The following is a 144,179-nucleotide window of genomic DNA, read 5'->3' on the forward strand; positions in this document are numbered from 1 at the left end:
TACTAGTCCAGTGACAATGCCATTATGCCACTGCCCCCCCCAAAACATTAAACTGTTTCTCTCTCCACAGATGCTGCCAGATCTGCTGAGTTTTTCCAGCATTTTCTGTTTTTATTTCAGATTCCCAGCATCTGCAGTGTTTTGCTTTTATTATTATTGAGATAGTTGAAGCATTGATTTTCATTTTCAAAAAATTCCCTAGATTCCAGGAAGGTTCCATTAGTTTGGAAAATAGTGAATGCAACTCCTTTATTCAAAAAGGGAAGGAGACAGGGTGCAGGAAACTACAGGCCAGTTAGCTTAGCATCCGTCATAGGGAAAATGTTAGAAGCTATTATTAAAGATGTTATAGCAGGGCACTTGGAAAAATTCAAGGTAATCAGGCAACATGGTTTTGTGAGAGGGATATCATGTTTAACCAATTGGAGTTCTTTGAAGCAGCTGTTGTAGTCATACTTAGCACAAGGGAAGATGGTTGTGGTTGTTGGAGGTCAATCATCTCAGTTCCGGGACATCACTGCAGGAGTTCCTCAGGGTAGTGACCTAGGGTCAACCATCTTCAGCTGCTTCACCAATGATCTTCCTTCCATCATAAGGTCAGAAGTGGGGAAGTTCGCTGATGATTGCACAATGTTCAGCATCTTTTGCGTCCTCAAGTACTGAAGCAGTCCATGTCCAAATGTAGCAAGACCTGGACAATATCCAGGCTTGGGCTGGCAAGTGACATTTGTGCCAAACATATGCTAGGTAAAGATCATCTCCAACAAGAGAGAATCTAGCCATCGCTCCTTGAGGTTCAATGGCATTACTTTTGCTGAATCCTGCACAATCAACATTCTGGGGGTTACCATTGACCAGAAACTGAACTGGACCAGCCATATAAATACTGTGGCTACAAGAGCAGGTCAGAGGCTAGGAATCCTGCGACAAGTAACTCACCTCCTGACTCCTCAAAGTCTGTCCACTATCTACAAGGCACAGGTCAGGAGTGTGATGGAATACTCTCCACTTGCCTGGATGATTGCAACCCCAACAACAATGAAGAAGCTGGACACTGTCCAGGACAAATCAGCCCGCTTGACTGGCACCACATCCACAAACATTCACTCCCTCCACCACCAATGTACATTGGCAGCAGTGTGTACCATCTACAAGTTGCATTGCAGGAACTTACCAAGGCTCCTTAGACAGCACCTTCCAAACCCATGACCACTACCATCTAGAAGGACAAGGGCAGCAGACACATGGGAAAACCGCCACCTGGAAGTTCCCCTCCAAGTCACTCACCATCCTGTCTTGGAAATATATCGCCGTTCCTTCACTGTCGCTGGGTCAAAATCCTGGAACTCCCTCCCTAACAGCACTGTGGGTGTACCTACACCACATGGACCACATCGATTCAAGAATTCAGCTCACCATCACCTTCTCAAGGGCAATTAGTGATGGGAAATAAATGCTGGCCTAGCCAGTGAAGCCCACATCCCATGAATGAATGAAAAAAAAATGCTGTATATAAAGGGGAACCAGTGGATGTACTGTATTTAGTTTTCCAGAAGCATTTGATAATGTGCTACATCAAAGGTTATTGTGAACAATAAAAGCCCATGGTGTAGGGGGGTAACGTATTGGCATGATTAGATGATTAGCTAGCTAAAATGAAACTGAGGATAGGTATAAATGGGTCTTTTTCTGGCTGGCAAAATATAATAAGTGGTGTGCCACATGGATCAATGCTGGGGCCTCAACTTTTACAATTTATAAAAATTACTTGGATGCAGGGACTGAAAGAATGGTTGTTAAATTTGCTGATGACACAAAGATAAGGAGGAAAGTAAGTTGTGAAGAGGACACAAGAATAAATCAGTGGGCAAAGACCTGGTAAATCGAGTATAATATGGGAACATGTGAAATTGTCCATTTTGACAGGAAGAATAAAGAAGCATATTATCTAAATGGTGAGAGATTTCAGAGCTCTGGAATTCAGAGGGATCTGGGTGTCCTAAAGCATGAATCAACAAAGGTTACAGTACGTATTCAGGAAAGTTAATAGAATGTTATTGGTTATTGCAAGGCAAATCAAATACAAAAGTAGAGGGGCTATGCTTTATTTATACAGGGCATTGGTGAGACCACATCTGGAGTACTGTGTACAGTGAGGTCTCCTCATTTAAGGAAGGATGTAAATGTGCTGGAAGCAGTTCAGAGAAGGTTTACTAAAATAATACCTGGAATGGGGATGTTGTCCTATCGGAAAGGTTAGACAGGCTAGGCTTGTATCGGCTAGAGTTTAGAAGAGTAAGAAGCGACTTGACTGAAACACATAAGATCCTGGGTGGTCTTCACAGGGTGGATGTGGAGAGGATGTTTCCTCTTGTGAGAGAATCTAGAACTAGGGGTCACCATTTAAAAATAAATTTTCACCCATTTAAGACTGGGATTAGGAGAAATCTTTCTCTGTGGGTTGTGAGTATTTGGAACTCTCTTCCTCAAAAGGCGGTGGAAGCAGAGTCTTTGAATGTTTTTAAGGCAGAGCTAGATAGATTCTTGAATAACAAGGGGGTGAAAGGTTATCGGAGGTAGGCAGGAATGTGGAGTTGGGGTTACAATCAGATCAGCCATGATCTTATTGAACTCTGGAGCATGTTTGAGAGACCGAGTGGCCTACTCCTGCTCTAATTCATATGTTTGTAAGAATTTGAAAGGATTACAGAAAACAAATTATATTGTGTTTTTTATCAATTCAAAACAAAATAGAAAAATCACTTGTGCCACCTTAGTGCTCATGAAACTATTAATGTATATATTATTGGAAAATATTTTTCTTTTAAAATAGAGCTTTCATCTGTGGGTGTGTCTTAATTGGATTAAAGCCTGGGTGCTTTGATGTGTAGTAGTTTTGATATGTAAGAGAGATAGCACACATTTGTATTTTTTTGAATACAGCATTCAAGAAGTGGGGTGAAAACTGACGCCTATCTAGCAGATACCAAGCAATATGTTTACATTACTAATAAACTTGGTACCATGAAAGGGGTTTTATTGTTAGAGAGGTTTAGTTCAGAGGTTGGTGATACAATGAGAATTTACATTCTCATGAATGGCTGTGCTAGGTATAGCTTCAGCAGTGTTGTGTGTGCAGAGCAGAGGAAATGTGAGATCAAAAGCAGCTGTAAGCCTCCAACTGTCTCCACAGGAACCAAAGTGAAAAGGACCTCCTTTTGAATTTGTAAGGTGAAAATGCTTTGCCTGGTGTCTGGTTAAGTCTACGGGTTGCAGTTGCCTTAATGGGAGTTAGTTTGGGAATTTGTTAAAAGTTATGATAGTAGTAATTTATAGCCATGTGTATATACATATTTTAACCTGTGTAAATTAATAAAATGTTTTATTCAGTTTAATGTAAATGAGAACTGATGGTCGAGTTGCTGAATTTAGAGTCGCATCTCAAACATAACACTTAAAATTATAGGTTATGATAGTTGTTTAAAGTTTTCCTCTGAGATTTTTAAATAACTCAGCTTTACCATATGCTCAGACATAAAAATTGGGGGCTCGTCTGGTAAAATTATATTTCTAATTCCTTGATTGGTTTGGAATTGGTGAGTCTTAAGCTTACGAGTATGAGAGGCATTTTGAATTCAGGAGTTGGTGAGGTATTTTAGAAGTGGTGAGACTACAAGATGGCTTTGGCAATTGCTAAGACTGTCTGGGAGTAGAAGAGATAACTCTGATTGGGCTGGAGAAAATAACCGAAAGTAAGTTAAGATGGTTGGCAGGTAAGTTACAATTGGAGTTACCTGTGGGGGCTAGGAAATCAGATATAGTTAAAAGTATAGCACAGTGTCTACAGTTGGAAGTGAAACCTGACACTAGTGAGTCTCAGCTGGAGGTAGTGAGACTTCAGTTACAAATGAAGAAGCATGAATTAGAAGCAAGGGAATTAGAAATTGTGAAGATGGAGAAGGAGGGAAGAGAAAGAGAGAGAATTCCAACTGAAAATATTGGTAGTTAGAAAAGAAATGCCAGTAGGTGAGGAAGGATTTATCTCTAGAGTAGAACCCAGCGGGGATATGTTTAAATTTGTACAAGCTCTTCCAAAGTTTGAGGAAAAATATATTGAAACATTCTTTATTTCATTTGAGAAGCTAGCTAAATAGGAAAAATGGCACAGGAAAACTGGACCTTATTATTACAGTCTAAGTTGTTAGGTAGGGCACATGATGTTTATGCTTCGCTATCAGAAGAAATGTCTGTGAATTATGATGTGGTGAAAAAAGCTTTTCTAAGTGCATATGAGTTGGTTCTTGAAGCATACGGCCAGAAATTTAGGAATATGAGAAAACAGTCTGGGCAAACTTATATTGAGTTTGAAAGTAAAACAAAGTAATTTTGACCAGTGGATATGGGCGTTAAAAATAGAGGCAACCTATGCAGTTCCTAGGGAAGTCATTCTTTTGGAAGAATTCAAAGATTTAATCCCTTCGGTAGTGAGAACTCATGTGGAAGAACAGAGAGTTGATTCTGTAAGATAAGCAGCAGAGATAGTTGATAATTATGAGTTAGTTCATAGAGCTAAACCTTTTTTATTGTCACCTTTTCAAATTGGAAAAGGATAAAAACTGGGATGGTGAAAGGAAGGTAGGTAGTCAGGGAAGAGAAGGAGTAGCTGGAAGTTCTCAGGAAGTTTTTTCTTAGAATAAAATGGAAGGTGCTGAAGGCAGAAATAACAATCAAAAATTGAGGTGTTTTCATTGTAATAAAGTGGGGCACACAAAGTCAGTGTGTTGGAGATTGCAGGAAAAATCTGTAGGAATTGTTGGGGTACAGAAAAGCTCCGGAAGTTAAAGTACTGTGGGTTCTGAGGTCCAGGCACAGGAGAAACCAATGGTTTGTGTACAGGTGAAACAGAGCGAATCAGTGATAGGTAAAGAAGTGACAATGTGTTCACAGTTCACTCAAAAGAATTCTGAGGAGCAGGTTGCAGGAATGTTTAAAGATTTTGTATGTGAAGGGAAAGTCTTTCCATGTGCATGGGTTGGAGTAGGTAAAGATCTTAAAATTTTAAGAGACATAGGGCTTAGTCAATCATTAATGTTGTGGGATAGTGATATTTGTTGTTCAAAGGGAGTATTGCAGGAGAAGGTAATAATAAGTGGGGTTCATGGAGATGCTAAATCTATTCCGTCATTGAAGATAAATTTAAAGAGCAAATGGAAGAATGGTGAAGTTATTGTTGGAGTGGTGGAAAAATTGCCCATTGCAGGGGTTCAATTTATTCAGGGTAATGATATAGTTGGATCGCAAATGTGGGTGATACCTGTGGTAGTTGAGCAGCCTGTAGAAGTGTTTTCAACAGAGGTGTTACAGAAGGAACATTTGGATTGTTTCCTGATTGTGTTATAATGAGATCAAAGGCTCATTGGGAAGAACAAGACAAACAAGATAAACAGGCAGTTCAAAGGCAAGAAGAAGGTGTCGAAATCCAATTAGCTGGCACTGTGTTTGATAGCATTGTTCAGGAGGAAGGAATACAGGACAGTTCAGCTGAAGTGTTTAGCTCAAAGAGGTCAGTGGAGTTACAGAAAAAATGATTTGCGATTAAAACAGTTATATCAGAAAGTTTATTCAGAAACAGAAGCAAAATGTATTCCAGTATGTTATTATCTTTGAGGGGATATTTTGATGAGAAAGTGGCGGTCACCTTCTGTCTCAGCAAATGAAAAGTTGGAGGGAGGTGCATCAGATTGTTATCCCATTAGGGTACAGAAATGAGATTCTGAGGGTTGGTCATGAAATTCCAATGGAGGGGGTGGCGGGGGGGTTACATTTAGGGATTAGGAAAACACAGGAAAAGGGACTTTGAGTCTGGTGTTAGCATTGCAGCATTTTGAAAGTTATGTTGCAAACAGTTCATCAGAAACAATTGTTTATACAGACCATAATCCTTTGACGTTTTTGGACAAATTTCGTGACAAAAGTGCAAGGCTTTTCGGATGGCGTGTATTATTACAGCCGTTTAATCTACATATCATACACATTGCTGGAAGAGAACATCTGTTTGCAGATGCATTATCAAGAGTTTGAAGTGTAAAGGAAAATGGGACATTTTTTTAAAAAACCTGGATACTGAACTAGAATGATTTCTGCTGATACCAAGGACTTGTGTGTATATATATATATATATATATATTTATATGTTGATACATGCATCTGGTAATGTAAAAGTGTGATAAGTATAGGAGATAGTGTGAGATGGGTTATTAAAATGAAGCCGTGTTTTAGAATTATGACGGTTCATTTTCCGATAAGCAAATCACTCATAACATCATGGGTCCCTACACCTGCAGAACTAATGATGTACCCAGAGCCTTGTTGAGAACTAAAACATTTAATGATTGCATACTTGCATACAGAAATGAAAGTGCATTGAAAACTGTTGAGCTGCACACCTAATGAAAAACAGCTGAAATGGAGGGGCAAAAGAAAACCACCAGTGATGAGCCCGTGTTGTGCCTAAGGTGAGTAATGTTTACATTTGCAGGTGCTACGTCTAGGTGCTCCCCCCTCGCTGGCACCAGAATCTGAGACAGCCTGCCCACTCTGCTGTCCCGTTGGCCTTCATAACCTCAGCAGGTGTCCTCTGGCCCGCGGAGCCTGTGCAGGCCCCGGCTGAGAGGGAGCGGCCAGTGGCACGTCTGGCATCTCCCCAGTTGTTGCAGCCTCATCAGATGCCACGGTCACCGGCAGAGGGGCAGAGGAGCTGCTGCCGTCATCCAGAGCGCCCTGAGAGGAGCCTGCAGAGACGACAGGCAGCTCATGCGCCAACATGAGTTCGCTTCGGACCTCCCTGCTCACCACTGATGAATGGGCTCCTTGCTGGGATACTGGGTTCCCAATCTATCTTGCGCACTGACACTGATCACCTGAGGTCAATGCTACTGTGAGGGCTGTAGGTCCGATCGCATCCCCAGGAAGCCCTGACTGTTCCCCTGGAGCAGCCTCTCCATGAGAGTCACCACTCTCTCCATGGTGGAGACAGTGCACTCGGCCATGAGGGTCATTGCATTGCTCATGCTCCACATGGACTCCTCACAACAGAGACCATGGCACTCATTCCCTCATGTATCTCCGCCAGATCCTCCCGCACACCCTGTTGGGCTTCCAGCATCTGCTGCCTCAGGGACAACTCCAGAGGCTCATCATCAGTCATCGACTGAGCACGTTCCTGGTCCCCAGCAGTCCTCCGACTGCTGGCGCCCTGGGTACTCTCTGCCTCAAGTGAGTGTGAAGTGTCCTCACAGCTGTGCACTGAGACACCAGCCGATGATCTTATCCCCACCGAGGTGCTGGTATCTGCGCTGGTGTCTGCCTGGCTGCGAAGGTGTGACGCTGTTGTGTTTATATCTTCTGGGCCCTCAGGGATCATTGGCGGTACCTCTGCCTCATGAGTGTGGGCGAGATCCAGAGAGGCTGAAAGGAAGAACAAGGACATTTGATTAGTACCCCCACTTCAGTGAAACATTGCAGGGCTCTTCCGATTCCTGACCCTAGAGCAGCCATACACCCACTCCGAGCAGCCAGAGCTGACCCCCTTGCCCAGATGCTGCCTCCATCACATTTGCCACTCACACTCTAAGAGCTTCCAAACCTACGAGCACTAACACCTAGAAGGACAAGAGCAGCAGATGGATGGCTGACCCACCACCTGAAAGTTCCCCACCAAGTCACTCAGCATCCTGATGTTGAAACGTTTTGGCGTTCTAACACTGTGCCTAGGTCCAGATCCTGGAGCTCGCCCCAAAACAGCACTGTGGGTGTGTACCTGTACCACATGCAGCGGATACAGAAGGCAGCTCAGCACCACCCTCTCAGGGGCAACGAGGCATGGGCAATAAATGCTGGCCCACCCAGCGAAGGGTACATGCCGAGAATGAATGAATGCAATAACAAAATTCTGAGTTTGGATTGGGGAGCAGGGGGGCCAACCTAACTGCTGTGCTAAGTGACACATGTCAACACGGTACTCACCCTTCCCGAACACAAGAGGTCATTGAACCGCTTGCTGCACTGCACCCAGGTGCATCACACCACATCATGGGAGCTGACCCTTTCTGCCCCTCCTCCCAGGCACGTTTCATCATGTGGGGGGGGGGGGCCTCCTCCTTCCATCCCTTGGCACTATGATGTTGCGCCGTGCTGCCACCTCCTCGAGGAGGGAAGCGAGGTACTCATCCAAAAATATCGGGGCACATTGCCCCGCTGACCTTCCCTCCTGCCTGGCCTGCTCTCCAAGAGCGCTCTCGGGTACCCTTCTGTGTGACAGAATGGCGGTAGTGAGAATTGACTGAGAAGCATTCTGGGAGAAGTCAGCGCAGTCACCGCAACTCAGAAGGGGATTGAGGAGAAGGACCCTTGCACTCAACAGGAGGAAGAGCATCCAACAGAGGGCGGTAGTGAGAAGTGACGAGAAGCATTCTGGGAGAAGTCAGCGCAGTCACCACAACTAAGAAGGACCCACTGTCAAAGAATGGAATAGCCCCAAACATTACATTGCTGTAGTGTTTCCATCCCTCCCTCCTCCTCAAACCAAAATAAAGAGAGAGGGAGAGGCAGTACCTTCAGGAGTGCACCAGACCTGCGAGGGACACTCTTCTGAAAGTGGATTTTTTAAAAAGCAGCTGATTGGTGAGTAAATCCTGGTGAGTTATTTTTTCAATCTATTAAAGTAATTCATTGCTTAATACTGAAATAGGAGCTAAAAAAAAGTATAGAGTAGTACTGTACAAGTATAATTAGTCAAGAAACAAGGTTCCTAGCTAACATAAATAAGGCCCCGAGCTAGCGTATTTTTTAAGGGAGTAACTAGCTTAATTGAGAGGGACATCATGGCAGGAGAACTCAGACCCGTGATATGCTCCTCCTGCAGGATGTGGGAAATGAGGGACGCTTCCAGCGTCTCTGGTGACCATGTGTGTGGAAGGTGTGTCCAAATGCAGCTTCTAGCTAACCAGATTTCAGAGCTGGAGCTGCGGGTGGACTCATTGTGGAGCATCTGCGATGCTGAGCAAGTCATGGATAGTTTAGTGAGGTGGTCACACCGCAGGTGAAGATTACACAGACAGAAAGGGAATGGGTGACTATCAGGAACAGTAAAAGACTCAGGAAGGTAGTGCAGGATGCGGTCAACCCCCTCTCTAACAGATATACCGCTTTGGATACTATTGGGGGGGATGGTCTCTCAGGGGAAAGCAGCAACAGCCAAGTTCACGGCACCATGGGTGGCACTGCTGCTCAGAGGGGCAGGAGGGAAACAAGTAGCAGGGCTATAGTGATAGGGGATTCAATAGTTAGGGGCACAGATAAATGCTTCTGTGGCTTCAAACGTGAATCAAGGATGGTAAGTTGCCTCCCTGGTGCCAGGGTCCAGGATGTCACGAAGCAGCTGCAAGACATTCTGGGGAGGGAAGGTAAACAGCCAGTGGTCATGGTACACATTGGTACCAACGACATAGGTAAACTAAGGGATGAGGACCTGCAAGCTCAGTACAGGAAGTTAGATAAATAAAAGTGAGGATTACTCCCAGTTCCACGTGCTAGCGAGAGCAGGAATAAGAGGATAGACCAAATGAACATGAGGCTGGAGAGGTGGTGTAGCCGGGAGGGATTCAGATTCTTAAGGCACTGGGACCGGTTCTGGGGAAGGTGAGACCTGTACAAATCGGACAGGCTAAACCCAGGCAGAGCTGGGACCAGTGTCCTTGTGGGGGCTTTTGCTAGTTCTGTTGGGGGGTATTTAAACTAGTGTGGCGGGGGGATGGGATCCCAGGAGTAGGATCAGATAGGTCAGATTCAGATTAGAAAAATGGAGGTAGAACATTAGCTAGGGACGCTGTGATAGACATGGAGTTACAGGAGAAGCAAAGTTTACAAAGTGTCCAGCAAGGGAAATTGACGGGTTAAACTGTTTATACTTCAGTGCAAGGAGTATTACAAACAAGGTCGATGAGTTAAGGGCACAGGTGGACACATGGCAGCAGGATGTCATTGCTATAATGGAGACCTGGCTAAAGGAGGGACAAAACTGGCAGCTTAATATCCCTGGTTATAGAGTCTTCAGACACGATAGAGGGGAACGAAGAAGGCCAAGTGGGTGAAGTGACAGTTGGCGACCATATCGGGGACAGTGATCACAATTCAGTTAGATTTAGCATTACCATGGAAAAGGATAGAGATAAGGCAGGAGTAAACGTCTTGAACTGGGGGAAGGCAAATTTTGCAGAAGTGAGAAGGGACTTGGCTGAGGTGGGCTTGACAGCACTGCTGGAGGATAAAACAGTGGAAAACCAGTGGGAAGCACTAAAAAGCGAGATCCTAATTGTACAAAGTAGACATGTCCCCTACAAAAATAAGAGTGGTACTGCCAAATCTAGACCTCCCTGGTTGTCTAGAGGAATACAGGGGAAGATCAAACAGAAAAAGAACGCGTACGATAGGCACAAAGAACTAAGCACTGCAGATAGCCTAGACAAATATAGGAAGTGCAGGGACAAAGTAAAAAAGGAAATAAGGAAATCAAAGAGTGGGCATGAAAAAAGATTAGCAAGTAAAGTTAAAGATAACCCAAAGATGTTTTACCAATACATTAATGCTAAAAGGTTAGTTAAGGAAAAAGTGGACCTATCAGAGATGAAGATGGAAACTTGTGTGCAGATGCAGAGGCTGTGGAAAGGGTTTTGAATGAATATTTTGTCTCCGTGTTTACAAAGGAAAGGGAGGATGTAGATATAGTAGTCCAGGAGAAACACTGCGAGATATTGGACGGGATAGTCATAAAGAGAGAGGAAGTACTCGAAGGGTTGAAATCCTTGAAAGCTGATAAGTCACGAGGGCCAGATGGATTGTTTCCAAGGCTGCTGAAGGAAGTCAGGGAGGAGATAGCAGATGCTCTGAGGATGATTTTCCAATCTTCACTAGATACAGGGGAGGTACCGGAGGACTGGAGAAATGCAAACGTAGTTCCATTGTTTAAAAAGGGATCAAAGGAAATGCCAAACTATTATAGGCCAGTTAGTTTTACATCGGTGGTGAGCAAATTAGTAGAATCAATCCTTAAGACCATAAGACCATAAGACATAGGAGCAGAAATTAGGCCATTCGGCCCATTGAGTCTGCTCCACCATTCAATCATGGCTGATAAGTTTCTCAACCCCTTTCTCCCACCTTCGCCCCGTAACCTTTGATCCCCTTACCAATCAAGAACCTATCTATCTCGGTTTTAAATACACTCAATGACCTGGCCTCCTCAGCCTTCTGTGGCAATGAATTCCATAGATTCACCACTCTCTGGCTAAAGAAGTTTCTCCTCATCTCTGTTCAAAAAGGTCTTCCCTTTACTCTGAGGCTGTGCCCTCAGGTCCTAGTCTCTCCTACTAATGGAAACATCTTCCCCACGTCCACTCTAGCCAGGCCTTTCAGTATTCTGTAAGTTTCAATCAGATCCCCCCTCATCCTTCTAAACTCCATCGAGTATAGACCCAGAGTCCTCAAACGTTCCTCATATGTTAAGCCTTTCATTCCTGGGATCATTCTCGTGAACCTCCTCTGGACCCTCTCCAGGGATAGAACATCCTTCCTGAGATACGGGGCTCAACATTGCTCACAATATTCTAAATGTGGTATGACCAGAGCCTTATAAAGCCTCAGCAGCACATCCCTGCTTTTATATTCTAGTCCACTCGAAATAAATGCCAACATTGCATTTGCCTTCCTAACTACCGACTCAACCTGCAAGTTAACCTTAAGAGAATCCTGGACTAGGACTCCCAAGTCGCTTTGCACTCCAGATTTCTGAATTCTCTCCCCATTTAGAAAATAGTCTATGCCTCTATTCTTCCTACCAAAGTGCATGACCTCACACTTCCCCACGTTGTATTCCATCTGCCACTTCTTTGCCCATTCTCCTAACCTGTCCAAATCCTTCTGCAGCCTCCCCGCCTCCTCAATACTACCTGTCCCTCCACCTATCTTTGTATCATCTGCAAACTTAGCCAGAATGCCCTCAGTTCCTTCATCTAGATCATTAATGTATAAAGTGAAAAGTTGTGGTCCCAACACTGACCCCTGCGGAACTCCACTAGTCACCGGCCGCCATCCTGAGAAGGGTCGCCTTATTCCCACTCTCTGCCTCCTGCCAGACAGCCAATCTTCTATCCATGCTAGTACCTTGCCTCTAACACCATGGGCTCTTATCTAACTGAGCAGCCTCCTGTGCGGCACCTTGTCAAAGGCCCTCTGGAAGTTCAAGTAGATAACATCCATTGGCTCTCCTTTGTCTAACCTACTCATTACCTCCTCAAAGAATTCTAACAGATTTGTCAGGCATGACCTCCCCTTGATGAAACAATGCTGACTTTGCCCTATTTTACCATGCACTTCCAAGTATTCTGAAATCGCATCCTTAATAATGGACTCTAAAATCTTAACAACGACCGACGTCAGGCTAATCGGCCTGTAATTTCCCGTCTTTTGCCTCACTCCCTTCTTAAACAGGGGGGTTACAGTAACGATTTTCTAGTCCTCTGGGACCCTCCCTGACTTGAGTGATTTCTGAAAGATCACCACTAACGCCTCCACTATTTCTTCAGCTATCTCCTTCAGAACTCTGGGGTGTAATCCATCTGGTCCAGGTGATTTATCCAACTTCAGACCTTTCAGTTTTCCTAGCACCTTCTCCTTGGTAATGGCAACCATACTCATCTCTGCCCCCCGACTCTCTTGAACTTTAGGGATGTTACTCGTGTCTTCCACTGTGAAGACTGATGCAAAGTACCTATTCAGTTCCTCCGCCATTTCTTTGTTCCCCACTACTACTTCTCCAGAGTCATTTTCTAGCAGCCCAATGTCCACTTTTGCCTCTCTCTTACCCTTTATATATCTAAAAAAACTCTTGCAATCTTCTTTTATATTACTGGCTAGTTTACCCTCATATTTAATCTTCTCCCTCCTTATTTCTTTTTTAGTTGTCCTCTGCTGTTGGTCTTTGTAGGCTTCCCAATCCCCTGGTTTCCCACTGCTCTTTTCCGCATTGTATGCTTTCTCTTTAGCTTTTATGCTGTCCCTGACTTCCCTTGTCAGCCATGGTTGCCTTGTCCTCCCTTTAGTATGCTTCTTCTTCCTAGGGATGAATTTTTGCTGTGTCTCCCAAATTACTCCCAGAAACTCCTGCCATTGCTGTTCCACTGTCTTTCCTGCTAGGCTCATCTCCCAGTCAATTCTGGCCAGCTCCTCCCTCATGCCTTTATTCAACTGTAGTATTGTTACATCTGATTCCAGCTTTTTCCTCTCAAATTGCAGGGTGAATTCTATCACATTATAGTCACTTCCTCCTAAGGGTTCCTTCACCTTAAGCTCCCTTATCAAATCTGCCTCATTACACATCACTAAATCTAGAATTGCCTGTTCCCTAGTGGGCTCCACCACAAGCTGCTCCAAAAAGCCATCTCGTAGACATTCCACAAATTCCTTTTCTTGAGATCCACTACCAACCTGATTTTCCCAGTCTACCTGCATATTGAAATTCCCCCGTGATCACTGTAACCTTGCCTTTCTTACAATCCCTTTTCTATCTCCTGGTGTATCTTGTGCCCCACATTCTGACTACTGTTTGGAGGCCTGTACATAACTCCCATTATGGTTTTTTTTACCTTTGCAGTTCCTCAACTCTACCCACACAGATTCTACATCACCTGACCCTACGTCATTTCTTGCTATCGATTTAATTGCATTTCTTACTAACAAAGCAACCCCACCCCCTCTGCCAACCTGCCTATCTTTTTGATAGGATGTATATCCTTGGATATTTAGCTCCCAGTCCTGATCCCCTTGCAGCCATGTCTCCGTAATGCCCACCACATCATACCTGCCAATTTCAATCTGCGCCACAAGCTCATTTACCTTTTTACATATACTGTGTGCATTCAGATACAACACCTTCAGTCCTGTATTTCCCGTCCCCTTTCCCCTGTCGTCCCTTTATCTGATGTGCTTGAAGTTAGATTCCTAGCCCTTTCCAAACACTCTGTCCTATTTTGTGTTCTGGGGACTTTAATAGCCTCTCCTGGGCTCTCCTTTCTTTTCAGTTTTTTCATAATTTTCCATGAAGTTGAATCCACCCCCCTACACGCTAACATGCTGCTTTGTTTCCCATTAGTCATACTTCTTGGAGTTTTACCCTTCCCTCCCCCCCCACTTTCTAATTTAAAGTCCTGTTGACCACCCTGTTTACCCTTTTTGCTCGAACATTGGTCCCAGATCGGTTCAAGTGGAGACCATCCCAACGGTACAGATCCCTCCTGTTCCAATACTGATGCCAGTGCCCCATGAAATGGAACCCCTCTTTCCCGCACCACTCCTTTAGCCATGTGTTTACTTCCCTTATTCTCGCGTCCCTATGCCAATTTGCACGTGGCTCGGGTAGTAATCCGGAGCTTATAACCCTTGAGGACCTGTTTTTTAATTTAGTTCTTAGTTCCTGATAATCCCCAAACAGGTCCTCTTTCCTAGTCTTACCTACGTTATTTGTCCCGACGTGGACCACAACAACTGGATCCTCCCCCTCCCTCTCCAATATCCATTCAAGCTGGTCAGAGATGTCCCTCACCCTGGCACCGGGCAGACAACATACCATGTGGGACTCTCGATCCTGCTTACAAAGGATGCCATCAATTCCCCTAATTATAGACTCCCCTACAACTACCGCTTGTCTTTTTGCTCCCCCCTCTTGAATGGCCTCCTGTGCCACAGTGCCATGGTCAGCTGGCTCATCCTCCCTACAGCCCTGTTCCTCATCCACAAAGGGAGCAAGTACCTCGTACATGTTGGACAAGGTCAAGAGCTGAGGGTCCTCTGTTCCTGAACACAGGATCCCTCTACCTGCCTCACTTGCAGTCATACCCTGCTGATTCTGACCACTGACCGAACTTGAGGTACTTGATCTACCGGGTGTGACCACCTCCCGAAACAAAGCTTCCAGGTAACTCTCTCCCTCCCGGATGTGCCGCAGCGTCCGGCGCTCGGACTCCAGCTCATCAATTCTGAGCCGGAGATCCCCCAGCAACCAACACTTGCTGCAGATGTGGTCACAATGGGATCTGCCAGCTCCCACATCATACAGCTACAGCACATCACCTGCCCAGCCATCTTGACTTAGATAATTAGTTTATTAATTAGCTTTGCAGTGTTTTTTTTTCAAATTTGGTACAGATTTCCTACCAACCAATCAGGTCACAGCTTTCCTGTGACGTCTCTTTTTCAGTTTTGGCTTCAGTTACTCTTTGCACCGAGGTCACCGCTCCGGTGCTCCTCTCTCCAAGTCTGCTCCCTGGAGACAAGGCCGCGAATCCCCGAGGTAAGCTAGATTTATACTCACTGCTCCGGTGCTCCTCCCTCCAAGTCTGCTCCCTGGAGACAAGGCCGCGAATCCCTGACGTAAGCTAGATTTATACTCACTGCACCGGTGCTCCTCCCTCTGAGTCTGCTCCCTGGATTTACTCACCACTCAGCTGCTTTTTCTTTAAAATCCACTTTCAGAAGAGTGTCCCTCACAGGTCTGGTGCACTCCTGAAGGCACTGCCTCTTCCTCTCTCTCTGTTTTTTTAGGTTTGAGGAGGAGGGAGGGATGGAAACATTACAGCAGTGTAATGTTTGGAGCTATTCCATTCTTTGACAGTGGGTCCTCCTCGATTCCCTCCTGAGTCACGGTGACTTCTCCCAGAATGCTTCAGTCACTTCCCACCAGTGCCCTCTGTTGGATGAGGATTAACTGTCATGTGGAAAGGCATGGACTATTCAGGGATGGTCAGCATGGATTTGTTAAAGGAAAGTCTTGCCTCACAAATTTGATTGAATTCTTTGAGGAAGTGACAAGAAGGGTTGATGAAGGTGGTGCAGTGGATGTTGTGTACATGGATTTTAGCAAGGCATTTGACAAGTTCCCACATGGCAGATTTGTCAGGAAAGTAAAAGCCCATGGGATTCAGGGTAATGTGGCAAACTGGATAAAAGGTTGGCTTTGTAACAGGAAACAAAGGATAACGGTCGATGGATGCGCTTGCAAATGGAAAGTTGTCTCAAGTGGTGTTCCACAGGGCTCAGTGTTGGGACCCTTGCTGTTTGTGTTATATATTAACGATTTGGATGTGAATGTGGGGGGCACAATTGGGAAATTTGCAGATGACACAAAGATTGGCCGAGTAGTGGATAGTGTAGAGGATAGCCATAATCTCCAAAACAATATAGATGGGTTGGTGGAGTGGGCGGTAAAGTGGCAGATGGATTTTAACATAGAGAAGTGTGAGGTCATACATTTAGGGAGGTCAAACAGTTACAGGGATTACACAATAAATGGGAATATACTAAGAGGTGTAGAGGAAGTGAGAGATCTTGGCATATAAGTACACAGGTCCCTGAAGGGAGCAGTTCAAGTAGACAAGGTTGTAAAGAAGGCATATAGTACGCTGTCCTTCATTGGCAGAGGTATAGAATATAAAAGTAAGGATATAATGTTGGAATTGTATAAAATACTGGTGAGGCCACAACTAGAGTATTGTGTGCAGTTCTGGTCACCACATTACAGGAAGGACGTAATAGCTCTGGAGAGAGTGCAGAGGAGGTTTACAAGAATATTGCCAGAGTTAGAAAAGTGTAGCTACGAGGATTGATTGGATAGGTTGGGGTTATTTTCCTTAGAACAAAGAAGGCTGAGAGGTGGCTTGATTGAGGTATACAAAATTATGAGGGGAATAGATAGAGTGGACAGGGTAAAATTATTTCCCTTGATGGAGAATTCTAGAACCAGGGGACATAGATTCAAGATAAGTGGCAGAAGGTGTAGGGGGGACATGAGGAAGATCTTTTTTACGCAGAGGGTAATGGGTGTCTGGAATTCGCTGCCCAAGTTGGTGGTAGAGGCAGAAATTCTAAACTCTCTAAAAAGTACCTGGATCTGCACCTTAAGTCCTGTAAGCTGCAGGGCTATGGGCCGGGTGCAGGAAGGTGGGATTAAAAAGGGCACCTGGGTGTCCTCGGGCTGGCATAGACAAGATGGGCTGAATGGCCTCCTTCTGTGCTGTAACTTTTCTATGGTTCTATGGTGGCAGCCTTTGGGAGGCTGCCTGCACCGTTTTTAAACAGGCCGCCGATTCGCCATTGGACCCGGTGGTCATTGGACTCCCGTCGCCGCTCGCCCCCTCCCGCTGTTCTCAGGAGCCGCGATTCACACAGGGCAGGCCTTAATTGGCCCGCCCGCGTAAAATGGCGGTGCGGACCTCATCTTGGGTAATGATCGGCTCCATACCTGCTCCCGAACAGCTCGCCCAACATAGGAAAAATTCACCCCTAGCAGACAATGCGCCAAGGACCTGCCTTCTGTCAGAGCACACACGAATGAATGCTCTGGTATCTACATTATACCTCAGAGTAACTACCCACCATTTTGTTCTCCTTTCATAGTTAAAACCCGCCCTTCATTTTTCATTTATTTACTAACAGCATTTACTGTTCTCCCAGGTTTACAACCTATCAGGAGGCATTTTTGTCTCCCTCCCATGCTGGCCCATATGTTTTGCATTCTGCAATCCAACCTTGAACTATTAAGGCCTCTTTAGCTATTGCGGGCATGATGACCAGCTTATGCAACAGGGGTGTCACTTGACTCTTCCTAAGTTCCAGAGTCATTTGCGTATAATTATCATTGCCAAAAGTGTCTATCCTTATCATATCTTGACATCTCTGGTTTAGCTCCCAGAACCAACAATCCATGTTAGCTTTTCCAAGTTCATTCGCACTATGCCTTCCACATAATCAGAATTGTCTTTCCATAGCTTCCTGGAGCCCATGTGTCTTGCAAAGATTTTCTTTTTCCCCGCCCCCCCCCACTCCCCCTTTTATTCTTTCTTGGGATGTGGATGTTATTGGCAAGGGCAGCATTTGTTGCCCAACCCTAATTGCCCCCTTGAAAGGTCATTCCAGAGAGCAGTCAAGAGTCACATGTAGACCAGGTAAGGATGGCAGGTTTTTAACGACAACTGATGATAGTTATACTAGCTGTATATTCCAGATCCTGTCAGCTGCCGTAGTGGGATTTGAACCCATGTCCCCAGAGCATTAGCCTGGGCCTCTGGATTACTAGTCCAGTGATATTACCACTGCCTCCCCCATTCCTATTCTCTCCGATGCTCATCTGCACTTAAGATACAGTTCGTGTAGAATTAAAACTCGTATGAGTTATAATCATGTATTACTTTCAAAGTATTTTTGTTAGTATGTGTACTTACGAGGCTTTTTCTCAAGCTATTTGCCTTAGCCGCCTCTAGAGAAAACTATTCCAATGCTCGCCTTACCAGCCCTCCACAATGCATGCTCTGTAACTTCCAGCTCATCCAAAATGCTGCTGCCTATATCCCAACTCGTACAAAGTCCCGTTCGTCCATCACCTCTGTACTCACTGGCTCAGTAACAACATCTCAATTTTAAAATCCACATCCTTGTTTTCAAATCTTCTGTGGCTTCACCCGCCCCCACCTCTGTAACTTCCTCCGGCTCTACAACCCTCTGAGATCTCTTTGCTCCTCTAATTCTAGTCTCTTGCGATTCCCTGATTCACTGCCAGCCATGCCTTCAGTTCCAAGCTCTGGAATTCCCTCCGCCTCTCTGTTTCCCCTCCCCTCCTTTCAGGCACTCCTTCAAACCTGTCTCCAACCATTCTTAATACCTACCTCCTTAAATGGCTCTTCTATTTTTTGATTGTCACTCCTGTGATGTTCCAAGGGTGCTTTTCTGTACCAAAAGGTGCATTATAAATGCAGGTTATTGTTGTTGCTGCATTGGATCCTTCCTTCCCTCCAGAAGAGCAAAGTCAATTTCTCCACTTAGCTGCTGAGCAAATGGCTGAAACCCATTTGTAAAATGGACCTCTTGCCAGAGCAAAGATCTTGTATGCCGACTTACTTGAATCGTATCAGGGTGTGGTCCATAAACCAATTCCTTCTCTTTCTTGCCCTCCTATTCACTCAAAGTCAGTTCCATAAATGAGCCCTGTCCATTTTACTCTCAGGACCACGTTCACTGAGGGAAGCCTTCTCACCTCTGTACAAACTTTGTAGCAGCCACCCACAGATCCATATAAATAACATGACTGAATTTTCCAACTACCTTGCTATAATTTTGGCGAAGGCTTCCTTCATCAATCAACCGGATCCTGATCCATTTCGTCCCATTATGGTAACAGGCCACACACACAAACTGAGCAAACGGAGAGCTGAATGCGATCTGGAGTTGCTGCACAGAGATCCATCTGTCTGACCTTATGGAGAACGATTAACGTTATAATTATTTTTCATGAGACTTTAATGGGGGCGCATAAAATAATGAGGGGCCTAGGTAGAAAGGTGGGTCTTATTTCCGGTGGCAGATGGTCAATAGCCAGGGGGTATATATTTAAAGTAATTGATAGGAGGATTAGAGGGGAGTTGAGGAGATATTTTTTTCACCAAGAGGGCAGTTGAGAATTTGGAACTCACTGCCTGAAAACATGGTAGAGACCTTCACCACTTCAGGAAAATGTACTTGAATATGCACTTGAAGTGCCATAACCTACAGGGCTACAGAGTAGGATCTTTAAAGTGGGATTAGGCTGGATAGCTCTTTTTTTTGGCCAGCAGAGACATGATGGACTGAATGGCCACCTTCTGTGCTGTAAAATTCCCTATGAGCAGGATTTCGAGGTTGTCGGGCAGGCGCGGCGATCGGACCCCAGGAAACCTCATAGCAAACCCAACTGCAACCGTGATTGGCCCCCAACCGCGATTTCACACTGATGGGCCGATTAAGGCCCGCCCAGCATGAAGCATGGCTCCGCACTGGCCGGGAAGGGGCGGGGGTCCTGTCAGCCACCGGGTCCAATGGCGACCCGGCAGCCGGTTTAAAAACAGCCCCAGGCAGCCCCTGGAAGGCTGTCACAGAAGGAGGCGTGTTCAGCTTTCCCAATGGAGTTGAGTGCGGCTGGACGTGGCAGGCGGGAGGGAAAGTCAGGTGGGCACTCGGCCACCTCCGCACCCCCCCCCCCCCCCCCACCCCGCCCTGCCCCTTGCTTTTCTGAGCACTTCGCTGTCCTCCTGGAGGAGGTGGCTGCCAAAAGTGGCAGCCTTGTCCCCAGAGGTGGGAGGAGGAGGTCATCGCACCTCACCGAAAGGGCACGGGAGGAGGTGGCAGCAATGGTGAACAGCCATGATGTGGTGCAGTGCACGTGGGCGCAGTGCCGCCAGCGCTTCAATGACCTGCTGCGTTCAGGAAGGGTGAATACCATGTTGGCGTGGGTCAGTGTGCAGAAGTGTTAAGGTCTGGCCATCCCCCCCATGGAGCTCAGGGGTGTTAGAGTCTGAGTGCCAACTGTCAATGATGCCGGAGCTGGCCAAGGGTGTGAGCCCTGGCTGCTTGGACTGAGAGCCTTGCGGCTCGAGGGCCACAACTCGGACATGCCCTGGGAGGTGCTCCTCAGCTGGGGTTGGCCGGGCTGCAGTGGCGCTGCAGGTAGGGAGTGGACTCATCAATGCTCCTCTGTCCTTTCAGGAGAAGAAACCCATGACAGGCAGAGAGGGCACGTACAGGCAGAGAGGGCAGCTCAACCTCCTGCTGCCCAGCAGGTTCGAGCAGGACGCCCTCGAGCTCGAAAGCCAGCACGCTCTATGTGCAACCGGGTGGGGGTGCCAGAGGAAGGTAAGAGTGCAGTGCACAGAGGTGAGAGTTTTGGATTGTGCAACCATTCTAGTGTAGTGTCTTCATTGATGGGAACCTCAAACTGGAGTCCCCATTGATCATTGAAAGACGATGGCACCATGTTGCAGATCTCCGTTGTTTCACCAGGGTGCTTGGCATGCACAATGACAGTGTGATGACTTAAACTAGTGACATGTCCATGTTCTCACTTTTAGGTTCACCAGCAGGAGTTCACTCTGCGGACTCCGAAGGGTCATCCCTAACACCGGAGGACCACTGAGCTTCTGTTGCACCTGTTTCACACCCACTCTCTGAAACAGGCACCAGCGCAAACACCAGCACCTCAGTGGGCAACAGTTTGGCAGATAGTATCCTCGTGCACATTGGTGAGGGCACTTCACACTCACTTGAGGTGCAGGCGGAGGCAGAGAGTGTCCAGAGTGCTGGCAGCCGGAGGACTGTTGGGGACCAGGATGACGCTCAGTCGAAGGCTGATGATGAGCCTCTGGAGTCGTCCATTAAGCGGCAGATGCTGGATGTCCAGCGGGATGTGCGGGAGGATCTGGCGGAGATCCATGAGGGTCTGCTTGTCATGGTGTCCGATATGGGGGAGTCCATGTGGAGCGTGAACACTGTATTGACCTTCATGGCTGAGCGCACTGCCTCCTCCATTGAGAGAATGGCAACACTCATGGAGAGGCAGCTCCAGGAACAGAATCAGGGATTCCTGAGGTTGCGCTCAGACCTGCAAGCCCTCACACAGGCACTGACTTCAGGTAGTCAGTGTCAGTGTGGGACATGGAAGAGGCACCCAGTATCCCAGCTAGGTGCCCGTCCATCAATGGTGTGCAGGGAGGTCCAGAGCAACCTCACGTTGGTGCACAAGTTGCCTTGTTGTCTCTGCGGGCTCCTCTCAGGGCGCTCTGAATGATGGCAGCAGCTCCTTCGCCCCTCTGACAGTGACTGTGGCATCTGATGGGGCTGCTGCGACTGGGGAGATGCCAGCCGTGGTACCGGCTGCTCCCTCCCAGGCAGGGCCAGCACAGGTTCCACTGACCAGAGGACAATCGCCAAAGTCATCAAGGCCAACAAGACAGCAGACTGCCACCAATGCCGCTACCAGCGAGGGAGGGGCACCAAGACGTAGCACTCGCAAGCGTAAGTTAAAGGCACCATGAGTACAAGAGGGGCTGATCATGGGTGATTTGATGTTCATTTATGTTTATTTTATCAATACTGGTCGGGGAACGAAGACCAGAGAAGTTTATGTAAATAGTTTGGAATTGTCAAAATGAGATAAATTTTGTTTTTGTTGTCATGGCCTGAGTATGCTTCACCTTTTCATTTTATTGGTGCAGAGTATGCCAGTATGTAATGCTGGATGTAAGTGGCTCTGAGCTTTATTGCGCAGGCACTGAGTGTTCCTTGTGTTCAAATGAAAGGATCCTTTCAGACATCCGGGATGTAGGCAGCAGCCCTGGCATGCATTTGAAGCTGATCTTTGGTAGCCTAGCTGAAGGAGCGTTGCCTCTCTGGAGGTTACCGAGGTCTGCCTCCATGCCCTCAGCGTTCTCCTCTCCGTGCTCCCCTTCTGACTCACTACTGGATTCATCCTCTGGGGCCTATGCAGCTGCGTCAAGGTCCTCTTCCTCCAGTGGGTTCCCTTTGCCAGTGCCAGATTGTGGAGAGCGCAGCATGCAACCACTATCAGTGACACCCACTCTGAGGGGTATTGTAGCGCTCACCCTGAATGGTCCAGGCATCAGAAGCACATCTTCAGCAGACCTATGGTCCTCTCTACCACCACCCTTGTCGAGGCATGGCTCCTATTATAACGGTTTTCTGCCTCTGTTCTTGGATGGCGGACAGGCGTCATGAGCCACCTCTTCAACAGATAGCCCTTTTCACCCAGCGGCCATCCATCCAGCCGGGCTGGAGCATTGAAGAGCCTCGGCACCTGGGAGTGTCTGAGGATGTAGGCGTCGTGGGAGCTGCCTGGGTACCTTGCACAGACTTGCAGAATATGTATCCTGTGATCACACATTATCTGCACGTTCATGGAGTGAAATCCCTTCCTGTTGACGAAGGCACCGGGCTCACCCGCTGGCGCCTTGATGGCCACATGTGTGCAGTCGATTGCACCCTGGACACGGGGGAGCCCAGCAATCGCTGCGAAGCCTCTGGCTCACTCTGTCCGGCTGGCCTCATCCATGCAGTAAAGAATAGTACCCACCTGAACAGAGCTTCTGTCACCAGCTTGACACAACTGTGGACAGCTGATCGGGAGACTCCACACAGATACCCCACTGACCACTGAAAAGAGATGGAGGCATGGAAGTTAAGGGTCACTCTGATCTTCAGAGCCACTGGAATGGGGTGTCCATCCACACAGTCGGAGCTGATCTCAGGGCCGATCATCTGAGAGGAGAGGTGATTGGGAGATTGAAAACAGCGCGAGAGGAGAGTCAGTCGGGAGATTGAAAACAGCGCGAGAGGAGAGGTGATTGGGAGATTGAAAACAGCGCGAGAGGAGAGGTGATTGGGAGATTGAAAACAGCGCGAGAGGAGAGGTGATTGGGAGATTGAAAATAAAAAGAGGGGAAGCTGAAGAGGAGCGGCCAGTGTGTAAGTGGCCCAGTGAAGGAGTGGAGCTTTGAGGCTTTGGCTCGAGAGGCTTCGGCGAGCAGAGGCTGAGGACGTGCTTGCTCCCAGTGGGGTAAGGCCGGTTAAGTTCCTTTAATTAAATTAGGAGTAGGTAATGGAGGCAGCAGTTAGGGCAGTCGAGTGCTCCGAATGCAACATGTGGGAAGTCTGGGACAGCACAATTGTCCCTGATGACTACACCTGCAAAAGGTGCATCCAGCTACAGCTCCTGACAAACCGAGTTAGGGAACTGGAGCTGGAGCTGGATGAACTTCGGATCATACGGGAGGCAGAGGCAGTAATAGACAGAAGTTTCAGGGAGACAGTCACCCCTAAAAGTCAGGAGGCAGGTAGCTGGGTGACTGTCAGGAGAGGGAAGGGGAATAGACAGAAAGAGCAGAGCATCCCTGTGGCCATTCCCATCAACAATAGGTAAACCGTTTTGGATACTGTTGGTGGGGACGACCTACGAGGGACAAGTTGTAGTGGTCGCGTCTCTGGCACCGAGACTGGACCCTGAGCTCAGAAAGGAGGGAGGGAAAAGAGGAGAGCAGTAGTGATAGGGGATTCGATAGTTAGGGGGACAGATAGGAGATTCTGTGGGAGAGATCGAGAATCCCGGATGTTCTGTTGCCTCCCTGGTGCCAGGGTCTGTGATATCTCGGATCGAGTTCTCAGTATTTTCAGGAGGGAGGGTGAGCAGCCAGATGTCGTGGTCCATGTAGGGACCAATGACGTGGATAGGAAGGAGGAGGAGGTCCTGCAAAGAGAGTTTAGGGAGTTAGGTGCAAAGTTGAAGGACAGGACTCCAGGGTTACGATCTCAGGAGTGCTACCCGTGCCACGTGCTAGTGAGGCTAGAAATAGGAAGATAATGCAGCTAAATACGTGGCTAAGAAGATGGTGCAGGAGGGAGGGCTTCATGTTTCTGGACAATTGGGCTCTGTTCCAGGGAAGGTGGGACCTGTTCCGACGGGACGGTTTGCACCTGAACTGGAGGGGGACTAACATCCTTGTGGGTAGGTTTGCTAGTGCTGCTCCGGGGCGTTTAAACTAGATTTGCAGGGGGAGGGGAACCAGAGTGTTAGAGCAGATAGTAAGGTGGAGGAGGATAAAGGTCAAGCGAGGAATGCATGTATAGACAGAAATCAAAAGTTTGTACGTGATAGAAATGTTCTCAGGTGCATCTATTTCAATGCAAGGAGTATTGTCGGAAAGGCAGATGAGCTTAGGGCGTGGATTGGCACGTGGGATTACGACATTATTGCTATTAGTGAGACTTGGTTGCAGGAGGGGCAGGACTGGCAGCTTAATGTTCCGGGGTTCCGTTGTTTCAGACGTGATAGAGGGGGAGGGATGAAAGGGGGAGGAGTGGCATTACTAGTCAGGGAAAATATCACAGCTGTGTGTAGACAGGACAGCCCGGAGGGCTCGTCTACAGAGGCCATATGGGTGGAGCTGAGGAACGAGAAAGGTGTGACCACACCAATAGGGTTGTATTATAGACCGCCCAATAGTTAAAGAGAATTGGAGGAGCAAATCTGTAGAGAGATAGCAGACCAATGTAAGAAACAGAAAGTTGTGATAGTAGGAGATTTTAACTTTCCACATATTGACTGGGACTCCCATACTGTAATAGGGCTGGATGGCTTGGAGTTTGTCAAATGTGTTCAGGAAAGTTTTCTAAATCAATATATAGAGGTACCAACGAGAGAGGATGCAATACTTGATCTCCTATTAGGGAACCAGACAGGTCAGGTGACAGAAGTATGTGTAGGGTCCAGTGACCACAATGTCATTAGTTTTAAGTTAATTATGGATAAGGATAGGTCTGGTCCTCAAGTTGAGATTCTAAATTGGAGAAAGGCCAATTTTGTGGAAATGAGAAATGATCTAGGAAGAGTGGATTGGGATAAGTTATTTTCTGGCAAGGATGTGTTCAGTAAGTGGAAGGCATTCAAAGGCGAAATTTTGAGAGTGCAGAATTTGCATGTTCCTGTCAGGATTAAAGGCAAAGTTAACAGGCATAGGGAACCTTGGTTTTCAAGGGATATTGGCGATCTGGTTAAGAAGAAGAGAGAGGTGTATAGCAGGTATAGGCAACAAGGAGCAAATGAGGTACTTGTAGATTATAGAAAATGTAGGAAAATACTAAAGAAGGAAATCAGGAAGGCAAAAAGAAGACATGAGGTTGCTTTGGCAGATAATGTGAAGGTAAACCCAAAGGGTTTCTACAAGTATATTAAGAGTAAAAGGATAGTAAGGGACACAATTGGTCCCCGTGAAGATCAGAGTGGTCGTCTATGTGTGGAGCCTCACGAGATGGGGGAGATCTTAAATAGTTTTTTTGCATCAGTATTTACTCAGGAAACTGGCATAGTGTTTAAGGAAGGAAGGGAAACAAGCAGTAGTGTCATGGAACATATAGAGATTAAAGAGGAGGAGGTGCTTGCTGCCTTACAGCGAATAAAGGTAGATAAATCCCCCAGGCCTGACATGATATTCCCTCGGACCTTGAGGGAGACTAGTGTAGAAAGTGCAGGGGCCCTGGCAGAAATATTTAAAATGTCCTTAGCCACGGGTGAGGTGCCGGAGGATTGGAGGGTAGCTCATGTTGTTCCATTGTTTAAAAAAGGCTCCAAAAGTAAACCAGGTAATTACAGACCAATGAGCCTGATGTCAGTAGTAGGTAAATTATTGGAAGGTGTTCTGAGAGATCGGATATACAATTATTTGGACAGCCAAGGGCTGATTAAGGATAGTCAGCATAGCTTTGTGCGTAGTAGGTCCTGTTTAACGAACCTTGTAGAGTTTTTCGAGGAAGTTACCAAGTAGATGAAGGAAAGGCTGTGGATGTTGTCTACATGGACTTTAGTAAGGCCTTTGACAAGGTCCCACATGGGAGGTTAGTTCAGAAGGTTCAGACACTTGGTATCCATGGAGAGGTTGTAAACTGGATTCGAAATTGGCTGTGTGGGAGAAGACAGAGAGTGGTAGTGGATGATTGCTTCTCAGACTGGAGGCCTATGACTAGTGGTGTGCCTCAGGGATCTGTGCTGGGACCATTGTTGTTTGTTGTCTATATCAATGATCTGGATGATAATGTGGTAAATTGGATCAGCAAGTTTGCTGATGACACTAAGATTGGAGGCATTGTGGACAGTGAGGAAGGCTTTCAAAGCTTGCAGAGGGATCTGGACCAACTGGAAAAATGGGCCAGAACATGGCAGATGGAATTTAATGCAGAAAAGTGTGAGGGTTGCATTTTGGAAGGACAAATCAAGGTAGGACATACACAGTAAATGGTAGGGCACTGAGGAGTGCGGAGGAACAAAGGGATCTGGGAGTTCAGATACATAATTCCCTGAAAGTGGCGTCACAGGTAGACAGGGTTGTAAAGAAAGCTTTTGGCATACTGGCCTTCATAAATCAAAGTATTGAGTATAGGAGTTGGGATGTTATGGTGAGGTTGTATAAGACATTGGTGAGGCCAACTTTGGAGTATTGTGTGCAGTTCTGGTCGCCTAACTACAGGAAGGATATCAGTAAGATTGAAAGAGTGCAGAGAAGATTTACTAGGATGTTGCTGGGTCTTCAGGAGTTGAGTTACAGGGAAAGATTAAACAGGTTAGGACTTTATTCTTTGGAGTGTAGAAGAATGAGGGGAGATTTGATAGAAGTTTACAAAATTATGAGGGGTATAGACAGAGTAAATGTGAGTAGGCTCTTTCCACTTAGATTAGGAGAGATAAACACGAGAGGACATGGCCTTAGGGTGAAAGGGGAAAGGTTTAGGGGGAACTTCTTCACTCAGAGAGTGGTGGGAGTGTGGAACGAGCTGCCATCTGACGTGGTAAATGCGGGCTCACTCTTAAGTTTTAAGAATAAATTGGATAGTTACATGGATGGGAGAGGTCTGGAGGGTTATGGACTGGGTGCAGGTCAATGGGACTAGTGGAATAATATTTCGGCACAGACTAGAAGGGCCAAATGGCCTGTTTTTCTGTGCTGTAGTGTTCTATGGTTCTAAACGGAGATCACAGTCTCCCTTGAGAGGCGGAACCTCCTTCGGCATTGTACCTCGGACATATTGAATTAGCTGCATTGCCACCTGTAAACCTTGGCAGCAGGATGGTGGCATCTTCTGCAGCCCCTTATATCTTGGATTGTCTGCTGACCCTGCAACCCTTGTGCCTGTGCCTCTCCTCCCACAGATCCTCCCCTGGAAGCTGTATTGGGACATCTGGCCTCCTCTCCCTTCTGCCCCTCTCTTCCTCAGAGGAGGTGCCACCAACGGAGACCACAATCCCTATTACCAAGGTAACGGAAGGCTGTCTGATATCTGGAACAGTCCACACAGTCTGAATCCTCCGGGGGCCATGCAGATACCAAGGAGTCCTGAAATGAAGCCTGGAAATGCTAACAATGAAGCCCTGAACAGAGATGAAGCTGCCAAATACCAATAAGTCACCAGCAGCAAACTACCCACCAAACTCCTCACTACTCACACTGGCAATGCTGCTGACCCTTTTTATCCTGCCCTTGGGTGAGGTTTTTGAAATTGTCGGCTGCCTGCCTGCCTGCCCGTTTTGCCAGTGTGATGAGCGTGAAATTGCACGGACAACGAAAAATCGCCATCATTTGGACTGTTAAGGGCCTTAGGCGGCCTGTTAATTAATGGCATGCACGGCTCTGGCACCCGCCGAGCAACATATCACACGAGTGCGCGATGACATCGGGATGCTTGCCTGCCCGTGGGAGGTAAAATTCTGCCCTATGTTTCTATGAGACACTCCATTAACATTACTACAAATAGTTAAAATCTACTACAGGTGAATTTGCAGAGCTAAGAGGAGGAGACTTCCATTTCTTTAGCACCTTTCACAGCTTCAGTATGTCCTAAAGCACTTAAGAAACACTGAAGTGTGTTTTGAAGTATAATCACTCAAAACAATCAGCAAATTGCACTTGGCAAAGACTCACAAACAGCAATGCAACAATGACTAGATAGTCTGCTTTACTGGTGTTAGTTCAGGGAGAAATGTTGGCTAGGACACTGGGGAGAACTCGCAGGGTCCTCTTCAAAATAATGCTTCCTCTTTTAACATAGTCACGATAAGTGCACAATTAAGGTCTAAGCTACCACCATTTGTGTGGAGAGAATTTCATACTTCCACTCATGAAATGTCTGGCTCTAATTTTTAGACTAAGCCCCCTAGTCCTACTCTCTCCAATGAGCAGAAATAGTTTCTCCCAATTGACCAAATCTATTGTTTTAATATCTTGAATATTTTGAAATCATCCCTTACCCTTCTAAATTCCAAGGAATACAACACAAGTTTGTGTCATCTCTCCTTGTAATTGATCCCTTATAGTCTAGGTAATATTCTGATAAATCTAACTACAATTCCCTCAATGCCAATTGTCCACAGTGCTCTAAGTATGGCTTAGCTAGGACTCTGTACAGCTGAAGCCTGACTTTAATCACTTTGTATTTGAATTACTGGGTGATATGCTGGATGCAATGATTCAGTGGCTGATGTTTCAAAGTAATGCTACAGTATATAATGGCACTGTAACAAAATAAATATCCCCGCTCCCCTCCCGAACAAAGACCATGAAAGGTAAATCACTCCAATAACAGCATGCAGAGCTTATCCTCATCCCTCTCATTGCCTAACCCTAACTAACTAACATGAACTAAGATCAGACATGTTACTTCAAACCCCATGACCTGCTCCCAAGGAACAGTGGAAGCACCCTGCATTCACAATGCCTCATTTTTGCACTTAGCTGTACAATGGCTTCATAAAATATACATGTGACAGTACATTCCAATAAAACATGCTTTGGAAAATCAATTTAAAAAGAAAAAATTGAAACTAACTGGTCAAAAGGGTGTTGCTATCTAGAACAAAAACAGAAATACTTGGAAAAACTCAGCAGGTCTGGCAGCATCGGCGGAGAGGAGCAAAGTTGACGTTTCGAGATGTTCTTCATTTAACATGGCCAGGTGGATTGTAAGCTTAAATAAATGGAACTCAGAATAATTCTTTTCCTAATGTGAAATTCTGCATGAAATCATTGTGTCTATTTTCCTCCTTTGGATGCCTGACCGATACTTGTTTGTGTTTTTTTTTTCAAGATTCAATCTGACCCAAAACAAATTTCGATAAAGTCAGCAAAGAATTGACTAACTGGACATAACATGTGTCACATAGTCATTGTACCAACAAGAGCAAGTTTATCTTGATCTTCCCAGGTCATCACAACTTCTGCAATAAGATTATGACCATGTCAAGCCACATGATCAATTGAGTTTTAATACATTTAAAGTTTTTTTTTAACAAATATATCTCATGATTAATTAACAAAACCCGTGTATGGCTGTTACATTTATAAAGAGAACGATTAGCTGTAGTCCATATGACATTAGGAATGAGGCAGTTTGCCACCTGAAAATTATTTAGGCCAAATAATGTTATTCCAAAATCATGAACTTTGATACTGATAAAAAGTGGATTATTCAGCAAAGTGACAACTCCAAGTGGTCACCTGATAACACAGTTACTGGTTATATATTTGGAGACAGAACCAAACTGAATTCAGATTCAACATGAAACCTCTCATCTTCTTGTTGGCCCTTGCATTTGCGGGTAAGTCAAGCCATTGAATATTCTCCCCCTATTTTTAAAAGCAAATTCTTGTACATTTGATAAAAAATCCTTTTTCCTGCTCACTTTTACTTGTTCCTTAATTTCCAGGGAGTGACCAACTCAACAAATATAGTATGTATATTTTTTCTTATTCAAACACTGGGATATTTTGCTGCCATTTTAATTTTATATTTTACAATTTGATGCTGCCTTATTATTTTAATTTGCACAGGTCCCAGCTTTTCTCAAAGCAAGTTGTTTATTTACAAGTATGAAGGCGTGATTCTGACTGGGCTGCCGGAGAAAGGCTTGAACAAAGCTGGGTTTAGAATCACCAGCAGAGTGAGAATCAGGGGACTAGGAGTGAGACAGTACCTTCTACAAGTAAGCAGGTTTATGGATTTTTCTGCAATATTGGGTCAATGGGAGCAAGCGCAAAGAAAAAAAAAATAACCGCACTCAAGGGACTGGGTGGGGCTCTTAAGCCATGAGAATGAGTTGTACATAAAAAACTGAAGCATAAGCTCCATTCTTTACATCAGACCTGAACTTCTCAAACAGTGGTACAGTAATCAATACTATTAACAATGATTTGATAGCTTTAGCATTATAATTCCCTTGGTGTCAGGAATGAAGCATCGCAATCTAAGGATACGGGGTAGGCCATTTAGGACCGAGATGAGGAGAAATTTCTTCACTCAGAGGGTGGTGAGCCTATGGAATTCTCTACCACAGAAGGCTGTGCAGGCCAAGTCACTGAATATATTTAAGAAGGAAATAGATAGATTTCTGGACTCTAAAGGCATCAAGGGGTATGAGGAGAGCGCAGGAGTATGGCGTTGAGATAGAGGATCAGCCATGATCATATTGAATGGCAGAGCAGACTCCAAGGGCCGAATGACCCTTTCCTGCTCCTAGTTTCTATGTTTAAGGGTGTAAGTGGGAAGATAGTGATACGTATTTCAGCCACGATTTCCTACACCATGGATTTCCAGGTCCCAGCCATGCCAAGGTGCAAAGTGAACCTGCTCCTATCCTTCAGGAAGGGAAAGTGACAAGAGTGAGATCCTCTGGAAATTCTTGAGCTCTCTTTAAGAATAATTTGAAACAAGACCAAATTAAGGCCAAGGGGAAAAAGTAAGGGATCTCTAGCTTAGTAGGGAACCTAGTTAAGTACATTAGGGAGAAAGGGATAGGACATATGCCAGTAAGGTTAGATGATAGAAGATGTTAGTGTGGAGAATCAACAACAGCACAGACCTGTTTGGTCAAATGCCCTATTCCTACCCTGTAATTACGATATGTGTTTAAAAGCTTTGATCTCAGATGATTGGTGCAACCAGCTATTGTCCCATCTATATTGCTTGGCTGGAATACCAATCAGGATGGACCTTTCATACCTTACCAAGTTGTAGGTGTTATTGGCTCCACTCCTAGTTAAAATTTACATATTCATAGTGCGCAGGTGGCAATGCCCTGTACTCTATAAGTAAATAAATGGAGGGAAGTTGCATTGAAAAGTGTCCAAGACACCCAGGGAAGTGAGTCTCTGAGCACTTCATAAGCCCAGTTTGATACTACACTGGGTCTGTCCTCCATGCCCACCGATGGCTCAATGCAGGAAATCAGGCATTTTCACAAGAAGTCAGAGTTAAGGGATTGGTGAGCTCTGATCCATTTGTAGAGTTGGAAATAGTTATGGGCATATGATTTCACCATAAAACAGTATGCAAAAATCCAATTGTCTCATCATTAAAACCAGGCTGTGGGGTAAGCATTGTGTTGGCACCAGCACAGCTTTCATCTCCTGTTATATCTTAATCTCAGCTGGAAAGTCCTCAACTTCAAGAGCTTAATGGGATTTGGCCCAAAGACCCGTTTACCTCACTCCATAAGCTGACGGAAAAGTGGATTCCATACCTGACCAAACCTGTGAAGTTTGAGTATGTAAATGGCCGAGTGGGAACTATCTTTACCTCTGAAAATTTACCTGAAGATATCTTGAACATCCTCAGAGGAATCCTGAATATTTTTCAAATCACCGTCAAGAAATCCCAAAACTTCTATGATTTACAAGAGGTACTTTTTATTTTTTTTACATACTTTATCCTTCATCTACTTTTGCTTCCTTTGTCTCATACAATAACTCCATTTCACTTGGTCGTGTTTAGGCTGGAATTGAAGGAATCTGCCATGCAAGATATATAATTCAAGAGGACAAAAGAAAGGATCGCTTAGTTGTAACAAAAGCCAAAGACTTCACCAACTGTCAGGAGAGGGTCTTGAGACAAGCTGGCACAACCTACACCCAACTCTGCCCTTCCTGTCAGCAGGTACACTTTACATCATCAATTCTTTCTCAAATTATTCCAAGTTAACTCACAATAAAAAAAAAAACGAGATCACTGTAGGTTCTGATCCATTTCCCCTGCCAAAACAACATTCTCTCATCTCTCAGGGGGGGGCTGGGTTATTGGACACCTCACCTTGTTCTCTGAACCTATCAATAGAAATAGACAGAATGGTAACCATGGTGATGTTTTCCTATCATCAGAGAGCCAGGAATATACGTGCATCCGCTGCTTTCACCATCGTTCTGAAGCCTACGATGCTTGGCGCAATCATTCAAGAAGCTAGGGTTCGAGAAGTGCATCAGTTTACACCATTCCATGAACTTGATGGAATTACTCGATTGGAGGCACGGTAAGGATTTGGACATTGTGTCAATAATTAGTTTTCATCTAATGATTCTCGTCATTTCATATTACATTCTATTTCTTAAGAGTGTCTGTAGCTTAAAATTTTCAAATATCTGTAAGTGTAAAGCTTCGTAGACTACAGTAAAGTCTGATTATAGACCAAAAGGTTGCCATTATTGGTTGCTAAACAAAAACTCCACCCCCACCCCCCCCCCACCCCCGTGACCCAAACCTGAGCTTTTCCCCCCAAATAGTGCTGTTTGACTTTCTTTCATTGTCACATTAGTTCTGGATAGCCTCTGAGGAATATTTTCTATTGCAGACAAAGCCTTATCTTGGAGTCAGTCACAACACCGTACATGGAAACAACACCTGAACTAATTAGTCAACGAAGCTTGCAATATGACAGTGAGAGAGATGTACTCCAGCAACCATTCTGGCTGTTTAAGAGCCAAAGTTCTCTGATCGCCCAGGTGAATATATCACCAAATGTTCTTTTCCTTGTTAAATTCATTCATAGGATGCGGGGTCCCTTGTAACGCCAGCATTTATTGCCCATCCATAATTGCCCTTGAGAAGGTGGAGGTGAGTTGCCCTCTTGAACCGCTGCAGTCCATGTGGAACTGTGGGAAATAAGATAACTTAAAGCCAGGCTGATTTCTCTGCTGAGCTGGACCCAGCCGGGAAGGGATGAAGGGCGGACAAGGCCAGCTCCCACCATTAGGTGCACCCACAGCGCTGTTAGGGAGGGAATTCCATGATGTTGACCCAGCGACAGTGAAGGAACGGCGATATAGTTCCAAGTCAGGATAGTGTGGGCTTGGAGAGGAACTTCCAGGTGGTGGTGTTCCCATCTATCTGCTGCCCTTGTCCTTCTAGGCGGTGGAGGTCGTGGGTTTGGAAGGTGCTGTCGAAGGGGCCTTGGTCAGTTGTTGCAGTGCATCTTGTAGATGGTACAGGTACTGGACCCCTTATTCGGGATGCTCGGGACCAGATGTGTACCGGGCATGGGGATTTTCTGGATTCTGGGTCCTCTGGTGGGCGATGGGGGAAATAAGATAACTTAACACTAGGCTGATTTCTCCGCTGAACTGGACCCAACCGGGAAGGGATGACGGGCCGACCAGGCCGGCTCCCACCATAAATCCCAGGCCCAAAGAGCAGGGGCTCAGCGTGCCATGGTAGCTTTGTAGGACTGTAGTTCCCAGCACAGGACCTGGTTTTTGGGTCCTTCTGGAGTTTGAGGCACCGGATAAGGGGTCCAGTACCTGTACACACTGCTGCCACTGTAAGATGGTGGAGGAGGGAGTGAATGTCTAAGGTCCTGAATGGGTTGCCAATTAAGTGGGCTGCTTGGTCCTGGATTGTGTTGGGTTCCTGGAGTGTTGTTGAAACTGCACTCATCCAGGCAGCTCTTTCTGCCAACAGTACCTCAGTGAAAGGGCTTAATTTTATGGCATTTTCTACCTTTTTTTAAAATAGATAAAAGATACCTTGAATCACATGGCTCAGTACAATCTGCAGGAAGTTCATAACGATGCTCCAGAGAGACTGTTGCAGCTTATCCAGCTCTTCCGTTCAGTTTCATACAAAGAATTTTCAGACATTTGGATCTGGGTTAAGCATCAAGCTGAACAAAGGTACCTTATCACAAGAGTATTAATATTGCAATTTAAGATGAAAGTTTTGTCCAACTATAACTGTCTGCAAAATATTGTGAGTTGTAAAGTTAGCGATGACTGTTATCCAGCGATATCAAACCCAACAGACCCTTCTGCCTCTAGCTCTCGTTCACAATTCTACATCTCAACCTGTTTTTAATTATAAGGAGATTTATGACTTAAATTTAGCAAGTGTAATGTGTTTGGCCAAATGAGTTGACAGATCCAAAGTGCATGAGTTTAAACAGTCTCAATCAAAACCCACTGAATCACCCAACAGCGATGTCTGTAGTGGTGTTCTGCCTACAGGCAGCTCCTCTGCTCATTTCCCCATGCTGAGTGATCTTGGCTGTCCTTGTAAGTTCCTTGTAAGATTCTCCCATTTTCATCTGTAAAGAGAAATGAACAATATGACTAGGGAGAAGAATGCATGAGCTGCAGTGGTTTCCCATTGCTTAAAGGGACCTCAAGTACTCCTCCTGACGGATCCGCTGGCTGTAAGCAGCTATTGTCCCTCCAGGTTCTCATTCTTCCACCATCACCTCTCAAATTTCAATTTCATTGGTTCTGCAATTGGCCATGGTTCATAACCTTGAGCAGGGACCCTTACCTAGGTCTGTGGTGATTCGCAAAAGGGCAGGGACAACCCCTCCCTCCCAACCCCCCCCAGGTCTCAACGTATTCTGCCACCCTTAAGAGGTGTCTATTTAAAGTGAAATACAACATATAAGTTTATCAAAGGCTGCACTATTTGGGATTTTCAGCTTTCAAGTATTATGGTCCATTATGGTCAGATTTTTTTTCTCTTTAAGAATGGCGGATCCAAACAGTAAATCTCAGAACCCATCACAAGCCAGGCAATCTCAAAACTAAGAGGACGAGTGAGCTGGTATGGGCAATGGAAATGCTTTGCCAGAGGAATGACACTTCAGCCTCCAAAGTTGGAGTTAGTCTATGTCAGACCTTATAGTGACAAATGATGAGCATTTAACAATTTCCCCTCAATTAATAATTTTAAAAGTTTCAGAGTAATCCATGACCTTATTGTCCAGTCAGGCAGTTCCGGAAATGGCTCACCGTATGGAGAAGCTCGTTTAATTCATTCCTGGGATATGGGCATGGCAACAAGTCCAGCATTTTACTCCTCATCCTAGTTGCCCTGAAAGAGCAGTGGTGAGGCTTCTTCTTGACCCGGTGATACCTATACGGTGAAGGTGCTACCTCAATGCCAGGAAAATCAGGACTGTGACCCAACAACTTTGATAATACTAATGTGGTGTCTGGAAAGGGAATGAATGAAAACTCTCTTTGTTTCCTAATTGTAGGCATTGGTTCCTTGAGGCACTTCCTGCAGTCGGAACAATAGAAACTATGAAATGCCTCAAGAGCTTAATTCAAGAAACTGAAATACTCCATTCCGAAATGTTTCAGGCTTTAATTCTTGCAATGTACCAGGTTAAAACCAACCGAGAAGTTCTAAAGGTGACGAAAGTGAGTATGCACTTAGTCTACCCTTTGTACCCTATTAAAAGAAAAATCATTCTTGCAATATGGGCATTTCTGGCTAGGTCAGCATTTACTGCCCATCACCAGCCGCCGTAAGGAACATTTGAAGACTAACTAATTGTTAGGCCACTTCACAGTCAACCACAATGATGCCAGACTGGAAGCACAAATAGGGCAGAGCGCATATGAACAGCAGGTTTCCTTCTCAAATAGACGCTAGTGAAGCCACTGGCATTTTAACAAAAATCTGACAATGTCATGGTCACTATTAGCATACAAAATTGTTAAATTGATTTCATATTCTACAGCATGTGGGATTTCAACTCAAGTTCTCTGGAGTATTTGTCCAGTACCCCATAACCACTCGACTCCGCAGGAATCTACTTTGGAACACTATTGCCACTTTCACCATGTTAATACGTGCACTGTAAGTATAATGGTTATTCTAATTTGGTTTCTCTCGGCAGGAAATCATCGGCCTTGACCAAGTGAGACGTCACCAGTTTGCCCGTAAACTTGCACTCCTTGCATATGGCTCTATGATATTCAGACACTGTGCAGAAAAGCCAGTTTGTCCTGATGATGTACTGAAAGTAAGCTGATGCTCGTCTGTCTGTCTGACCTGTTTTTTGCTGTGTTTGTGTGACTCCTGCACATCTGCTAACTGAGCCCTGTGTTCCAGCCCATCCACAACTTACTCATCGACGCCAGCAGTCGGCCCAACGATGAGGACGTTATCCTCGGCCTCAAAGTGATCGGCAATGCGGGGCAGTCGGACAGCATCAAGAATATCATTAAACTGCTGCCTGGGTTTGGCACGATGGCTTCCAGAATCTCGCTGAATGTCCGGCTTACGGCTATCATGGCGCTGCGGAACATTGCAAGGAAAGACTCACGAAGTGTACGAGAGCCTGATTTCTTTTCTTGACGTTGGTTGTGAAATTGGCTTCTGCTTCAGTTTACTTCTGAAATTAATCACATTTAACGCGTTCGATAAAGTTAATTGAAAATGAGAGACTTGGGGTGGAGGGGGGGGGGGAGTTTATTTCTGAAATTGATCACATTTAACCATTCATTAAAACTGAGACACTTGGGAATATTGGTCGCAGGGAGGGATGCAAAAATGGGAGGCACCGCAGTGGTTGCCCGTTATGCACTTTGCCCCACGTTGAATTTCATTGAATTCGAAGGGCTGATTATCTAGCCCAGTGATGGGCAACCACAGGCTAGTGAGAGAGATGAATGAGTGGCCCTCCTTCATCTCAGTGGGCCCACAAGATTGAAATTGGGCATGCGAACTAACCATGATGCCATGAATAAAGAATTTGCGGGGCGTGCCGATTGAACCGTAGCAGCGCTTTGATTGGATGCAGAGGGACCACACGGCTCTCACAGCCAATGCCGTGTGCAATCAGCACGTGCCTCACTTCACGTGCGCTTGCTTTGCATGTGCATCACTTTCACAATACCGGCAGGAGAAAAACCACGCAGGCGGAAACCAGCAGAATCTGGCAACCCTGCGCGTGGGCAACGGTCAACAAAATGTATCACGGGCCGCACTCAGAACCCTGATGGGCCACATGTGGCCCACCACTGATCTAGCCCAAGTCGATTTCCACCTCCATACTGCTTTACCACAGGGTTAAATTGTCCTTTTCAATCATCTGTTCCAAGGTACAACGTATCACTGCACAGATCTTCCTCAATCGAAAGAATCATCCTGAAGAACGAATGATAGCTTGTGCGGTACTATTCGCTACCAAACCACCTCTGACTTTAGTAGTTGCGGTAGCTGGCTCACTGACAACAGAGACCAGCTTGCAGGTGGCCAGTTTCACCTACTCCTATATAAGAGCTGTCACTAGAAGTTCACTTCCATCTTTCAGTTCGCTGTAAGTAACCGGACTTTTACAACCAGTATTCCAGGTCATTCGCAGGTTATTCAGTATTAAATCCCATTGTTTAATAAATGTCTTGGCTTTCACAGGGCTGCTGCCTGCAATCTAGCAATGAATACCATAAGTCCCAAACTTGAGCAACTTGGTCATCGCTTCAGCAAAGTTTACCGTGGGGACATATTTGTGTGTACGTATCTTGGTCCACTGCCAGGAGAGAAGTTTATAGCGATAGCTTAAATAGTTGCAAGTTTTAACAATGAAAGAAATAACATATGTTTAAATGGAAACAGAAAATGCTGAATAACTCAGCAGGACTGGCAGCATCTGTGGAGAGAGAAAGAGAGTTAATGTTTCTTCAGAACAAAGAAGAGACACATTAGACACGAAATGTTAACACTGTTTCTCTCTCCACAGATGCTGCCAAACCTGCTGAGTTTTTCTGGCACTTTCTGCTTTTATTTCAGATTTTCAGCATCTGCAGTATTTTCCTTTGATTTTTAAATGGAGCACTCTGAAGTTATTGCCTTCAAATTCCTCTTTTAAATAGACAGTAATGTGTTTATATCATACAGCTATCATGATAATTCATGAAATATCCAGTGTAATATACAATTAGCTAAAGATCATAAACTGTATTCAAGTTGCTATTAACTACCATGCAATCAGTGTTAATTTAAAATGACAAATGTGGCCTAGTGCAAGTATTTTGTTGATAAGGGACTACAAAAGTGCTTGTTTCATTGTTCTGTTCTTATGATGTAGACAAACTGATGGCGGGAGGATCTGCTAAAGCCCTTCTGTTTAAGACTTCCGGCAGTATCATTCCCACAGCCCTGCTGGCCAAACTCAGAGGTCATGCTCTGGGAAGCTCATCAGATCTTATAGAGGTAATGTGCCACCAGATTGAACCAGTTGTGAATCTATTACTCCAGTTTATTTTGTAGACAGTTCTTTTTCATACTGTTTCTTTTTAATCTACAAAGGTTGGCTTTCGGGCAGAAGGTCTCCAGGAGGTGCTGATGAGTGGTCGTGCACCAGACCTTAGAAAATTTGACAGTAGACCCATTCGGCGCATCGTAAACAAGGTGGGGGCACTTTAGCATGGTAGCTTGTTAAGAAGTGTATAATCTATTGTCATATGGACCAATGAGACCTGTGTAACTCTTTCGAGTTATCAACAGTTCGCATGTAACTCTTTCGAGTACATTCACAGTTCTTGGTTTTTCCGGGAGTGGGACATGAACCCACAACCTTCTGACTCAAAGGCGAGGGTGCTATGAACTGAGCCACAGCTGACACCTCATGAGACCTGTGTATTCATACTTAAATCTTTCCATTCTCCAGTTGCTAAATTGGAAAGAATTGCCAGAAGAGAAACCTCTGGCTTCAGCATACATCAAACTTTTTGGACAAGAGATAGCTTTCGCTCAAGTGACAAAGGAAGATCTTGATGAAATTAAACAGGTACTAAGCTGATAAGTAAAAGAATATTTTTAATGAACTGACCCCAGAGAGATCTGTGTAATTACTGACTTTGGTATCATTGAATTATCAATACTTTTTTTTTACAGAAAATCCCTAGTCTAATCATCAAATACACGAACAAACTTAAAGAAGGAGTTAGTTTAAATCCTTCCAAGGCATTGGTCCTAGCTGAGATACGACGTGTTGTACCTACAGTAATTGGTCTGCCAATGGAACTGAGCTTCACTTCAGCTGCCATAGCACTGTCCAGTGTGAAAAGTAAGATTCTTATGAACGTTTGAACTCAAAAGCAAAGTTTCCCTTCAGTTTGGGGAGTAACTAGTCAAGATAGTGATGAAATCGGTACAGGTGCTGCTCCGTCCTCTGTCAAAGAGAGATGATGCTTTCCTCACCCTTTATGCTTCACCTAGCTTGGCCACAAACTGGCACAGTTTACAGCTGGCAAGAGTTCAGTGTAAGGAAGGTTTTAACCATTGGCATGTGAACATGTGTTAGAACAATTATAGCACTTAGTATAGAATAGAATCATAGAGTAATGTAGCACAGATCTAGACCATATATGAAATATACCGCTCCCTGAGAAATCAGCATGGTCACAATGCTCTTTTTCATTCTCTTTTCTCAGTTGATGCCCACTCTGAACCCCCCATTGATAAAATCTCTCGCTTGCTCACTTCCAGAATTCAGCTGAATGCTCACCTCAGCCCAAGGTATTCACTCCAATCGATTTTGTTTTCAGAGCCAGGAATACTGTCACTAAAATATATCTTAACATGAATTATCATTCGCTGCAGAGATTTATAACGTTTCATATCCTTACCAGGCCTGCTTACTGTTCATTCCTTCTGTTATTTTGCAGTGTGTCCGTACATACCAGAGTTTTCATGGGAATAAATATGCCTCAGATTCAGTCAGGTGTGCTACTCCAAGCAAACGCCCGTTCAGTTATCCCCGTGACCATAACTGCAAAGATAAACTTAAAAGAGAGAAATATCAGGATTGACAGTTCACCAGCTGAGAGGGAGAACTGGATTCTATCCATAACGTGAGTAAAGCCATCTTGTTTGATTACCTGATAACTATCTGATATTTGATATACTGTAATTGCCTCACACATTATTTAATGTGCAGTTCTCAGGTTTATGCTATTTCAAGAAGTACCGATAGCTTGTCTGCGGAAAAAGTAACCCCGATTTTACCTTCGACTCCAGGAAGAACCATTTCCAGCCAACGCTTTAGATCATCAGCTAGGTCATCTCGTGCAACAAGTGCTAGAACTGCTGTAAGTCTCATTTGTTAAATGTAATCATTTTTTTTTTTCTATTCGTTCGTGGAATGAGAGCGACACTGGCTAGGCCAGAATTTATTGCACATCCCGAATAGCACTAGTTCAGCGAGCATTTAAGAATCAAATGTATTGCTGTGGGTCTGGAGTCACATGTAGGCCGAATTTCCTTCCCCAAAGGGCATTAGTGAACCACATGGGTTTTTGCAAAAGCTGTTTCACGGTCATCATTAGACTTTTAATTCCAGATTTTTTATTGAATTCAAATATCACCATCTGCCCTGGTTGGATTCAAACCCAGGTCCCCAGAGCATTACACTGTCCACTACGCCAGCACCTGCTCCCATCCACACAGGTATTCATTGCTGTGGCACTCGTCATTGGGTTAATTTGAATTATATTTTAATTCTTTTTATATACCGCCTGATACTAACCCTTTAATTTCTCCTGGTATGTGACAGTTTAGAAAATAATGCTTTATGCCACTGCCTAATGACTATGTTTCATTTCCTTGTGTCTCGGTAGGTACATCTATCTCCAGAAACATTGTCTGACCAAGTACCTTGCTCGGAAGATGAGCAAAGTCCATTTCTTCCCAATCGCTTATCCTATCGCACGTGTGCAGCAACAACTACATTCGGCTTCAAAGCTTGTGTGGATGCCAGAATGGAAAATGCTCTTCCCTTCAAACATATTCCATTATACCGGCTGATTGGAGAACATACTTTGAACCTATCGATTGCACCAGGTAAAAGCATGAGAAAGCATTTCCCTTAAAGGTGATGATACCTGGCAAATTATTTGGATCAAAGCTTAGTTTTTTTTAAAATATAAGAAGTGCCAGAGGACTGGAGGACTGCAAACGTTGTCCCATTAATAAAAAAGAGGGAAGGGATAGGCCAGGAAATTGCAGGCCGGTCCATCTAACCTCAGTGGTGGGGAAGTTACTAGAAAGAACTCTGAAGGACTTGGAGAGGCATGGATTAATCAGGGATAATCAGCATGGATTTGTTAAGGGAAGGTTGTGTTTGACAAATTTGATCAAATTTTTTGAGGAAGGAACCAGGAGTGTTGATGAGGGTAATGCATTTGTTGTGGTCTACATGGACTTAAGCAAGGCTTTTGATAAGGTTCCTCATGGCAGACTGGTCAAGAAATTAAGAGCCCATGGGATCCAAGGCAAAATTGGCTGAGAGGCAGGAAGCAGAGGGTAATGTTAAAGGGATGTTTCTGTGTCTGGAAGTCTGTTTCCAGTGGGGTTCCACAGGGTTCGGCGCTGAGGCCCTTGCTGTTTGTGGTGTACATAAATGGTTCAGACTTAAATGTAGGGGATATGATCAAGGAGTTCGTGGATGACACGAAATTTGGTAAGGTGGTAAATAGTGAGGAAGATAGTCGTAAACTGCATACAACTAGAAGAAACTAACTTGTCATCAACTGCTTGCAAGAGGTTGATGATGCAGCTATTGGATTAACTATGCTACTCATTGAGTTGTAGCTCTGTCAGTTTGACAAGAGAGAGGCCACAGCCTTACCATGTGTACTTACAGCTACATACGAATCCAACAGGGATTTCACTGTGATTGTAATTGTCATTTTGTGATTCCTGTACTGTTCTCCTTTTCATTACAGCATCTGGGTAACAAACTATGTCTTTAAAAGTTAAGAGTGCAGAAGGAAGCCATATTCAATGCATCATAGTTGTACCCATTCTTTGCATGGCATTCTGAGCTAAAACACCTGTCTCAAAGAGTAGGAGACAATAGTTTATTTCCTAACAATGTCCTGTGCAAAGTTTAGGATAGATAGAAACTGGCAAGCATAATTGTGGTTTCTTTGTGTGTTTGTTTTTCTTTTTAATTGAGATGCTTAGATAGAAGGTAAGTAATAAATTTAGGAAGTGAAGATATTAAGGGATAGAGGGAAAAGGCAAGGTATTGGGAATAAGAAGATAGGGATGATGCAACTAAGAAAATTGGATGACCAACATAAGGTGTAAATTGCTTTGTCCTCTTCTTCCATTCCATCCCTGATCACTGTCTTTTCTCTTAAATTGATTCTCAAATGGAGGAGAAGGGCTCCCAAGAACAAACCTGGCACAAAGCTTGTCATATTCACCTACTATCAGTTATAGGACTATACCATCACAAGTCATGTTGTTGACTTTACCTCTTATCAGCAAGATTACTTTCATTTTCTAGATCAACTTGGAATGGGTTAAAGGTGGGATAGGCTTATTATAAAGGGCTGGAGGATCAGTGAGTAAAACATGAATCCTTCTTCCCTTCAAATAAAACTTCTGGCCCACTACAAATCACTATTTATGGGTTGAATGGTCCTAATCAGTTGTGGTGCTGATTGTCAGTAGTGTGTTGAGACAGTACCTTGACAAATTAACACCAGACATGCTGAACACTAAACAATATTGGTGTCTTTAGATCTCCTTGAAGATTGCACCATAGAGGCTTCTGAATGAATATGTTTCTCTCCCCATCACCAGTTAGTCAACATGACCTATTGTAAGTGCTGTCAACTCATGAAAAATCTTTTATTTCTAGTTAATTCAGACTCAGAAATTGAAAAGATTGTGCTGGAAATACAAGCAGGATCCAGAGCATCTTCAAAACTAATTCGACTTACTGACAAGCAGTTAGGACCGGACAAAGCTCACAGCAGTAGTAATCGACTGAGACTGATGAAAACAGGTTCACAGGTACCTTCTGACTAATATATCTAGTGAACTCTCACATTGCACCTTCAATGTATCACAGGATCTTGGAACTTCAAGATACCTTTAGCCAGGAAATTTGAAACAAAGAAATCCATTGGATCATTCCCTATCAATCTCAACGCGTGAGAGAGAAACAGAGTTAACATTTCGAGTCCATATGACTCTTCTTCGAAACATTGGCTCTGTTTCTCGCTCCACAGATGCTGCCAGATCTGCTGAGTTTTTCCAGCACATTGATTTTATTTCAGATTACCAGCATCCGCAGTATTTTGCTTTTATCAAAGCGTGGGAGCCCTAATCAAAGCATTATGTTTGGTTAGGGAAAGTGCTAATGTGTAATGGGGCAAAACACAATTTTCAAAACCTATCCCTGATGGTCCAGCAAGTTGTCATCGAGTAGCTGGGCCATAAACGCTAAGCAAGGTCCCTGTTCTGATACCCTGTCAAGTAAACCTCTCCAGTAGCCCAATTGCACAGGAACAAACTGATCTGCTGCATTGGAAAGGGTAATTGGCTGTGTACCTCGTTCATTTCACTCTATAGGAAAAGAATTAAACTTGCCATCATTGTCCCCAATATGGCAGGCTTGCTAGAAACCCCAGAGTCCTCCCTAAACCCCTTTTTCTGCTTTGACCTGCACAGTGAGCCATTGTTACATCAAAACAAGTTACCTTAAAATGCTTTTTCGTTCACAGCCTCAAACTCAAAATAGCACTTGGTCCAGTTCAAGCTCCAGCAGCAGCGGCAGCAGCAGCAGCAGGGCGCAGTCAAGAAGAAGTCTCACCACTCGAAAATCGTCACTTCCAATTAGTTCATCAAAGTATAAGCAGAAGAAAGGTTCTTTGCAAGCCCTCCCCAGTAAAACAAAAATCAAGAAGAGGAACTGGAGGAGCTGGAGCAGGAGCAGCAGCAGCAACAAGAGCAGCAGCAGCAGCAGCAGCATCAGCAGCAGCAGACGTTCACAATTATCCAAAAGCAAACTCGGCAGTGGAATTGTGCGCGGTAGCAAGGTAATCAGAGAGTGGAAACTGTTGATTCCTGCCAATAACCTGTCCTTTTTATGCCTGTGTTGGGAAATGGAACACTTTTCATTGAGAAAAAAACCTCTTCTTCTGCCTCAGCAAGGCATCGGCCTCAAAATCATACTCTGTTCTACCATTTCCCAAAACTTCCAAAATTTCCCACTAGCAAAGGGTTGTGGAGAAAGCAGTTTTTTTTCTCCCATAACATCCTTCCAGCCAAGAGAGGCAGAAGTCTCCTAGCCTCTCTGGCTGGGCTGGATTTAAACTAGATCACTAAGAATGATAGGCCAGCTATTTATCACACTAAGTACCCCACCAGCTCCTTCCCTCATTATAACATGTTTTATTTGTTATATTGAAGATGAGCATATGTAAATAAGTTTGTAAATTGGCATTCTAAGAACATGCATTGACACTGAGGTAAGCAATATTACAATAACAATTTATTTTCAGATTCTTTAAGCTACATGTATATCATGTTGACAGCTATTGAGGAATTGTAAGTTGCAAGAAATATTCACCCATCAGATTCAACATTCACTTTTGTGAAGTGTTGCAAATCGTAGGTGACACTAATAGCATTTCAAAAGTACTGAATAGTCAAGGGGAAAAAGTGGGGGAGGAAATAAATACAATAACTATCACTAGATAAAAAGTACTAGGGAAACTAATGGGGCTAAAGGTCGATAAATCTCCTGGACCTGATGGGTTGCATCTTAGGATATTAAAGGAAGTAGCTACAGAGATAGTGGATGCACTGGTAGTAATCTGCCAAGAATCCTTAGATTCTGCAAAAGCCCAAGAAGATTGTATAACTGCCAATGTAACACCCTTATTCAAAAAGGGAGGGAGACAAAAAACAGGTAACTACTAGCCAAAACAAAAACAGAATTACCTGGAAAAACTCAGCAGGTCTGGCAGCATTGGTGGAGAAGAAAACAGTTGACGTTTCGAGTCCTCATGACCCTTCAACAGAACTGAAGTATAGTTAGGAGAGAGGTGAAATATAAGCTGGTCTAAGGTGGGGGGCGGGGGGAGAGAGAAGTTGAGGGTGGGGTGGTTGTGGGGACAAGCAAGCAGTGATAGGAGCAGATAATCAAAAGATGTCACAGACAAAAGGAACAAAGAGGTGTTGAAGGTGGTGATATTATCTAAGAAAAGTGCTAATTAAGAATGGATGGCAGGATACTCAAGGTACAGCTCTAGTGGGGGTGGGGTGGAAAGATTAACAAAGTATTTGTTGTAGATTTAAAAATAATGGAAATAGGTGGGAAAAGAAGAATCTATATAAATTATTGAAAAAAAAAGGGGAGGGGGAAGAAACGGGGTGGGAATGGGGGGAGGGGGAGTTTAAGATCTAAAGTTGTTGAATTCAATATTCAGCCCGGAAGGCTGTAAAGTGCCTAGTCGGAAGATGAGGTGCTGTTCCTCCAGTTTGCGTTGGGCTTCACTGGAACAATGCAGCAAACCAAGGACAGACATGTGGGCAAGAGAACAGGGTGGAGTGTTAAAATGGCAAGCGACAGGGAGGTTTGGGTCTTTCTTGCGGACAGACCGCAGGTGTTCTGCAAAGCGGTTGCCCAGTTTGTGTTTGGTCTCTCCAATGTAGAGGAGACCGCATTGGGAGCAACGAATGCAGTAGACTAAGTTAGGGGAAATGCAAGTGAAATGCTGCTTCACTTGAAAGGAGCGTTTGGGCCCTTGGACGGTGAGGAGAGAGGAAGTGAAGGGGCAGGTGTTGCATCTTCTGCGTGGGCATGGGGAGGTGCCATAGGTGGGGGTTGAGGAGTAGGGGGTGATGGAGGAGTGGACCAGGGTGTCCTGGAGGGAACGATCCCTACGGAATGCCGCCGGGGGGGTGAAGGAAGATGTGTTTGGTGGTGGCATCATGCTGGAGTTGGCGGAAATGGCGGAGGATGATCCTTTGAATGCGGAGGCTGGTGGGGTGATAAGTGAGGACAAGGGGGACCCTATCATGTTTCTGGGAGGGAGGAGAAGGCGTGAGGGCGGATGCGCGGGATATGGGCCGGACACGGTTGAGGGCCCTGTCAACCACCGTGGGTGGAAAACCTCGGTTAAGGAAGAAGGAGGACATGTCAGAGGAGCTGTTTTTGAAGGTAGCGTCATCAGAACAGATGCGACGGAGGTGAAGGAACTGAGAAAATGGGATGGAGTCCTTACAGGAAGCGGGGTGTGAGGAGCTGTAGTCGAGGTAGCTGTGGGAGTCGGTAGGCTTGTAATGGATAATGGTGGACAGTCTATCATCAGAAATTGAGACAGAGAGGTCAAGGAAGGGAAGAGAAGTGTCAGAGATGGGCCATGTGAAAATGATGGAGGGGTGGAGATTGGAAGCAAAATTAATAAATTTTTCCAGGTCCCGACGAGAGCATGAAGCAGCACCGAAGTAATCATCGATGTACCGGAGAAAGAGTTGTGGAAGGGGGCCGGAGTAGGACTGGAACAAGGAATGTTCCACATACCCCATAAAGAGACAGGCATAGCTGGGGCCCATGTGGGTACCCATAGCCACACCTTTTATTTGGAGGAAGTGAGAGGAGTTAAAGGAGAAATTGTTCAGTGTGAGAACAAGTTCAGCCAGACGGAGGAGAGTAGTGGTGGATGGGGATAGTTCAGGCCTCTGTTCAAGGAAGAGGCTAAGGGCCCTCAGACCATCCTGGTGGGGGATGGAGGTGTAGAGGGATTGGACATCCATGGTGAAGAGGAAGCGGTCGGGGCCAGGGAACTGGAAATTGTTGATGTGATGTAAGGTGTCAGAGGAATCATGGATGTAGGTGGGAAGGGACTGGACAAGGGGAGAGAGAAGGGAGTCAAGATAACGAGAAATGAGTTCCGTGGGGCAGGAACAGGCTGACACGATCGGTCTGCCAGGACAGTTCTGTTTGTGGATTTTGGGTAGGAGGTAGAAGCGGGCCGTCCGAGGTTGGGCGACTATCAGGTTGGAAGCTGTGGGAGGAAGATCTCCAGAGGAGATGAGGTCATTGACAGTCCTGGAAACAATGGCTTGATGTTCAGTGGTGGGGTCATGGTCCAGGGAGAGGTAGGAGGAAGTGTCTGCGAGTTGACGCTCAGCCTCCGCGAGGTAGAGGTCAGTGCGCCAGACAACAACAGCACCACCCTTGTCAGCGGGTTTGATGGCAATGTTGGGATTGGACCTGAGAGAACGGAGTGCAGTAAGTTCAGAGAGAGACAGATTAGAATGGGTGAGAGGAGCAGAGAAATTGAGACGGCTAATGTCACGCTGACAGTTCTCAATGAAAAGATCAAGAGAAGGTAAGAATCCAGAGGGAGGGGTCCAGGTGGAGGGAGAATATTGGAGGTGGGTAAAAGGATCTGTTGAACGGGGAGAGGGCTCCTGCCCAAAGAAGTGAGCACGGAGACGAAGACGGCGGAAGAAGAGTTCAGCATCATGCCGAGCCCGAAATTCATTGAGATGAGGGCGTAAGGGTATGAAACTAAGTCCTTTGCTGAGCACTGAACGTTCAGCATCGGAGTGGGGAAGGTCAGGGAGTATAGTGAATACGCGGCTGGGGCTGGGATTGGAAGATGGGGTGGGGACGGAGGGACAAGCAGGGGTGGAGGGTCCCAGATGGGTGTTGGTGTCGATGAGTTGTTGGAGCTTGCGTTCCTTAGCACTTGAGAGAAAGAGAAAAAGTTTTTTGTTGAGGCGACGGATGAGGCGAAGAATAAAATGAAACTGGGGGCACGCGCAGCTTTGAAAAAGGGTGCGGCGGTGCTGCTGGAGGGAGAGGTCGAGTGTGTTCATATGGCGGCGCATGGCACTAACATCCGTCATTGGGAAAACGTTAGCATCTATTATAAAGGATGTAATAGCAGAGCATTTAGAAGTGCATAATATAATCAAGCAGAGTCAGCATGGTTTCATGAAGGGGAAGCCATGCCTGACAAATTTATTAGAATCCTTTGAGGAGGTAATGACCAAGATAGATAAAAGGAACCAATAGATGTAATATATTTGGATTTCCAAAAGATGTTCGATAAGGTACTATATGTAAAGCTACTTAATAAGATAAGAGCCCATGGTGTTGGGGGTAGTATATTAGCATGGATAGTGGATTGGCTAACTAATAGAAGACAGAGAGTTGGGATAAGGGGGGTCATTTTCAGGATGGCAACCTGTAACTAGTGAAGTGCCACAGGGATCAGTGCTGGGACTACAATTATTTACAATATTTATTAATGACTTGGATAAGGGAAATGAATGTACTTTTGCCAAGTTTGTGGACAAAAATAGGTAGGAAGGCAAGTGGTGAGGATGACACAAAGAGTCTACAAGAGGGATATAGACAGGTTAAATGAGTGGGCAAAAACTTGGTTGATGGAATATAATGTGGGAAAATGTGAGGTTATGCACTTTGGCAGAAAGAATAGAGGAGCTGAATATTATTTAAATGGAGAAAGACTGCAGAAATTTGCAGCACAGACGGATTTGAGGATCCTCGTGCATGAACCACAAAAAACTAGCATACAAGTTTAGCAGGTAATAGGGAAGGTAAATGGAATGTTGGCCTTTATTTCAAAGAGAATGGAGTATAAAAATAGTGAAGTCTTGGTTAAAACTATACACGGCACTAGTTAGACCATGCCTAGAATATTGTGAACAGTTTTGGTCCCCTTATCTAAGGAAAGATATACTGGCATTGGAGGCAGCCCAGAAGAGGTTCACTTGGTTGATCCCACGTATGGAGGTATTTTCTTATGAGGTGACGTTGAGTAGGTTGGGCCTGTACTCATTGGAGGTTAGAAGAATGAGAGGCGACCTTATTGAAACACATAAGATTCTTAGGGGGTTTGACAGGGTAGATCCTGAGAGGTTTTTTCCCCTTGTGGGAGAGTCTAGGACCAAAGGGCATAATCTCAGAGTAAGAGGGTACCCATTTAATACAGAGATGAGGAGGAATTTCTTCTCTCAGAGGGTAGTGAACCTGTGGGATTCTTTACCACAGAGGGCTGTAGAGGCTGGGTCCTTAAGTGTATTCAAGGCTGAGCTAGACAGATTTTTAATCGGTAAGGGAATCAAGGGTTATGGGGAAAAAGCAGGAAAGTGGAGTGAGGATAATCAGATCAGCCAAAATCTCATTGAATGGTGGAGCAGACTCAATGGGCCGAATGGCCTACTTCTGCTCCTACGACTTATGGTCTTATGGCCTTATTGATCTGTTGTCTGTTGGAGCACAAGCTGAAATTGTAGAATTAACTTCCTTAATGTTGAGCCAAACAGTTCAGGTCTGAAATTTACTGAGTATCTTCATTGATTGAAAGAGAAAGCATAGGTATGATGGGCCAAATAGTCATTTTCGGTGCTGTTGCTTCAGTGTGAAAACTATAATTGAGAATGAAGGACTTTTTTTCTAAATTGGACATTGTGGGTGCAAAATCTAAGCCTGGGCAAAACTGAGGTGAATCACCCCATGAGGACTGGAGACTGGGGTGGAATCCAGTCCCATCGCCCCAGGACTTCTGCCATTTTCTGTGAAAGTGGGGTAGTGGGGATAGAGGAGGATGGTGGGGAAAGCACCTTGGGCAAATCTTCATGCTTATCCTGTCCCATTAGGGGCCTGAGCATATCCAGTAACGTGGTTTTAGGAAGTCCCCTTCCAGAACTTAAGGAAGCTCTAGTGCTGCTATCATTATCTAGGAGACAAACTGTTGTGATTACCATGTAAATATCACTTGATAGACTCTATGGAAAGGAGAAAGTGATCCGATTATTTATTAAAATATATTTTCACAGTCGCAAAGTCTCCAGTTCCTGGAACTTGCATTCAAACCATTTCAGGAAAGCCAGGTAAGATAATATTCTTCTCCAACAATTATCAATTCTTTTTCTGTGACATTTGGATATTTATGTAAATTGTGTAAGCCATATTGTCTGGAACCTGATTTAATAATTTGTTATGTAAGAATATATTGGTGAATACCTGTAGTAAATATTAATCATATTGTGACACTGAAATATGTACATTTGCACTGATACATTTAAATAATAAATACCAAATAATTAACATAGCCACCAGTAAATGAGACAGTTTGTTCTCTGGTTCTTGATCTGCATCTTCAGATTATCAATTTGTAAATTGGTTTTGCTTAGTACACAACCAAAAGAAAGTCAGTACGAACCAGCTCTGGCTGGAGTCGCCTTACTGGGAAACGTCGTAGCTCTGGGTTAACATCAAGTCGCTCCAGCCGTAGTTCATCCATCCTTGGATCAAGTCGCGTCAGCCGTAGTTCATCCATCCTTGGATCAAGACGCGCCAGCCGTAGTTCATCCAGCCTTCGATCAAGTCGCTCCGGCCGTAGTTCATCCATCCTTGGATCAAGACGCGCCAGCCGTAGTTCATCCAGCCTTCGATCATCTGAGCAGGTTTGTCTCATAGTCGCTAGAGCTGTTTAAGAAGTTTTCAGTGCTTAAGAGATTTTTGTGGCCTTGGTGTTCATTTTTTAAAATGTGGCGTTTGTGTTTATGATTGCAGCGCTATTTGATTAGCAAGGTGGGTCCACCTTCCCTCGTTGTCCTTCTTCGATCAAGAAGGACCAACGGCACACAACAAGGCTACCAGCTCACTGGATATGTGAAGGTGAAATCTGACCTGCCTAGGGTACATTTGCGTCTCGTGGAACTGGATGAAACGAGCAACTGGAAAATCTGTGCCGATGCAGCAGTACCCAGCTCTCACAAAGTATTGGTAATGACGAATTCTTCTCTAACCTACCTGCCTTCTGCAGACACTCTTGGGTAAAGTGTCCCCTTGTCTCATTGTTATTTCTTTCAACATTCTGTAGACATCCGCGAGATGGGGTGAAAACTGTGACAAATACAAAGTCTCCGTTAAGGTATCAAATGGTCAGCTTGCAAGTCATCCAGCAGTCAAGCTCAAAACGCAATGGTGGAAGATTCCTGAGAGTCTGAAATATAAGGCAAAAGTGTGAGTGTTATTATAATATCATTGTCTCGGCTTGCTCTTCACTTTGTACCCTATACGCAATATTAAGATCCCAACCATTTGTTTCTGGATCAGGGTTGGGGACTATATACCAGGACTGGCCTATTCATTCGGGTTTTCTCAAACCTACAAACGTAATCCTCGTCATCAGATTACAGCACTGGTGGCTCTGACAACTCCACATACAATTGATACAATCGTCAGACTGCCCAAGGTATTTATTTACTGTTGTTTGACTGTGATTTTCTCACTTCTTTTCACACTTCTTTTGTGCCAGTGTGAATCTTTTTGTTTCTATTTCAGATGACAGCCTATTATCAGGGTTGGCAGATCCCCACAACATTGCCCTTGCGCGCAATAAGTACACGAGTGCAACAGAAAGGATTCAGCAGCATAAACGAAATCCCAGACCTGCTCCTGTCAATAAACCAACGTAATTACTATTTCAAATTCTCACCTCCGCACTTGACCGTTGTGAAAACTTGTCCTTATTTTAATTTGAAGCCCATTTTTCTTTTATTCATTCATGGGACGTTGGGCATCACTGGCTAGGCCAGCATTTATTGCCTACCCCTAATTGGCCTTGCTCAGAGGGCATTTTAAGAGTCAACAACATTGCTGTGGGCCTGGAGTCACAAAGACAGCAGATTTCCTTCCCTAAAGGGCATTAGTGAACCAGATGGGTTTTTAACAACAATCGGCGACACTTTCATTGTCATCATCAGCCTTTGAATTCCATTTTTTTTTTGCTTTAATGAAAATTTCACCATCTGCTGTGGTGGGATTTGAACCCAGGATCCCCAGGGCATTATACTGGGCCACTGGTCTAGTGACAATGCTACTAACAACACCACCTCCCCCATAATGCTGATTTATGTTTGTTAACCAAAATAAGATGCTCCCTGGGGAATGAGCACATCAGCAATATTGGAAATGCTTCCCTCTGCTCTTTCGAGGGTGTGTTGGTTCTCAGGGTTTTGGAACCAATCACAGAGCTTAATGTGTAATTCTAAAGATAAAATGCCAGCCTAGCAATTATTGTTGGAGTATTAATGGCTGAATAATTAATACATTATTCTGGTGTTGCTCGGTCTCTCTTTTTAACATTGGCTTTAACTTGCTTATTTTAAAAAGGTTAACCAACCCATTAAAATAAGGGACAAAGGAATGATGGCTGACCACGTTAGCATTTATCTCATTAATAATCATTTCAAGGCCCATGTATCCTGCAAGTAAAAATGTTTGGAATTCAATAAATGAAACCCCACTTACTACTAATAATACTGACTGCAACTCAGTGAGAATTTAGCAAAACTTGTATGATGGCTATCAAGTGATTCTTTGCAAATATTCTTTGATTGTTCTATAGGTCAGTGCACTGCAGAATTTGCAATTGTTAAGTCTTTTGATGAGGTAGAATTGAAATATTCACTACCTAATAGATGCTGGTATGTCCTGACCCAAGATTGTTCAGAATCTCCAAAGTTTATATTAATGTTTAGACGTGCTGAAGCTGATCAGAAGAAGAAGGAAATAAAACTGGTGCTGGCAGTGAGTAATACGTAAGTTATATTATATTTGATTTTTCATGCCTTTAATGTATATTTCTAGATGACGTGATTGTTTCATTGGAAGAAAGTAAAGTTGTCAGACTGGGGAATGGCAAATTATGTGACAATTTAATGTATCTGATATTTCAATGCTACATGCTGGGGGGTCCACTGTTAAATGTATTAGTGGACACAGGCAACCAGCTTAGTGCAGGCTCTGAATTGCTAATGCAAAGAACTTTTAAGGATACCGCACTGCTTATTAGAATCCAAATGTGGTATTAAAGCCGGAAGAGCTGGAAAGATTAGTTAAATTTATGAAGTTAACCATGGGCTGGATGAGTAAAAATACACATTGTTAACAGGACAATCATGAAATTCCATTGCAACAGTGACTGCATTTCAAAGAAGTTCATTGTATGTGAAACAATTTTGGACTCCTTGAGAATGATGAGGATACAAAATATTTGTTTGTTTCTTTCTTTCCTTCCTACTGGTTTCATTTTTTCTGGTCGGGGGGGTGGGTGGGGGAGAGATATTTCACAATGGTGAATAATTGAGGTCACACTGTTCCGTTAGGGATGAAGGAAATTAATGCAGAGGCTTCCCTCAGGAGCAGTGGGTTGGAGTCCATGAAGGGGAAATGTGGGGAAAAGTGAACTTGGTTATTTGACTCCATATTTTCCATTGTTCCAATACTATAGAACATTTACAGCTGCTTCAATAGGATTTGTGTGTTTGCTTTTACACAGGAGTATTGAAGCAATTCCTATACCAAGTGGGATAAAGCTGTTGGTTAATGGTGCAGAGAGAGATCTGAGGGAGCAGATTCCACAGCTACGAGGTGAGTAAATCTTCCACTCCTAACAGGCGACTGGTAGCACGCTTACATTTTGCTAACCTCTTTGCATTTCTGCATATCAGGGAACAAGCAAATAAAGACGTCAGAACCTGGGTTTCTTGTCTTACTCACTTCAGCATGTGTTGGCACCATTTTACATGGTGAATTGCACAAATAAGAGTTATTTCATTGCCATGAGTTTATACTTGAGAAAATCACACCATATAATTGCACTGTTCACCATCGGCTCTTGCACTACTTAATACGATAGGCCACAAAAACATTAATTGGCAAAAAATTGTCCACAAATTATTTAGACACAGAGAGGTTGTTTCCGCTGGTTGGGGAATCTAAAACACGGGGGGCACAGTCTCAAGATAAGGGGCCGATCATTTAGGACTCAGATGAGGAGAAATTTCTTCACCCAAAGGGTTGTGAATTTTGGAATTCTCCACCCCACTAGGTTGCGGGTGCTCCACCATTGAGTAAATTTAAGGCTGAGCTAGACAGACCTTTGGGGCTCAAGGGATATGGGGAGTGGGTGGGAAAGTGGAGTTAAGGCTGATGATCAGCCGTGAACATACTGAATGGAGGAACAGGCTTCAGGGGATCTATGGTCGCATCCCGCTCATTTCTTATGGAGTTAAAAAAGGTAAGGCAGACTAACTATAGAAAATAGAAATACCTTGAAAGATGCCTGTGAGCCTTTTTCCTCGTATTCAACTCAATGCCAAAGTAAATAGCACAACCCTTTGCTGTGGATTTTTTTTCTAAAAGACAAAAAGCATAACAGGCAGTCATCATCTGCTGACGCATCACTTCAATCAGTGGGTAGAACTCATGTCCTGCAGGCGGGCGTTCGCCTGACCCAAATGGGCGTAAAATCACGCGTGAGATGACAGCGGGTGAGCATCCAGAAGTCATCGCGCGATATTTTGCTTGGCAGGTGTGCCTGGCAGTTGGAAGAGAACCCGCTGACAAGCGAGCAATTAAGCAAATTAATGGGGCAATTGTAAGTGATTTATCGTGGCCCATCCAATCCAACCTTAAGGTTGGCAGAGGGGCCAATCAGCCAGCCGGCCTTTATATTTTCGATGAAACCTCATCCTAGGACGTGATGAAGTCTCCGTTAGGATATAAAGTTAAAAAGAAATATCTGGGGACAGCATTTTTATGAGGTGTGCTTTCAGGTGCTTGATGGTGCTGCATGGACATATTTTGCAGCTTTTTTTTTTGTGCTTTCTTTTATCATTTGGAGGTCTGCAGCTCCCAGAGGCAGCTGTCTCCTTCAGGGAGCTCAGTGGAAGTGCTCACGCCTGCCCTCTTCCTGCCCCTGCCCTGGCACCACTGAGCTTTTCAGCACGTGTTTCATGCTGGCTGGCTGTTAATTGGCCAGCCCGTGTGAAACCGTGGTCGGGGGGGCCAATCGCGGTCAGGGACCGGTTTCCAACCGCTCCTGGGCCCGCTGATCGCGCGCGCCCCACGAGCACAAAATTCAGGCCTGTATGTTTTTTCTTCCATACTTCACTCAAGGTACAGTTCAGTCCATATACTATCTACGTTACAATTGTCTTGTAGCTTGAAAGTCCTTTGCTTCTCACATTATTTTAGTAGCAACAGTTGCTCCATATAAATTGTCAGAAGATCTAAGTAGCTGATTGGAAAAATGGATGTCTGTCTTGTTCCAGGTGTTGTAACTATCCAGCAGAAAGATACCGGGATTTGCTTAGAAGCACCATCTATCAATATTGACCAATTGTACTTTGATGGAGTAAAAGTGGAGGTACCTCATGCTTATTAACACATTGCAGCTTCAAATGTAACTTCGAACTGTAGTTGGTATACTGATGTTTTTTGCCTGTGCGTAGGTTGTACTTGATCAGATGATGAGTAAGACGTGTGGTATTTGTGGAATTAATAATGGCGAGAAAAAATTGATGACGCCAAATCAAGAGGAAGCCAAAGATGTTGAGGGTCTTTTTGAATCATGGACATATCCAGGACAATCCTGCACAGATGGTAAGAGAATCTCAACTCATTTTAAATCATGTTCTGTCCCTAAACCATCATCTTACCTGTATTTTTTCTACAGCAATAAACTGTGCCTTGTTTAATTTCAGACTGCAAAGTTATACAAGAATTTGTGCAATTAGAAAAAGTAATTGAATTTGAAGGACTGGAATCCAGATGTTACTCAGTTGAACCAGTTCAAAAGTGCCTGGAAAATTGTTCACCGATTGAAACACGCTCTCAGATTGTCAATTTCCACTGTGTATCATCCAGTAAGTGTGCAGTACTAATGTCTGTACTTTGAACAACAACAAAAAAAAAACCATAACAGAATTTACATAGGATATACAGCACAGATACAGGCCATTCAGCCAACTAGTCCATGCATGCCAGGTTTATGTTCCACTCGAGCCTCCCCTCATCTTTACTCATCTAAATTTACCATCGTAACCCTCTATTCACTTCTCCCTCACATGTTTGTCTAGTTTCCTCTTAAATGCATCTATACTGTTCACTTCACCCACTCCCTGTGGTTGTGAGTTCCACATTCTTATCACCCTTTGGTTCAAGAAGTTTCTTCCAAATTGCCGATAAGATTTCTTAAGGACTATCTTACATTGATGGCCTCTAGTTATTGCGACCAGGGCTTTAAGCAGTTAAGGGATTCTATTTATTATTGCACAGAGTGAAATTCTCTTTGTTTCAACATTGTTTCAATGATCGGCATATGATCAAGTGCAGAGATCAACATGTCGTCTCAAACCCAGATGAGAACATGTCAGTCATAAAGAATCAAAGCCGTGATTATCCAATAACTCGTGATTTGATATGACCTAAACACACACAACAGCAATATCTTACTTTTAAAAGCAATGCATTTTGTATTTTTACATTTAAAGTTCCATATTTATTTCACTGGAAGCTCTGGAGAAGAGTTGTGCTGGCGTGAGATGTTAACTCTGTTTCTCTCTCCACGGATGCCGTCGGAACTGCTGAGTTTTTCCAGCATTTTCTGTTTTTATTTCATATTTCCAGCATTTATTCCACTGGTTTGTATTTTCTTCCCTCCGGCTGCACATGAAATGTTTCCCCTTGGTTCTATGATTCTTTTTGACTGAGATATGGATTGAAACAGCTTAAAATGATAATTACATACCGGGAGGAACGCCACTTAAATTACCATTTAAATATATCAGCACTTTAGACTGGTTCTCCTACTAATCCTACGATTTTCTATCCACAGATTTCACTGTGCCTGACACTACAATGTTCTATAAGAAGTCTGCGGATCTACTTCATGCAGTGGATTCCCATAGCGATTGCACGTGCATGTGTACTGAAGTGTAAAGACATACAGAAATATACACGCAAGAAATACATAAAGACATACACAAAAGAGGATACAGGGGCTCTATATTCATTTGTGAATTTAAATAATTTGAAAATGATGAACTAGTGTACACAAGATGAACTAAATGTACTGTAAATGTAACATTTTGTCATGTTCTGTCAAATGCAACAATAAAGTTTTTATTTCTCAGCAAGTCCAAAACAAACTGTTTATGAGTCATTTTTACAGTTCAGGTTGAACCATTACTGAAAGAATTCTGTCAGTTACTGCCTGTGACCCTCGATCATTTCCTAGTTTCTCCCTGGTCTTCCCCAAGCCATTTCTGAACTCATCTTGTCAGCAACAGCCACTTCCTGTTTCCTTGGTTCCAGTTCCACAAAACTGTTGAATTTACAACTTCCCTTCATGTCCCCCCACCTCTCCCACCATGTTAATTTTAATTCACATTGTAAATGGTCCCCTGGCCCTAGGTACTGCCATACTCCCACTGCCTGCATTCCCCCCCACCCCGCCCACCCCCGCAAACTAACTTTAATCTCTCGTGTTTATGGGACTTGGCTGTGAATGCATTGGCTGCTGTATTCTGCTGCACAATACCGAGTATGTTTCAAAAGCATTTCTTTGGCTGGGCGTGCTTCATGATGTCCCTACGGTGTGGAAAGCACAAAATAAATACACATTTTTTCCTTATGAATTAAGCTCAAAAGATGCTATGCACAGGTTGGATAGAACTATTTCATACTAAGGGGAGTAAAGGCTTGGAATAGGCGGCACAGGGAGACTGTCAAGGCTGGTAACACAGCAATGTTAAAAGGATTTTTTTTTAAAAATTTGTTCATGGGATGTGGGCATTGCTGGCTAGGCCAGCATTTATTGCCCATCCCGAATTGCCTTTGTTTAAGAATCACCCACATTGCTGTGTGTCTGGAGTCACATGTAGGCCAGACCAGGTAAGGACGGCAGATTTCCTTCCCTAAAGGGCATTAGTGGACCAGATGGGGTTTTTACGACAATCAACAATGGTTTCATGATTGTCATCAGACTTTTAATTCAATATTTTTATCTGCCGTGATGGGATTATGAGCCCGGGTCCCAGAGCATTACCTTGGGCCTCTGGAATACTAGTCAGTGACAATACCACTATGCCACTGCTTCCCCCATTATACTGAGCTTATACTGGGAAACCGAATGGAGGGAACTGGGTATTCATTTTTGAACTCTAGAAATCACCAGTTAGTCCAAAATAGACTTTTCCACGACTGAATATCCCCATGTTCCCATGACGGGAATCCCATGAAGTTTGAATCTCTGAGTTCTGCTTCTGTGTCATAGGCCAGAGTTTGTCCCACGTTAGGTGAGCTCAGCAGGAGCGGGCGGAGGTGACCGGGAAGCCGCTCGCAATCGGCTCTGCGCCGCGATTTCACGCGGGTGGGCCAATTAAGGCCCACCCTGGGTGGATCGCGAACTGCAGCGCTCAGCGTTACCTGTGGGGGGCGGAGGGGGCGGGGGTGGGAGGGAGAGCCAGGCCTGGCACGCAGCTTGTGCATGTGTGTGAAAGGGTGCTTCTTCAATCTCCCTGGGGCATGGACCTGCCTCGGGGACACTGAAGCGCTTTTTAAAAAAAATTAATATAGTAAAAGTTTTTTTAAAAAACATGTCCCCTCATGTCACATGAGATGGGGCATGTTTTTAATTCCAAAATAAAGTTTTTATTTAATGTTTACCTGGTTTAGGAAACCTCATCCCGACCGTGGATGAGATTTCCTAAAAAATGTAAAGGCCGCTTGGCATTTTTGCCTGCCCGCCGAGTTGGACGGGAAGCGTAAATTTGATTTTAAAAAGCTTGTTAATGGCCTTAACAGGTCTTTCAATTATCGGCGGGCGCGCAGCTGACACCAGCGCACGCCCGCCGAACAAAATATCACGCAAGTGCGCGATGATGTCGGGACACACGCCCGACGGCATCGCACGGCATATTACGCTCGGGTCCGCGCATTGAACGTAAAATTCTGCCCATAATTAACGTGCTCATCACATGCCTATCCTGCCAGTAGGGGTGCTACTTGTTTTTGGCTGAATGGTCGCTAAGGGAAGGAAGGAGAAGTGAGGGTGAGGAACGTATGCACTTCTGCAGGGTCTTGAGTGGCCAATAACACAGGACCACTCAAAAAAGTGACACTGGGCAGAATTTTTCCTCGGTGAGCTGGGGGGGCGGGGCCCACTCGCTGACGCGAAAATGACACGGGATGGTGTCAGGAGGAACCCCCAACGTCATCCCGCACCATTTAAATATTCAGGAAGGCGGGGGGGAGACAGCGAAATCAGCTGTCCGCCCACCGACCTGTCAATGGCCAATTGAGGCCATTGACAGGCTAGTTAAATCAATTAAAGACCCTGCCCATCCCACCTTAAGGCTGGCGGGCAGGCCAGGAGCCCCAGTGGGCTCCAGATTATACATGAAACCTCATCCACCGGCGGGATGAGGTTTCATGTCGGTTTTAAAAAACTTTAATAAAGTTTCTGTGACATTTATTAACATGTCCCATCTCATGTGACACTGTCACACACGAGGGGGACATGTTAATGATTTTTTAATTTTTCTATTTTTAAACTTTCAAAAACTTTCAGCGATCTCCCTGAGGCAGCACTTAGTCTCAGGGAGATCTGCGCATGCGCGAAAGAGCTCACTCTGGCAGTAGGGGAATCCCCACCCCCCCACCCGCACAGGGAGCGCATAGCGCTTCCCGTCGGGTAGCCCGCTCGGTGGGCCTTGATTGGCCCACCCACTCAAAATGGCGGTGGGCCCCTTTTCGGCGGCAGCGGCAATTGGCTGCCCACTGGCTGCCAAGCCGGTGGGGCCCGTCCGCCCATCAAGGGCAAAATTCTGCCCCCTATGTGTGATATTTTAACTCATTCAAAACCTATCCACTTGCATAGATTTAAAATCAGGCCTTACAAGTTCTGGGTAGAATAGAGTTGCTTGGGAATTTTCCTATCAATCGTTCCTGGAGACCTCACTGCCCATGTGTGACTGATACACATCGTTTGCATGTAACTATCCTCCATTTACTACATTTTGCCATAGAAAACACATAGACACTTTGGGTCGGCACACGGGCCCAACGGGCAGGCGGGTAGGAGATTTTTTAATAAAAGTCATGCACTGGCGGGATATGTGGACTCAGGGGTTGTTCATGTTTTCCACAGTTTTTAATGCAGAAAGTGTTTTAAAGTTGCCTGTGTGATTGTTAGCAGTTCACATCGATTTCCAAGAGCTTTTTGTGCACTTTGAAACCAGTCTGCAGACAGTAATCTTTCTCGGGCCTGCAGCTTTCCAGAGGTCTCCATTTAGCCTGGGGCTATGGGTTCTGACATCTCCACTGAAGGCAGCTCCTCTGAGGAGGAAGGGAGGGATAGAATAAAGAGGAGGCCAGGACTGGACAATCAGCCTCCAAGGGAGCCACCTTTGGGAGGCCAGGCGCAGGCACAAGGGGGGCAGGGCCAAGAGGTTGTCCAAGGTGGAAGGGGCCGCAGAAGATGCCACTATCCTGCTGCCAGGGTATACAGGCGGCGAGGCAGCTACCTCAATATGACTGAGGTGCAGTGCCAAAGGAGGCTCCAACTCTCAAGGGAGACAGTCAACAATATCTGTCAGATGATTGGCCCTGAGATCTCCGCTAATTGTGTGGGTGGACACCCCATGCCAGTGGCTCTGAAGCTCACAGTTGCCCTCCACTTCTATGCCTCCTTCCAGGGCTCAGCGGGTGATCTTTGCGTTGTCTCCCAATCAGCTGTCCACACTTGTGTCAAGGTTACAGATGCTCTGTTCAGACGGGCATTGACCTTCATCCACTTCCGCTGTGACCAGGCAAGTCAGGCACAGCGAGCCAGAGGCTTCGCGGCCATTGCTGGCTTCCCCCGCGTCCAGGGTGCAATAGACTGTACACATGTGGCCATCAAGGCGCCAGCAGGTGAGCCCGGTGCCTTCGCCAACAGGAAGGGCTTCCACTCCATGAACGTGCACATAGTGTGTGATCACAGGATGCAAATTTTACAGGTCTGTGCAAGGTACCTAGGCAGCTCCCACGATGCCTACATCCTCAGACACTCCCAGGTGCCGGGGCTCTTCAGTGCTCCGGCTCGGCTGGATGGAAGGCTGCTGGGTGACAAGGGCTATCCCCTCAGAAGGTGGCTCATGACGCCTCTCCGCCATCCAAGAACAGAAGCTGAGCAGCGGTACAATAGGAGCCAGGGCACCACAAGGGCTGTGGTGGAGAGAGCCAAGGGTCTTCTCAAGATGCACTTCCGTTGCCTGGGCCGCTCAGGGGGCGCACTCCAGTATCCCCCAGATCGCGTCTCTCTGATAGTGGTGGTCTGCTGCACTCTGCACAATCTTGCGCTGGAAAGGGGGGATGCAGTTGACGATGAAGACCTTGACGCAGTGGATGAGGCTGCACATGATGTATCCAGCAGTGGCTCAGAGGATGAGGAAGCACAGGGCGACGATGAGGGGCAGCACGTCGACCCGCTATTACATCAAGGAGGCAGGGACACCCGGGACACTTTAATCCAAAGAACCTTCAGCTAGCTCCACACACATGGATCAGCAGGACCAGCATTGCCTGGCGCTTCCACACGTGGCACTTAGGTGCTACATCTTCCACCTTATCAACTGCAACTAGGGGTTTAGTACAGAAACATCAATGTCCACTCAAACACTCATGAGATGTCTGTGAAAAAGAAAAATGCACCACAAAGGAAAAAGCCTCAGCCATGGTCAGAAAAGTGGACATTATTATGTCCAAAAAAATTACACAGGCTTCTCCATTCCAGTAAGAAGAATTTTTTTCCCTATTCTAAGGCCAACACAAAATCACCAGTGATATACCTGTTGAGTGCCTAAAGTGCCTTATGCTTACATTTGCGGGCTCTACGTCTAGGTGACGCCCCATCGGTCGGAGTGGCTTGTGAGACAGCCCGCTGATTCTGCTGTCCTGTTAACGTCCCAAAACTAATCTTTACTGTAGTGTCCTGACCTGAAGGCTGTTACTCCTGTCCAAGCAGCTGGTATGAGTTTGAAGTCTTCCTGCTCACACAGGCAAGTAGCAGTAACTTTCACAATTCAACATATAACAGATACCATTCACGACCCCACTCACCCCTCTTATCCCGCCCGTGGATGAGGTTTATACAAATGTCTGCCTGTTGCGCCTGTGCGACGCCCTGAAGATCGCACGGGCCCCAAAAAATTGCAGACAATTGCTGCCTCGAGGGCCTTAAGTACCTGATTAATTAAAGGCAGGGGGCTCGCATCCGAGAACATCAGGCGCCTGCCCACCTAAATATCGCGATGGCGCGTGGTGACGTCGGGACATTCGCCCGACGTCACCGCGCATCATTTTACATGTTGGCGTGCGGGGCCCACCCCCTCATGCCAACGGGAAAATTCTGGCCCAAGAAGAAGGGGAAGAGAAGTTTAGGGACGAATGTTGGACAAGGCACGGAGAATGGAGTAGAGAGTCTAGGGGTGAATGATGATAAAAACAAGGAAGGAAGGTGCAAAGATTCAGTGATGAGTGCTGACCAAAACATGCCATAGAGTCATAGAGTTATACAGCACAGCAACAGGCCTTTCGGCCCATCATGTCTGTGCCGGCCATCAAGCACCTATCTATTCTAATCCCATTTTCCAGCACTTGGCGCATAGCCCTGTATGCTTTGGTGTTTCAAGTGCTCATCTAAATACTTCTTAAATGTTGTGAGGGTTCCTGCCTCTACCAGCCCCTCAGGCAGTGTGTTCCAGATTCCAGCCTCTATCTGGGTGAAAAACGTTTTCCTCAAATCCCCTCTAAACCTTTTGCCCCTAACCTTAAATCTATGCCCCCTGGTTATTGACGCCTCCATTAAGGGGAAAAGTTTCTTCCTTTCTACCCTATCTATGCCCCACATAATTTTGTATACCTCTATCAGGTTCCCCCTCAGACTTCTCTGCTCGAAGGAGAACAACCCTAGCCTACCCAGTCTCTCTTCATAGCTGAAACGCTCCAGCCCAGGAAACCCTTTAACATCCTAGTAAATTTCCTCTGCACCCTCTCCAGTGCAATCACATCCTTCCTATAACAAAAATAAAAATACCTGGAAAAAGTCAGCATGTCTGACAGCATCTGCGGAGAGGAACACAGTTAACGTTTCGAGTCCGTATGACTCTTCAACAGAACTAAGGAAAAATAGAAAAGAGGTGAAATATAAGCTGGTTTAAGTGGGGGGGGTGGGACAAGTAGAGCTGGATAGAGGGCCAGTGATAGGTGGAGATAACCAAAAGATATCATAGACAAAAGGACAAAGAGGTGCTGACGGTTGTGATATTATCTAAGGAATGTGCTAATAGGTGACATTAAGGGTAGAAAGTAGGACGAGCAAGGTACAGATAGCCCTAGTGGGGGTGAGGGATTGAAATAGGCTAAAAGGTGGATATAAAACAATGGATGGAAATACATTTAAAAATAATGGAAATAGGTGGGAAAAGAAAAATCTATATAAATTATTGGAAAAAAGGGGGATTGGAAAGGGATGGGGATGGAGGACAGAGTTCATGAACTAAAATTGTTGAACTCAATATTCAGTCCGGAAGGCTGTAAAGTGCCTAGTCAGAAGGTGAGGTGCTGTTCTTCCAGTTTGCGTTGAGCTTCACTGGAACATTGCAGCAGGCCAAGGACGGATATGTGGGCATGAGAGCAGGGTGGAGTGTTGAAATGACAAGTGACAGGGAGGTCTGGGTCATGCTTGTGGACAGACCGAAGGTGTTCCGCAAAGCGGTCACCCAGTCTGCATTTGGTCTCGCCACTGTAGAGGAAACCGCATTGGGAGCAACGAATGCAGTAGACTAAACTGAGGGGAGTGCAAGTGAAATGCTGCTTCACTTAAAAGAAGTGTTTGGGCCCTTGGACGGTGAAGAGAGGGGAAGTAAAGGGGCAGGTCTTGCACCTTCTGCGGTTGCATGGGAAGGTGCTGTGGGAGGGGGTTGAGGTGTAGACGGTGATGGAGGAGTGGACCAGGGTGTCCTAGAGAGAACGATCCCTGCGGAATGCCGCCAGGGTGGAAGGGAAGATGCGTTGGGTGGTGGCATCATGCTGGAGTTGGCGGAAATGGCGGAGGATGATCCTTTGAATGCGGAGGCTGGTGGGGTGATAAGTGAGGACAAGGGGGACCCTATCATGGTTCTGGGAGGGAGAGGAAGGTGTGAGGGCGGATGCGCGGGAGATGGGCCAGACACAGTTGAGGGCCCTGTCAACCACTGTGGGTGGAAAACCTCGGTTAAGGAAGAAGGAAGACATGTCAGAGGAACTGTTTTTGAAAGTGGCATCATCAGAACAGATGCGACGGAGGCGAAGGAACTGAGAGAATGGGATGGAGTCCTTACAGGAATTGGGGTGTGAGGAGCTGTAGTCGAGGTAGCTGTGAGAGTTGGTAGGCTTGTAACGAATATTGATGGACAGTCTCTCACCAGAAATTGAGACAGAGAGGTGAAGGAAGGAAGTGTCAGAGATTGACCGTGTGAAAATGATGGAGGGGTGGAAATTGGAAGCAAAATTAATAAATTTTTCCAGGTCCAGACGAGAGCATGAAGCAGCACCGAAGCAATCATCGATGTACCGGAGAAAGAGTTGTGGGAGGGGGCTGGAGTAGGACTGGAACTAGGAATGTTCCACATACCCCATAAAGAAACAGGCATAACTGGGGCCCATGTGGGTACCCACAGCTACACCTTTTATTTGGAGGAAGTGAGAGGAGTTTAAGGAGAAATTGTTCAGTGAGAGGACAAGTTCAGCCAGACGGAGGAGAGTAGTGGTGGATGGGGATTGTTCGGGCCTCTGTTCGAGGAAGAAGCGGAGAACCCTCAGACCATCCCGGTGGGGGATGGAGGTGTAGAGGGATTGGACGTCCATGGTGAAGAGGAGGCGGTTGGGGCCAGGGAACTGGAAATTGTTGATATGATGTAGGGTGTCAGAGGAATCACGGATGTAGGTGGGAAGGGACTGGACAAGGGGAGAGAGAATGGAGTCAAGATAGCAAGAAATGAGTTCCGTGGGGTAGGAACAGGCTGACACGATTGGTCTGCCGGGACAGTCCTGTTTGTGGATTTTGGGTAGGAGGTAGAAGCGGGCCGTCCGAGGTTAGGAGACTATCAGGTTGGAAGCTGTGGAAGGAAGATCTCCAGAGGAGATGAGGTCAGTAGCAGTCCTGGAAACAATGGCTTGATGTTTAGTGGTGGGGTCATGGTCCAGGGGGAGGTAGGAGGAAGTGTCTGCGAGTTGACGCTCAGCCTCTGTGAGGTAGAGGTCAGTGCGCCAGACAACAACAGCACCACCCTTGACGGCAGGTTTGATGACAATGTCAGGGTTGAACCTGAGAGAACGGAGTGCAGCAAGTTCAGAGAGAGACAGGTTAGAATGGGTGAGAGGAGCAGAGGAATTGAGATGACTGATGTCACGCCGACAGTTCTCAATGAAAAGATCAAGAGAAGGTAAGAATCCAGAGGGAGGGGTCCAGGTGGAGGGAGAATACATCCTTCCTATAGTGTGGCGACCAAAAGTGCACAAAGTACTCCAGCTGTGGTCTAACTAGCGTTTTATACAGCTCCAACATAACCTCCCTGCTCTTATATTCTATGCCTCAGCTAATAAAGGGAGGTATCCCATAAGCTTTCTTAACCACCTTACCTACTTGTGCTGTTGCCATCAGGGATCTATGGACATGTACACCAAGGTCCCTCTGATCCTCTGTACTTCCTAGGGTCCTACCATTCATCGTGTATTCCCTTGCTGTGTTAGTCTTCCCAAAATGCATCACCTCACACTTCTCAGGATTAAATTCCATTTGCCACTGCTCTGCCCATCTTACCAGCCCATTAATATCGTCCTGTATCTAAGGCTTTCCTCCTCACTATTTACGACACCGCCAATTTTCATGTCATCTGCGAACTTACTGTTCATACCTCCTATATTCAGGTCTAAATCACTAATGTACACTCCAAACAGCAAGGGGAATTGTGATAGGGGAAGAAATGGAAATTGGAAGATGACTGTTGACCAAGACATGAGGGAAGGGAGTAGAGAATAGATAGAAGTTTGAGGATGAATGCCGATCAACAGGGAAGGAGGAATAGCAATTAGACTGAAGTTCATGTAAAAATGTTGATGCTTTCTCTACAAAGTTGCCTTTGCCTGGTAGTGTACGTGTACAAATCATTGAAGGTAGCAGGGCAGGTGGAGAAAGTGGTTAATAAAGCATATGTGCTTTGGCTGGGGGTGCTGGGCAAGACAAGGCTGGACAACTTGATAATCATCTGCTTAAAAGAATAAAGTTCTATGCGCATGCCACCATTTTACAATTGATGATTGCACTCCCAAAGGATCTGAAGTCTTATTACTGCAATTGTACAGTTGTAGAGGCTGTGTTATAATAATCCACGCCATTTCCATGCTTTAAGCTTAAGGTAACAAAGATTCCAAATTTGAAGGACAGTCCATGGAAATTGGAAATTGCCCAAATACAAAATTCGGTTCCTCGCCACATTCCACATATAATATACTTTACTTACTGTCCGCTTCCTCGACACTTCACACTGTTCCCTATCGCACAAACACACACACTTCTTCCCCAACTTCCCTCCCATTTGCTTGCTCTGCAACCCCTCCCCCAATCACTCACTCTGCAACCCCTCTCCCTAACACCCCTTCCCCACTCACTCGCTCAGCAACCCCTCTCCCCAAAAACCGTCCTCCACTCACTCAGCAACCCCTCGCCCCAACACCCCTACCCATACTCAGCAGCCCCTCCCCAATACCCCTCTCCTCACTCACCTGCTCATCAACACCCCTCCCCAGCTCATCACCCCTGTCCCCAACATCCCTCCCCCCACTTACTCAGCAGCTGTAATCCCCAACCTCCTCCACCCACCCCATCGACTCACTCATAACTCCTCACCCCACCCACCCCCAGGCCTGCCACCAGACACCCCCAGCCGAGATTCGAGCTCTGGCCCTCTGCCCAAGACTCAGGCTTTGAACCCATGCTGAAGCTTGGACTCTGGAGTACACCCTGTGAGGTCTGCTGGATCCCCACCCAAAACTCAGACTCCAGAGCCCCACTCAATATTCAGGTTCCAGCGCCACCCCACCTTCCCACCCAGGCCTGCTGGGCTCCCTTCTGAGATTCGGACTCGGGACCCCTGTCAAGACTTAGATTCTGGTTCCCACCCCACAAGCCAAGATTCAGGCTCTGGTTCCACCCACACCCCACCCCATGCTCCCCCACCTCCACCCCTACCCAATCTCCTTGGAGAAGGGATGATTGAGATGTGGTTTGATTGAAGTGTTCAAATTCATGAGGGGTGCAGGATAGACAGGGAGAAACTGTTCCTATTAGTGGAAGGATTGAGAACCAGATCAGCCATGATCTTATTCAATGTCGCAGCAGGCTCGAGGGGCCAAATGGTTTCATCCTGCTCCTAAGTTATATGTTCATGAGATAGTGAATCAAGATAATTGGCAAAAGAAGCAACGGTGACATGTGGAAAAACTTATTTACACAGCGAATAGTTAGGATCTGGATATGCACTGTCTGACAGTGTGGTGAAGGCAGGGTCAATCAAGTGGTCAGGATTTGGAACGCACTGCCTGAGAGTGTGGTGGGGGGCAGGGTCAATCGAGTGGTTAGGATTTGGAACGCACTGCCTGAGAGTGTGGTGGGGGCAGGGTCAATCGAGTGGTTAGGATTTGGAACGCACTACCTGAGAGTGTGGTGGGGGCAGAGTCAATCGAGGTATTCATGAGGAATTGGATTATTATCTGAAGGGAAAAGCTTTGCAGGGCAATGGGGAAAAGATAGATAGATAATTGGTTGATTGAGAAATAATCATGGCGGCAGGTGTTGAATTGTGATGACAATGCAAATAAAACAAGTAATTATAACTCATAAAATCATTATGATCAATCGTTATAAAAGCGGAGGAGTGGGACTAGGTAAATTGCTCTTTCAGAGAGCTGGCACAGAATCAAAGGGCCAAAAGTCCTCCTTCTGGGCTGTTACCATTCTATGATTCTATGACTTTGACCTATTGACAAAGATGCAGATGGTGATAGAACTCTGGAAGGGATCTGGACAGAATAGACTGGTAGAAGGATCACATTGGTAGAAGGATCACAGGGCACAGATTTAAGGCGATTGGTAAACGAAACAATGGCGACATGAGGGAAAACCTTTTCACACAGCGAGTGGTTAGGATCTGGAATGCACTGATATGGTCAGGGTGACCAACTCTGGGAGAGAAAAATGAGGAACACTCACCTGAGGAACGGGTGGGGGCTACAGATGGGACCGAATGGTTGGGGTGGGGGGCGCTGATGAGGTTGGAGGAGTGGAGGGGAGGGAGGAGGCAATGTCAGAGGAGCAGAGAGGTGTTGCTGACGATGCCAGAGGACCAGGGCAGGGAGGGGGAGTTGGGAGGGGAAGAAGAGTAATGGGGGTGCGGAGGTGGGAGCTTCAAGGGAATAATACCACACACCATGAACTGGGTCGAGGAGGCCCAAATGAATTGCTCAGATAAAAGGCTGTGCCCATGATGACAACCTACATGTAAAATCCTTTATTTAGAATCTGCTTCCTCGATCCTGTCTATGCCACGCATACTGCTCTCTCAAAGGGCCACGCTGCTCTCAAATACTCTTTGCTGCTTCCAAATGCACAAATGGATTTGAGCATGCCGTCGCCGCTGGCCTGAAAACACCAGCTGCTGAACCTAACCCCTCCCAGCCCCCAGTCTCCTCCGCCACCAGCATTACTGGAGCCTAACCCCAGCCAACTACTGCAAAAGTGGGAGCAGTGTGCAGACCAGTGTTGCTGCTGCTCCCTTGTGGCTGAGTGTCAGTGCATGCACACTTTGCCGGCTCTGGACCACACGCAGCAGCACAGTGTGTATGTGCAGACGCCAAAGATGCTCGGGCACCTACAGTCGCTGTCTGGAGGAATCCGGGACAAATGTAATCCTGAGAAGCCCATGCACAGGACACGGGACAGGAAGCCAAATTAGGGAACAATCCTGTAAAATCCAAGATGGTCGGTCACCTTGGATATGGTAGCCATGATAATGAAAATTGGAAACTTATAAAATGAGGCATTCGAGAGGGAATTGGACATTTATCTGAAGAAGGAAAGATTTATAAGGCCGGGGGGAAAAAGGTAGGGGAGTGGCACTAGATGAATTGCTCTTGCAGAGCTAGCACTGGGGCAAAGGGATGAATGGACTCCCTTTGTGTTGCAACCATTTTATGATAAAAGTGGGATGCTGGAGATCTGAAATAAAAACAGAAAAAGCTAGAGAAGTCAGGTCTGGCAGCATCCATACAGAGAGAAACAGAGTTAATGTTTCAAGTCGAATATGATCCTTTCTTGGAAACTCTTTCGAGTTATCAACAGTCACAGATTGCAACTCTTTCGAGTACAATCACAGTTCTTGGTTTCCGGGAGTAGGACATGAACCCACAACCCTCTGATTCAAAGGCGAGGGTGCTATGTACTGAGCCACAGCTGACACCTCTCCTTTCTTGGAAACGGAGCCAGTAACAGTCTCTGTGGAAGGAGATGCAGCTGTGAAAGCGAGCTTCAGTAAACACCTTATCAAACAGCAGGTGTGTTATGACCACAGCAGATGTCAGTTGCTGAGCAAACCAAATCCCAAAGGGAAACTTGGCTTACAGACCATACCCTTTTTTTGTATTCTGAAAACAAGAGGATGTACTGATCTCAGCAGCAAGAAGCCCAGTGACACTTCTGGGATTTAAAACATTAGAAGTAAATGTTTTATTAACAAGAAGAAAAAACATAAGCACACAAGATTACAGTTACACAGTTAAAATTAGTCTAAAAAAAATTCCCCCAAAAGACTCCCTTACTTGGTCAGACCCACAAGTAAACATCTTCCAGGCAACACTCCCTTATAGATGTTTAACTATAAAAATCCAGTAATATTACCCAAGGCAAACTGCTGCAGCTTAAAGAAAGGCATACCACATGACTTCTTAAACTCTCTTTCACCCTGCTGTGGAAATCCAAGTCTTCAGAACAAAACTGCGTTCTGCAGTCCAAGAATTTTTCTGTCTTTAATGGATGGCTGATTCACACTGCATCTTTCTCCCAGCCTAGTGCTGTTTCCAGGCGATATTCCTCACACAGCCAACAAACCAACCGCTAAGCTCTCCGAAGTAACTCTAAAATACCTTCCCCCACTCCCCCCACCACCACCAACCCCCCCCCCCCCCCCCCAAACTCAAACCCTTCCTTTCATCTCAGGTTCCATTGGTCTCACACCTCTTTGAAACTCAAATCCTTGCAAATATACGTTCTTTCCTGTTTCTATTTGGTCTCTGATTTTGGGGTCAATGAAATGTAATATAAGCCTCTTCCATTTACCCATAGGACTCCTGTAAGGTGCGAAAAAATGTTTCTTGTCGCCTCCCTTTCAAGCAAACGCGGATCTCTCTCCCGGCGGCGTCTCTCCACAGCGGCTGTCAGACCTGCTGAGCTTTTTTCCCAGCATTTCCTGTTTTTGTTTCAGATTTCCAGCACCCACAGTACCTTGGTGAGGGGTTGGGTGTGGGGGGGTGGTGGTCATGTTTGGAGTCCACAAGGTAACTCATGCCTCGGTTGCTCCCGCCCAGACGTTTGACTCCCTGTCTTAGAAACCCGGATGTTGGTAGAACTCCGGAAGTAGTAGGGCGGGGTCACCGTGCGTCACATCCGGGTCAGTTGATTAAAGATGCAGCGGCAGGCAGACCGGGGTTTCCGGTGGAGTTTTTTTTTGGCGCAGGAGCGATGATGTTCCGCGGGCGGACTGGACGGCCCCAGGCTCTGGCCCCGGCTGGGCCCCAGGCGCTGACCCTGGCCCTGGCCGTGTCACTCCTGCAGGCCCTGGGCGGTGCCGCCGCCGCTGCTGCTGCCATCGACTGTCCGTGCGTCGACCCGGCCCTTTGCCTGCCACTGTCCGGAGAGAAACCGTTCGAGGTCAGTGGGATGGGGATTTTGGGGGGCCCCCGTTGGGGATTTTGGGGGCCTCCGTTGGGGATTTTGGGGGGCCCCCGTAGGGGGTTTGGGGCTGGGGCATTGGCAATGGGGAAGGAGATGGGCCGTTGGGATGTGAACTTGTTTTTTCTCACGTGGTTCAGCCCCTCCCTCTCTCCCTCCCACTCTCACTGTCAAAAGACACTAGCTCACATCCCAATGCCCCATTCCCCGTGATTCAACTGACTACAACTAAGCACATCTTTCAACCCACATTAATATCAAATGACAGTAACTGTTCTGTAGTTGATGAGGTTAGCATTTGATTCAGAGTAATGTTGCTAAGTGGGCAGTGTGACAAGAAGAGCTCCAGGGATGTAACTTTCAGGCTGGATGTGTTTGGTATTCTGTTCTATCACTACCCATTTAAAAAAAAATCTTGCATAAACAGATGCAAGAATGAATAAACCACACACTGACTTGGAACTATACCGCTGTTCCTTCACTCTTACTGGGTCAAATCCTGGAACCCCCTCCCTCACAACTCTGTGAATTGCAGTGGTTTAAGGAGACTTGCCACCATCCCTTCTCAGAGCAATTAGAATGAGCAATAAATGTTGCCCTTGCCAGTAACATTCCCTTCCCATGAAGGAATAAGAAAAAAACTTAACCGAAAAATGAGCTCTCCAAAAAGGGGAATAACTCCCATGGCCGTACAAAACTGCCAGACTAGATGATGCAATTTTGATAGTCAAAGGGTCCACATCACAAAACTGCTGCTAAAGTAACACTGACTTAACAGTTTCATTTGAGACTATAAGATGCATGATGTGGGCAATGGAAGATGTCATTCAGACGCAGTACAGGCTTTGTTGGTGGGTGGGGGTTGGACTGTAGTTTGCTGGTTGGACCAAAGATACTGAGTTCTATTCTGGTCTAGTCATGTTGGCCTGACGGTAAAAATACTTGATGTTTGCGGAACTTTACTTTGAATGCAAAGTTTTAAATTCTGTCACATTAAAGTTCTTTTGTGAAAAAAGTTTGTTTACTTGAAGTTATCTTTGGAAGTTTATTGAGCAGCAACACTTGGAATGGAGAATTGGGATGTGAGCTCGTGTCTTTCCTCATGTGGTTCAGCTCCTGTCAGCAACATAAGTATGCAACATACTGTTGTATATATTCGGAGAGATTATCTTCTATTAGATGCTTTTTTTCTCTCTCTCCTGGCTGCCTTTAGATCAACATTGGTGGTAATCTGAGCAGTTTATCAGCTCTTCCTTATCCCTGTATCCTGGAGGCAATTATATTGATAAGAGAAAAAATAAGACCATAAGACATAGGAGCAGAAATTAGGCCAATCGGCCCATCGAGTCTGCTCCGCCATTCAATCATGGCTGATAAGTTTCTCAACCCCATTCTCCCGCCTTCTCCCTGTAACCTTAGATCCCCTTACCAATCAAGAACCTATCTATCTCGGTCTTAAATACACTCAATGACCTGGCCTCCACAGCCTTCTGTGGCAATGAATTCCATAGATTCACCACTCTCTGGCTAAAGACGTTTCTCCTCATCCCTGTTCTAAAAGGCCTTCCCTTTACTCTGAGGCTGTGCCCTCGGGTCCTAGTCTCTCCTACTAATGGAAACATCTTCCCCACGTCCACTCTATCCAGGCCTTTCAGTATTCTTTAAGTTTCAATCAGATCCCCCCTCATCCTTCTAAACTCCATCGAGTATAGACCCAGACTCCTCAAACGTTCCTCATATGTTAAGCCTTTCATTCCTGGGATCATTCTCGTGAACCCCTGGACCCTCTCCAGGGCCAGAACATCCTTCCTGAGTTACGAGGCCCAAAATTGCTCATAATATTCTAAATGTGGTCTGACCAGAGCCTTATAAAGCCTCAGCCGCACATCCCTGCTTTTATATTCTAGTCCACTCGAAATAAATGCCAACATTGTATTTGCCTTCCTAACTACCGACTCAACCTGCAAGTTAACCTTAAGAGAATCCTGGACTAGGACTCCCAAGTCCCTTTGCACTCCAGATTTCTGAATTCTCTCCCCATTTAGAAAATAGTCTATGCCTCTATTCTTCCTACCAAAGTGCATGAACTCACATTTCCCCACGTTGTATTCCATCTGCCACTTCTTTGCCCATTCTCCTAACCTGTCCAAATCCTTCTGCAGCCTCCCTGCCTCCTCAATACTACCTGTCCCTCCACCTATCTTTGTATCATCTGCAAACTTAGCCAGGATGCCCTCAGTTCTTTCATCTAGATCATTAATGTATAAAGTGAAAAGTTGTGATCCCAACACTGACCCCTGCGGAACTCCACTAGTCACCGGCTGCCATCCTGAGAAGGACCCCCTTATCCCCACTCTCTGCCTCCTGCCAGACAGCCAATCTTCTATCCATGCTAATACCTTGCCTCTAACGCCGTGGGCTCTTACCTTACTGAGCAGCCTCCTGTGCAGCATCTTGTCAAAGGCCTTCTGGAAGTCCAAGTAGATAACATCCATTGGCTCTCCTTTGTCTAACCTACTTGTTACCTCCTCAAAGAATTCTAACAGATTTGTCAGGCATGACCTCCCCTTGATGAAACCATGCTGACTTTGCCCGATTTTTACCATGCACTTCCAAGTATTCTGAAATCTCATCCTTAATAATGGACTCTAAAATCTTACCAACGACCGAGGTCAGGCTAATCGGCCTGTAATTTCCTGTCTTTTGCCTCACTCCCTTCTTAAACAGGGGGGTTACATTAGCAATTTTCCAGTCCTCTGGGACCCTCCCTGACTCCAGTGATTCCTGAAAGATCACCACTAACGTCTCCACTATCTCTTCAGCTATCTCCTTCAGAACTCTGGTGTGTAATCCGTCTGGTCCAGGTGATTTATCCACCTTCAGACCTTTCAGTTTTCCTAGCACCTTCTCCTTGGTAATGGCCACCATACTCACCTCTGCTCCCCGACTCTCTTGAACTTTGGGGATGTCACTCGTGTCTTCCACTGTGAAGACTGACGCAAAGTACCTATTCAGTTCCTCCGCCATTTCTTTGTTCCCCACTACTACTTCTCCAGCATCATTTTCCAGTGGCCCAAAGTCCACTTTTGCCTCTCTCTTACCCTTTATATATCTAAAAAAACTCTTGCAATCTTGTTTTATATTACTGGCTAGTTTACCCTCGTATTTAATCTTCTCCCTCCTTATTTCTTTTTAAGTTGTCCTCTGTTGGTCTTTGTAGGCTTCCCAATCAGCTGGTTTCCCACTGCTCTTCGCTGCATTGTATGCTTTCTCTTTAGCTTTTATGCTGTCCCTGACTTCCCTTGTCAGCCACGGTTGCCTCGTCCTCCCTTTAGTATGCTGCTTCTTCCTAGGGATGAATTTTTGTTGTGTCTCCCAAATTACTCCCAGAAACTCCTGCCTTTGCTGTTCCACTGTCTTTCCTGCTAGGCTCAGTTCCCAATCAGTTCTGGCCAGCTCCTCCCTCATGCCTCTGTAGTTGCCTTTATTCAACTGTAATACCATTACATCTGATTCCAGCTTTTTCCTCTCAAATTGCAGGGTGAATTCTATCATAGTATGGTCACTTCCTCCTAAGGGTTCCTTCACCTTAAGCTCCCTTATCAAATCTGCCTCATTACACATCACTAAATCTAAAATTGCCTGTTCCCCAGTGGACTCCACCACAAGCTGCTCCAAAAAGCCATCTCGTAGACATTCCACAAATTCCTTTTCTTGGGATCCACTACCAACCTGATTTTCCCAGTCAACTGCATATTGAAATCCCCCATGATCACTGTAACCTTGCCTTTCTTACACACCTTTTCTGTCTCCTGGGGTATCTTGTGCCCCACATCCTGACTACTGTTTGGAGGCCTGTACATAACTCCCATTATGGTTTTTTTATCTTTGCTGTTCCTCAACTCTACCCACACAGATTCTACATCATCTGACCCTACGTCATTTCTTGCTATCGATTTAATTTCATTTCTTACTAACAAAGCAACCCCACCCCCTCTGCCAACCTGCCTATCTTTTTGATAGGATGTATATCCTTGGATATTTAGCTCCCAGTCCTGATCCCTTGCAGCCATGTCTCCGTAATGCCCACCACATCATACCTGCCAATTTCAATCTGCGCCACAAGCTCATTTACCTTATTTTGTAACATCTGATTTTTAATTCCAGATTTTATTTATTTAATTCAAATTTCACCATCTACCGTGGTGGGATTCAAACCTGGATCCCCAGAGCATTACCCTCGGTCTCTGGAATACTAGTCCAGCGACATGGTTTACTGTGGCTGACAGTTTTGTTTTTGTACCAGGTCTTGGTCTTTGACGTTGGTGGTACAGATTGGAAGCATTATGACTGGACTAAGGTCACGACCATTGCAGCTTTTGGGACGTACGACCCTGATCTTTTGTGTCATGCTCATGCAAATCAAGTTCGAGTTGTCCTAAAAGGTAACTAATTTTATCATGGAAGAAAAATATTCTTCCTGTCCTCCAATGCAAGCTGTATTATTGAGAATCACAAAGGGACATGCTGTACACATCCTTGACTTTGCTATTCTGTCCCTTCTTGATCTTACAGTGCTGAACTTCCTCTGTGACTCTGATACTGCCATTGCTAAATATTCTACATTCTGTCTACAATATTAGAACATTTACAATGGGCATGCACTTGCTGTCTTCATGATTCCCTGTTCGTTGGGTTTTTCATACTTTACCCATTGATCCATTTTATAAATTCCTTTGACACTCTTGTGCAGCACCTTGGGTGTTTTATAGTCCCAAGACAGGATGGTATGTGACTTGGAGGGCAACTTGCAGGTGGTCTTGTTCTGAGGCATCTGCTGCCCTAGTTTTCCTAAGTGGTTTGGATGACGCTGTTGAAAAAGCCTTGATGAGTTGCTGCGATGCATCTTGTAGATGGTGTGCACTGCTATTGCTGTACGTCAGTGGTGGAGGGGATGAATGTTGAAGCTGGTGGATGGGGTGCCAATCAAGTGGGCAACTTTGTCTTTGATGGGGTTGAGCTTCTTGAGTGGTGTTGGAGCTGCAATTATCCAGGCAAGTGGAGAATATCCCATCACACTCCTGACTTGTGCCTTGTAGATGGTGGACAGGCTTTGAGGAGTCTGGAGGCAAGTTACTTGCTGCAGAATCCCCAGCATCTGCTCTGCTCTTGTAACCACAGTATTTGTTCTGATCAATAGTAATTGCCAGAATGCTGATGGTGGAGGATAAAGCACTCGTAACACCATTGAACGTCATGGGGAGATGAATAGATTCTCTCTTGTTAGAGATGGGCATTGCCTGGGAAGGCAGTGGCATAGTGGTATTGTCGCTGGACTAGTATTCCAGAGACCCAGGGTATTGCTCTGGGGATCCAGGTTTGAATCCCACCACGGTAGATGGCGAAATTGGAATTCAATAAATAAAGTCTGGAATTAAAAATCTGATGATGACCACAAAACCATTTGCCAATAGTCGCAAAAACCCATCTGGTTCACTAATGCCCTTTAGGGAAGGAAATCTGCTGTCCTTACCTGGTCTGGTCTACGTGTGACTTCAGTGCCACAGCAATGTGGTTGACTCTTAAATGCCCTCTGAACAAGGGCAATTAGAGATGGGCAATAAATGCTGGCCGAGCCAGTGACACCCACATCCGAACAAACTTAAAAAAAAAATATTTGTCACTTAGCACAAGCTTGATTGTTGCCCAGGTCTTGCTGCATGCAGGCAGGCACGGACTGTTTCAGCATCCCAGATACTGAACAGTCTGCGATCATGGTGTAACTGACCTTATGCTGGAGGGAGGTCAACGATGAAGCAACTGCAGATGATTGTGCCTAGGACACCACCCTGAGGAACTCCTTCAGTGATATCCTGGAGCCACCAATAATGCCTTGGTTGAATTGACCCTACCTGTTCCAACACTGCTTCATCTGAACAGTATATTTAAGCCTTGACTCCTTTTGCCCATTGGTGTGGAAGATTGATAGTGATGCAATGATATCAGGGATGCAATGATGGAACTGCATGAAATGCTGGTTAGGCCACAGCTGGAATTTTGTGTACAGGTCTGGTAGGAACATTCCAATACAGGAAGGGCATAATTGCTCTGGAGAGAATACAAAGGAGATTTACAAGAATGTTTCCAGGGCTGGCAAAATGCAGCTGTGAGGAAAGATTGGATAGACTAGGGTTGTTTTCCTCAGAACAGAGGAGGCTGAAGGGTGACCTAATTGAGGTGTACAAAATTATGAGGGACCTAGGTAGGGTAATTAGGAAAGACCTGTTTCCCCTAGCTGAGGGGTCAATTACCAGGGGGCATAGGTTTAAGATGATTATTAGAGGGGACATGAGGAAAAGCTTTTTCACCCAGAGGGTGGTGGGCGTCTGGAATTCACTGCCCGAATTAGTGGTTGATGCTGAAGCGCTCAACTCAATTTAAAAGGTCCCTGCACCTGAAGTACTGTAACCTGCAAGGCTATGGATCAGGTGCTGGGAAGTGGGATTAAAAATGAGTGGCTAATTTCTTCTATTTTTGGCTGTCGTAGACACTATGGGCTGAATGGCCTCTTTCTGCACTGTAACTTTTCTATGGTATTTTTCCCTATGTTTCAACACCCGTTGAAACATGATAGAGTTTGGGGTCATATGATCTAGGATTGTGGGAAAGGAATAATTATGTAGCATTCAGGAGGATTCTGGTGAAAGGCGGTTGAGATTTGGGAGAATTGGGGCTAGGAGTGGGGAAAGTCTAGGCATAGATTGGGGGAAAGAGTGGAGATCTAATGAAAGAGGCAAATTGCATTTGACATCTCTGGAACCATCAGACTTAGCTTTCATATGTTCCTGTAAGTTAGATATCCTGACCACTGGTTCCTGTGTAAATTGGCCCATTCCTGTCCTCTTTTCTTGCCGTGAGTATTTAAGCATAAATGTTCTGCCTGTTAAAATTAATGGACTGAAAATCATGGTCTGGGGTGCGTGAAACACTTTTCAGATACACAATTCCAACATATTCCTGGAATGTATTAGCCCATGTCCAGTGGCGTACCACAGGGATCTGTGCTGGGTCCCCTATTATTTGTCATTTATATAAATGACATAGATGACTATGTGGAGAGTAGGATTAGTAAGTTTGCGGATGACTCAAAGGTTGGCCGCGTGGTTAACAGTGAGGTTGAGTGTCTTGGGCTGCAGGAAGATATAGACGGGATGGTCAAATGGGAAGATAAGTGGCAGATGGAATTTAACCCCGAAAAGTGTGAGGTGATACACTTTGGAAGGAGTAATTTGACAAGGAAGTATTCAATGAACGGCATGACACTAGGAAGTTCTGAGGAACAAAGGGACCTTGGTGTGTGTGTCCATAGATCTCTGAAGGCGGAGGGGCATGTTAGTGGGGTGGTGAAAAAGGCATTTGGGACACTTGCCTTTATCTATCGAAGCATTGATTACAAAAGTAGGGAGGTCATGTTGGAGTTATATAGAACCTTGGTGAGGCCATAGCTGGAGTACTGTGTGCAGTTCTGGTCACCACATTATAGGAAGGATGTGATTGCACTGGAGGGGTTGCAGAGGAGATTCACCAGGATGTTGCCTGGGATGAAACATTTATGAAAAGAGGTTGTTTTCGTTGGAGCAAAGAAGACTGAGGGGTGACCTGATCGAGGTGTACAAGATTGAGGGGCGTAGATAGGGAGCAGCTGTTCCCCCTAGTTGATGGGTCAGTCACGAGGGGACATAAGTTCAAGGTGAGGGGCAGGAGGTTTAGGGGGGGATGTGAGGAAAAACCTTTTTACCCAGAGGGTGGCGATGGTCTGGAATACGCTGCCTGGGAGGGTGGTGGAGGCGGGTTGCCTCACATCCTTTTAAAAAGTACCCGGATGAGCACTTGGCACATCATAACATTTAAGGCTATGGGCCAAGTGCTGGTAAATGGGATTAGGTCGGTAGGTCAGGTGTTTCTCAATTGTCGGTGCAGACTCGATGGGCCGAAGGGCCTCTTCTGCACTGTGTGACTCTGTAATTCTGAGTGTTTATCAACAAATACTGTCTTTAATAAACATATTTCCATAAAATACTCAGCATGCAGTTCTAAAGTTTTTAATAAAATTAAACTGGTTCACAAGCAATGTTTTTAGACCGTGTGCAACCAAAAGTGAGCAATCTGTTTTCGTTTCTGACCAACAAAATATGCAACCAGCTGTGAAATTTTTACTCATGGCTCTCATGATTTCTGTTAATACATTCTTCTGCTAGTTCTGAGAAGTGCTTAGAAGAAAATCACAATTGAAATATTTATATAAATTTATCACTTACCTGAACTAAAAGCTTTGAAAATTCAGTCTCCGATTTCTTTCAAAGGCTAATGGGGAAAAAATAAGCTCTCCAGTGCTCAGAATAAAAGAGACCCTCCTTCAATTTTTGTTGATGCAACAACTTGTATTTATATAGGCCTGTAACAACTTCTGAGCTCCTCAGCGTTGGATTTGGGGGGGGTTACCACGAAGATGCACTGGGGAATCCCTCTGGGAAGCTCTCGGGTAAAGGTTTGCACAGCAATTGCCCAGAAGCGCGAACTTCCTCTGGACAATTGCCCTGCGCTGGGAACAATCCAAAAATGCGCTTTAAATCGCAAACTTCGGATGGTTCCGACAGTGTTACACCAATCATTACTCAGAAAAAGTTAGAAGAATTAAAACCTCTTCTAACTTCTGAGCAACTATTGTAAAGACCCAGACTCACCCCACGGCACTCCCTCCGACAACGCACCCCCTTCCCATGAACTTCCGACCCTCCCAACATCCTCGTATCCCAAATATGAGCACAGTTAAAATGGAAAACTGTTAACATGGAGCTTTGAATAAAAGATGACAGGGCATATTGTCTTTGATAACTTCGAATGAATATTCCACCTATTTAATTTTATGACAGCAGCTATATGTCTGGAATTAGAAAGCAGATTGCAGTTTAATTAAAATCCTACACAATTGAGTCCAGAGCCTAGGCCCAGCGCTCACGCTCCACTCTTCTGATTCTGTCCCACTGAGACTTCTCTTTGACCACTATCGGTGGTGGATCTCTCAGCTGTTATTATTTCTCCCCCCAGCTGATGAGTCAGCGCTTCTCCATGTTGAACATGACTTGGCGAAACAATGAGGATGGCAAGGGTGCACAATGTACTCAAGTGGGGTACTCCAATGTCAATTCACTCCACGTGATATCAAGAAATGGCTGAAGGCGCTGGATCGTGCAGACTCTGGGCCCTGACAACATCCTGGCAATACTGCTGAAGGCTTGTGCTCCAGAATGTGCCATGCCTTAGCCAAGTTGTTCAGGTACAGCTACAACACTGGCATCGGTCTGACAATGTGGAAAATTGCCCTGGTATCTCCTGTACACACAAAACAGGACAAATCCAACCCGGCCAATTCCCACCCCATCATTCTACTCTTGGTCATCAGTAAAGTGATGGAAGCGGCCATCCACAGTGCTATCAAGCGACACTTGCTTAGCAATAACCTGCTCACCGACACTCAGTTTGGGTTCCACTGGGATCACTCAGCTCCTGATCTCATTACAGCCTTGGCTCAAACATGGACAAAAAGCTGCTCTGTAAAGATCCTGTGACCTAGACAATATCCAGGCTTGGGCTGACAAATGGTAAGTAACATTCATGCCACACAAGTGCCAGGTAATGTCCATCTCCAACAAGAGAGGATCCAACCATCGCCCCTTGACATTCAATGGCATTACTGTCACTGAATCCCCCACTGTCAACATCCTGGGGGTTAACTTTTACAAGAAAATGAACTGACTAGCCATATCTGTGGATATAAGAGCAGGTGAGAGGCTATGACTCCTGTGGCGAGTAACTCACCACCTGACTCCCTAGAGCCTGTCCACCATATACAAGGCACAAGTCGGAAGTATGATGGAATGCTCTCCTCTTGCCCGGATGCCTGCAGCTCCAACAACACTTGAAGCTCGACTACATCCAGGACAAGCAGCCCGCTTGATTGACAACCCATCCACAAACATTCACTCTCTTCCCCCACAGACACAGTAACAGCAGTGTGTACCATCTACAAGATGCTCTGCAGGAACCCACCAAGGCTCCTTTGCAGCTCCCAAACCCACCACTGCTACCATCTAGAAGGACAAGGGCAGCAGATGTGTGGGAAGTTCCCCTCCAAGCCGCATACCGTCCTGACTTGGAAATATACTGCTGTTCTTTCACTTTTGCTGGGTAAAAATCCTGGAACTAACAGCACTGTGGTTGTACCTACACCTCATGGACTGCAGCAGTTCAAGAAGACAGCTCACCACCACTTTCTCAATGGCAATTAAGGATGGGCAATAAATGCTGGCCTAGCCAGCGACACCCACATCCCATGAATTAATAAACAAAGGACAGTAAAAAAGTCCTTGTACCCTCATCACAAGCATCACAATTTCTCCTCTTAAGCTCCCTCAATCTACCTCTTTAACTGTGCTTTTGTCACTGCTTTTGCTCGCTCCCTCTGGGTCAGAGGTTTTGGGTTTACTCCAGCAACTGACACACACGAGGGCAATACTAAGAGAGTGCTGCATTGCCAGAGGTTCTGTGATTCTGAGACAAAGGTTCAGGTTGATGTAGAAGACCCCCATTGACCCAGTTTGAAGAATGAGTCCTTATCAATTATCCCTCACTCAACACTGCCAAAATACCAAACTGTCCGTTAACTAATTTCCTATTTGTGGGGCCTTTGCTGGTCACATGTTAGCTAATGCATCTGCATCGTAAGCAATAGTGGTCACACTTTATAAACAGCTCTGTAAAGTGCCCTGGAATACTATGTTTTGTGAATGGCGCTGTATAAATGTAAGTTGTTTCTTCACCCATCACCAGGAGATGTGCCAATAAAGGACATTATAGACCCAAGTAACCGAACGATTTGGATCAACAATCAAGTAAAGTTGGCAGAAAGCCAGTTTATGGATGGAATTAATTTGGATCTGGAGGAAGCTGTTGAATTTCAATCTGAAGGATATTACGCACTAACTCAATTGGTAAACGAAACCACACAAATCTTCCACCGTGAAATCCCAGGGTCTCAGGTAAAGGAGCTTTTTTTTTAAAACGGGGCAGTTTACGTCCTATGTAATGGTAAAGCAACATGGATATTTTTCTAGATAAGGAAATCAAAATGATGATTTCTTGCTACTATTTGTTAGTGCGTCATCTTGTTACAAGGCTGCTTGGACCACAGCTGAGCTTAGTCATTGTCGGCTGGATCAGCTTAAAGTGAACATGCAGCAGAATTGGTGATGCAGCACTTGTAGCCCAGAATTAGAAAGTGAATTGAAACCCAGCTTCCAGGGATGGCAATGGCTCAAACTGTAACTTTCAATAAGCTTTTAAGAATGATACAGCACAAAGGAGGCCATTCAGCCCATTGTGCCTGTTGCTTGTTGTCCCATTTCCTCCTCTGATACCCCACAACCTTACCAATTGTTTCCCTTCAAGTATTTATCTGAATCCTAACTTTCAAAACATATTTAATCTGGTTCAGCCATGCAGGTAGTACATTGCCGATCATTATAACCTGTGGTTTTGAGGAAAAAATTCTTCCGCCTACATGCACCACCCTTCTCTCCGGAATTGCTTTAAACCTGGATGTTCTGGTTACTGACCCTCCTCCCACTGTAAACAGATTCTTCCTTACTCTGTGAGAACACTGCATAATGGGGAGGCAAAGTTGTGTTTATACTACATCTATAAAATCCTTTGGTAATTTCCCATTGACCCATGCAAAAGGTTACACTGAAATTAAGGGACTGTTAAGTAGCTGAAAAAAAACTGCCTTTTTCTTTACTCATTGGGTGTTAGTGTCACAAGCAAGGACAGCGTTCATAACCCATCCCTAACTGCCTTTCAGAAGGTGATGGACAACTGCCATCCATTTGATGTGGGTACACCCTGAGTGTTAAGGAGGAAATTCCAAGATTTTGACGGTGAAGGCACAGTGATATAGTTACAAGTCAGGATGGTGTGTGTGGCCTGGAGGGGAACTTGCAGGTGATGCTGTTTCCTACTGTCCTCATTCTTCTAGGCAGTACAGGTTGGGCGGTTTGGAAGTTGCTTTTGAAGATGCCTTGACAAGTTGAAGAAGTGCAGCTTGTAAATGGTATGCTGCTGCCACTATGCCGATGTTGGAGGGAGTGAATGTTTAATGTGGCGGATGACATGCCAATCAAGCAGGCTGCTTTGACCTGGATGATAAGCTTCTTGTGTTGTTGGCGCTGCAGCAACACATGACGCTTAACATCAGAGGGGGAGGCAATGGCGTAGTGGTATTGTTGCTGACTAATCCAGACACCCAGGGTAATCCCGGGGACCCGGGTTCACCTCCCGCCACAGCAGATGGTGGAATTTGAATTTAATAAAAATGTGGAATTAAAAGTTGATTGACCATGAAACCATTGTCGATTGTTGTAAATCCCGATCTGGTTCATTAATGTCCTTTAGGAAATCTGCTGTCCTTACCTGGTCTGGCCCACATATGACTCCAGACCCACTCTTATGCTCTCTGAAATAGCCTAGCAAGCCACTCAGTTATATCAAACTGCTACAGAGTCTCAAAAAAGGAATGAAACCGGATGGACCACCTGGAAATGACAACGGCAAAGTCCTCCTTACTAACATCTGGGGGCTAGTGCCAAAATTGGTAGAGCTATCACAGGCTAGTCAGTCAACAGCCTGACATAGTCATCCTCACAGAATCATACCTTACAGCTAATGTTCCAAACTCCACCATCACCATCCCTAGGTATGTCCTGTCCCATCGGCAGGACAGACCCAGCAGAAGTGGCAGCACAGTGGTATATAGTCGGGAGGGAGATGCCTTTGGAATCCTTAACATTGACTCTGGACCCCATGAAGCATCATGGGCAAGGAAACCTCCTGCTGGTTACTATGTGCCACCCTCCCTCAGCTGATGAATTGGTGCTCCTCCATGTTGAATACCAGCACTGAGGGTGGCAAGGGTGCAGAATGTACTCTGGGTTGGGGACTTCAATGTCCATCACCAAGAGTGGCTTGGTAGCACCACTACTGACTGAGCTGGCTGAGTCCTAAAGGACATAGCTGCTAGACTGGGTCTGCAGCAGGTGGCGAGGGAACCAACAGGAGGGGAAAACATCCTCACCAACCTGCCTGCGGCAGATGCATCTGTCCATGATGGTATCATTAGGGGTGACCACCTCTCGGTTGTTGTGGAGAAGAAGTCCCACCTTCACATTGAGGATACCCTCCATCATGCTGTGTGGCATGACCACCATGCTAAATGGGATAGATTTTGAACAGATCTAGCAACTCTAGACCGGGCATCCAGGAGGCACTGTGGGCCATCAGCAGCAGCAGAACTGCACACGAACACAATCTGTAACTTCATGGCCTGGCATATCCCTCACTACCATTATTATCAAGCCAGGGATCAACCCTGGTTCAATGAGTGCAGGAGAGCATGCCAGGAACAGCACCAGGCATACCTAAAAAGGTGGTGTCAACCAGGTGAAACTACAACACGGGGCTACTTGTGTGCCAAACAGCATAAGCAGCAAGTGATAGACTGAGCTGAGCGATCCCATAACCAATGGATCAGATCTAAGCTTTGCAGTCCTGCCACATACAGTCATGAATGGTGGTGGACAATTAAACAACTCACTGGAGGAGGAGGCTTCGCAAATATCCCCATCCTCAATGATGGAGGAGCCCAGCACATCAGTGCAAAAGATAAGGCTGAAGCATTCGCTACAATCTTCAGCCAGAAGTGCCGAGTGGATGATTCATCTTTGCCTCCGGAGGCTTACCAAACATCACAGATGCCAGTCTTCAGCCAATTTGATTCACTCCATGTGATATCAAGAAATGGCTGAAGGCACTGAATAGTGCAAAGGCTATGGGCCCTGACAATATTCTGGCAATAGCACAAGACTTGTGCTCCAGAACTTGCCACGCCCCTAGCCAAGCTGTCCCTGTACAGCTATAACACTGGCATCTGCCCGGCTATGTGGAAAATTGTCCAAGTATATCCTGTACACAAAAATCAGGACAAATCCAACCCAGCTAATTACTACTCTATCGGTCTTCTCTTGATCATCAGTAAAGTAATGGAAGGGGTCACAACAGTGCTATCAAGCGACACTTGCATAGCAATAACCTGCTCACTGATGCCCAGTTTGAGATACACCAGGGCTACTCAGCTCCTGACCTCATTACAGCCTTGGTTTGAACATGGACAAAGGAGTTGAACTCCTGAGGTGTGGTGAGAGTAACTGCCCTTGACATCAAGGCCGCATTTGACAGTGTGGCATCAAGGAGCCCGAGCCAAACTGGAGTCAATGGGAATTGGGGAAAAACTCTCTGGTTGGATTTATACCTTGCACAAAGGAAGGTGGTTGTTGGAGGTCAGTCATCTCGGCCCCAGGCCATCACCGCAGGAGTTCCTCCAGCGTACTGTGCTTGCCCCAACCATCTTCAGTGCTTCATCAATGACTTTCCTTCCATCATAAGGTCAGAAGTGGGAATGTTCGCAGATCGCAATTGCTCAGATACTGAAGCAGCCATGTCGAAATGCAGCAAGACCTAGACAATATCCAGGCTTGGGCTAACAAGTGGCAAGTAACATTCGCGCCACACATGTGCCAGGCAATGACCATCTACAACAAGAGAGAATCTAACCATCGCCCCTTGACCTTCAGTGGCATTAGCATCACTGAACCCCCCCACTGTCAACGTCCTGGTGGTTGCCATTGAACAGAAACTGAACTGGACTAACTATATAAATACTGTGGCTACAAGAGCAGGTCAGAGGCTGAGAATCATGTGACAGGTAACTCGCCTCCTGATTCCCCAAAGCCTGTCCACCATCTACAAGGCACAAGTCAGGAGTGTGATGGAATACTCCCCATTTTCCTGGATGAGTGCAGCTTCCACAACACCAGAAGCTTGACACTGTCCAGGACAAAGCAACCCCCTCGATTGGCACCACATCCATAAACATTCACTCCCTCCAACGCTGACGCACAGTGGGCAGCAGTGTGTGCCATCTACAAGATGCACTGCATGAATTCACTAAGGCTCCTTAGCGAGCACCTTCCAAACACACAACCACTACCATCTAGAAGGACAAGGGCAACCGAAAGGTTGGAACATCACCACCTGCAAGTTCCCCTCCAAATCAGTCACCATCCTGACTTGGAAATATATCGCCGTTCCTTCACTGTCACTGGGCCAAAATCCTGGAACTCCCTTTCTAACAGCACTGTGGGTATACCTATAGTACATGGTCTGCAGTGGTTCAAGAAGGCAGCTCACCACCACCTTCTGAAGGGCAACTAGGGATGGGCAATAAATGCTGGCCCAGCCAGCGAAGCCCACATCCTGTGAATAAAAAGTAAAGAGTATTCCATCACATTCTTGACTTGACTTGTAGAGTCCCATTGTGTGAGTTTGAAGCCGACTTTTACTGTTGAGGTTTTCACATAGCAGACCTTAGTAACTCGGATTACCTTTGTTTAATTCTTGAGTTTCAACTCACTGCCTTCTGGTTAAGGTAGTAATTACATGGACCATACAAATGCTGAGTTATCTGATCTCAGCTAGGATGTTGGAGAGCACAATTTACCCCTGGCATCACTCTGCCACGGATGATTAAATGTGCCATTTGATCACTATCCGCCAGACATTCTGTAGGGAATGTGACAGTGCTGAGATTGGGCAAAGACATGTTTGATTTGCCTGCCAGCACTTGATGTCTGGCCTAGCATTACCCAGACAAAGTGACTATGTATTTTAATGTAGCATAGCCTGCACTTTTGGGACTGCTATTCATAGAATGACCACCTCCTCTGCTGTAACCATTCAGCTCATTGTGTCTGTGCCAACTCTAAGAGCCACGCCCCTGCCTTTGCCCTGTGGCCCTGCAATTTTTTTCTCTTCAGATAATTATCAAATTCCCTTTTGATTCCTATGATTGAGTCTTATCTCCACCACACTTTCAGGCAGTGCGTTCCAGGTCCTACATTTTACACAGGGGGGGAAAAAAATGTTTCCTTCTAATGTCACCTCTCCTTTTGCCAGTGGCTTTAATCGATGCCCTCTGGTCCTCACCTTTCCACCGATGGGAACCATTTCTTATCTACTTTGTCTACACCCTTCATGATGTTTAACACCTCTATCAAATCTACTCTCAACCTTCCCTTCTCTAAAGAGAACAGCCCCAGCTTTACCAACCTATCCTTGCGATTGTATTCGTTCTCATCAAACTTTGCTGCTGCTTCTGCAATGCCTTTATGTTCTTCCTAAAATGTAGTGCCCAGAATTGGCACGGTACCCCAGTTGAGCAGGACCAGTTTTCTATAAATGTTCTTGATAATTTCATTTGTACTCTGCCTCTAATTATAAAACCCAGGATCCCAAATACTTTACTTCCCGCTTTGTCAACCTGGCCTGCCACCTTCAATGATTGTGCACATATACCCGCAGGTCCCTCTATTCCTGCACCCCCTTTAAAGTTATCCTTAATTTTCCCTTTCCTCATTCTTCCCACCAAAATGTATAACGTCACACTTCTCTGCATTAAATTTCATTAGCCACTTGCCTGCCCAATCAGCCCATTCCACCAGTCTGTCTCTGTCTCCTTGAAATTTAACACTATCCTCCGCACAGTTCATAATACTTCATGTGTTTTGTCATCAGCAAGTTTTGAAATTGTGACCTGTGCACCAAGTTTTGGTCACTAACATAGATCAAGATTTGCCGTGGTCTTAATACTAACCCTTGGGTGTATCTCACTATATACCTTCCTCCCGTCTGAGAAATAAAACAAACAAAGAAACAATTTACTGTTGCTCTTTGCTGCCATTCAACCAACTACATATCCATGCTGTTACTTTCACTTTTATTCCATGGGTGTCCAACTTTGCCACAATTTGGTTGCAACTTGATGCTATAGGAGAGGAGAGAAAATTTGGAAGATACTGCGTGACTGTGGGGAATTGAACCTGATTAGTATTTTGATAACCTAAGAACTTAACGATTCTAGCTTACTATTTTCCCCAAAGTGTATTTTGTTTTATACAGTCATAAACCTGTAAACGTTCTTCCTCATTAAATTCACAGTAGGGGGAGTGCTTATTAAAAAAACCATATAACTACTGGTGATATCCAGCATAAGGAATGAACTAAAATTAACCTGTTTTTATTTGACATTTTAGGTCACATTTGACGTGGCATGGAAACCAGGCTGTGTAGATGGCCGATGCTATGATTATGCAGCAATTGCACACTCTTGTGACTTTATATTTGTGATGTCCTATGATATGCAGAGTCAAATTTGGGGTGATTGTATTGCAAAGCCAAATGCACCGTATAACCAGACCTTAGCAGGTATGTACAATATGACTTTCTGGTTCAGGAACTACCTGCCCTATATCGTTAATCTAAGATTGTCATTGGGTTTTTTTTTGGCCCATTTAGGTTATGATGCATATCTCAAGCTGGGTGTTCCCCCAGTAAAGCTAGTGATGGGAGTTCCATGGTATGGTTATGACTATCCTTGCATATACTTGCTTGAGGTAAGCTCTCATTGTCGTGTGGTTTTCAGCTATCCTAATTATTTATAACAATCACTTATAAACTATTATCTTGTTGCTGTGCAAACAGCCCCATTGATTCCTTTTTCTAGAGAAATGAGTCGATTGTATTGCACCAGAAATGAGATTGAAGTCTGTTCATCTGAAACACATCCTTCTGATATGTGAACAGTCCAGTCAAGACATATAATTGTAATTTTGATTTTTAATCTCTCTCTTATGTTTACTTTTCACTAGTTTCTATTTGATCCATTAGCTTGTTCTCTGGGTTCATTTTATTGGTGCTATTTTTATTTTATTTTACTGAAGCATTCCCTTAACTTCACGATTCTGGGTTATAAATCTCAAGCTTCTCCGATCCAAGCCTGGTTGAATGCAGCCATTCAAGGGCCGAATGGCCTATTCCTGCTTCTGTTTTCTATGTTTCAACTAGTTCATGGCTGATTTCTGTTTTAATTCCATCTACTTGCCTTGGTTCCATAACCCTCAATGCCCAAGTCCTTTCTCTCTTCTTTCGAACATGTTGCCTCACAAATCCTTGTCATCTTTCTCGGAACTTCACGTTCGAACCCTCCAATCTGGTTTGTGCCTCCATCAGGAAACCGAGCCAGCTTTTACCAAAGTCACAAATGATATCCCACTTCGCTGAGAAAGGTGAACTCTTTGCCCTTTTTTGACCCTATCTATAGTCTTTGACCACAAAATTTTGCACCAGTGCCTCTCCACTTATCTGGTTCCATCCTTATCTATCCAGTCGCAATCAGAGACTCACTTTCATTGGCTTCTGTTCTTGCTCCTGCATCAATGCCACTAGTGTCCCCTTAAGGACCTATCCTTGATCTCCCCTCCATCTACATTCTGTCCCTTGGAGACATCATCTGACCACAAACTCAGTTTCCACATATATGCTGACGACATTCACCCAGCTCTACTCCTCCACTGCCTCACTTGCCCATCCACTATCTCTAAACTGTCAGACTGTCTGACATCTAGTACTGAAAGAGCAGAACTTTCTACCGACTAAATACCAGGAGACTGAAGCCATTGTTGTCAGTTCCTTTCATAAACTTTGTTCCCTTGCCACCAAAACCATCCTCGCTGCCAACTGTCTCTGGCTGAACCAGACTGTTTGCAGCCTTGGTGTTATATTTGCCCCCACAAGGTGAGCTTCCAAGCACATATCCAAGCCACCACTAAGACCACTCATTTTCACCTTGGTAGTGTTGGCTGACTCCACCCCTGCCTCAGCTTATCTGCTGCTGGAACCATTATCCATGCCTTTGTTACTTTTATTCGAATGCATTGTTGGCTAGCCTCCCACATTTTTATATCCCCTTGGCAAAGTTGAGGGCATCCAAAACTCTACTGCCTGTGCTCTAACTTGCACCCAGTCATGTTCAGCTACCTCCCCTGAGTTTGCTGATGTATACTGGCTCCCGGGCTAGCAATGTTTTTTAAAAGTCCCCCCCCCCCCCCCCACCCCTTGCCTTCAAATCGTGCGCCCCCACCCCACCACCAAGAGGTCTCTCCCCTGCCTATCTCCATGATCTCCTCCCGTCTTGTTACACCCCCAGATTTCTGCACTCTGCCAATTCGGACCTCTTGAACATCCTGATGTTTAATCCCTCTGCTCTTGAAGTCTGTGTCTTCAGCTACCAAAGCCTTAAACTCTGAAATTTCCTCTCTAAAGCTCTCTGACTCTCTTTCCTCCTTTCAGACACTCCTTCAAACCTAAGTCTTTGAAGCTTTTGCCCTAATATGCCCTTCTCTGGTTCAGATTTTGTTGGATAAAGCTTGTGAACAGCACCCTGGAACGTTTTATTACTTTAAAAGCATTTTATTGTTGTTGCGTAACAAAAACCCATCTACCTCAGTTTTGACATCTTCAGTTGACCTAGCCTGAACAGCTTCTGGGGAGATAGCATTCCAGAATTCCACTTCCTTCATGTGAAGCGCTGCTTCTTGACATCATCCCGGAGGAGCCTAGGTTTAATATTAAATCATGCCTGCTGTTTTCAGCCCTCTGTATCTGCCATAAGCCTCCTTTTTTTTTCCTTATCCAATCGTCTATATCACTGCCCTGTTCTGGGCTCCCCTACCTGAGCTTTCTCCCTATCTGATCATCTTAAACACATCAACTGGATCACTCCTCGATCTGCTATGTTCAGACTTATTACTGTCCATTTGAAGTTACAACTTTGTCCCAGTCTATAAATGTGCCATTTAACTTTTTATATTTTAATGAGACCCTCCTTTCTTAATTGTAAGGTTTAAGTTTCTCTAATTGTCCATCATAACCTTTTACATTGGAGATTGGTTATGCCCTTCCTACATTTTGCAAGTGTCCTAAGTAGTTATATTCACAGTTTAGAGTGAAAAATTGAAGATTGCATGCCTAATCCATTTGACTATTGTGCTGTAACAGTCTATTTATTCACATTTTTGTATTTTTCAGGCTGGTATGTGTGTAATCCAGAGTATTCCTTTTAGAGGTGCTCCTTGCAGTGATTTAGCTGGACCTCAGGTCCCATATAAAAAGATCATGCAGCAACTCCCCAAATCAATTACTGGCAGATTTTGGGATGATGACCAGAAAGCTCCATATTTTATCTACAAGGTAAGACCATTCAATAGCTGCACAGCGGAATAAAAGCAAAATGCTACAGATGCTGGAAATCTCGAATTAAAAACAGAAACTGAAAACGATGGAAATGCTCGGCAGGTCTGGCAGCATCTGCTGAGAGAGAAACAGGGGTCACAGACCTGAAACATCCCTCTCCAGATGCTGGCAGATCTGCTGAGTGTTTCCAGCATTTTGTGGTATTGCAGCACAGTGAAGACCTACGCACTGTTGCTTCCTTGTTAGAATGCCAGCATTGCAGTCTTTCATGACTCAATAACCTGAGCAGAGGATTAACAGAGTTCGGAACATGTTTGTAGGGTGGAAATGTGTGTAGCTGGAGAATTGACAAAACAATTGGATTTACAAAGCACCCAAATCATTTCAGTTCTTTCACTGTTGCTGGGTCAAAATCCTGGACCTTTCCTCCTAACAGCACTGAGGGTGTACCTACACCACATGGACTGCAGTGGTTCAAGAACGTGGTTCTCCACCACCTTCTCAAGGGCAACTAAGGATGGGTGAAGGAACAGCGATATAGTTCCAAGTCAGGATGGTGTGTGGCTTAGAGGGGAACTTTTGCAGGTAGTGGTGTTCCCGTGCATTTGCTGCCCTTATGATCATTACCACCTAGAAGGACAAGTTTGGAAGGTGTTGTCAAATAAACCTTGAATTGCTGCAGTGCATTTTGTAGATGATACAATAATTGCTAGTGACGCTCACAGTGGAAGAATAAATTAAAAAGTGAGTTTTTTTAAGTACAGTAACACAGTTCTGCAGTTGTCCTGAAATTATCCATGGGGTGTTAGCAGATGAACAGCCTTGTGTTATTTTAACAGTCTATTAAATCATTTGTACTTTAGCTCATATCTGTGTAACTTTTTGATTTTCTTGGCAGGTTAATGGCACATACCATGAGGTGTGGTATGATGACCCACAGAGCATTTCAATTAAAGCATCTCTCATCAAGAAACTTAATCTCCGTGGCATAGGCATGTGGAATGGAAATCTCCTAAACTATGATGATCCATCAGCAGCAATGCAAACTGAAGAAATGTGGAAAGCACTGTACCCTTTCTGAGGAAAATTGCCAGTTTGAATCATTTAACCTCATGTGATTGTTTTGATAATTGCAGCAGCAAAAAATGAGTTACTTTGAGAAATCAAACGAATGCAAATCTAGGGGGCAGATTTAGCATTTTATGTAACAAATTTCTATTCGATGAACAGATGGACTAAGGTGGACTAATGCACCCAACATGTTGGTATGCACGCTTATCAGTATTCTCTCATATGCTGCCGCATTTTAAGTTGTTTACAAAATGCACCAAATCTGCGTCAGCTCTCATGACAGGCAGACAAAAACTTCTTGCCACTAAATACTTAGTTCAGGGAACAATTCAGCTTTCCACTCCTCCATCACCCCCTACTCCTCAACCCCCACCTACGGCACCTCCCCATGCAAACGCAAAATATGCAACACCTGCCCCTTCACTTCCTCTCTCCTCACCGTCCAAGGGCCCAAACACTCCTGAAAGCAGCATTTCACTTGCATTTCCCCCAACTTAGTCTACTGCATTCGTTGCTCCCAATGTGGTTTCCTCTACATTGTAGAGACCAGCGCAGACTGGGTGACCGCTTTGCAGAACACCTTCGGTCTGTCCACAAGAATGACCCAAACCTCCCCTGTCGCTTGCCATTTTAACACTTCACCCTGCTCTCTTGCCCACATGTCTGTCCTTGGCTTGCTGCATTGTTCCAGTGAAGCTCAACGCAAACTGGAGGAACAGCACCTCATATTCCGACTAGGCACTTTACAGCCTTCTGGACTGAATATTGAGTTCAACAACTTTATATCTTGAACTCCCTCCTCCATCCCCACCCCCTTTCCGTTTCTTCCCCCTCCCTTTTGTTTTTTCCAATAATTTATATAGATTTTTCTTTTCCCACCTATTTCCATTATTTTTAAATGTATTCCATCCATCGTTTATTTCACCCCACCCCCATTAGAGCTACCTTGCTTGTCCTGCTCTCCACTCTTAATTAGCACATTCTTTTAGATAATATCACCACCTTCAACACCTCTTTGTTCTTTTGTCTGTGACATCTTTTGGTTATCTCCTCCTATCACTGCTTGCTTGTCCCTACAACCACCACCACCACCCCCCCACCCCCAAACCAGCTTATTTCACCCCCCTCCTATTTTTACTTAGTTCTGTTGAAGGGTCATGAGGACTCGAAACGTCAACTTTACTCTCCTTCGCCGATGCTGCCAGACCTGCTGAGTTTTTCCAGGTATTTCTGTTTTTGTTTTGGATTTCCACCATCCGCAGTTTTTTGTTTTTATTACAGCTTTTCTGTTGATTGGTAATCAAATCAGCTGTGTATATCTGCTGTCTGTTTTATGCACATAAAATGATGAAGGCAATCAAGTATTATTTTGCTGTGGTTATCATTTTGAACTTAATGGAGGATAAGGGAACTGAAAATAATGAGGTTTGAATGGGTCAGCAAACAGTCCTGTTTACTGTTGTTGATTTTTAATTAATATTACAAGGCACTGTAACTATTTGACTTATCTTGAGTACTTTACAATTTTCTATTCCCGAAGGGGGCAGTTTAGCTTTTTTACAAAATAAAATGCTGTCTTCAAAGTAAAGTGATGTTGCTGCAGGAGATTCTTTATTTGCATAATTTCCTAATTTCTAAAAATGTGATTTAAGTAGCTCTCAAAGTGAGATTACGACCTAGGTAAGTGCACAACTGTGGTGTGGAAATTACAGGAACACGGTGAAATCCAGTTCAAGGTACAGAAGGGAGAGGAAAAACATTTCAGTGATCAGAATAAACACCCATGTCCTTGGAAAACTATAAATAATTTAAACTAAACACTGTCTTTGCAACAAAACCCAACCAGTTCTTGAAGATGTTAGGATTACTAAAGTCGTGCAGATGCATTCAGAGAAAGGTACTTGAAAGTAGTCTATAGGATGACTATCATTTGTGTGCAGTCGACTGTTGTGCTCTATCTCCCTGGCCTGTCGTTACATAATGATCATTTTGCTCAGTGTAAAGATACAAACAATTTATTGCAACTCCCTTCTGTCCTTGATGTTTGGGGCAGTTACTGGGGGTATGGGGAGTGGTGGTGTTGAAAGGAGAGAAGTGGGGTGGGTGGGTGTGATTGAACTGAAGAACCTGAAAGTCACAGGAAGGGCTATGCTGATTTTGGTCCCAAGGAGAGTCTTGTGTTTTTTATCTTTCACAGCACTGACTCTGCTGGGATCGGTTCATTTAATTAGCTTTTGCCAATTAGAGGGCAGCCTCTGAAGATCCAAGATTCATGGTAGAGTGCAGCAGCAGGTTAAAGGAGAAGTGGGGGGTGGGTGGGGAGGCAGGAAAGTGGAGTTGAGGCCACAATCTGATCAGCCATGATCTTATTGAATGGCAGAGCAGGCTTGAGGGGCCAAAAGGCCTACTCCTCCTATTCTTAGGCTCTCAAGTGGTTAAGTAGAAATGTGTTTGACTCTTAGTGAACTGGTCAGGTAGCTGGGCTGGAAAATGCCTTTTGTTTGTGTGTACCACTTTTAAACAAATGGGGCTGGAAATTTGTTTGTGTGGCGCTGCCTCAAGTGGCGTTCTGGAGACCTACCTTCCCGGGGTAGCGATCCACTTCCTGTGCAGCCTGCCTCAGTTTGCAGCAGCAGGAGTGCAGGTTGGTGTCTCCTGTGTGTGTGCGCCTTGAATTAGCACACTTTTAATATCACACAGAAAACCAGCTGATGAGGCACAGATTCCAGATCTGGGCGATGCACATCCTGTGTAAGGCTGTAAAGTTTGTGTTGCACTACTGTTCCTTAAAGAACCAGGCATCTAAATTAATGGAATTTAAACCTAAAGTAATGGAATTTTTGGCGTTTTGTTTTCTGTTGCAAAGTATCTGCAAGGAGTATTTCTGGAGGTCTTGAACTTCTGGATATGCTGCACAGTGTTGTTGCATCCTTATAGTGCAGGAATCGGCATCCTGTCCACACAAGATTGCAACTGATGTGGGGACAGTGTTGCTGGCTCTGTAAGATGACCAGGAAGATTGAGCAGAGGCTGTGGAAAGGGTGAGCTCTTATGATGCCCTCTGCCAAATTGGTGCCAGACTCTTCCATTCTCCTTGATCATGACAAGAAGCTGTCTGGTGAATGTACCCAGTATCTCGGTGTGAAAGCCTATCGTCGTTCTCCCATAAGCTGCACCATCAAGCTCCTCATCTGCGTTCTGTTCAGCAGAACTTGTGCTCTTGCCCACCCTTAAGCTGGCAAGCAAATCATCCTTTTACCCCTGGTCTGGTTGCAGCCCACTTACGCCTGGACTACTTGTGCTGATCACCCACCCTACTATAACCTCTAGAGTGCATTGCCAATATCAAAGCTGGTGCCTGTAAGTTTCTGATCAAGTCAAGGGACCTGTTCATCAGTAAAATGCTGTTCCCTTTCTCCCTCCCTCCTTAGGCTGCTGTGGCTGAGCAGGTGGTAGTTCTTGGTGTCCGAAATCGAAAGCAGAAGTATGATGTGAGCCGAGGTGGGATGGGTGGGGTGTAGTCAATAAGCAGCAGCTTGCTCATGTCCAATAGCAGGTTGAGTGGGTGCTGGAAGTTAAGGAGGCATAAGGCAGAAATATACCATCTGCCATTCTGTGATACCGGATGCTCAAAGCTCTGTTGCCAACGGCCCTATGGTGTTGAGTACCAATCCCTCCATAGGGCTCAGGAGTTGCAGATACCCTTTACCCTGCCAGTTCTGCTCTGCTTCCTTGGATTGTGTTCTTTATCCTTTAATAGACTAATACAAATGCCTGGATGGATCTTTTGAGGCCCTTCAATATGCGCCTGGAAAGGTCTTGTGTATTGTGGTGGTGTGATGTGCTACCCAAGGGTGAAGCTTTGAACAGTGAGGACACCCTAGAGCATGAGGCCTCTTCCTTGGATGAGGATATGGAAGGGGGTGGTGACCAGACACAGCAGGCTGAAGACCCTGAGGTGCTGTGTGTAAAGGAGGTTTGAACTTTTGCTTACACTTTCAATCCAATAAATCTTCCATCTCTTGCAGCCATTTCCTTGAATCCTTTTCCATCTTTCAGCTTTTCCCATGTTACATGAGGTCACCATAATGCTGGTTTTTTAATTCACTACATCACCTGCCACTGCACTGAAACAAGAAGTTGGTGCTGCCGATGCCATTGTGTGCCTGGAGCAGGAAGTTGGCGCACACTCTGCCTGTAGGCACATGTGCGGTGCCGCTGACTTCATCGTTGTGCACCCATTGAATGCTCGCCTGCCCACGTGCTGCTTTGCTCTCCGCCCAGCTCCAAACCCTTACCCATTTGTAGACAGTAAGGGAGTAGAGCGACGTGTAAGAAGGAGGCAACGAGCAGGGCGGTCAGTGAGGGGCCGGGAGGCGGGTGGTCATGAGGTGGAGGCAATGAGGGGTTGGGACCTGTGTGGTCAGTGAGGGGTCGGGACCTGTGTGGTCAGTGAGGGGTCGGGACCTGTGTGGTCAGTGAGGGGTCGGGACCTGTGTGGTCAGTGAGGGGTCGGGACCTGTGTGGTCAGTGAGGGGTCGGGACCTGTGTGGTCAGTGAGGGGTCGGGACCTGTGTGGTCAGTGAGGGGTCGGGACCTGTGTGGTCAGTGAGGGGTCGGGACCCAGGCGGTCAGTGAGGGGTCGGGACCCAGGCGGTCAGTGAGGGGTCGGGACCTGTGTGGTCAGTGAGGGGTCGGGACCTGTGTGGTCAGTGAGGGGTCGGGACCTGTGTGGTCAGTGAGGGGTCGGGACCCAGGCGGTCAGTGAGGGGTCGGGACCCAGGCGGTCAGTGAGGGGTCGGGACCCAGGCGGTCAGTGAGGGGTCGGGACCCAGGCGGTCAGTGAGGGGTCGGGACCCAGGCGGTCAGTGAGGGGTCGGGACCCAGGCGGTCAGGGAGGGGTCGGGAGCCAGGCGGTCAGGGAGGGGGAGGCGGGGAGGGGTCGGGAGCCAGGCGGTCAGGGAGGGGGAGGCGGGGAGGGGTCGGGAGCCAGGCGGTCAGGGAGGGGGAGGCGGGGAGGTGTCGGGAGCCAGGCGGTCAGGGAGGGGGAGGCGGGGAGGTATCGGGAGCCAGGCGGTCAGGGAGGGGGAGGCGGGGAGGTGTCGGGAGGGGGAGGCGGGGAGGTATCGGGAGCCAGGCGGTCAGGGAGGTGTCAGGAGCCAGATGGTCAGTGAGGCAGCGAGCAGGGCAGTCAGTTGAGGAAGCAGTGAGGGGTTGGGAGGCAAGTGGTCAGTGAGCAGGGCAGCAAGCAAATTACAGTCACGATTCAAGGATTTCTAATTGATGTTTTGGGGTTCAATGTTGTTTAAAAACTGCAATCCTTAACCATGGTGGAAAAACTCATTGTATTGAAGTTGCACTCCTTAAAATATCTTTACATTGCTCAATATTGCAGATAATCCTATTCTTTGTTACTGTGGCATCTCCACATGCACTGGGACTGCATGTTTGGTGAATTTTCCTTCTGCAGTTGCAGTGGCAGCAAATGCAGCTTTTTGAATTTGGTGTGTGGCTTTACAGGCGGATGCCTTTCCTGCCACTAACCTTCCCCATTTACCTGGGACTGGGAACCAGAGTATGGCTGACCAGGTGTGCCTCCTGCTCTTACTGCCTGCCATAGGTGTATTGAAAGGATTTACAAGTTGACCATCTATCTGTGCCGCCGTGTTATGAACACCCCTTCCTTGGCCGCCCAGTCCTGGGGTGGGACTCAAACCCTGAAAGTTCTGGCTCGAGCAGGGATGCTACCCACTGCACCACAAGAGCTGCCATTGACCTTTCGTTGGATGCTCTTGCCATTCCCCTGGGGTCGCTGTCGTCATATGAACCCAATGACATGGGAAATTCACTGACCTCATGGGTTTAGTCCTGCCCACCAGGAGCCAGAGACCTGTTGATGGCCCAGTAGTGTGTGGAAAAAGGTAAAGGATTCTTTTTGTGGTGACCCATTTTAGAATTCACTGAAGGCACATACACAGAAAGGTGCCATCTAATAACAACATGACCGTGACACCCAAGTGCAGCTAGATGGACTTTTCCAGGTACTTGCAGATACTCTGATGTGCTGCTCCATCTGCATTCAGTTGAGGTGGTGGGAGGCTGTTCACTTTCTGCTCCATGACTGATGTTCATCCGCTGGTTTCCTGAGGCCTTGGGGGGTCCAGGCATATTGAGGGCCTCCTGCACTGGTGCACGAGATGCCTTCTATCTCTGCAGGTTCGTGAGAGACTCGTGTCACCAGACAGAGGGTAAAGGACCAGCAGTCTATACCAGCAGAACCCTGAGAGAGCCTCCTGCTGCATTAGGCAATCCCTTCTCCACCCCTTCTAGGCACACTTGTTCCTCCTCTACTCAACTGAGGAGTCTGAGGAATTGACGGTGACTCCAGGCATCTGTGTCCCTTCACCCAGCCATTACTACAAGGGGCTCATGGAGGTACAAAGTCATGTATGTCTCCACACATCACTGGCACCAGCTGAGTGGGATGCTGCATAAGGTTCTCCATGAGGGTCGCCAGTCTCTCAATGGATGATGCCATGCATACATGCAGCAGACTCATGGCCTGGACAGACTACTGCAATACAGTCTTAAATGGGAAACCCCTAATTTTTAAACTGTGTCCCCTGGTTGTAGACTACCCCACAAAGAGAACCATCTTCTCAGCATCCACCATTCAAATCTCCTCCAGATCCTCTATGTTTCAATAAGATTACCCTTCATTCTTTTAAACGGGTATGGGCCCAAATTGCTCAACCTTTTGTCTTAAGATAACCCCTTCATTCCAGGAATCAGTTGAATGAACCTTCTCTGAACTGCTTCCAACACGTTTATATCTTTTTTAAATAAGGAGACCAAAACTGTGAACAGTACTCTAGATGTGGTCTCACCAAAGCCATGTACAACTATAACATAACTTCCTATTTTTATATTCGATTTCCCCTTGCAATAAATGCCAACATTCCATTTACCTTCCTAATCACTTGTTACACTTGCATACTAACTTTTTATGATTCATGTACTAGGACACCTAGATCCTTCTGTACTATAGAGTTTTGTAGTCTCACTACATTCAAGTAAATGCTCCTTTTATATACTTCATCTGCCAAGTTTTTGTCCACCCACTTAACCTATCTGTGATGACTTGATGGGAGCTGACAGGGTTTAAGAAACAGTTAAACTTTATTACAGAGACATTTACAGTGCTTGCATGCTTGGCCAGGACTCTCCTCGGGAAAGAGCCTCCCCAGCCGGATTGCCCATACTTAATGCTCACTGGCCAGAGCTCCTGTGGCTAATCGCATGATCCGTGACTGACAGAGGGAGAGGCAATTCATCCAGTTACCACATTTCCTCCCCCTTTAGTTTTTTAGTTATTATTTACAGAAAGGCATTTGAACAATCCAACAACATATGTACAATCTCAGGTGATTATAAATCAAGTCTCTGAGGTGCTCTCACACGATTAGAGTGGTGTAGCTCTACCACTTTAGGTTCCTGAGCAGGATTGACAGGATCTGGGGCTGCACTATGCGACACATCATCGGAATGAGGCAGTTCAGGATTTGGTAACTCTTCTGGAACATCTGGAATGTGTGTTCTAGGTCGATCACATACCTCAGAAGTTGACGGTTCAACGTTAATCACAGATTAGTTGCTGGAATGTCTCTCTGGCGCGATTATAATCTACACGCTTATGATTCTGTCTCCCACTTATACTTGGAAAGATAATGGATTAGTTTCCGAAACAATGGCTGCTGGAGCCCAACAGGATCCACTGCTGAAATTCCGCACATGTACCGTGTCACTTACACTGTGCAAGCTTTACCGCGTATGGCATGGTTAAATTTCTGATTACTCTGGCTCTGCGCTGCCTTCCCCTCTAAATTCGGAAACACCCAAGTGTAAACGTGTAAGCTGACAGCGTTTCATCAATAATTCCGACGGTGTTCAACCTCTAGTCGAATGTGGCGTTGTACGATAGCTGAAAAGTAAACAGGAAAGTCGAGATTCCAGAGTACCTTCTGATAACTTCTTTAGACTTGAAAGTTTGTTCTGCCCTCTCGGCTAAACCATTCGATGAGAGATGCCAAGGGGCTGTTTTAATATGGTGGATTCCATTCAGATCTATGAATTTCTGAAACTCAGTGCTGGTAAAGGCAATACCATTATCAGAAACAACAATTTCAGGTAGGCCACCTATGCTAAAACAGTGACGCAGCTTCTTGATAGTTGCGCTTGACGCTGGTGATGTGACTGCGTATACATCCATCCATTTTGAATGTGCTTCTACAATTAACAAAAACGTGGTACCCAAGAATGATCCTATGTAATCAATTTATAGCCTAACCCAGGGTCGACCAGGCCACTCCCACAGATGCAGTGGAGCTGAAACAGGTAACTTCTGTTGTTGCTGACAGTGCTTGACCATGTCTTCAATGTCATTGTCAATGCCCGGACATCAGACATAGTTTCGCACAAGCATTTTCATCTTTGCTATGCCTGGGTGTGCACTGTGAAGCTCTGTCAAGAGTGGTTCTCTACCTTGTGATGGAACCACAACTCTTGACCCCCCACAACAAAATTCCATCTTGACTGCTTAATTCCGTGTTTCTGACATGGAGTAGTCTCATTCTTCAGATAAAGGCGAATTTGGCCATCCTTGCAAAACAAAGTTGCTGACTTTTGACAATATTGGATATGTGTTCGTCCAATTTCTAATTTGTTTCACGCACACAGGAGAAGATTCGGAGAAATTCAGTAAAAGCAGTAATTCTTGTGAAACGGGAGTATGTACTATCGGGAGACGGCTGAGTGCATCTGCATTTGCAATGTGCAGGCCAGGGAGGTACATTAAAGTATACTTGTACGCAGATAATGTCAGAGCCCAGAGTTGTATTCTTGCTGATGCTATTGGCAGGATAGCCTTGTCCTTACTGAATAATCCCGTTAATGGTTTATGGCCTGACACAATGGTGAAATGTTGTCCATGTAGGTACTGGTGAAACTTTTTTTTACACCGATTGCTACTGATAATCCTTTTTCTAACTGTGAGTAGCCCTTCTCAGCTTGGGAAAGAGTTTTCGATACATAGTCAATGGGTCTTTCTGATTTATTTTCCATTTTATGTGATAACACAGCCCCTACACCATAAGGAGAGGCATCATATGTTAACACCAGCCCTTTCGATGGGTTGTAATGTACCAATAAACACGACGAATGTAGCAATTTCTTTGCTGTCACAAAAGCTTCTTCCTGTTGTGAACTGCACAACCAACGGTGATTCTTTTTTAACCTCAAGTGTAATAGTGCCACCACAGTTGATAAGTTTGGCAAGAAGTGGCAATAGTAATTGATCATACCCAGGAAGGACTTTAGTTTGGTTACATTGGACGGTGATGGTTAATCTTTTATTGCCTGAACGTTCTCTTCTACCGGATGGAAACCCATAGCGTCCACCCTGTGACCCAGGCAAGTAACTTCTGGCGCTTGAAATGTGCATTTTTCCTTTAACCATAAGCCAGCTTCCATGAACTGTCTTAGCACCTCCTCCAGGTTGGCCAAATGTTCGGCCTCGGTTGACCCAGTGATGAGAACATCATCCAAATATACCACCACTCGAGGGAGTCCTTACAAAAGACTCTCCACTGTTCGCTCGAAAATAGCGCATGCTGACGTGACTCCAAAAGATAGACGAGTGTACTGATAGAGACCCTTGTGTGTGTTAATAGCTGTTGTCCTAACTGTTGGCAGGCGTGGCTCATATCAAACTTTGCAGAGGACTTGCCTCCTGCTAGATTTGCAAATAAGCCGTCTGTCCTTGGAAGGGGTACTTGCCTAGTTTTGCTGCTTTATTTACAGTCGATTTATAATCCCCACAGATGTGTATGGTGTGGTCAAGCTTAACCACTGGAACTATGGATGCTGCCCACACTGAGAATTGGACAAGTTGGATGATGCCCAGCTTTTCTAACCAGCACAGCTCCGCACCCACCTTTTCTTTCAATGTATAAGGCACAGGTCTGGCCTTAAAGCAACGTGGTGTCGCCTGAGGATCCACATGTATCTTGGCGTGCATGCCTTTTAATTTCCCTAATTCATTCCAAAAAACCATGTTGTATTTCTTTAGATGTTCTGAAATTCCATTTGATTTTAAGTGAAATACCTCAGACCAGTCAAGTTTGATCTCCTGTAGCCAATCCCAACCTAAAAGACTGGGTCCATCTCCTTTCACTATTATTACAGGCAGTCAAGCTGTCGGTCACTTGTAAAAGACTGGGACAGTGGCTATGCCCTTTACTTGAATAGATGCTCCTGTGTAAGTTCTTAATTTAGCAGTTGGCCGCTCCAAGTTTATTGGCTACCTTCCTTCATTAATTAATTCATTCATTCATTAATCACACTATAGGAAGGAACTGAATGCATTGGAAAGAGTGCAGAAGAGGTTTATGAGAATGGTTCCAGGGATCAGACACTTCAGTTACGAGGAAAGATTGGAGAAGTTGGGACTGTTTTCCTTGGAGAGGAGAAGGCTAAGAGACTTGATAGAAGTTTTCAAAATCAAGAGGGGTCTGGGCAGAGTAGATAGGGAGAAACTCTTAAAGCTCTTAAACAGATCGAGAACCAGAGGGCACGGTTTTAAAGTGTTTTACAAAAGAAGCAAATGCGAGGTGTGAAAATACTTTTTCTCACAGCGAGTAGTTATGGTTTGGAATGCACTGCCCAGAAGTGTGGTGGAGGCAGGTTCAATTGAAGCATTCAAGAGGGCATTAGATGATTACTTAAATAGAAACAATGTGCTGGGTTACGGGGAAAAGGCAGGAGATTGGTACTAAGTTAAAATGCTTGGAGAGCCGCTGCAGGCACAATGGGCTGAATGGCCTCCTTCTACACTGTAACAACTCTGTGATTCTGTGACACATTAAGGCAACTGAAAGTGTGCTCTCCTACCACCGTAGTTGAGGCACAAGTATCCACTTCCATACGCAGTGGCTTCTCAATAACTTGTACTGTCACCATAATAGGTTCAGTCTTCACAGCAGTGACATTATATAAGGAGCAAACATTAGGAGCAGCAGCTTTAGCCTTTGCTGTACTCCTTAACTCTACCATGTTTGTTTGCTGTTTTGCAGGCTGTTTCAGCTTTGTCCGGCATTGCCTAACCACGTGACCCTAATGGCGTTCTGCCTGTTTGCATTTACAGGTATCAGCTCCGTGGTCACCTCCACATCTATAACAATTTTGTTTTGAAACTGACGATGAAACATTTTTGTTCGGCTTTTTAACATTTTTCACTGCAGCCATTGAATTGCACTTTGATTCTGCAGGTCTGGCTGCCGCGCCATGCTCGGCGGCAGGTTCCCACCCAACCTGGAGTACGACCATGTGTTATTTACCCATGTGTCGCAAGCTTCTGAGTCTCTTCACAGCACTTTCCACGGCGAGGGAGATTTCTAGGGCGTGTTTAAAATCGATATCGATCTCGGCAAGCAATCGGCGCTGGATGGCATCACCTTTGACTCCACGTACTACTCGGCCCCGCAGCATATCATTTAAAATGTCTCCCAAAGTCACAGTATTCTGTTAACTGCTTGAGGTTCACTACATAGGTTGTAATGGACTCCTCCAGGGTCCAAACTCTCGAATTGAATTTAAAGCACAGCATTATCACGGATGGCTTCGGCTAGAAATGGGTTTTCACGAGGTCCACTATTTCACTATGTGACATGGAATTGGGCGTACTCAGGGCAGTGAGGTTACGAACTAAGTTTTATATGTCTTATTGACACATACACTTAAGAGGATCGCTTGCCGCTTTTTTTCAACGTCTATCTCGTTTGCTACAAAATAAAATCCAAGGCGCTCAACATACTGGCTCCGATCTTCCATAGTCGCAGAATATGGATCGCTTTGCCCAAAGAGTGACATGGCTAGTGAGTAGTGTTTTTTAAATTCGACTTACTCACTGTAACAGGGTAAGGTTCAGCGTCAAAGTTGATCCCATCCTCGTTGCGAAATGTGATGACTCATTGGAGCTGATAGGTTTCGTTAAGAAACAGTTAAACTTTATTACAGAGTCAATGACAGTGCTTGCACACTCGACCAGGACTATCCTTGGAATAAGCTCTACAACCCCCCCTAAGATTGCCCACACAAAGTGCTCACTGATCGGATCCCTCCACAGTTAATCACATAACCTGTGATTAACGGAAGGGAGGGACAATATATCCAGTTACCACAGTATCTAAACTCTATATGCCCTCTTAATGACTTACTTTCCCTCCTAACTTATTAATTTACTCCCCTACCTATCTTTGTTGCATCAGCAAACTTAGCTACAATACCTTCAGCCCCTTCATTCAAGTCATTGATATAGATTGTAAATAGTTGAGGCTCAAGCACTGATCCCTCAGGCACTCCACTAGTAACAGCTTGCCAACCCAAAAATGATCCATATATCCCTACACTTGTTTCCTGTTGGCTAACCAATCCTCTATCCATGTAATATGTTACCCCTGTTATCAATTCAATTTGTTATGTCTGCGTGTGCTATGTAAGTTTGCAGTCTATGGACATTGTAACATTTAAGGTAGAGCATATATCAATGTTGTCGCATTGCTTCCTGCCTGGTAACAAGGGTGAGACCCCATGGGTGTGTGTTGTTAAGATACCAGATCCGTTCAAGGGTCAGTGAAGAGTAGCAGTTCAAGGGTCAGTCAAATTTAGTCAGGCAGTCAGCTTTGGGGGAGCCAGCCAAGAAGTGTCACAGACAAGACAGGAACAGCCAGAGGTTCCAATTAAGTTAAATTAAATAAAGAGCTGTAGTTGAAAGACTGTCTGTCTGTGTACTGTGGGCCGTTGGGGCAAAGGTCACTACCGCTTTGGGAGCAGTAGTGACTTTTGGAGAGAATTTTAAGGCAGGATCTTCAAAGGTGGAGATTGGAATCCTTTGTGAAGAAGTCGCTGGGTCAAAATGCTGGATCTCCCTCCCTAACAGCACTGTGGGTGTACCTACACCACATGGACTGCAGCGGTTCAAGAAGGCAGCTCACCACCACCTTCTCAAGGGCAACTAGGGCTGGCCTAGCCAGCAAAGCCCACATTACATGGGTGAATAAAAAAAAGGCTGAGTTTTAAAGAGATTGTGGAACTCAGTGAATGCTGATGTCTGGGTGGGTTCTTGAGAAATCCATTGGTTGCATCTACCATTTACTCTGTAGTGTGGTGTGTTGGACAGTTTGTCTATCAAATCACATGTATCTCATACTTACCCTGAATGTTAGAGTATAAGATATGGCTTTTATAAATTGTTTTATCTTTCTAAACTTGTATATTAAATTTTGTTTTTTCCTTTGTTCAAAACCCATGGAGTCTTGAGGCTTTATTCTAGAAACAGGCGTCTTTAATTTCAACCTTTAACTACTTTAAATGAAGCGTTACTGGTTCCTGACCAGATTTCCCCCCGTCGTCCTGGGGTCTGGCCAAGGCTCATAACGCTCATTACACCATGAGCTCTTATTTGCGGAGTAACCTTCAATGTGACACCTTGTCAAATGCCTCTTGGAAATCCAAGTACACCACATCTACAGGTTCCCCTTTATGTTTCTTGTTATTTCCTCGAAGAATTCTATTAAATTAGTCAAACATGATTTCCTTTTCACAAAACCACATTGACTCTGCCTGATTGTATTGTGATTTTCTCAATGTCCTGCTATTACCTCCTTAATGGATTCTAGCATTTTCCTTATGATAGACATTAGGCTAACTGGCCCATAGTTTGCTGCATTCTGTCTCCCTCCCTTCTTGAATAGTGTTATGATCCCAGCTGATGTTACTACTGGACAAGCCAGATTTCGGGGTGGAACCCAGCTTGATAGATCCTAGCTTTTAATTGTTTGGTTAGATACATGGAGAGTGGCCCTGAACAGAGTCATGGGTGTCAGCTGATGAACTTTTAACAAAAGAATAAAACATTTATTAAACAAGAAAAAATGAACTATATTACAATAGTCCTTCACTCACAACTATACCTTTACAGATATATATATAGATTGGCATATACAAAAGGACAACACAAGTTACAAAAGCTATCTTAGGCTCTGATGTTCAAAGTAAGCACATAGTCCATGCAAACCAATAGGTGACCTGTGGTCAGGCACAATCTGAAGCCAAGTGACAGATGCCACCCCAAAGTGATGCTATGGATCTCTCCTCAACTCTCCTCATACATGAGCCAATACGTCTCACTGAACTCTGTCTTTCACACAAGGGTTTCCAATCTTCACTCTTGAAGAACTCGCTTTGGAACCTTGTCCCAAACCTTTGCTTTTTCTCAGATGCCTTCCACAAGGGCCCACCTGCAGGGTTTCAAACTCGTCTTCCGACGTTCCCCCCGCCCGATCACCGCGTGCATTCAAACTTGCTTCCATGCACTATCTCTGACTCAGCCATGCCAACTGAACACCGCTGCTTCATATGCCCATTATAAAAAGTTACAGGCCTTCACCTGTCTTTTTGGAACTTGCCGTTTCTCCCAAGCCTATATTGCTTTAAATCTGTGTCCTGCAGCTTCCTCTCTTTAAGCTTGAAGCTTGGAGCCTTTCTCTCTGCTTCTTACTTTCACTTCCACAGAACAGGACCTTTTCTAGAATCCTGTTCTTCCTTTGACTAGAAGGTCTACTTGGGACCCCTCCTTTCTGTCTCCCTCCCTGGCTTTGGGACTTTTTGTTTCTTTTGGGAAATCTACTCTCTCTGCAGTTCCCTCTCCCAGTCGACTGCTAACTACTTGGTATCTCCCTTGAGATTCAGAACTCACTTGGTATTCACTATTACTTTAACTTTAGAGCAACTCATCTGAGATTCTTAGGCTTATTTCCCTCCGCCATCTGCAAGTATGTCAGCTAGGGAGAGACTTGAACTGCTCCCTTCAACTTAGAGCATTATGACCTACTGAACTCGAACTGCTTTTGGTGTGTGTGTGTGTTAGCCACTAGCATGCAATGCAGGGATGGTGAAATTAAAAGTCAATAAAAATCCTTTTTAAATAATTATAGAAACTCTATCTGTTCTTATATTTTGAGCTAGCTCGTACTCTAACTTCTCCTTCCTTATTATATTTTCATTATTCTTTGCTGATATCTAAAACCTGTCCAACCTTCCGACCTACCAGTCCCACTAATAGTCACAGTATTGTACATTTTCTCAATGGAATATATCTTTGCAGAGAGTTATGGAATATTTCCTTAATGTCTGCCAATGTTTCTCTACTGTCCTACCATTTAACCTATTTTCCCAGTTCACTTTTGCCAACTCTGTCCTCATACCCTTCAAAGTGTCTGGATGACTGGAGAATGGCAAATGTTACACCCTTGTTCAAAAAAGGGTGTAATGTTAAGCCCGACAACGACAGGCCTGTCAGTTTAAGCTCGGTGGTAGGGAAGTTTCTAGGAACTGTAATTTGGTACAAAATTAGTAGTCACTTGGGCAAATGTGTGTTAATTAGGAAAGCCAGAATGGATTTGTTAAGGGCAAATCTTGTTTAACTAACTTGCTTGAGTTTTTGATGAGGTAGCAGAGAGAGTTAATGAGGGTAATATGTTGATATGATGTTAAAAGACCTCCAAAGGATATTTGACACAGTGCTGCGTAACAGACTTGTGAGCAAAGTTTGAGTTCATGAAATAAAACGGACAGAGGCGTCATGGATAGGAAATTGGCTCAGAGACAGGAAACAGAAATTATTGGTTAATGGCTGTTTTTCAGACTGGAGGAATGTTTGGAGTGGAATCGGTGTTGGGATGCCTACTCTTCCTGACATATATATATTCTTTTATTCATTCATGGGATGTGGACTTTGCTGGCTGGGCCAGCATTTATTGCCCATCCCTAGTTGCCTTTGAGAAGGTGGTGGTGAGCTGCCTTCATAAACCACTGCAGTCCATGTGGTGTAGGTACACCAACTATGCTATCCACAGTGCTGGTAGGAAAGGAGTACCAGGATTTTGACCCAGTGACAGTGAAGGAACGGCGATATGTTTCCAAGTCAGGATGGTGAGTGACTTGGAGGGGAACTTCCAGGTGGTGGCGTTCCCATCTAACTGCTGCCCTTGCCCTTCTAGATGGTAGTGGTTGTGGGTTTGGAAGGTGCTGTCGAAGGAGACTTGGTGAATTCCTGCAGTGCATCTTGTAGATGGTAAACACTGCTGCTACTGTGCGTCGGTGGTGGAGGGAGTGAATGTTCGTGGTATTGGTGCCAATGAAGCAGGCTGCTTTGTCCTGGATGGTGTCAAGCTTCTTGAGTGTTGTGGGAGCTGCACTCATCCAGGCAAGTGGGGAGTATTCCATCACACTCCTGACTTGTGCCTTGTAGATGTTGGACAGGCTTTGGGGAGTCAGGAGGTGGGTTAGTCTTCGCAGGATTCCTAGCCCCTGACCAGTTCTCGTAGCCACAGTATTTAAACGGCTAGTCCAGTTCAGTTTCTGATCATTGGTAACCACCAAGATGTTGATAGTTGGGGATTCAGTGATGGTAATGCCATTGAACATCAAGGGGTGATGGTTGGATTCTCTCTTTTTGGAGATGGTCATTGCCTGGCATTTGTATGGCGCAAATGTTACTTGCCACTTGTCAGCCAAAGCCTGGATATTGTCCAGGTCTTGCTGCGTTTGGACATGGACTGCTTCAGTATCTAAGGAGTCGCGAATGGTGCTGAACATTGTGCAATCATCAGCGAACATCCCCACTCCTGACCTTACGATGGAAGAAAGGTCACTGATGAAGCTGAAGATGGTTGGGCCGAGGACACTATCCTGAAGAACTCCTGCAGTGATGTCCTGGAACTGAGATAACTGACCTCCAACAACCACAATCATCTTCCTTTGTGTTTGATATGACTCCAACCAGTGAAGAATTTTCCCCCGCTTCCCATTTGCGAGGGCTCCTTGATCCAACACTCTGTCAAATGCAGACTTGATGTCAAGGGCAGTCACTCACACCTCACCTCGGGAGATCAGCTCTTTTATCCATGTTTGAACCAAGGCTATAATGAGATCACAAGCTCATTGTGACCCTGGCAGAACCCAAACTGAGTGTCAGTGAACAGGTTATTGCTAAGCAAGTGCCGCTTGATAGCACTGTTGATGACCCCTTCCATCAGTTGACTGATGATCAAGAGTAGACTGATGGGGCGGTAATTGGATGGGTTGGGTTTGTCCTGCTTTTTGGCAATTTTACACATTGCTGGGTAGGTGCCAGTTTTGTAGCTGTACTGGAACAGCTTGGTTAAGGGCATGACTAGTTCTGGAGCACAATTTGTCAGCACTATTTCTGGAATACTGTCAAGGTCCATAGCCTTTGCAGTGTATGGTGCCTCCAGCCATTCCTTAATATCATATGGAGTGAATCGACTTGGCTGAAGACTGGCATCCGTGATGCTGAGGACCTCCGGAGGAGGCTGAGATGGACTACCCATTCGGCACTTCTGGCTGAAGATTGTTGCAAATTCTTCAGCCTTATCTTTTGCACTGATGTGCTGGGCTCCCCCATCATTGAGGATGGGGATATTTGTGGAGCCTCCTCCTCCAGTGAGCTGTTTAGTTGTTCACCACCATTCCTGACTGGATGTGACAGGACTGCAGAGCTTAGATCCGATCCATTGGCTGTGGGTTCGCTTAGCTCTGTCTATCGCATGCTACTTATGCTGTTTGGCACGCAAGTAGTCCTGTATTGTAACTTCACCAGGTTGACACCTCATTTTTAGGTATGCCTGGTTCTGCTCCTGGCATGCCCTCCTACACTCTCCATTGAACCAGGGTTGATCCCCTGGCTTGATAGTAAATGTAGAGTGAGGGAATATGCCAGGCCATGAGGTTACAGACCTGTTGCTGCTGCTGATGGCCCACATGGCCTCATGGTTCCCAGTTGCTGGATCTATTCAAAATCTACCCAATTTAGCACCGTGGTCGTGCCACACAACACAAAGGAAGGTATCCTCCTACCAATACTGTCATAGACAGATGAATCTGCAACAGGTAGATTGGTGAGAATGAAGTCAAGTATGTTCTTCTCTCTTGTTGGTTCCTTCACCACCTGCCACAAACCCGGTCTCGCAGCTATGTCCTTTAGGACTCGGCCAGCAGTGGTGCTACCAAGCCATTATTGGTGATGGACATTGAAGCCCCCACCCAGAGTACATTCTGCACTCTCACCACTTCCTCCAAGTGGTGTTCAACCACTGATTCATCAGCTGAGGGGGTTGGGTTGTATTTGTTGTAGTCATCAGGAGGTTGTCTTACCCATTTTTGACCTGATGCCATGAGAGTTCATGGCGTCCAGAGTCAATGTTGAGGACTCAGAGGGTAAATCACTCCTGACTAAGTCTGGGACATTGTCTATAAGGTATGCTTCCATGAGTACTAATATGTCAGGCTGTTGCTTGACTAGTCTGTGGGACAGCTCTCCCAATTTTGGCACAAGTCTCCAGATGTTAGTAAGGAGACGTTACAGAGTCGACAGGGTTGCATTTGCCATTGTCGTTTCCAGTGCCTAGGTTGATGCCGGGTGGTCTGTCTAGTTTCATTCCTTATAGACTTTCTAGTGATTGTGATACAACTGAGTGGCTTGCTAGGCTATTTCAGAGGACAGTTAAGAGTCAACCATGTAGGCCAGACCAGGTAAGGATGGCAGATTTCCTTCCCTAAAGGACATTAGTGAATGGTCATCATTAGACTTTTAATTCCCAATTTTTTGAATTAAAATTCTACCATCTGCCCTGGCAGGATTCAAACTTGGATCCTCAGAGTATTTTCCTGGGTCTCTGGATTGCTAGTCCAGTAACAATACCACTATGCCACCGCCTCGCCCCAAAATTGGCAACGGTGACATGAGTGGTTAGGATCTGGAATTCACTGTCTGAGTGTGTGGTGGACACAGGTTTAATTGAGGCCTTCAAGAGGGAATTGGATTATTATCTGAAAACGAAGGATGTGCAGGGTTACGGGGAAAAGGCAGAGGAGTGGCACAAGGTGAACTACTCCTTCAGAGAGCCAGCACAGACATGATAGGCCTAAAAACCTTCTTCTGTGCCTTAACCATTCCGATTCTATTCTATGCTTCTATGTCTTGCAGAAGTCTACCACTATCATCACAATGCTTTCAAGTTTTGTATCACTGTCATGAACACTTAAATTACTGAAAATGGTTCATCTCCAAGGACTAAGAACATTCTGGAAGAATTTGTGTTTCAAAACACACTGTCCCTTAAAGGGTTAATGCAGGACTCTGATTGCTATTCCGGGAAAAAGCATCCTTTTACAAGAAAGAGTAATTAAGCAGTTGGCTAAAAAAAACTTTTAACCTCTTGACCTTGGTGAACTCTATGCAAAGGGGGTCACATAGGCTTTATGGCTCTGAACATAAAATCTTGCCCGGAAGTCTATGTTTTAAAAAGTGAGTTTTGGTATTGCTTTGAGAAAAGAAGTGCCAACTCCCTGAGAAGGAAGACAGCAGCCTTTTGCAGTGCAGAGCCAGTCCAAAGCCAGATGTGAATATAAGCTGCTCCTGGAAAATTTGTTGGAATAGCTCACGCTCGAGTGTTCCATGAGTCCGCCTGAAAAGCAGTGTCAGAGTCATTGATTATTTCACGGATCAGTGCTGAGAAACCAACCGTATAACCTGGACACCATTTCAAGAACTCCATTAACCAACCTTTGCCTTTGAACCATTGACTTTTAACCTTTAGACCATAATAAGACCATAAGACATAGGAGCAGAAATTAGGCCATTCGGCCCATCGAGTCTGCTCCGCCATTCAATCATGGCTGATATGTTTCTCAACCCCATTCTCCCGCCTTCTCCCCGTAACCTTTGATCCCCTTACCAATCAAGAACCTATCTATCTCTGTCTTAAATACACTCAATGACCTGGCCTCCACAGCCTTCTGTGGCAATGAATTCCATAGATTCACCGCTCTCTGGCTAAATAAGTTTCTCCTCATCTCTGTTCTAAAAGGTCTTCCCTTTACTCTGAGGCTGTGCCCTTGGGTCCTAGTCTCTCCTACTAATGGAAACATCTTCCCCACGTCCACTCTATCCAGGCCTTTCAGTATTCTGTAAGTTTCAATCAGATCCCCCCCCGTCATCCTTCTAAACTCCATCGAGTATAGACCCCAGAATCCTCAAACGTTCCTCATATGTTAAGCCTTTCATTCCTGGGATCATTCTCGTGAACCTCCTCTGGACCCTCTCCAGGGCCAGCACATCCTTCCTGAGATACGGGGCCCAAAATTGCTCACAATATTCTAAATGTGGTCTGACCAGAGCCTTATAAAGCCTCAGCAGCACATCCCTGCTTTTATATTCTAGTCCTCTCGAAATAAATGCCAACATTGCATTTGCCTTCCTAACTACTGCGTCAACCTGCAAGTTAACCTTAAGAGAATCCTGGACTAGGACTCCCAAGTCCATTTGCACTCCAGATTTCTGAATTCTCTCCCCATTTAGAAAATAGTCTATGCTTCTATTCTTCCTACCAAAGTGCATGAAATCACACTTGGCCATGTTGTATTCCATCTGTCACTTCTTTGCCCATTCTCCTAACCTGTCCAAATCCTTCTGCAGCCTCCCCGCCTCCTCAATACTACCTGCCCCTCCACCTATCTTTGTATCATCTGCAAACTTAGCCAGGATGCCCTCAGTTCCTTCATCTAGATCATTAATGTATAAAGTGAAAAGTTGTGGTCCCAACACTGACCCCTGCGGAACTCCACTAGTCACCAGCCACCATCCTGAGAAGGACCCCCTTACCCCCACTCTCTGCTTCCTGCCAGACAACCAATCTTCTATCCATGCTAATACTTTGCCTCTAATACCATGGGCTCTTATCTTACTGAGCAGCCTCCTGTGCGGCACCTTGTCAAAGGCATTCTGGAAGTCCAAGTAGATAACATCCATTGGCTCTCCTTTGTCTAATCTACTCGTTACCTCCTCAAAGGATTCTAACAGATTTGTCAGGCATGACCTCCCCTTGATGAAACCATGCTGACTTTGCCCGATTTTACCATGCACTTCCAAGTATTCTGAAATCTCATCCTTAATAATGGACTCTAAAATCTTACCAACAACCGAGGTCAGGCTAATCGGCCTGTAATTTTTCGTCTTTTGCCTCACTCCCTTCTTAAACAGGGGGGTTACATTAGCGATTTTCCAGTCCTCTGGGACCCTCCCTGACTCCAGTGATTCCTGAAAAGATCACCACTAACGCCTCCACTATCTCTTCAGCTATCTCCTTCAGAACTCTGGGGTGTAATCCATCTGGTCCAGGTGATTTATCCACCTTCAGACCTTTTAGTTTTCCTAGCACCTTCTCCTTGGTAATGGCCACCATACTCACCTCTGCCCCCCAACTCTCTTGAACTTTGGGGTTGTCACTCGTGTTTTCCACTGTGAAGACTGACGCAAAGTACCTATTCAGTTCCTCCGCCATTTCTTTGTTCCCCACTACTACTTCTCCAGCGTCATTTTCCAGCAGCCCAATGTCCACTTTTGCCTCTCTCTTACCCTTTATATATCTAAAAAACTCTTGCAATCTTCTTTTATATTACTGGCTAGTTTACCCTCATATTTAATCTTCTCCCTCCTTATTTCTTTTTTAGTTGTCCTCTGTTGCTGTCCATGACTTCCCTTGTCAGCCATGGTTGCCTCGTCCTCCCTTTAGTATGCTTCTTCTTCCTAGGGATGAATTTTTGTTGTGTCTCCCAAATTACTCCCAGAAACTCCTGCCATTGCTGTTCCACTGTCTTTCCTGCTAAGCTCATCTCCCAGTCAATTCTGGCCAGCTCCTCCCTCATGCCTCTGTAGTTGCCTTTATTCAACTGTAATACCGTTACATCTGATTCCAGCTTTTTCCTCTCAAATTGCAGGGTAAATTCTATCATATTATTGTCACTTACTCCTAAGGGTTCCTTCACCTTAAGCTCCCTTATCAAATCTGCCTCATTACACATCACTAAATCTAGAATTGCTTGTTCCCTAGTGGGCTCCACCACAAGCTGCTCCAAAAAGCCATCTCGTAGACATTCCACAAATTCCTTTTCTTGGGATCCACTACCAACCTGATTTTCCCAGTCTACCTGCATATTGAAATCCCCCATGATCTCTGTAACCTTGCCTTTCTTACACGCCTTTTCTATCTCCTGGTGTATCTTGTGCCCCACATCCTGACTACTGTTCGGAGGCCTGTACATAACTCCCATTATGTTTTTTTTTACCTTTGCGGTTCCTCAACTCTACCCACACAGATTCTACATCATCTGACCCTACGTCATTTCTTGCTATGGATTTAATTTCATTTCTTACTAACAAAGCAACCCCACCCCCTCTGCCAACCTGCCTCTCTTTTCGATAGGATGTGTATCCTTGGATATTTAGCTCCCAGTCCTGATCCCCTTGCAGCCATGTCTCCGTAATGCCCACCACATCATACCTGCCAATTTCAATCTGCGCCACAAGCTCATTTACCTTATTTCGTACACTGCGTGCATTCAAATACAACACCTTCAGTCCTGTATTTCCCGTCCCCTTTCCCATTGTCGTCCCTTTATCTGATGTGCTTGAAGTTAGATCCCTAGCCCTTTCCAAACACTCTGTCCTATTTTGTGTTCTGGAGACTTTAATAGCCTTTCCTGGGCTCAACTTTCTTTTCAGTTTTTTCATAATTTTCCATAAAGTTGAATCCACCACCCCCCCAAACGCTAACCTGCTGCTTTGTTTCTCATTAGTCATAATTCTTGGAGTTTTACCCTCCCCCCCCACCCCACCCCCCCACCCACCCCCGACCCCCTTTCTAGTTTAAAGTCCCGTTGACCACCCTATTTATCCTTTTCGCTAGAACATTGGTCCCAGATCGGTTCAGGTGGAGACCGTCCCAATGGTACAGATCCCTCCTGTTCCAATACTGATGTCAGTGCCCCACGAAATGGAACCCCTCTTTCCCGCACCACTCCTTTAGCCACGTGTTTACTTCCCTTATTCTCGTGTCCCTGTGCCAATTTGCATTGGCCGAATTCCCCCACTTCTATTTTGTTTAATTGTTTGTGTGTGTGTCTGTCTTAGGGTATCTCAAAAGAGTAATTAGTATAATTTCATATTCCATACTTTAAGTTGATAAGCTTTGCCTTTCTATTTGACAAGACTTGTTTAATAATAAACTAGTAAGTTTGTTGTTTATTGTAAGAAGCCTGGTAAAGTCTCTTTTATTCTGGGTACCAGTAGTGAAGTTAAACAATTGGCCACATTGGTGAGTAAATTAAACTTTTAAACTAACGGTATGACCTGTGGAGTAGTGGGGTTAGATCAACTGCACACTCCTCCCATCCCCATTGTAGCATCCTGAACAAATTTAAAATTGTTTCCTGTATAACCAAGTGCAAGTCATTAACATATATCAAGAAAAGCAGTGGTCCAAGAGCCTGCTCAAGGGGAACCCCACTGAATACCTTCCTGCAGCCTGAAAAACAACTGCTTGCCAGTACTCAGTTTCTTGTCACTCAGCCAACTTCATATCCATGCTCCCACTGGCCCTTTTATTCCATGGGCTTCAACTTTGTTGACAAGTCTATTATGTGCCACTTTATCAAATGCCTTTTGGAAATCCATAAATCACATCAACCTCAGTATCCTCATCAACCCTCTCTGTTACCTCATCAAAAAATAAATCAAGCTAGTTAAACACAATTTTCCTTTATTCGATGATTGTTAATTTTGGCTGATTTCTGATGTTCATGTATCCTTATGTTCTTATTTAATTCAATCTTTCTTGCACTTTTTTTTAACTATTCCTTGACCTGCTTTGATATTGAATTCACCTATTCGAATTCAAATTTAAACTTTCTCTCAGTCTTTCACACTCCTTTACTCTTATTAGTTAAGCAGATACACAGCTACTTGTCCTGTTCATTCAGGTCTCAGATACTTTGGGGTTAGTCTTAATCCCCAAAAAACATGTGGCTTTGGGTGAGGTGGCAAGTTAAAATGGAAAAAAACACCTTCCACCTCATTTCGAGCTCACCTACTTCTGATGTCTATGTTCTAGTTTTAATGCTGGCTGCTTCATCTTCCAAGACCTCAAAAAACCCATTAGCTGAAGGGAGGTGAGGACTGTTGGATGGAACAGATGACTTTTCAGCACTGCTTGAGGGCCAGGAAGAGCAAAATTGTTTCTCACTGGCCCAACATCTCCTATGACAACACCTTCTTCCTTCAACAGCACCTTCCGAACCCATGACCTCCCCCACCAAGAAGGCCAAAGGCAGCGGATGCATGGGAACACCACGTACTGGAAGTTCCTCTCCAAGCTGCACATCATCCTAATTTGGAACTATATCGCCATTCCTTCACTGTCACTGGATCAAGATCCCAGAACTCCCTTCCTAATAACACTGAGTGTGTACCTACACGTCATGGACAGCAGAGGTTCAAGAAGACAGCTCACCACCACTTTCTCAAAGGCAATTAGGAACAGACAATAAATGCTGGCCTAGCCAGTGATACCCACATCCCAGGAAAGAATTTAAAAAACAGGCTATTTTGTCAAGCTCACCAGTGATAAGACCATAAGTTGTAGGAGCAGAAGTAGGCAATTTGGCCCATCGAGTCTGCTCCGCCATTCAATGCGATTATGACTGATCTGATAATCCTCAACTCTGCTTTCCTGCTTTTTCCCCATAACCCTTGATTCCCTTATTGATTAAATATCTGTCTATCTCAGCCTTGAATATACTTTAACGACCCAGCTTGTACAACCTTCTGCGGTAAAATATTCCACAGATTAACTATCTCTCTGACATAAGAAACTCCCCCTCATCTCTATTTTAAATGGGCGACCCCTTACTCTGAGATTATGCCCTCTGGTCCGAGACTCTCCCACAAGGGGAAACAACCTCTCAGCATCTACCCTGTCAAGCCCCCTAAGAATCTTATATGTTTCAATAAGGTCACCTCTCATTCTTCTAAACTCCCATGAGTACAGGCCCAACCTACTCAACCTCTCCTCATAAGAAAATCCCTCCATACCCAGGATCAACCGAGTGAACCTTCTCTGGACTGCCTCCAATGTCAGTATATCTTTCCTTAGATAAGGGGACCAAAACTGTTCACAGTATTCTAGGTGTGGTCTAACTAGTGCCTTGTATAGTTTCAGCAAGACTTCCCTATTTTAATGCTACATTCCCTTCGAAATAAAGGCCAACATTCCGTTTGCCTTCCCTGTTACCTGTTGAACCTGTATGTTAGCTTTTTGGGATTCATGCACAAGGATTCCCAAATCCCTCTGTGCTGCAGCCTTCTGCAGTCTTCCTCTTTTTAAATAATATTCAACTCCTCTATTCTTCCTGCTAAAATGCGTAACCTCACACTTTCCCACATTATATTCCATCTGCCACTTTTTTTCCCACTCACTTAACCTGTCTATATACCTCTGTAGATTCCTTCTGTCATCCTCACTACTTGCCTTCCCACCTATTTTTGTATCGTCCGCAAATTTGATGATAGTACATTCACTTCCCTCATCTAAGTCATTAATATATATTGTAAATAATTGTAGCCTCAGCACTGATCCCTGTGGCACTCCACTAGTTACAGGTTGCCATCCTGAAAATGCCCCCCCTTATCTCAACTCTCTGTTTTCTATTAGTTAGCCAATCCTCTATCCATGCTAATATACTACCCCCAACACCATGGGCTCTTATAAAGTAGCCTTATGTGCGGCACCTTATTGAATGCCTTTTGGAAATCCAAGTATATTACATCTACTGGTTCCCCTTTATCTTCAGATCCCCCCTACTTTCTGATGACCACTCTGTGTTGTCCATAACTTGAAATTTCCTCCCCGGCTCCCCCATGTATCCTCCAGCCTTGCAGTGTTCTGCAACATCACCCCCAGCAACTCCAAAACCCAATATCTTCCATGAGCACCCAGCAACGTTTACCCTTCCTTTCCCGGTCCCCCGATCCCTCACTCTCTCTCCTGTCTGCTCCCAGGCTGCGAGATGATATCACAGGCCTAACCGCTCGTCATTTCTAAGTGTGCAAGAGTGAAGCTATCAAACAGCAGACAACCTTCGATGCCCTGCTACAATAAAATGCCCCATCATAAGATTGTGACTTAATGGCCTCTATAACCACAGTGAAATTTGAAGGTTACTGGTACAGCTAGTTTGATTTTAGAAGGTGAACTGCATGTTATTGTGCATGATGCTCAAAGAATGTAAAAGTATAGCACCACCTGTGTTAACACGCCTGTGCTCAGTTTGCAGTTCTGAGGGTGAGTGGAGCCTGCACTCAGTGTTTCTCTCACCCAGAATTATAACACGATACAACACAGAAGGAGCTACCCAATTGCTCCCACTCCCCTGCTCTTTCCTCATAGTCCTGCAAATGTTTTTCCCCATTCAGTATTTGTCCAACTTCTTTTTGAAAGATGTTTGTGAATCTGCATCTGTCATGTGGATATATGTCCTCCTGTTGGCGACCCTTCTGCCCCGGAAATACTTTCACCTTATTAATTTTGTTAAAACAATGGGCCGTAACTTCCGACCTCCCTCGCGGATTTTGGGGGCACCTCAAAGATGTGCTGGGGAACCCCTCTCGGAACTTCAAAAGTAAGGGTTAGCACGGCAATTTCCCAGCAGTGCAAACTTCCTTTGGCCGATTTCCCTGATCTGGGAGCGATCCAAAAAATGCAATTTAAATTGCAAACTTGGGATGTTCCAGCAGTGATGCACAAATAGTTACTCAGAGAAAGTTAGAAGAATTAAAATCTCTTCTAACTTCTTCTGGGTAACGATTGTAAAGACACAGACCACACACCCTCCAACCCCCCCTCCGCCCCACCCCCCCCCCAAAACTACAACCTCCCAGGGGACTTCCCCCACACCCTAAACAGCCAGGGTTTTACCCCACTCCCCACTGACTAGTCCCCCACACTGTATTCCCCACCCACCCCGACTCTCCATGGGATTCACCCCCACCCGACGCGACCCAATTGCCCCAACCCAACCTGATCACTCCCCTGCCGCTCCCCTGATCGAATCTGACACCTGTACCTGCCCCCACCTCCGCAGTACTGCCCCCACTGCATTAACAGCCACCCCACTGCAGGCCCGACCCCCTCCTGACCCGACCAGACACCCCCACCCCCGCCATCTTGACCCTTCTCACTCGACCCGACCGGACACCATCCTCATCCTCTCCACATCTCGTGGGCCCTACATCCCTCCCAAACCAAATGGACCTCCCTCCCGACTTCTGACAAACACCCCCCTCCAATGTTTGACCTTCCCTCCCCACCACCCCCATGCTCAACTACCCCTCACCCGCTGATGTCCAATCCACCCTCCACACTCCCAACCCCCCATGATGTCCAGCAAACCTCCCCAACTCACCTGATGTCAGACCACACCCCACACCCCCTCCTGATACCTGATGGCCCCTCCTGATGTCTGACCCTGCACCTGATGCCTAACCCTCCCCTACCCCTCCACCCCCTCTAATGCCCAGCACCCCTCGTGTCCGACTGCCCCCTCCCACCACCAGTCACCCTGATGTCAGACACCACCCCCATCTGCCACTAATTGTGGTAATCCCACACTCCCCACCACCCCCCCATGTCCGACCCCCCCACACCCAAATGTCCGTCCCCCCTACACCCCAATGAATGACACCACCCACCCTTCCTGATGTCCAACCCCCTCATCGATGTCCATCCCCCCCAACCCTCCCGATTTCTGACCCCCCCGATGTCTGACCCTTCTCCCAACCCCACCTAACTTCCGGTTTCACCCCCCCCAATCCCCTAATCCTATCCACTTACCTTCTCCCTGGCCTGTCAATGGGACCTGTAAACTTACCTAGTTTATGGCAGCTAGTGCCGTAAAAAAGTGTCCTCCTTCAAGCCAACAGGACTGGACTGCGAGGCTGAGACTCGGAGACAGCTGCGTTGCCTGGAACCTGGCCTGAGTCGGAAGGTTGGGCGAGACAGGAACGGAAGAAATTTTGCATAAGAAATTGGACACGGAGTGGCAGTCCGACGCTGATTGCCACTCCGAGGAATGTATGGCCCAATGTTTTGAACACTTCCACCAAAACACCACTTAACCTGCTTTATAAATGCCAAAGTGTTCATCACTTTCACTTTTTCTGAATAAGTTTGTAATACTTGCATTCGTAGGCTCAAAGAAGTTTACAACACGGAAGAAGGCCATTCGGCCCATCATGTCCACAGCAGCAGACAAGCAGCCAACCAGCAAAATCCCATTTTCCCACTCATGGTCCAAAAGCTTGTATGTGATGACACTCTATGCGCATATCCAAGTATTTTTTAATTGTTATGAGGGTTCCTGCCTTTACCCTCTTTCAGGCACTGAGTTTCAGATCCCCGCCATCCTCTGGGTGAAAAAAAAAAATCCTTTGATACCCCTCTGAACCTCCTGCTGCTTTTATCCAAAATCTAGGTCTTCTGGTATGGATCCCTTAATCATGGGGAATAGGGTCTTCCAACCCGTTCTAGCTAGACTTTTCTTAATTTGATTGTCTCCCCTCAGCCTCCTCTGTTCCAAAGGAAACAACCTACCCAGTCTTTCTTCGTCACAAAAATTTTCCAGCTCAAGCAACATCCCCTACAGTACATTCTCTACAGTGTTTTGAATTTACATTTGCTATAAGCTTGATTCTTCTGCTTAATTTCAATTTCCATGTCTTTAGTCACCCCGGAGCTGGATACACTTCCTTTCCCCTTGTGGGAATGCGTTTACCCAGTACTCGAACAATCTCCACTCTGAACACCTTTCCTGGTTACTTATTACTTTATATACTAATGTTCAATTCTAATCCACCTGGGCTAGATCCCTTTTTAAATGACTGAAATTATCCCGCTTCACGTTAAGCACGTGTATGCTTGATTGTTATCGCTCCTTTTCCTTAATTATACTAAACCTGCTGTGATGATCACTGTTCTCCAAATGATCCTCGACTAAAACCTGTTCCACTTGCCCCACTTCATTCTCCAGAGCTCAACCCACCACTGCTTCTTTCCTCGTTAGGATGGAAAAACCCTGATCAACAACAACTTGTATTTACAAAGCATCTTTAGCATAGTAAAACATCCCAAAGTGTTTCACAGGAACACAATCAAACAAAACTGGACACTGAGCCACATGCAGAAATATCAGGGCAGGTGATCGATAGTTTGATCAAAGAGGTGAGTTTTAAGAAGTGTCTTAAAGGAGGAGAGAGAGAGAGAGAGTGAATGAGGGTTCAGAAAGGAATTCCAGGGTTGTTGAAGACTCTGGCACAAGACGATGTAAATCAGGGATGTGCAGCGGAATGCGTCTGTACGCCTTTAGATATTCTCACACTTTCAAGGTGTTGCTGCAAAAACAGTGTTGCAGTTTAAGTTATCTAGTTTGCTAAGAACAAAGAGCAATGGCTTTTTCCATTACTAAAAGAAGCAGCATCCCTTCCCCTTTCTGTACTTTGATCTGGATTTAACCTTTTATCTTGCAATTTCCCTAACACAGTTGTACTCTTATCTAGGAGCTGGTTAGACCATAATCTTGCACACAAAGTGACTGAAACCACATTGACACAGAAAAAAAATGTATCAAGATTAAAGTCTGTTGCAATTCTTGTTGGATAGAATGACAAACACAGGGAGATATATCCACCCCTGTCTATCCAACGCAAATGGTGAGTTTTAAGTGTTGGTGATGAGGAGGGAAGATGATTAACTAAGGACTACTACATATATTTGCCAGGATTAGATCGAAAGAGATTTTTTAACCAGATCCATAATTGTCTGATATTTACACAATTCACACTTCCCTCGAACAACATGCCTAAATTACTGAGTTTGAAAACAGCATTTTATTTTGTGAAATACGTCTACTTGAAAAAAAATCATATTGCATTTCAGGAGTAGACAATCGCAAATTGTTCATAAGGATTAAAATATCAACTGGGTACAGTGTTATATGAATATTGTGATTAGAGAGCAAGCTGTAAAATGACAATATAATTCGCTGGTCCATTCAGCCAACTCAATGGAGGATACTGAACATTAAAAATGGTTACATATGGCAAAATAAAATCCTAATAAATCAGCAAGAATTAAGTTGTGTATAAAGGAGACAGCAGAAACATGTGTGCTTTAGAATTGGACTATTACCAAAAGGAAAAGCTTAATTTTTCCCTGAATAGTAAGTATTTAAAGGCAACACATTTTAGTCTGTCATTAAGCTATTAAGGGGGAGGTGGTGGCATAGCAGTATTGTCATGACTGTTCTTTCATAGGATTTCCTCTTTTAAGCAAATAATCTACATGACACTGAAGGAGTCCCTCTCCAAACTTCACTTAATAGAGGAGGTGTTGGCATAATGGTATTGTCACTGGACTAATATTTCAGAGACCCAGGGTAATGCTCAGGGAACCAGCAGATGGGGAAGTTTGAATTCAATAAAAATCTGGAATTAAAAGTCCAATGATAACCATGAAACCATTGCCAATTGTTGTAAAAACCCAACTTGTTCACTAATGGCCTTTAGGGAAGGAAATCTGCTGTCCTTACATGTGACTCTAGACCCCACAACAATGTTGTTGACTCTTTAAAAAAAAAAGCCCTCTGAACAAGGGCAATTAGGGTTGGGCAATAAATGCTGGCCTAGCCAGTGATGTCCACATCCAATGAAAAAATAAAAATAATTAAGCAATATGATAGTTGATACATTTTGGAAACAACTTTAAAAGATGCCTGAAGTGACCAAGTCTCGTGCAGATCGTGTTAATACCTTTGATTTCCATTGAGTAGAAATTAATTGATTAGATAAAATATCAAATCTGTTCCCGAGATCTACATTAGTCTAATTTCTAAAATTGGAAGATAGTTCACTTTTTGCTGTGTTTTACTTGCAAAGCTGGATAATCACATTCTCCATTTTCTTAAGACAGGGCACAGAGCGTTCCACATATCTTCAGTTTGCATCACTGCTGTTGGATTCGCACTGTAGTTTAAGCAATTTCCAAACAATACCCCTATACCACCGAGTTTTAATTTCTTCATGATAAATGACTTTAGTGAAATGCTCTCTAGGTCATCATACCAGACCTCATGGTTTTCATTAATGACCTACCTGCATACAAAAGCCAGTGAGTTAAACAGGTAGGAACTAAGTTTGCATCAATGCACAGTTCTAGACACAATGCTGGGTATCTTCAAAACCACAATTTAAAATACATCAAACTAGTGCTTGCTTTAAAAATATAACTTTAGGTGGGATTTGTATTCACATTCTCTGCATTATTAGTCTAGTAATACAACTATTTCATAACCTGTAGTATAGAGGTTTCCCTTCCAAGGTTTCAAAGTTTTATCATGGTGGACTGCCTCTCTGATTAAACAAGTTAGTTTTTAAAAGGAACTAGAGTCCCTCCATGGACTTGACATTTAAGTGGTAGAAAATCCTGAAGGAGCATTTTCATCTTAGATTCAAGCTAACTTGCTCAGCCCAATTTTTAATATGAATGTCAACATTCTGGGGCTGCATCTTCCGGTCAGCGAGCAGAGGGCGGGGCCCACTCGCCGACACGGGGTGACATCGGGTGTGCGTCCCAACGTCACCCCGCATCATTTACATTTTCAGGTCGGCGGGCACGGGGCCAAGTCGGCTGCGCAACCGCCCACCTGTCAATGGCCCCTTAAGGCCATTAATAAAGTAATTGAAGTAATCAATGGACCTGCCCGTCCAACCTTAAGGTTGTCAGGCAGGCCGGGAGCCCCTGGGGGCTTCTGAGAAAACATGAAACCTCATCCACGGGCGGGATGAGGTTTCATGACGGATTTTAAAATTTCAGAATATTTTAAAGTAAAAGTCATGGACATGTCCCAACTCACATGTGACAGTGTCACATGAGGGGACATGTCGATAAAATTTTTTCTATTCTTTAAACTGGTTTCCACCTTTGAGCTGATCTCCCTGAGGCAGCACTTTGCCTCAGGGAGACCTGTGTGCTCTTTTGCGCGCATGTGCGAAAGTGCGCACTCCCGGCTCATGGAATCCTCCCCCCACCCCCCCCCACCCGCACAGGGAGCGCATAGCGCTTCCAGGCGCATGTCACGCTAGGCGGGCCTTAATTGGCCCACCCACGTAAAATGGTGGCGCATCGCCGATCGGGAACCTGCCTGCTTGCGCCCGCTCCCACAGAACCTCCCCCTACCAACTGGGGGGGAAGATCCTACCCTATATGTCGGAGTTCCTTCACACTTCAGTACACATTTCTGTTGACAATGGTTTGGCTGTGCCGAGGCTGCAGACGGCTGCAAGGGCTGAAATGTACAATGACGAAATGCACAATGACAATCGAGCAGTACAATATCAAAAATTAGAGACTTAAGGTTGCAGCTGACGACTACTTCAGCACTTCTCCGTCGGCAGAAACCCCATTTACACAAACAAACCGGGTTTTCCACTACAGTTCTAAAGTGACCATTATGAAGCAGGAACAACTCCAAGGAAATTCCCAACCAATCTTTTATAACAGCAAAACCAGTGAATTCATCTGGATGCTGTGCAGTGTATGAACACAAAGCACATGTTTAAAGGGAAAATTGTCATAGTGAGTTGCCTCTGTTCTCTCTGATTACTAAGATTACATAATTACTAGGTATATAAAGCTCCTAAAGAAAGTAGTTGAATTTCTATAGCACCTTTCACAGCCTCAGGATATGCCAAAGCACCATATGGCCAATGAAGTGTTTTTGAAGTGTATTTATTGTTGCAATACAGAAAACAGCAATGTACACAGCAAGCTCCCAGAAACAGTATTGTGATAATGATCAGACAATGGCTGGGATTTTCCATGCCCGCCAGCGTCGGGCGTGTTTGGTGGCGTAAGCGGGCAATATGGCGTGATTGATTTCACGATGTTGTGAAACCAGTTCATGATCATCCACTCAGCCCGCTAATGGCGGGCCACGTGCTCTGCCGTCGGATGTCGGGAACCTGATTGTAATACATCAGCATATCATTATTAGGCCTACTGGCTGCAATCTCCAACCACCCCCCGCCTCCGCCCCCCTGCATGGGTGACTGGTAAAGGACGGGGAAGCAAAAGTAAAACTGAATTGGCACCATGCTGTCCAATCCGAAAGTGAAATGAAAATCTTGGTGGGTGAGATCATGTGCTGAATGGGAATGTGATAAGTGGGCTCAGATGGACAACTGAAAGTTAACGCTAGCAGGAAGCATGAGGCTTCGTAAGGGCCTACCAGACACATACTTTTCCCTCCAGAATCACTTGTGATCTGACTGCTCCCTCTGCAGCGAAGAGTCTTCCAGGCTGCTTATTTCCACCTCTTCACTGGAGGAGGTGCCCTCTTGGATGCAGAGGAGGATGTGGATGGAGCTGAGGGACTGGCTGACTAAGGGCGTTGGCCCCTTAGCAGAGCTCCCTGACAAGCAAAGCAGAGATAATTAGTGCATGACAGCGCTCACAGTTGCATTGAGGGAGGGATGATGCGGTGCAAGATCCTCAGGTGGGTGTTTGCCGCCAACCTCACCGTTGCCACAGGCAGGGTCCACATCCTCACCAGTCAGCGCAATGGCACACCCCTCAAAGTGAGTGAGGAGCCTAATGTGGGCCAGTCCACCCCTGGCCTGGGACCTCTCCCTGCTGATGTGAGCCAGTTTCTCTTGCTGTAAGGGAAGTTGGTTATTAGCCCAAAAATCACCTTGTACATACCTGATAAAGTCTTGTAATAGGGAGCATTTGGTTTTGCAAAACATTCATCCCATTTTTGACTGTTTACATCAAAGGACATGACAAATAAAAAGTCTCAGATATTTACAAGTGTCACATAATCAAAGCAATGGTCATCTAGGCAATGGGGAGACCAAGGAATGTTCAGTGAGACCTAAGGAACAAAGAGTAACAAGAAGTTAATTTGATATCACACTTTATGTTCGATAACATTCGTGGTCATATGGATTTTATCAGCAGTTCCTACCTGTGCAAGGTTCATGGGAGCTGTGACTCTAACAAGGGGGAAGTTCCACAGTGTTCATGGTTTATAGAATGGAGCCCAATAAAGTTGGGGAAAACAGTGAGTCTTAATTGATAGGATGGTGTGGTCAATTGAACTGAAAATAACTCACACAAAGACTTTTGAAATTGGCCATGTTGTCGCACATTTTAGTTATACTTCCTCAACGAAGAAGGGAGCAGAGAGGCTGGCAACACAATATGATCAGCTCTTGCAATATAATACACTCCTTTTCCATTTTAAAAAAGAAAACAAACAAGAAATAACCACTGCAATATATGGGTTAATGTAACTTCAACTTGTTATTTTCAGAAGAAATAATGATTATTTCAAACTTCAATTTGTGTATCTTGTGTTTTGAGTACCATTTTCAAACATAAACTATTTAACTACACTTCTTCAAGTATTTCAAACACATTTAGTTTAATGACCTTTTTTCAACAAACCAAAATAATAAAAATAACTTAGCCTTTCTTGGAATGGGAAATATGCTAATAGTTCCAATTTTCCAATTCCTCTAACTTCTTGTTTATTCCTTTCTACATACGTTGAATTAGCCTATATGACTTCCCTTCTCTTCTCCCATTATCGTTCTCATTTCTATTAGCTTGACTTTGCTCTTTCAATGTCTCTGACTATGTCAACCTTGGACTTTGACTACAACGTCCACTTAATGTTAGAACTATGACATAGTGATTAATTTTGATCAAATAAACTGGCTTCCTTTACTCTAGCAGTGGATTCTGTGATATCAGGAAACCTTCAGTTTCTTTGTGATTTTGGGAAGAATTTTCCCCCCATTGGGGGGCATGTGCAGGAGCGGGCGCGCCTCCGATCAGGGGCGCGCCGCCATTTTACGTAGGCAAGCCAATTAAGGCCTGCCCAGCGTGATGTCCACCAGGAAGCGCTATGCGCTCCCTGTGCGGACGGGGGGGGATCCCTCAGCCGAGAGTGCGCTCTTTCACGCATGCGCGTGAAACAACGCACTCATCTCCCTGAAGCTAAGTGCTGCCTCAGGGAGATCGGCACCAATTTAAAAATGATGAAGGGGCAAAAGTAAAATTTCCCTGACATGTCCCCTCATGTGACACTGTCACAAGAGTTGGGACATGTCCATCACTTTTAATCAAACATTTATTAAATTTTTAAAAACCCTCATGAAACCTCATCCCGCCCGTGGATGAGGTTTGATGCTTTTTCAGAAGCTCGCCAGGGCTCCCAGCCTGCCCGCTGACCTTAAGATTGGAAGGGCATGTCCATTAATTATTTCAATTAGTTTTTAAAAGGCATCAATTGACCGTTGACAGGTCGGCGGGCGCACAGCTGATTCGGCTGCACCCCCGCCGACCTAAAAATTGAAATGACGCTGGGTGACGTCGGGAGTTCCGCCGGACATCATCCCACATCATTTTACGTGTTGGCAAGCGGGCCCCATCCCCCTGTTCGCTGAACTAAATATCCTGGCCTTTCACTTTCTTTCTAACTTTCCTTTGGACTGTAGGAGAAATTTAGCTATAGGTGGGTTATCATGCTCTCAGTTTCAGACAGCAGCGACCAATATGATTGCATCTAATATTGAGGCAGTGCTAAGAGTTTTGTTCTTTGATAAAATTTGGCATCAGAAAAAGAACAATGTTTGGTGATATTTTGCAAGGCTAGGCCTATGCCTTATGCACAGTTAGAGCAGTAAGGGAAGAATTCGATTAATGAGAAAGAACAGGATTGATTAAGAAGATGAAGAAAACAGTGAATGGGTTGGACCCATTCAGTTCAAAAAGCAGATGAATCCGTTTAGATTTGTGGAGATTATAAGAAAATGCTAAATAAAGTGATCAAGAAGGAGACTTTCGTACCGCCTACCAGCGAAGATTTGTTTTCTCATTTAGCAAATGGTAAGGTGCTCATAAGATGGATCTGTCAAATGTCAACATGCATTTAGAATTAACTGACAGGAGCAAGGATTTGCTAACCGTTCATACACACAAAGGGTTGTAGTACAAAAGGTTACCGTAGGGGTATCTACTGCCCCTGCAGTATTCCAGAGCATCGTGGATCAGGTACTAAGTGGGATGAAGGGAGTGTGTTGCTTCTTAGATGACATTCTAATTAGCAGCAAGACACAGGAAGAGCACATTGTGAAGTTGAAAGATGTCCTAGATTGACTTGAAGGGTATAACATCAAAGCTAAAAATAACAAGTGGTGCTTCATGGTGTCAAGTGTACCATACCTGGGCCACCAAAGCGATGGTGAAGGTATCCACCCAACTCAGGAGAAGGTTGAGGGAATTTTGAAAACAAAGAGACCAGGGAACAAGGAAGAACATGGATCATTGTGTATTATTCTAAGTTCATCCCAGACTTAGCTAACATATTCACCCCACAGTAGCAACTGCGCAAAGATGAAATACCTTGGCAGTGATCTGTGGAGCGCTAGAAAGCACTTGAAGAAGTGAGGAAAGTGCTGCTGAAGTGCTGTGAAGGAAGTGATGCTGTTTTTACCTGTTCTGCTCCCAATAACAGCAGATTGTAGTGTGTGCTTCCTCAACTTCATCTTCTTAATCAATCCTGTTCTTTCTCATTAATCCAATTCTTCCCTTACTGCTCTAACTGTGCATAAGGCATAGGCCTAGCCTTGCAAAATATTACCAAACATTGTTCTTTTTCTGATGCCAAATTTAATCAAAGAACAAAACTCTTAGCACTGCCTCAATATTAGATGCAATCATATTGGTCGCTGCTGTCTGAAACTGAAACTGAAATTGACCATGTTGTTGCATGCTTTCTTTACACTTCCCTAACAAAGAGTGCAGCAGAGAGGGCAGTATCACAATGTAATGTCATAAACACAATGTTTATAAGATTGTTATGCTTTGGGACTGTCTCTTTAACTTAAAGTAAGATGGAGGAATGAAGGGACATCATGTGACCCACTCTGAATTCTGCCTGACCACAAGACTGAGTGTCTTGGTTGCTAAAGGTTAAAGGGGAGAAGAGATTGATTTTCTGGGAGGAAGGTGTTCACACCTGTAGACAACAGTAAGACCAGTGGAACATTTCCACAGGATCTTACAGGCTGCTGCCAGATGTTTGCCCCTTTATGAAGGATTTTCATGGAGTAAATAAAGAGCAACTGTTTCCAGTTGCAGAAGTGTCAATAACTGGAGACAGATTTAAGACAATTTTCGCAAGAGCCAGAAATGAGATGAGAAACATTTTTTCCTTAATGAAGGGGGTTGTGATGATCTGAAATGCATTGTTTGAAAGGTAGCTCGAAGCAGACTCAATAGCAACTTCCAAAGGGTCATTGGGAGTTGGATATTAGGGACATCACAGGGTATGGAGAGAAAGTGGGAATATGGTGTTGAGATAGAGGATTAGCCATGATCATAATGAATGGCGGAGTAGACTCGAAGGGCCGAATGGCCTACTCCTGCTCCTAGTTTCTATGATGATCTGAAATGCACTGCGTGAAAGATTGCTCGAAGCAGATTCAATGGCAACTTTCTAAAGGCTCATTGGGAGTTGGATAAACACATAGAACAAATGAAATTGTTTGGCTCTGGGGAAAGAGCGGGGGAATGAAACTAATTGGGTAATTTTTTCAAAGACCAGGCACAGACAGGATGGGTTGAAATCCTTCTGTGCTGTATCATTCTTAAACTTATTGAAAGTTACAGTTTGAGCCATTGCCATCCCTGGAAGCTGGGTTTCAATTCACTTTCTAATTCTGAACCACAAGTGCTGCATCACCAATTCTGCTGCATATTCACTTTAAGCTGATTCAGCCTAAAATGTCGAGGCTTAGCTGTGCTACAAGCGGCCTTGTAACAAGGTGATGCACTAACAAATAGCAGCAAGAAATCATTTCAGTTGACTTATCCAGAAAATATCATTTTTTTTATAATTAAGTAGTAACTAAATTGAATGTTTGTAATTCTTTTTTTTTTAAATGTTTTTTTTTTCACCTGGGATCCAGGTATTTCACGATGAAAGTTTGGTACAGTTTCTATGAGCAGCTCAGTTAATTTGTCAGGAGCTGCAGTTCCATACTTAAATATCTTCAGCAAATCCAAATTGTTTCCATCCAGAAAAGTGTCTTTTGCTTTCTTGATCTCCTTTTTTATCCAAGTGTTTCTGTGGCTACTGTCTACCATTTTAAATCGATCTATGTTTTCTGGTAAATGTTGAAAAAACAAGAACATGGATTCTCCAGCATCATTTGCACAACATAGTGTCCGAAAACACTTGACAGGACAAAGTTGCCAACAACTTGCAGCAAAGAGGAGATGAATCTTTATCTGGAACCTGCATTTGCATAGTGCCTTTCACATTCTCAGGATGTTCTCAAGTGCTTCCTATCCAATGAATTATTTTTGAAGTGTAATCACTGTAATTTTCTAAGCTGATGTGATGGATAATTTGCCCCCAGTAAGGTCCCACAAATAGGAAATTAATAAATGAGCAGTTGCTATTTTAATGGTTTTGCTTGCAGGATGAATATTGCCCAGGAGATCATGAGAACTCCCGTTCTTCTTCAGATTGTGCCAGTGTGGCCTTCTATATCCACCTGAACTGGCCAGTGGAACCATTGTTTAATGTCTCAACAGAATCACACCACCTCTGGCAGTGCAGCACTCCCTCAATATAGCCCTTATCTGCCAATTGTTGGAGTAAGTCCAAAATCTTCACACCCAGAGAAGGAGTAGAGAGAGGGATAGAGAATAGAGGGATAGAGAGGGATGGATAGAGGGATAGAGAGGAATGGATAGAGGGGGGGATAGAGGGATAGAAAGAGATAGAGAGGGATGGATAGCGGGATAAAGGGATGGATAGAGCAGTAGACAGATGGATAGAGGGATAGAGAGGGATGGATAGAGGAATAGAGAATGATGGATAGAGGGATGGATAGAAGGATAGAGAGGGATGGAGAGAGGGATTGCAAGGGATGGATGGAGAGGGATAGATGGATGGATAGAAGGACAGAGGGATGTATAGAAGGATAGAGAGGGTTAGAGGGATAGAGAGGGAGAGAGGGATGGATAGAGGGAGAGAGGGATGGAGAGGGAGAGATGGATAGAGAGGGATGGATAGAGGGATAGAGAGGGAAAGAGGGATGGATAGAGGGATATAGAGGGATGGAGAGGGATAGAGGGATGGATAGAGGCATACAGAGGGATGGATAGAAGCATAGAGCAAGAGGTATAGAGGAATAAAGGTGTAGAGAGATATAGAGGGATAAAGGGGTAGAGAGGGATGGATAGAAGGATGGATAGAGGAGGGATAGAGGGATGCATAGAAGCATAGAGAGGGATAGAGGGACGGATAGACAGATAGATAGAGGGATGGAGGGATAGAGAGGGATTGGATAGAGGGATAGGGATAGAGAGGCAGAGAGGGATAGAGAGCGATGGATAGAGGGATAGAGGGAGGGATAGAGGGAGGGATAGAAGGATAGAGGGATGAATAGAGGGATAGAGAGGGATTGGATAGAGGGATGGAGAGAGGGTTAGAGAGGGATGGATGTAGATAGAGGGATAGGGATAGAGAGGCATTGAGTGGAATAGATAGAGCGATGGATAGAGTGATGGATGGAGGGATAGAGAGGGATGGATAAAGGGATGGATAGACGGTTAGATAGAGGATATAAGGATCGTGAGGGATGGATAGGGGATAGAGAGGGATGGATAGAGGGATGGAGGGATTTATAAAGGGATAAAGAGTGACGTATACTGGGATAGAGGGATCAGAATAGATGGATAAAGGGGTGGAGAGGGGTGGGGCCTCATATTCCTTCCCCTCAGTACAATTTCTACCCAGGTTGCTGGTGTAATATCTGGGTTATTCGGCTCCTGGTATGGGACTGGCTGCCACAAGAAGCAGTTGTGTTGAGTAGCATAGATTCATTTAAGGGAAAGCCAGATAATGGAGTGTGAGAGGAAGAATAGAAGGGTTTTTGCTGATAATGTGAAACTGAAGTAAGTGAAGATGAAATGAGGTGTGAGGAGGTTCTTATGGGTATAAACAATGGCATTGACCTGATGGGCCAAATGGTCTGTTCTGAGCTGTACATGCTATGCATCTATGTATACATTGTTGATATGAATCTGTATGTGTTTCGTGGTGATTAAAACGCCATTAGATACTGAATGGAAAGTTTATTGGTTTATTTTGTATCCAACAAACTGAATGAAATGTTTGTGAAAAGCTTCAGTGACGGCAGCAGATCAGAACAGGAATTACTCAGACCTTGAACAAGATGGATAAATTCTTCACTCTCCCCTCCCCTTCACTCCCTTAGTGACGTTATCAACCGTCCAACCCATAAAGAACAGAGCTCTCCGGGCACTGAGAGAACAGATCAGTAATAAACTTACCAGTTATTGTCCAGAAGGAGAACACACACAGAAGGAAACTTTGTGAGACATTCCTCCGGACATGGGAACGTTCAGGAAAGGAAAAGGCCAATTTTGCCCATCTGGCCATTTCTAAATTTCAAACGTAGTTAGGAATCAATGGATATTTCCGTCTTGACTTTATGCTGGAGAGAAGGTCATTGATGCAGGAACTACTGTCAAGTTGTTTGGGCCTGGAACACTATGAGGAACACTGCAGGGATGTCTTGGGACTACGATGATTTGCCTTCAACAACCCCAACCAACTTGTTTGCTAGTTATGATTCCAGCGAGTGGATAGCGTTCCCTTTGATTCCCACTGCCTTCAATTTTATGATGTTCCCTTGATGCCATGCTTTATCAAGCGCTGCCTTGATGTCGAAACAGTCACTCTCATCACGTTTTGAATCAAAAGGTTACTACCACAACAACAATTTATGTTTATGTAGCACCTTTAATGTAAAAAAATTCCCCAAAGGTGCTTCACAGGAGCATTTTAAAGCAAAATATAACTGAGGTAGATAAGGAATTATTAGGTCAGATGTCTAAAAGTTTGGTCAAAGAGGTAGTTTTAAATAGTGTCTTAAAGCAGGAAAGTGAGTAGAAAGGTGGAGAGGTATAGGGAGGGTATTCCCGAGCTTAGGGCCTTAGAGAGCTGAAGCTGTGGCCAAAAATGTTGGAGCAATTCGAATCAAATGACGCTTGAGAGTCCGGAATTAGATGAATACAGATATCTGGGAGGGTTGTGGAGCTGGAAGAGATGACAGAGTTAAGGAGGGATGAGAGGTTTGTGAACAAGGAAGAGAATTTTAAAACTGAGGTGTGGCTTGACTGGGATCCAATTTGGTCAGTAGCCACAGGGGTGAAGAGGGCACAAGACATGGTGTAAGTAAGAACGCGATCAGCAGAATTTTGGATGACATTAAGGTTATGAAAGGTAGAATGTGGGTAGCTGGTCAGCAGTGCATTGCAATAGTCAACTCTAGAGGTATCAAAGGCCTGGATGAAGAATTAGGAAAGCAAAAGGTTACATTAGTACTTTTTACAAAGGGTAGCTGCACAAGAGTAAACAAGTCTTACTGCAATTACATAGCGACTGAATGGGACTAGACCTGGACTATATGTGCAGTTTTGGTCTCTTTAACTCAGGAAAGGTATACTTGCCTTAATGCAAAAAAGGTTCACTACCCTGATTCCTGGGATGAAGGGATTGCTGTATGAAGAAAGATTAAGTAAAGTGGGCCTTTATACCCAGAATGTCCTACAGGAGTGTAATGAAGTTTCATTCAACGGACTTGTGAGAAAAGTTATAGCTCATGGAATAAAAGGGACAATAGTAGCAAGCGTACAAAATTGGCTGAGTAATAGGAAGCAGCGAAGAATGGTTAATGGATATTTTTCGGGCTGGAGGAGTTCCAAAGGGGTCGGCATTGGGACTCTTGCTTTTCTTGATGTATATTAATGATCTTGATCTTGGTGTGTAAGGGACAATTTCAAAGTTTGCGGATAATACGAAACTTGGAAGCATTGTAAAACTGTGAGAGGGACAGTATAGAACTTCAAAAGGACATTGACAAGATGGTGGAGTGGGCAGATAGTGGCAGATGAAGTTCAATGCAGAGAAATGTGAGGCGATTCATTTTGGTGGGAAGAACATGGAGAGACATTAAACCCTAAAGGGTGTGCAAGCGAAGAGGGACCTGTGTGTGTGTGTGTGTATAAGTCATTAAAGGTGACAGGTCAGGTGGAGAGAGCAGTTAATAAAGCATACAGTATCCTAAGCTTTATTAATAGCGGCTGTTACCCTGGGTGAGGTCCCCCACATTTTTATGATCCCAGACTAGATAAATTGTTAACTTCCTGAATGGGACCCCAATTTTGTTATGCTCCTGGGTGAGGAGGAATGAGCTGGCTCCCCTTCTTTATTCAACGCCTTTGGTTGATTGCCACAAGCTTATTTTAAAAGGGATCTCTTCCCTCATGGATACCTTTTCCCAGCAGACATGTATTTATATTTTAAAAGGAGCCAATTTAACCAGACTTTCTGGAGTCCAAGAATGAGTAAGTTTATTCGTTTCTAAAAAACCCCAGAAAAAACATAATAAAATGCAACACACATACATACACAGATCAGAAATGCGAAGTTAAGTCCAAAAATGAAAACATAAAAATCAGTCTTTGGCTTGTTGTTGAGAAGTAGATGGCAATACATTGTGGCAGTTAAGCTGGGTGATTCCAGTAGAGCTGACTTTGGCAGTTGAGCAGTTGGTTTGGAGATACTTGGTTCAGCAGGTTAGCTGAAGGAGCTGTTCTATTTCCTTTTTGACTGGCTTTGCTGACTGGCCTCCAGCCAGAGAGAGAGATAGATAGAGATGTTTACCTGCAAGCTGCAGGGATGCCCAGTTGATGTTCTTCTGCTGTGACCTTCATAGCACACACTAGCGCATCAGAACGAGAACACACAGATCAGGTTTGCATGTGACTATTAACCCATTTCCTTGTGTATTCTTGGAAGGGGGTAAAAAACATGGCTTTCACCCAGAATCTGCTTTCCTTTAACTCAGATCACGTCCACATTCTGAGATATAACCCAACAGGAGATGGTTTCTGCTCAGATGTGGTAACCAGTCTCCATTGTCTTCACAACCACAGGAGATTAAAGTTCAGTCTTTTGCATTGCATCTCTCCCTTTCAAGTGTCTCTGTCTGAAATAGCCCTTGACACCATGTTCTCCCTGAACTAGTCAGTCAAGTATAATCCACAGGGGAATTTTCCAGAAAGTAGTTACTTTACATTCTCAGCCAGCTTTTGTTTGTATGTCTTTTTAAAAAAAACACACACATATCTTCCTTTAAAAAGTTCAATATTCCTGTAAGTAATTCGGGACCATGATCCGCTGTCATGACAGGGCAACAGTAAAAGGGCAAAGAGGTTTTGCTGAACTTGTATAGGACACTAGTTAGACCTCAGCTTGAGCATTGTGTACAGTTCTGTGTGCCACACTTTAGGAAGGATGTGAACGCATTGGAGAGAGTGTGGAAGAGCTTTACGAAAATCGTTCCAGCGATAAGAAACTTGAGTTATGAGGATAGATTGGAGAAGCTGGGACTGTTCTCCTTGGAAAGGAGAAGGCTAAGAGGTGTTCAAAATCATGAGGAGGCTGTGCAGAATAGATAGGGAGAAACTGTTCCCGCATGTAAAAGGAACAAGAACGAGAGGGCACAGATTTAAAGTAATTTGAAAAGAAGCAAATGCGATGTGAGAAAAATCTTTTTCACACAGCGAGTGGTTTGAGTCTGGAATGCACTGCCTGGAAATGTGGAGGCAGGTTCAATTGAGGTATTCAAGAGGGCATTAGATGATAATTTAAATAGAAACAATGTGCAGGGTTACAGGGAAAAGGCAGGAGATTGGCACTGAGTCATAATGCTCATTTGTAGAGCTGGTACAGCACAATGGGCCGAATGGACTCCTTCTGCACAGTAACAATTCTGTGATTCTGTGATTCGGCTGGTTCCTGGAATGAGGGCATTGTCCTGTGAAGAGAGATTGAGTAGATTAGGCCTATGTTCCTGGGAGTTTAGAAGAATGAGAGGAGATTTAATTGAATCATATAAAATTCTTAAGGGACGTTAGACATTGAGAAAATGTTTCTCCTCTCTAGGAAGGGGATTACAGACTCAGAATAAGGGTTTGGCTGCTGAGATAATGAGAAACCTTTTTACCCAATGGTTTGTGAATCTTTGGAGTTTTTTATGCCAGAGATCATGAATGCTCAGTTGTTGGATACATTCAAAGCAGAAATCGATATAATTTTTGGGTACTAAGGGAATTAAGGGATACAGGATAATATTGGAAGATGAAATTGAGGTAGAAGATCAGCCATGATCTTATTTTATGACGAAGCAGGTTTGAAGGGTCAAAGGGCCTATTCCAGCTCCTATTTCTTATGTAAGATTCTGACTCACTGATTGACTATTAAGCATAGTGGACTGCACAGGTTACTTACATAGATAGTTGCTTTTGGCATGTTGTTGCCCATAATGCCCAAAGGAGACAAAGGGACAGCAGTGGTTGTTAGCTTGTCTGCCCTCATCAGGTTATTGAACTTCTTGCAGCACTGGTTTGCAGTTCTGGGATGAGAGGAACCTGCACTCAATGTTACTCTCTGGAATTATAGACAAAAATAGCTGTGAAGTTGATGGTTCAGCCCATCTGTGTCCTTTGAAAGAGCTGCCTCATTAATCCTACTGCCCTATGTTTTCCTCAAAGTCCAGACTTTTACCTCCCCTTCAAGCATTTCTCCAATTCCCTTTTGAACATTACCATTGAATCTGCATTCACAATTTTACAGGCAATGCATCCATCAAAACTCATTGTGCAATTTGTTTGTCATCATGTCACCTTTGGTTTATTTTCCTAACATCTTAAATCTATGTCCTCTGGTTGCCAACATTTCTGCCATTGGAATTGGGTTTTCCTTATTTACTTTTAAATATTCCTGGTTTTGAACACCTCTAACAGCTCCCCTCTTAACGATCTGTTCTGTACCTGATAGGCTCATCACTCCCTCTTACTTTAGACTTAATATGTAAAACTTGCAATCCTCCAGTCCCAGGGCATCACCCACATGTCAAAGGAGGATTGGAAAACCATAATCAGAGGAGTCTCTGCAATTTCTACCCTCACTTCCCTCAGTAACCTAGGATGTACTTCTATTTTAAGTAATGTATTCCTTTTAACTATCTCATCTTTATCTACTTTTATTCCACTTTACTGCTGTATTGGCAGGGTTCTCTTCTCCAGTGGGAACGGATAAGCATTAATTTATTAGCTCAGGCATGCTGGCTCTTTTTGGCCTCTAATTGGCTTCACCCTTTCTCTCCTATAATTTAGAGAAGAACCCAAAGGTTTTTTTATATACTTGGCTGATGGTTAGTTCTCATGCCCCTCTTATTCCTTTTTAGATCTATTTAGAGAATATTTCATATATTCAGCCCGATTCTCTATAGTATTACTAATCTTGCATTTGTTATAAACTTCCTTTATCAGTTTCATTTTAATCGCTACATCTTTAGTCATCCAGGGAGCTGTAGCTTTGGATGCATTTCCTTTCCCTCATGAGTGGGGAATGTGCCTACTCGGTACCCAAACGATCTGCTCCCTGCTGGCCTCCCATTCTTCAATTATTGCTTTACTTAGCAATTTTCAATTCCAATCCTGGGCTTGATCCTTTTTTTATAGTTTGCCAAAGGCAAAGAAACCTTAACTTTGCTCATCGTTGAAAGAGGTAATTTTTCTTCTCCATTCAGTACTTTGATCAGATTTCACTGTATTCTTGTAATTTCCACGTCAGAGTTGTATCCTTACTGAGCAGATGGTAAGACTATAATATCACAGGCAAGATTCATGAACCAACTTTGTTAAAAAAAGAAAACTGCAACAGGAACAGAGAGCATTAACATTGTTGTTGGTTAGATTTACAAAGTAAATGCAGAGAAAATGGGAGACACACCCCCACACCATGCCCACCCACCCAAATCCAATGGTGAATCTTGCACATTGGCAATGAGGAGGGAGTGTGATTAACTAAGGACTACTACATATATGTGCCAAGATTAGATCCATGTAGAATTTTTTCCTAACTGGATCCACAATTTTTCTTTATTTCCACTTTCCTCAATCAACACAATTAAACGCTTACTTTGAAAACAGTTTTATTTTGTGAAATACATATTCATCGAGTTGCCATTCAGAAATGGGCAATTGTACAGCACTCAGGATTCAAACTTTAAATCATTGCAGTATTTTGTTCTATTACATTAAAAACCAAACATGCCAAAAGACAATACTATTCGCTGACCATGGAGGAAATAGCAAATTAAAATATTACCCTGGTTCAAACGATAACCTAGTGTAAAATAAAATCATATAAAATAATTATTGAGAATTATGATGTGCACAAACAGACAGCAGGGCTGTGTATATCAGAATTGGTTTATTACCCAATAGGAAAGCTAAATTGTTCCCAGAATTCTAAGTATTTAGCAGCAATAAGTTTTAACTTCCACTGTCATTAAGCAACATGGTATTTGATAAAGATTCGGTGCATTTTGTGAACAACTTCATAAGATGCCTAAAGTGATCATATCTTGTTATGCAAACCACAGTAGTAAATTTGCTTCCCATTGAATAGGAATTCATGCATTACATAAAATGTTAAATCTGTTCACTACATCTGCATTAGTTCAATTGTTAATGTTGGAAGCTATCTCACTTTCTGCTGCATTTACCAGCAATATGAATCACATTAAATGCAGATTTCAAGTTTCAGAAGTTTCAAGTTCTCCATTTTCTTCTGACAGGGCACCGTTCCACATTTCTTCAGTTTGCATTGCTGCTGTTGGATGAACACTGTGGTTTAGGTGACTTCCTAACCACACGCCTATGCCGCGGAGTTTTAATTTCTTCATGGTTGATGACTTTAGTGAAATGCTCTCTGGATCATCATGCCAGACTTCATGGTATTCATTATTAACCTGCCATAAAAGTCAAAGGAAGTTACATAGGTAGGGGATACATTTGGATCAACATAATGTTCCAGACAGAATGCTGAGCATGATAAAGAACATTATTTAAATTACATTAAATCTCTACTTGCATCAAAGGATTCACTTAGATGGAATGTGAGCTCACAACCTCTTGAGTATTGATCCAGTAGTGTAACTATTTCACTACCTCTAGGATGGAGATTTCTTTTTTAAAGTTTCAAAGTTTCACCTTGGCTGAACTATGAAGATAAGCACATAAGAAAATAAGAAATAGGAGCTGGAGTGTCCCAGTTGGCCCTCCAAGTCTACTCTGCCATTCAGCAAGACTTTTACCTCAACTCTGCCTTCCCACACTATCGCCATTTCCCTCAATGCCCTTGACATCTAATAATCTATTCGTCTCTGTTTTGATTATACTCAACAGCTGAATATCAACACCTCTCTGGGGTAGAGAACTCCAATGATTCACAACCCTTTGAGTGAAGAAATTTCTCCTCATTTCAGTCCTAAACAACCAATCCTTTATTGTAACCCTGTGTTCTAGATTCCCCAGCCAATGGAAGCATTTTCTCAGCATTTACCCTGTCATGCTGCTTAAGAATTTTAAGCTTGAATTAAAAGGTCTCTCATTCTTCTAAACTCCAAGGAATTAATACATAGTCCACTCAATCTCTCTTCATAGGAGAATCCCCTCATCCTGAACCAATCTAGTAAAACTTTGCTGCCCACTCTCTCAGGCAATTATGTGTTTCCTAAGGTCAGGAGACCATAACTGTGTACAGTACTCTAGGTGTGGCCTCACAAATGCCTATAGTTGTTGGAAGACTTTTTTACTCTTATACTCCAATCCTTTAGTAACAGGGTGGCATCATCAATGCCCTGTATAATTGTCATAAGGCTTTTTTATTTTATATTCAAATTGCTATGCAACGTATCATTTTCTTTCCTAATTGATTGCTGTACCTGGATTCTAACTTTCTGTGATTCACATACAAAGACACCAAGGCCCCTCTGAAAGTAAACATGTCCTACTCTCTCTCACCATTCAAAAAATATTCTGCTTTTAGTTTTTCCTACCAAAGTGGGTAACTTCACACCTCATGACATTGTATTCCATCTGCCATGATCTTGTCCACTCAGCCAACCTCTTTATGTCCTTCTGCAGCCTCTTTGCATCCTCCTCATCGCTTACTTTCCCAGCTAAATGCATATCATCAGTAAACTTGGATGTGTTATACTCAGTCCCCTCGCCTAAGTCATTGATGTAGATTGTTATTAGCTCAGGCTCAAGAACTGATCCTTGCCGTAGTCCATCATTAACAGCCTGCCAGCCTGAAAATGTCCTGCTTAATCCCACTCTCTGTTTTTTTGGCCATTCAAGATCCTAATTCCATGCTAATATATTACCCCCAATACCATGAGTCTGAATTTAGTGTAAACACCTCTTCAGTGGTGGCATAATTGAAAAATCCCAATATACCACATCCACTACTCCACCTTACGCATCTTGCTATTTATACCCTCAAAAATCCACCACAGATTTGTCATTTCCCTTTCATAAATGTGTATTGACTCTGCTTAATCATATTATGACTTTCTAAGTGCCCTGTGAGCGGGAGTCTGACCATGGGTTTGACATTTAAATGAAGGTGACTTGGTAAGAAATCCTCAGGGAGCATTTCCATCTTAGGTTCAAGCTCAATTGCCCAAGCAGTCAACCCAGTTATTAACATGAAGTTCAAAATTCTATATCAGAATTCCTTCACATTTCGTCACACATTTCTGCTGACTATGGATTGGCTGGCAGAGTCTGCAGAAAACTGATTGAACTGAAATGTGCAGTAAGACAAAGCACAATGATACGCAGTGAAACAAATCAAAGAGTAGTGACTGAAGGTGACAGAGGAAACTTCCTTGGAAATTCCCCCACAACGGTCCCTCTCCATCGGCAGCATCTCCATTACACGTCCGATTTGGGTTTTTGCACTATACTTCCAAAGTTAAGGTAGTGGAACATGAGTTCAGAGGAAATTTCCAGTCTATTCTTTACAACAAAACATCAATTAACTCATCTGGATACTGTGTAATATATGAACACAAGCTTAAAGCGAGAATATATTCCCCATCATTGTCACAATCTGCTGCGTCTGTTTTCTCTGATAAATAAAATTACAAAACTACTACATATATAAAACTTCTAAGGAAAGTATTTGCATTTCTATGGCACCTTTCACAACCTCAGGACATCCTGATGCACTGTGCAGTTAATGAAGTGCTTTTGAAGTGTAATTATGAGAGCAATTCAGGAAAGGCTGCCGGCAATTTGCTCACAACAAGCTCCCACAAACGGCAGGGGACAATGACCACGTAATCTTTCATTGAATTTAGATGAGGGAGAGAGAAAACCACAGCTCTTCCACTGCTGTAGGAACTTTTAACCCAACAGAGAGCATAGATGGGACATTAATTTAACTTTCCATCTGTAAAACAGTGTCTCCAACTGACGATACACAATGTTTTAAAAAACTGAACTGGTTTTGATCCTTTGCTGATCAATTCCCATTTTCCTGTCCATTCTCCGATTACACTCATCTTCTACAGTCAAACTGGACATCCTGAGCTTTACTTAACCGTGATATACTGAAATACTGAATCATGAAACACCGCGATGTTCGCATTCAAAGAATGTTAAAATTCACAGGTCTCCATTTTGTTTTGACTGATGATCTGACCTTGTAAATATAATATGGGGATTTGTGGTCATCATCCCAATATCTCCCAGTAATAGATTTGAGCAACTGCTGCATGATCTCTTTATATGGAATCTGTTTTGCAACTTGAGAACTGCAAGGAGCTCCTTTAACAGGAAGCTCTGTCAGTTTGCATCTACCAGGCTGTAAAAGGATGAGAGAATAGCACTTGTGAATATAGTTACTCTGTTAACCTAAAAAATGTAGCAGCAGCCTGACTGATCTCCACATCCACAAGCTATAATAGTAAAAGGTCAATGGAAAATTTTAAATCTCAGATTAATCAATTTTTATTAGGTAAGAGCATTCAGAGTTACTGAATCAAGGCAGGCATAAGGAATTCAGATCAGCAACCATCTCATTGATTGGCTGAACAGGCTCACGGGATTGAATGTTCTACTCCAGATCCTATGTTCCTATGACTCCACGTGTAAGCAGATGCGCTTTGGGAAAAGATTTGAGAAGCGTATAATTTACAATCTGGAATAATGTGTTTAAAGGAATGCCTTAGTGAAATAATGCAAAATCAACAGACTGTTCCAAAATACAATTAGTTCCCTTTATTGTACAGGCTTTTTAAATTCTTTCACAGGGTGTGGGCATCGCCGGCAAGGTCAGCATTTATTGCCCATCCCTAATTTGATCATTGAACTGTGAGACTTGCTCAGCCATTTCAGAGGACAGTTAAGAGTCAATCACATTGCTGTGCATCTGGAGTCACATATGGGATGGCAGATTTCCTTCCCTGAAGGTCAGAAGTGAACCAGATAGCTTTATGTTTTTAGTTAATAGTTAATAGTTTTATGGTCATCATTACTGAGACTAAGTTTTGGTTCCAAATGTTATTGAATTTAAATTCCTCCAGCTGCCAGAGTGGAATTTGAACCTGTGCTCCCAGAGCATGAGCCTGGGCCTCTGACCAGTGACATTTCCACTACCTCAACTTCTCCCCCTTAACATACCAGACAGATGTATTTCGGATGAACTGACTTCACTCCCATTTCTTGTGGAACGCAAACGAGTAATTTGTCCTTACCTCAAAGAAATGCTCGCAAGTATGGTCATAACCAAACCATGGAACTCCCATCATGAGCTTTCTGGAATCAACACCCAGAGTGATATATGCAGAGAGGCCTAAATGGACAGAAGTATGACTGTATTAGTGTCAAGAAGATTCCAAAATTCCCTGGATTCTGGAAAAGTTCCAATGGATTGGAAAAATGCTAATATAACACCCTTGTTCAAAAAGGGGGAGGCAGAAAGTAGGAAACTATAGACCAGTTAGTTTAAAGTCTGTCGTTGGGAAATTGTTGGAATCTATTATTAAGGAAGTAGTAATGGGGCATTTGGAAAGTCAAAATGCAATCCATCAGAGTCAGCATGGTTTTATGAAGAGTAAATCGTGTTTGACTAATTTGCTAGAGCTCTTTGAAGATGTGACAAGCAAAGTGGATAATGGGGATCCTGTAGATGTAGTATATCTAGACTTCCAGAAGGCATTTGATAAGGTGCCGCACAAAAGTAATACACAAGATAAGATCACACGGAGTTAGGGGTAATATTTGAGTTTGGATGGAGGATTGGCTAACCAACAAAAAGCAGAGTCGGGACAAATGGGTCTTTTTCTGGATGGCAAGCTGTAACCAGTGGGGTGCCACAGGGTTCGGCCCTTGGGCCCCAACTATTTACAATCTATATCAATGACTTGGATTCAGGGATAGAAGGTACTATAGCTAAATTTGCAGATGGCACCAAAATAGGTGGGAAAGTAAGTTACAATGAAGAAATAAGAAATTTACAAATAGACAGGTTAGGTAAATGGGCTAAAATTTGGTAGATGGAGTTTAACGTGGATAAGTTTGAGGTTATCCATTTTGGTCAGAAGAACAAAAGGGTGGC

General features: G+C 44.7%; 2 protein-coding genes and 1 pseudogene across 2 annotated transcripts; 2 read left to right on the forward strand and 1 right to left on the reverse strand.

The window, feature by feature from the left end:
• Nucleotides 1-30,027: 30,027 nt before the first annotated feature.
• LOC144692816 (vitellogenin-like) lies at nucleotides 30,028-57,283 on the forward strand. The gene is made up of 34 exons (XM_078561892.1): nucleotides 30,028-30,067; nucleotides 30,300-30,451; nucleotides 31,895-32,146; nucleotides 32,239-32,400; nucleotides 32,622-32,770; nucleotides 33,089-33,239; nucleotides 34,249-34,406; nucleotides 35,753-35,918; nucleotides 36,401-36,526; nucleotides 36,616-36,834; nucleotides 37,608-37,825; nucleotides 37,921-38,018; nucleotides 38,594-38,718; nucleotides 38,815-38,916; nucleotides 39,176-39,295; nucleotides 39,403-39,574; nucleotides 39,942-40,026; nucleotides 40,176-40,361; nucleotides 40,448-40,598; nucleotides 41,127-41,349; nucleotides 43,160-43,314; nucleotides 44,028-44,342; nucleotides 50,128-50,181; nucleotides 50,485-50,757; nucleotides 50,867-51,079; nucleotides 51,177-51,319; nucleotides 51,413-51,551; nucleotides 51,641-51,770; nucleotides 52,707-52,899; nucleotides 53,640-53,731; nucleotides 55,417-55,511; nucleotides 55,597-55,747; nucleotides 55,849-56,010; nucleotides 56,982-57,283. The coding sequence occupies exons 1-34, from the start codon at nucleotides 30,028-30,030 to the stop codon at nucleotides 57,083-57,085; spliced, it is 5,274 nt and encodes a 1,757-aa protein (XP_078418018.1). The 3' UTR covers nucleotides 57,086-57,283.
• Nucleotides 57,284-70,961: 13,678 nt separating this feature from the next.
• On the forward strand, nucleotides 70,962-94,089 carry ctbs (chitobiase, di-N-acetyl-). The gene is made up of 7 exons (XM_078561893.1): nucleotides 70,962-71,150; nucleotides 75,478-75,616; nucleotides 82,062-82,270; nucleotides 88,433-88,604; nucleotides 88,695-88,792; nucleotides 91,266-91,427; nucleotides 92,329-94,089. Exons 1-7 carry the CDS (start codon nucleotides 70,962-70,964, stop codon nucleotides 92,509-92,511), a joined length of 1,152 nt encoding a protein of 383 aa, XP_078418019.1. The 3' UTR covers nucleotides 92,512-94,089.
• Nucleotides 94,090-139,302: 45,213 nt separating this feature from the next.
• Nucleotides 139,303-144,179, reverse strand: part of LOC144692818 (di-N-acetylchitobiase-like) — a 19,548-nt pseudogene continuing 14,671 nt past the window's right edge.

This window comes from Cetorhinus maximus, chromosome 17 (genome assembly GCF_964194155.1).
Source record: "Cetorhinus maximus chromosome 17, sCetMax3.hap1.1, whole genome shotgun sequence".
NCBI lineage: Eukaryota > Metazoa > Chordata > Chondrichthyes > Lamniformes > Cetorhinidae > Cetorhinus > Cetorhinus maximus.

Coding starts and splice junctions, on each gene's coding strand:
- ctbs (XM_078561893.1), top strand. CDS start 70,962: ATGATGTTCCGCGGGCGGACTGGACGGCCCCAGGCTCTGGCCCCGGCT. Junction 75,617..82,061: donor AGTTCGAGTTGTCCTAAAAG/GTAACTAATTTT, acceptor ACCCATCACCAG/GAGATGTGCCAATAAAGGAC. Junction 88,793..91,265: donor CTTGCATATACTTGCTTGAG/GTAAGCTCTCAT, acceptor TGTATTTTTCAG/GCTGGTATGTGTGTAATCCA.
- LOC144692816 (XM_078561892.1), top strand. CDS start 30,028: ATGAAACCTCTCATCTTCTTGTTGGCCCTTGCATTTGCGG. Junction 50,758..50,866: donor GCCTTCGATCATCTGAGCAG/GTTTGTCTCATA, acceptor TTATGATTGCAG/CGCTATTTGATTAGCAAGGT. Junction 53,732..55,416: donor GCAGATTCCACAGCTACGAG/GTGAGTAAATCT, acceptor GTCTTGTTCCAG/GTGTTGTAACTATCCAGCAG.